The 144179-nt window shown below is 35.6% G+C and overlaps 2 protein-coding genes across 2 annotated transcripts in view; both read left to right on the top strand.

The window, feature by feature from the left end:
* The first annotated feature begins 54775 nt into the window (after positions 1 to 54775).
* LOC127847967 (CUB and sushi domain-containing protein 1-like) lies at positions 54776 to 120114 on the top strand. The gene is made up of 25 exons (XM_052380219.1): positions 54776 to 54835; positions 56659 to 56740; positions 58622 to 58710; positions 60187 to 60363; positions 60666 to 60767; positions 61307 to 61431; positions 64697 to 64904; positions 65117 to 65271; positions 65655 to 65808; positions 66282 to 66481; positions 71280 to 71412; positions 71780 to 71986; positions 72336 to 72509; positions 73498 to 73704; positions 74355 to 74534; positions 76752 to 76880; positions 77164 to 77355; positions 78805 to 78993; positions 79199 to 79387; positions 108444 to 108647; positions 109758 to 110006; positions 110407 to 110673; positions 115371 to 115577; positions 118131 to 118327; positions 120088 to 120114. The coding sequence occupies exons 2-25, from the start codon at positions 56688 to 56690 to the stop codon at positions 120112 to 120114; spliced, it is 4014 nt and encodes a 1337-aa protein (XP_052236179.1). The 5' UTR covers positions 54776 to 54835; positions 56659 to 56687.
* A 16913-nt stretch (positions 120115 to 137027) lies between these two features.
* LOC127847966 (sushi, von Willebrand factor type A, EGF and pentraxin domain-containing protein 1-like) overlaps positions 137028 to 144179 on the top strand; it is a 30120-nt gene continuing 22968 nt past the window's right edge. Inside the window, exons 1-4 of the mRNA XM_052380217.1 lie at positions 137028 to 137213; positions 137697 to 137845; positions 139741 to 139871; positions 143366 to 143581. Coding sequence (XP_052236177.1) covers positions 137028 to 137213; positions 137697 to 137845; positions 139741 to 139871; positions 143366 to 143581 — 682 coding nt within the window. The remainder of the gene's footprint in view (positions 137214 to 137696; positions 137846 to 139740; positions 139872 to 143365; positions 143582 to 144179) is intronic.

Below are 144179 nucleotides of genomic sequence, written 5' to 3'. Positions count from 1 at the left end.
ACCAGATCAACTTGACCAGTACCACTAGATCTCCTGGATCAGTACCACTAGATCCCTTGGACTAGTACCACTAGACCCATTTGACCTGTGCCACTAGATCCACTGGACTAGGAAAGCTTGATCCCTTGGACCAGTACATCTAGATCCCCTTGACCAGTACCATTAGATCTATTGGGCCAGTACAACTAGATCCCCTTTACCAGTACCACTAGATCCTTTGGGCCAGTATGAGTATATCTCTTTGACCAGTACCACTGGATCCCTTGGATCAGTAGCACTAGATCCCGTTGACAAGTACCACTAGATCCCCTGGACCAGTAACACTAGATCCTCTAGACCAATACCATCAGATCCACTTGATCAGTACCACTAGAGTCCCCTGACCAGTACAACTCTCCCATTGGAATATTACCTCCATGTTCCGTGGATCAGTACCTCTAGATCCACTTGACCAGTACCATTAGACCCCCTGGACCAATACCACTAGATCCCCATGACCAGTACTAATTGATCCCCTGCACCAGTTCCACTAGACTCCCTTTACCAGCACCTCTAGGTCCCTTGGACCAATACCACTTGACCCTTTGAATCAGTACCACTAGACCCCTTGTACCGGTAACACTATATCCCCTGGACCAGTAGCACTAGATCCCTTAGACAAGTACCACTAGATCCCCCGGACCAGTAACACTAGATCCTCTAGACCAATACCATCAGATCCACTTGATCAGTACCACTAGAGTCCCCTGACCAATACAACTCTCCCATTGGAATATTACCTCCATGTTCCCTGGATCAGTACCTCTAGATCCACTTGACCAGTACCATTAGACCCCCTGGACCAATACCACTAGATCCCCATGACCAGTACTAATTGATCCCCTGCACCAGTTCCACTAGACTCCCTTTACCAGAACCTCTAACTCCCTTGGACCAATATCACTTGACCCCTTGAATCAGTACCACTAGACCCCTTGTACCGGTACCACTAGACTCCCTGGGGCAGTTTGACTAGAGTCCCTGAACCAGGACCACTATACACCATGGACCAGTACCACTAGATTCCCTGATAATGTACCACTAAATGCTCTTGATCAGAACCACCAGATGCCCCAAAACCAATGCCACTAGATTCATGACGCAATTGTTTATTCCAGGAAATCCTCATATCTTAGCTTCCGTTATCACACTTTCTTCTTTTTCTATGGTGCCGATGAAGCTTGTCGGCCTCCTACCTGTTATTGCAAGACCGTTAATAGAGTGTGCTATTTACAGACGTTTCCTCACCAATTGTCTGAGTATGTGAAGATATTTGAATCAGAAATTGCTGGCAAGATGGTGTGATTACACGAGACAAACAATTTTAGGGACATCTTTCTTTCTATGGACCTTTTCAATTGAACCCGTGTTCTGTTAAGTAGTCAGGGAAAAATTGCTTTGAGGCTCTGGCCTTGATGACGCATTCATCAAATGTGGGTGGTTAAGGACCAGGTGTAATAAAGAAAGTGTTTAACCGATGCCATTATGTATGGGCCATTGTTGTGCTGATGGTGGAGGGATTAATTTATAAACTTCAGTGGAAAGTGTTTTGGGCCCATGCGGACAAAGCTAGATATCAAGTCTTCGAACAGATGGAAGAGCTGCAAAATATGCTCTTTGCAAATAAATGCTTACCAGAGCAGTTTGAGGGTATATACGAGCAGATTAAATAGTTACATCAAGACTTTCGTGTGTTTGAGAAAGAATGTGAGGCTTATCCTTAGCTTTGCCAATTCTTTGGTGTTTGGTTGCAGTTATTGTCTATTGTAAAACAATATGTAATATCTTCAGAGAAGGAAGCTGGAATCTGAATGTAGCTACCGTTGAAGGTACCATATAGATATTTGCTGAACATGACTGAATTACCTTAACATTATTGCAAAGAAACGAAGTATCTACCTCAAGCAGATATTATATCATTATTTTAACTTTTCATTTCCATTGTTTACGAGAAACCTTCCAGCCTAGATAAAGTCAAAACGTATGGGAAGATTAAATATAGACTGGACCTCAAAAATTATAGTCGATAATCATCCCACTAATGTCATTTCCAAAATGCGACATTTCCAAAATGTTTCCACTCTGTGCAATCAATGCTGTCATCAACTCAGCGTCAAGCATATGTGAGGGGCAGAGTATATTCATCGTGTAATAGGCCCATATGTTGATGTGTCTTTAAATGCATGTGAACGAATGCGGTGCGGCGACGAAGCAACACGTATTTCAACAAGTAATGTACTTGCAATAATTGACATGAGCAGATACATACTTATCCTTCAACAATTCATTAAAGTGTGGCTTCCGATGAAAATAAGCGTAATCTTCATTAATTTGTAAGAATTATAGTGTGTTACAAAGTCTGCGCCAAAATTATCATTACCATTCACGTTGTATTTGCAAATGGAGATCTTCCAGCAATAAATGTCTGGTAATGAAGAGATTCCTGAACTGCTAAACTGGACTGAGGAGGCAGATACAAGGGTAGTGGCTCATGTTGAGTGGGCTGCTCGTATCTAACAGTATCAAAGACTTGATGGGATGTAAAACGTTCCCGGCGACTTTGCATTAATACTTTACTCCATAGTTCCGCACAGTCGATATGGAAGAAAGCTGGCAGCAGTGTGGTACTTGTGAGAAGCGTCAAATGCTTTCGTTGCATTAGGCGAGTTCGCGACTTGGGGCACCACTGGCAATGACAAAGGCTCAACTATTGACCGATGACGACTTTATGAGTAAAGTGAAAATCGGCATGCAGTTGTGGCCTTTGACCCGGTAGTTTTGAATAAAATTTAGATAGACAAATACCTTGTAAGAGCATAATGGATCATTAGCAGAAAATATATCATGTACGCGTCTGGGCAGGGGCGACAACTGCGGTTACATTTGACCAGCTCCGACTAAAGAAATATAGCAGTACTCGTGCTTGAACGGTTTGCCTCCATCATACAAGCAGTTTTATCAAATGACATCATCGTAGAGGAGCCTTTCGTACTTGTAAGGCATGTGTCATGTAGTATAAAAAAATCGCACATGTACACATTTAGTCATAAGGAACATTGTGACATTGCCTGTTACTGTTAATGTTTAAAGCATCAGAGAACGCCTATGTGTAAGTTTGTGTCCACAGACAGACTAAAAGACCCACGTATTGACAGACAAACATATGTATATGGTGATTTAGTTATACCACTCTTCACTTCGTATAAGGCTATAATTAGTTCAATACATTGTGAACAATGAGAGAGCTCCAGTATGTGTACCAAAAAGGCATTTACTATTTTGTAAGGCTATCAAAGAAGAAAACAGCAGTTATGGTCATGCAATTATATATCACTTGTAATTTAGGTATACCAAGTTTCGTTATTATCCCCACGCTCCGAATTCGAGCGGGGGGGTTATGTGGTTATCTCCGCCGTCCGTCCTGGCCACTATCTCCTCCTACACTATTAGCACTAGAACCTTGAAACGTATTCACATGGAAGCTTTGAGCATATTGGCGACAGTGCACTATTTGGAATTTTGATCTGATCCCTGGGTCAAAAGCTGCGGCGTGGGGAAACACGCAATTTCTAGTCATATCTTATGTATTTTTGAGTTTTCAGTATATTGCACACACGAATGGAAACATGAGAGCCTAAACAATACGTTGACTTGTGAGAATGTTTATTTGTTGTATGTTCATGTGTAAACATTTCAGTGGCATAATGTGAATGTCAACAGGTGTATACACAGCCCATACCATATAATTCAGATTATCATGTCGTTTGCTTTGAAAATGTCAAAAATGTTCAATGTTGCATCGTATTTGAACGCGTTATACAAGGCACTCTAGAACACCGTTTGTGTTTAATTTGAACTCAACGAGTGTTAAGTGTTTACAAGCCGTTAATATTGGAAACGCTGACCACGCTGCTGTTGACATTTGGTATACCAGGCGTCAGTCGATTGAACACAACATTTAGAAATGCAATGACGTTGCATCATTGTTTTCGATACATGTTCTGAATATGAGCATTTAGTTTTGCCAGATAACATTATTGCACAAGTCGAAACCGGACTAGTGGATAAACTTATGTGTTCGTCTAGATTAAAGCTAATATAAGCTGTTTACTATTAAATTCAGTGAAATGTCGGGACAATAATAACACACTCCTATTTGCCGACGTTTACTGTACAAACACGGGGGGGGGGGGGGGGGGGGGGGATGTATGGATTATTATGTTTATTTTATTTGATAATACAGTAGGCAATAAGCCCATGAGTATACATGAAATGTCAAATACAATATTCATAAAACAAAGTCACAAGTCATTCCGATTATAAACATAAAAATATGTGCATTGTAAAAAAACATTGGGTATTTTAGAGAAGACAATATACAGAACAGAACAGAACAGAACCGATATCTATTACGACTTGTACATAGTAAATCGTCAGTCTTAGCCATACTATAATATACATAGCAAAAGGTCATGAGAAAAGTAAGTGATAATACAGAGTTTAGTAATGTACATACTATAAAACATAATACATGGCAGTAGTGGGAATACCAACAAAAACAAGAGCACCGCCTTGCGGGTGCAGACCGCTCATCTATTTTTATTTTTAAAGGTGAAGGGACCTATCTTAATTTCAATCACAAAGGAGGGAGGGGTGGAGTGGAGAGGGGTGTATAGTGTGGGGGCGTGGTCATTTATTACATTATCTTCCAAAACTGCAAAACAAAATTATTATTTTTATTTTTTTTTGGGGGGGGGGGGGGGGGGGAGGATTCTTTGGTGGGATGGTTGGACGGTATTTAAAAAAAAAATAATTTTTTTTTAAATATTTGTGTTTTATAACCATGTTAAAAAAAATTTGGGGGTGGGGGGTATAGTGTAAGGGTGTGGTGGTCATTTATTAGATGATCTTTAAACACAATATTTCTTTGGGGGGGGGGATTCGGGGGGGGGGGGGTAGGGGCGTGGGGGATGGTTTGAGTGGAGTCTATTGTGGTATGTCAGGTAAGAGTTGTTTTGTCAAAGTATCAATCAAATCTAATCACAAATAAAGAAGTTATGGCAATTTTAGCAAAATTTAATAATTTGACCTTGAGAGTCAAGGCAATTCAAAGGTCAAGGTAAAATTCAACTTGCCAGGTACAGTACCCTCATGATAGCATGAAAGTATTTGAAGTTTGAAAGCAATAGCCTTGATACTTAAGAAGTAAAGTGGATATAAACACAAAATTTAACCATATATTCAAAGTTACTAAGTCAAAAAGGGCCATAATTCCGTAAAAATGACAACCAGAGTTATGCAACTTGTCCTTTACTGTCCCCTTATGATAGTTTGCGAATGTTCCAAGTATGAAAGCAATATCTATGATACTTTAGGGGTAAAGTGAACCAAAACACAAAACTTAACCAAATTTTCAATTTTCTAAGTATAAATAGGGCACATAATTCCGTCAAAATGCCAGTCAGAGTTACATAACTTTGCCTGCATAGTCCCCTTATGATAGTTAGTAAGTGTTGCAAGTATGAAGTCAATAGCTTTGATATTTTAGGAATAAAATGGACCTAAACACAAAACTTAACCAAAATTTTCAATTTTTTAAGTATAAAAATGGCACATAATTCTGTCAAAATGCACATCAGAGTTATCTTACTTTGCCTGCCCAGTCCGCTCATGATAGTAAGTAAGTGTACCAAGTTTGAGTGCAATAGCATTGATACTTTATGAGAAAAGTGGACCTAAACGCAAAACTCAACCGGACGGCGATGCCGACGCCGACGCAGACGCCAAGGTGATGACTATAGCTCATTTTTTTCAAAAAATAGCTGAGCTAAAAACAAAAGAGCGGTTATAACATTAAAAAAAAGTGTATACGACAGGGTGGGACTCAGCTATTATGCTGTTAACATTTAATGAACCAAACACCAGATTGGTCATTTTGAGTATATAATTTGGTTATTATGCTATTCAATAGAAGGAAATAGCCAACATATATTGCGCGGGTTGTGTAGCGAACCAAATTGTATAATCAGACAAGTCTGTTACACACACATATATATAACGTACAATAAATGTTGATAATAAAGTATCTAAAAATAACATAAAGATATACATAGATATTGATCATGATGCTTATTATATTAGAAATAATTATACACATTTGATGTATTATATAATATACATACCATTAATCAAACAATTGCACTAACAAACATGAAATAGAACATGCGGATAAAGACAATCAGTTGGTTGTATTTGTGTTTTGAACAATATTCAATGTGGACTTTCTGATTAACAGGGCTTTTTTTAAAACAAAAACAGATAACTTAATAGTTTCTTCTTTTTGACATAGCCTCATTAGGCTTAGGAATTTATAAACTGATGGTCGATTGAAATAATGAGGTTTTATGTATTTTTTCCTGATATCGTTATTACAAGGGCATATTAACAAAACATGATATTCGTCCTCTATATCACGTGATCTACAACAAATACAATATCTTTCTTCCCTAGCAATGCGATTAGTACTGGACATACCCGTTTGGATTCTTAATGGATGACTGGACATTCTTAATATACAGAAGTAAAATCTGAGACTTTTAGGTAAAACATCTAGGTATTTTTCATATTCAAACGTTATTTTAAATTCTTTATACAACATTAAAACAGGACTTTCGAGCGAATGTTACCAATCTTGTTTAAAACAATCTATGACTCTGCATTTAAATTCAGCCACGAAAGCGTTTGTGTTAACATACTGACAATTTTCGAACACGTACGCGAACCCATAATCATTTAGGAGTTTTTTTTACATGTGTTACCCAATTTCTCTTCCCGTTAATATAATCTTTGAGAGCCTCATTATAAACAACTTTAAATATAATATTATCACTGTCTTTGGTTTTAAACCAATATTAAATTATTCGAATGTATCTATGGATATAAAGTGGATATCTGCACAGCTCACCATTGACTGCAGCAGAGCACAAATAGCTGTTTACTCTTAAGAGTTGTTTACAAAATTTAAGGTGAATTCTTTCTAGTTCCTTGGATTTGGTATATCCCCAAACTTCATTAGAATAGTTAAGTACGGGTGTTACAAATGCATTGAATAGTTGACAAAATGTTTTGGGCGAAAGGTCAAAGTCGTTGCATTTGCAAAAAAGAACATTTTAGAATATTAATGCCTTTCCATTGAGATGTTCAATGTTTTTACAAAAGTTTCCAGTGTAATTAAATACAGTACCTAGATAGTAAAAATCATCAACAACTTCAATGGGTTGGCTATTATAGGTCAATTTTTTGTTTGCGAATAGCGCAACACGTTTTAGAAAAAATATTATTTTCGTTTAGTTATATTTACAGTTAGGCCCCACGGACAACAATATGAATACAAAAGATCTTAATGTCTCTGAGTTTCATCAGGAGTTTTACCTATAATAGCCATATCATCAGCAAATAACAACAAAATAACAATTAAATCATCAATACTTAAGCCTGCATCAATATTGTACTGCAAGTAAAGCTATAAATCTTCAACAAATAATGAAAATAATAGAGGTGACATTACCTCTCCTTGTCGTAAACCTACAGCGTAATTGAAGTATTCAGAGTAAGAAGAGCATAATTTAACACAAGATTTAACTTTTTGGTACATATCTTTAACAATTATAAGTAGTTTTCCATCGATACCAGTTTTAAACATTTTTAACCAAAGTGCATTTCTATAAATGGAATCAAAGCATTTCATCATGTCCACATATATTACATAGAGCCTCATATTTTGATTGAGATATTGTTGGACAAGAGAATGTAAAATTAAAATTGGGTCCGCTGTTGAACGCCTTTTGCGAAATCCGAATTGCGCACCCGAATACTATTATTGTCCGTGCAGAAATTTCTATTCGTCTATTTAAGACTGTGGTAAATAGCTTGGGCTGACGAGCGTTATACCACGGTAATTATTAACATCATCTGTGTTACCTTTTTATGTAATGGAATAATCAAACCTTCCATCCAGCTTTCTGGGTAGTAACCTGAATTCAAAATACCGTTAAAAAGATCACATAAATGACTAGCAAGGATGTCAATACATTCCACGAAATACTCGTTTAATAACTGAGCATAGCCCGGAGCTTTGTTACGCTTGAGCGATTTAACTGCACTGTCAATTTCACTGACGGTAATAGGCTGGTCAAATTCAGTATAACTTGTAGATAAATTATTAAAATCATGATTTGTACAAAAATATTCTGCTTCTTCGTTGTAGCAGTTAGATAAATCATTACTTAGATTAGCAAAGTGTTCTTTAAATGCATCAATAGAAATACCAGCATATTCTGTTTTTTGTTTACTTTTAAAAATATTTCCAGAATTCTTTGGGTTTACATCTTTTAAGACTTTCAATTTCTTTCATTTTTTGTCTATAACTGGCATTTTTATATTTTCTTACGATTTTTTTATGAAAGGATTTACGTTCTATTAGCAGTGCTCTATTTGCGCTATTTTGACCCTATAATGCCTATACGAAAGCGCTCTGCGTTTGCATCGTTCCATTTGTATTTAATTTCGTATTGTGGATTATCTTTATGAACAGGTTTGGGCATAATAATGAAAAACGCAACGGTGCGTGGTCACTCCATTCATTAAATAGTTCAATGGTAAAATCATTGATAAGTAAAAATTGGCGTTTAGTCATTAAAATATAATCTATAACAGAACAACCGTTATTCGAACAAAACGTGTAATTACTTGTATTAAAAATTCGACCATTCACAATACGTAAAGACGAAGATTTGCAAGGATCTATCAATTTAACACCATGACTATTATGAACATTATCGAACGTCCCCGTTCAGGGGTACAATCAGGGACAAAGTCAGAGTCGTTAAATGAATTATTTACATAATCATAAGGAATAAAATCACATTTTTTTACCAACTCTACTGTTTAAATCACCACATATAATTACACAACCAAGTTAATTAAATACAGAAATATCATGTTGAATATTATCATATAAATCAATACTAGCAAAATTATTGGCCGGTGATTCCTCTCCCCAAATATATGCCCCGCGCAAATACACATCTTCAACAGTATTAAATCAAAGTACTGACAGTACTGATGTGACGATGCTTTTGAAGAGGATGGATATAAAAGCATCAATTTAAGTTTATCTACAACACAAAATTGTGTATGTGAGTACGAACATTTTGGTACGAAACAAAAATGGATACGAAAATTGTGGGTACAAAAATTATGCCAAACAAATTGGGCAAAAAAAATTCGGTACGAAAAAAACTTTGTGTACGAAAAAACATTTGGATACGAAAACAAAATGGGTACGAAAAAAATGGGGTACGAAAATTTTTGGACAAGAATTTTTTTTGGGGGGTACGGGGAAGTAGTACCCGTGGGGAACCCATTCAGCGGAACTGGGAGGCGGGTTACATTCACGATCAAATAGAACAAGAAATATCTTTAAAAAGATATTCGACGTGTATTTTCTGTACCACTTATCTTAAAAAACGTTCTGTTACAGTAAAACGTTTGTGGGTTATAACATTACGTTTCAGCAGATATATTCAAAACTTGACATGATCTTTAATTACACCATGCTCTTTAATTAAAAAAAAATTTTCGACGTGTATTTTCTGTACCACTTGTCTTAAAAAACGTTCTGTTACAGTAAAACGTTTGTGGGTTATAACATTACGTTTCAGCAGATATAATCAAAACTTGACATGATCTTTAATTACACCATGCTCTTTAATTTAAAAAGATATTACCATAGCAACAGAATTCCAAAGATTGCACAAATCATGTAAGTATAACCATGTTTCTTTTTGGTTGAAAAGTCAGTTTCATAACAGGAAAAAATTGATCACGTGGGGAATATGAAGTCATCGAGCGCGCGAACTGATAATAAGGTGCGACATGAGGGCAAACTTAACTTTAATTTGTCTTCTAGCAGTGGACCATTATTCAATACCGACGTAGACTACCTTATGATATACAATTTTAATTAAAGATATGAAGTCCTTTTTTTCGCAATACGTATTTTTGTTTGAACTCGTTTATCTGGTTTCATATAGTGTTGTTGTCGTTAAATATTATGCATTTGAAAAGCTAAACAAGATAAGTATTGATGCAAAGCATGAAAGGGCGTCGGGAATTTCAGTGTAAAAGGCACTCAATGAAGTTACATGGAACGATTTTTTTTCTACTGTAAATATTAATGTATTGGCCGATTATTTTAAACAAAATAGAAAAAGATACTGGTATAACCATTATCTATGATTTTGTGCTATAACCCCCAAATAACCATTATTTATGATGTTGTGTTATAACCCCCAAATAACCATAATCTATGATTTTGTGTTGTAACCCCCAAATATTTCATAGTTCATTTTATTTACATTGGTTTCCTTTTTTTACTGGCATCCGTGTGCAGTTTTCATTAATGGAACAGAACTGTGTAGGTTTTACAAAATCTGCTTCATCTTGTAAGCGCAATTTCATATTTTTCTCAACTTCAAGGGGAGATGATTCTGAACTTATTCTTACGTTGCTCATTTACGATAGGGGTTGAGTACTCATTGATATGAAAACACCGTAAAAGTTTGAAAAACAAAATGATTGAAAACTGTAAATTGCATAAAAAAGCTGCATTTCACAATACTTTGAAATTCAGTAAAAGATCATAATAGATTTATTGCTCCGATATTCACCATTTTCAATAGGGTTCGCGTAATACTGATATAAAAACACTTATCAAGTTTGGAAAGATTCAGAAGAAAGTTGTGAAATCTTTTAAACAAGTGGAAATTGTTTATTTTGTCAAATTTAATAGAAAAAAATTCTGCACCTATTGTCCCGATGTTTCTCATTTTAAATGAGTTAAAAATGCTCATTGTTATGAAGTTTGGAAAGAATCTGATGAAAAATGTTGACATAATAACCTAACCAAGTAGTTTTCACTTTTATTTTTAAATTCAAAGAGACATAATTCTGGACTTATAGTCCGATATTGCTCATATAGAGTTTGGGTTGGGTCCCCATTGATAAAAAAACTGTGCAAGTTTGGGAACAATCGGATGAAAATTTTGGACTTCGAACAAGGATTTCAAAATGTCTCAAATTCTAAGGAAGATAACTATGGACGTAATGGTCGGATAATGCTAAAGGGCCCACACCACCTGGATAGTAATACATGTTCGTGTCGCGCTTCGCGCTCTATATGTGGTTCTTAAAAAAAACTCCGAGGAGTGCTTGACTCTAGGGAAACGGGTTGCTGGGACACAGCTCCTCCTTGATAAGCGGCTGCTTCCTTTATCGCAACTCATTGTTACAATCAATAATACGTGTCGCGCTTCGCGCTCTATATGTAGTAGCGATAGTACTTAGGACCTATGATAGACAACCATAAAAATACATGGATAATAGATGTGTTGTTTTCATTTATTTGTTAATATAAAAACACGTGTATTTTTTATAAGATATTTAAGTGATGTAAGACATTTTAATTAACGTTATCACCACGTTGCATCCATTAATTTTAATAAAAATGTCCTATTGTAGCTTTATTATTTTTATTAACCTGACTGAAAAAATTATCAGCCGCCGATCTGTTCCGTTCGTGCCGGAACCCGGGATTGAACCGGGTGCCTTTAGATGACTGTTGCGTAAACATCTTCAGTCTAACGCTCTCCCAAATGAGCTATTCCGGCTGACATTCATGCTATTTGTTGAAGTTGTGTATAGCGATCGTTATTATACGTCTATTAATAAACTAATACATTGTACGTTTTCGTACCACTACGCCTTCCAATAAACTTGCTTGCGCGATAGGTCGTCAAATATCGTACTACATTGATTCTCCACTAAATAAGCAAATTAGAAAAAAACACAAAATAAATGTATTTTGATTATGTTTTGTTTTTATTACAAAACATCATTTGTTTTTATACAAAACCAGAAAGTTTCGCGTATTTGCCCAGTCCCTGAGATCTTTCCCCTGTGATCAGTTGTGGATCAGTTATTAAATAAAACAATTAGCTTTGCATTATTGGCAATAAATGTTGCAATAAATGTAATAGGCACAAATGCAGTTTTTATTTACACTAATTAACAAAAAAATGACCACTATGCAAGATATTCTTAAAACAAAAATTATAACAAAAATATATTCATTGATCCGTAAAATAACTTCTCCCATAAGCGAAAAAAAAGCATTACATACTAGTCGCCGCACTCCAATGCGACGGCAATGAGTCCTGGCGAAATTTTCTATTCAAGGGAGGCAACTCCAACATAAAACATCGATTAATCATATCACAATGCACTTCCTTATTAATGTGTATTATAATAGAGAATGGTTTATGCAAACCTGTTGAAGAGTCATGCGGTTTAATTAATTAATCGTGTTCTTTAAAGTTGCACCCATCGAAACATGTCTTACTATACAAGACATCGTATGCTTCGGAAAACATAAGTATGGCGATAAGTGCCGTGCGCAGGAAAAAAATGACTTTACGAAGTGCGGCCAAAGAATATGGGGTGCCGCAGTTGAATGGACCGGTTGAAGGCCCCAGCGATCGTTTCTGAAGGCCGTGCGCGTCACAGGGACCTCGGTGACCTTGCCGGACTCCTGAAATACATGGCTGGACAGGGGTAACCGGCGAGCCGTGAAGTGTTGAAGTCCAAAGTTAGAGACATAATAAATGCATCTGGTAAATAGAATACATACTTTGAGACTAGAGAAACCATGCAACTTCAGGAACGTTTTCGGGAAGGAGGCCCTTATTATCCACCACCAGTCCTTAATTTATCAATGCCGCGGAACGGTCAATGCAAACCATTTGAATAATTAAGGTATCATTTATATAATTTAACAATTTATCAATTCATATTACTAGACTATTGTGATAGTGCTTTATGTTTTTAACAATAATTGTTCTTCGTTGCAGTTCTTTGATTAATCATTAATTGAAATATCTTTTCATTTCATTCCTCCATGTTATTATCCTGCCTTTTTTGTATCTGTCAGATATGTTGTAATTTTAGACAAATCCTGTCGTATCAACCGCACGTCCGGCCCTTCTCCGAAATGGATTCCTGAATTTTTAACTCGCCACCAGCTGTCAGATCGGTTAACGGAGACCATAAGTGCCGCGAGGGCAGCGATGTCCACTCAGGCTGTCATAGACGAATCTTTTGACTTGTTTGAAGCAGTTTTGGACAAACATGAACTGAAAGACAAACCTGGACAGGTAAAACAAACTTAAACCTTTAAAAAAGTGTGTTCATGTAAAAGGAGAAATATTCAAATTTTTAGAAATTAGTATTACGTGTGCATACTTATTACATGGAAATCGGTTATTTTTATTTAAATAAAATTTAAAGTCGAACATGTTTTTGCAGATATTCAACGTCGACGAAACGGGCTGGACTGGTAAAGAAAAGTCTACACATCGTTTTATCGCTCTTACAGATTCAAGCCATGTGATTAAGAGGAAAACGTCTGAAAATGGTCACATCAATGCTCAAGTGTGCGTCAGCGGCATTGGTAGATTTCTTCCAACAATGGTAGTGTACAAAGTAAGTCAGAATAGTCATTCCCGCTAGTAATTAATCTATTAATTATACTAAACTTTTAAATATGAACACACACGTAAGTATACAAATCTCAAAGATAAACATTTATCAAGAGTTAAAATACTATTATGATTGATTCATCGTATGACTTTTTATAACCATTATAATGCTACCGCTCTGACAAGTAAATATAACGTGATTGTTATGAATATTTTTGACAGGGATGTCTCCCCAATACAGAGATCGAGGATTTGCCAGACTCGTGGTTGTTCGCCGCCAATGAGTCTGGTTACGTGAACGGCGACTTATTCCACAAGTGGTTTACCCACATATTCGTCCTGCACTGTGGCAATGCACGACCAGTCTTATTGGTCATGGACAACCACGAAAGCCACGTGACGTTATCTACGATTAAAGAGGCCATAAAAATGATGTTGTTTTGGTTGGATTGCCCGGCAACACCACACACATGCTCCAGCCGTTAGATGTTATGGTAAATTTACAAAGCTGTAAAATAAAAAGTAATACTATGATTTTTGTAACGTGGTGTGGTTTTCTTTCTGTACTGTAATTATACAAATAAGTCAAACAAGTGTTTGGTTGGTTTAGTTCATACCACTTTTTATCACATGTATTTATTTTAATATGGTTTATGTTTGACTGATTTTCAGATATTTGGACCTCTCATATCCAGAGTGGACACCATCTGTTCCAGCCTTCCATACGCCAGAAAGGGGTTACTGGTCACCAAGGCGAAGTGTCATGCGGTGTTGAGGAACGCAATTAACCAGGCATCCCCGGCCTCCGTACAGAATTCGTTTGCTGTGTCGGATCTGTGTCCAGTCAACCGCAGAGCTATCAACACTCACAACTGGTGGCTTCGTCATTCGCCCCGACATACGTAATTCGTAAGTCAAAGCGCACAGGGTTACGTATTAAGCATTGTACATACGTAAGACATTGCATGCGTTGCTGGTGCATTTTAGAACTTGAAGAACACTGTATTGTAGTATATTATTATGAATTGCTTTAACTGGTAAGACGGAGATGGAATCGCTTTGTTGTTTTTGAACCGGTATAAGGTGAATAAATGTTATTTTTTTAGAAGCGCCAACATTCGTTGCTGAGACGTGTCCAACGTGCGGGAAGTATACAAAAAACCCATTGGTTGAGATGGGCATTGTTACCGCACGTTTGGGCAAGATCCTGGCCCCAACTCCAGAGCCACCAATGGAGAAGAAAAAGGCATCAACAAAGCGTCTGCAGAAAGGCCGAGTTTTGACTTCAAGCCAGATTGTTGGCGAACTGACAGTACGTGACGTAAAAAATATCGATAAAGCATTTAGTTATTTGTGGAATATACCAATGAATACTTGTTTATTTGTTTAATATCCACGACTCTTGTAATGTTTGCATGAACATACCGTATATACGATGGCATTTTTATGTACAATGCTTGTATTGGCATTATTTTAGGAAAAAGAAAGACAGAAACAAGAGAAGAGAGACAGTATTGAGATGAGAAGTAAAGAAGCTGAGAAGAGAAAGCAAAAGTAAGAACAAGAGCGTGTTCAAAAGAGGCAAAGAAAAACGGAAAGACTCGAGAAGAAACGACAGAGAGAAAAGGAGGCTGCAGAACGCAAACGGGCACGAGAGGAGGCCATGGCAGAAGCGGCTGCTGCGGCATATTTATGCGCCAACTGTGGGGAGAGAGGATGTGTGGACGATGAAGAGAGGAGTGTTGAGTGGTATGAGTGTGACGGGTGTGAATGCTGGTATCATGGTGGGTGTCTGACGCAGTATGAGCTGATTATGGCGGTGACAAGTTTGTGTTATGGGGATGAATGGACGTGTAAGAGGTGTAATCCTTGGGAGTATGAAGAATGCGGTACTGTAAGTATGTACTTGAGATTGCGTGCGCGCGTGAAGGCGAGAGTGCGTGTGTTCGAACGTGTGCGTGAAGTTGTGTGTTTGTGCAGTGCGATGATGACGAAAAACAAACATGTTGAAATGTACAAGATTGCACTTTTATATCACATACATATAAAATTATGTTATATGTTTTAGGTTTTGTGGATGTGAAGTTAGTATTTGAATTTGGAAACATCGATACAACCAATATACTCGCACTAACAGGTGACTACATTGCCAGTCAAATTTAAACCAATAAATTCTAATATTTTCTAATGACTTTTAAGTAATAAGTAAATTCATTGGAATGATGCTTCGCAAATAAAAGTGTGAAGTTTAATGTCATTTTACAACCTCACCGATATATAGCGTGAATGGATACGATTAGTTAATTTGTCGATTTTGTTAAGGGTAAATAATCTACAGTTGCACGATGATGATTTTGTTACTGCTGCTACTGAAGCTGTTTGTGATGATAGCACTTTTTTGTTGCTATTGATATCATTAATAAAGGTAGTGAAAATCATGAGAACATGAAAACGAAATGATGACGACGACGAAAATGACGACTATGACGACAATGTCGAAGACGACGAAGACGACGATAACAACGATGATGACGATGATGGTGATGATGATGATGATGATGATGATGATGATGATGATGATGATGATGATGATGATGGCGATGATGATGATGGTGATGATAATGAGGAGGAGGAGGAGGAGGATTATGTATTGTACGTCAATACAATACATAGTCACCGTGGGTGTTATTAAATTACAAATTGAATAAGTCATTTAAGTGACTTGCATTCATTATTTAATCTATTCTCGGTCGACCGTAGGTCTGATAAAGGATGCTCGTTATACGCAAAATTGCGATGTGATGTAAACAGTATTCATGCCAAATACAAGTAAAGTTCATCCCAAGTTGCTTGTTATAATGATTCATTTCTCAAAGGTGGTCTTTTTTATATTGGAAGATATACAACCGAATGAATATATTTCAGCTAAGAGGCTACATAAACTCTACATAATTTAACTGGGGAGTCGAGTTTTATTAAAGGCTATCATTTTTTCCGTTAAAAGGATTTCCACATAACAGGTTGCAGAAACATTACATCTAAAAGATTGATGTAAAATTACAGGTATAAGGATGTAAACCAATATTTTTTTAGATTGTTATTTTTGAAAACTCGCAAAGGCGCATGTGGTTTCTTACATGTATATTCGTTTATTCATACGTCCAAACGAACACAAGTTCAGTTGGACAAATAAAAGCTAATTAAAAACAAAAACAAAAAAACCAACTCATCACAGTCGGCATTGGCTGCCCATTTAACGTCGTCTTCAATTTTTTCAAATTATATTCGTTTCTGAAATCAATTGCTATAATTGGCATGTTTCTTGCGCGGTCCTTTTAAATTCGTTGAATAGTTGCTGCGTGAAAAGGGAATGGTAATGCTCGTTTTTTTTATGACGCTGAGGAGAGTTTTTGTTCGAGGTTATTCTGAAGTTATGGTAATCTTGCTGATCTCTATGGTTGTGTTGAGGATTTTAGCGGTAGTATTGCTGATATCCGTTGTGCTGCTGTAAATTTCGGCGTTTGAGTGGTGCTGGAATTGGTGACATTAAATTTGGTGGGCGGATGCTGATGACAGTCGTGGTGGTTATAATGACGGTGTAATACTGGTGACGGTGGTGCTGGTGCGGAAGCCGCTGGTGTTTATGCTGTCATAAGTTGTGAGGCTCGTGATATCCGTGATTGTAATGTTGATGCCGGTGATGGGGAAGATGATTCTGTGTTGATGAAAATGATATTTCCGGTGAGCTTCTGTTGTGTAGCACACATGTTGAAACGACTGATACTTAATACTTAACAATGGTTTGAGTAAAAGCGTTTACGACATTATCATTAATTATAAGAGATCGGCTGTTCCGTATAACAATATTACGTTATGTATCCTTAACGTACGCAATATTACACTAGTGCAGATGAAACTGTCCATAATATCTACATGCGTCATTACTTCTGAATAGCACGTTTGTTAACCGAGATTGCAGTCAAAGTGTACGCCTTTCTATAGAAATCTTTAACAAAAGAAAAATACCCTTGTCCGTGAATTGAATTCAATAAGTAACTTAATATCCGCATCCATGCCGTTCCATGAAAAGAATTCTGAACAAAGATAACGGTGGGAAGGATTTATTACACTAACGCAAATATCAAAATTATATAAGCATGTTTAACTGATAAGATCTATTTGGGTTTTTGCAAAAAAGAAAGGCATTTCAATGGTGCCGAATTAGCATTATATTATTGATTAATGTGTCAATGTTAAAGGGGCCGCCCAAAAGATAAAGCGTCGTATCGACGCGATTCGATATTTTGGGAAACTACGAGGATTGCTTATATAGCCAAACAATACGTCCTCACTGAATGTGAGCGTGGATGGTCGAGTGGTGTAGGCGGGAGGCTTTTTACTTCCTGGAGTCAGTGGCTCGAGCCCTGTTGAGGGTTACTTTTTTTTCCTTTTTTTCGGCATAGCTGTTTAACGTCTCGTTTTACCTTACCTGACCTTTGTAAGTGTCAAATAAAATTCAAATAAAATTTCCCGCGGCTAGACACGAATTAATACACTTCATTTATTCCATTGGCTAATTTTAGCTTACAACCAGAACATGGGAAACATGACCGCGTCTTTGTAACACTGTTTTTCTGCGTGTTCAGCAAGAAACAACTTTATCTCTAATGTTAAGGCTTGATAGATAGAACAGTTTTACACTCAACTCTTGACATCAATACCGTTTGTGCGTGTACCTTTTATTTTCAGAGGATTGCCAGCGCCAGAGCGTTTGTACTTAAAGGCTGTGTTCTCATATTTAGTAATTACTTCCATATTCCTGTCTGTGTACTAGTATATTTAAGTTCATAAAAGTATCGTTTTTCCCTATCCTGATATTCGTTTTGTCTTAACCATTTTAAATTGTTTTCGAAATTAAACATTTAACATGTTAAAGTATAAAGTTTTAAACAAGCCGTCGTTGCAGCAGTGAAAGCGTGGCCTCACTTTAATGCATTGCATTCCAACGCGCAAGGTATCGGGGTTAGTTCGCGGCCAGTAAAATAATCGTTATTTAATATAGACGCTATCGCGTGAACCAGGTGAACTGGAATTTTCTTTAGACCAGAAATATGTTAAATGAAGATATTCAGCGATATAATTATGGTATGTCAATAATAGATTCTTAATGTGTTTTCAACAATACCATGATAAATATTATTTTTGATTAATTTAACAAGAATTATTCCGCCATATTGACTAATGTATTAAGCATGAGCGCGATGAGTCTCGATACTGTTAATAATCGAATCAAATAGCAATGCCCGACAAACCACTAAAACTGGTTTGCTCGAAGAACGCGCGTATAAATATTTAAAATATGTACGGATACTTCGCGTGTGGCCGGTTGACTCATATGTTCTAATTTCACTTCCAATCCTCTTATGGTTTTCTGGTTTGTATCTAAAGGTTTATGACCTGCAATATGTAATAATGTAAAATAAGCCGCGAAAACTCCGCGTAACATCCCGTACTGCGTGTGATGCAGCTAAGAACTGCACAGAAAAAGACATCTTTGATCTTATTTATTGAACTCTTTACCTCTCACCAACTCCAACCACAATCAACGCCGTATTTCTTTTTTAAAGATATTTCTTGTTTAAATTGTAGTCTTGTTTTCTTTTACTGGAGATTTTTAGTTCAAATGTTTAAATGTATCAATATAAAGCATTTAAAGCATTTAATGACAAGCTTCAATACATGCCAAAATCTGTTGGACGGCCCCTTTAATAGAAAATGATCAAGATGAGCAACAAAATAATATATGAATGTCTATTTCAGAGTATTTCAGTACAAGTTCAATGTCAGTCGTACCAAATGTCGCATAAAACATAATCTTGCGATGTTATAATTTATTATAACAAATAGTTTACCTTCAAGATGGTCAATTTGCGATGGTTGTCTATTATTATGACATTTGCAGAACATTGCATCACATGTATTTGTTGTGCTTGTGATAAACTTCTAGGACTTTACTAATCTAAACGTTCATGGTGTGTTCCTCGTGATCACATAACACAAATTAACTTACACATGAGTGAATGTGTTTCATGGTAAATGTGTAGTTGTCATGTTAAATGCAAAAATAACGCACTGTGCTCATTTTTTGATCTGATATGTTCGTTTTAGAAGTTATTAAATGCACGCTGGATTTTTCCACATTGTTCAGTTAAGATCAAGGTCATATTGTGAATCAAATGTCAGTATACATCATCGCTAAAACAAAATAGATATATGTACATTTGTGTCTGTTCATAAGACGTAAACACGACCGGCGATTTCACGTACAGTATTTCACGTTTATACTTTGTTTTTCGATTAGAGTGCATGGGGATTAAAGTCGCTACATAATGTAGAACACGGCCTCATCCATACTTCACAAAAATAAGTTAGCAATGTTCTTCGTGCAATTTAACGACTTAAATTAGAAAAAAAGATCGTTTCCAAGTTGGCACCTAAACCAGAAAATACAACCACAAAACAATTAACACACATAACAGTACGCATTCTACTTATCTTTTGATTAATGTACAGCAGTTTATTTTCACATAAAACTCCTGAATTAAAGTCCGCGCAAAGTCATCGGCGATAAAAATTGTTGCCCCGCTAATTCATGCGATTGAATAATACGTCTTGAAAATATGAATAAATTTAACACGCTTCTCCTTCAATTACCATACATGTTTTATGGTTTACCAAATGGTTACTGTCGTATACGTAAGGAAAATGTATTAAAGGGGCCTTTTCACAGATTTTGGCATTGTTTTAACTTATTCATTAAATGCTTTATATTGATAAATGTAAACATTGGATCGTAAAAGCTCTAGTAAAAAATCAAGAAAAAAAATTAAAAAAGGAAAAGAAGATTGCCCGGAGCAGGTTTCGAACCAGTGTCCCCTGGAGTCCTGCCAGAGTCCTGAAGTAAAAACGCTTTAGCCTACTGAACTATTCCGCCGAGTACACATTCTTGACGTATTTTATACCTTATATAAGCAATCTTCGTAGTTTCACAAAATTTAACGACAAAAACAAAACTCTCCAAATCATCAATCGTTTAGCGTTGCAACGCTTTATAATTTTTAGGTTTTAAAATCGTCAAAAGATGCATATAATGGCTATATTAGAGCATGGTTTAATGTTCAGTATTACTGTTTTCTCACAAATATCATAACTAAAACGAAAACTTACGAATCTGAAACAACTTTTTTCAATTTTGTCAATTTACCAAAGCGTGAAAAGATCCCTTTAACACCACCACACAATGTTTTTCATCTATGTATCTATGGTTTTAATACATAGTTTTTCATTCATTACCTATAACATCATTATAATAAAATATTTATTACCAAATATGCCAATTAATACTAGCTTAAAATACAACACATACTATGCTCGAAGTACCTGAAGGCTTTAACCGGACGAACAAGGCTATACAAGTAATCACATGGACCATGAACCATTATACTTAACATTATTAGAAATAATCGCAGCTGTTATTGATGAAATCAGTGCAAGCAAGTTTGCAGCAACCCATACATCATTTGAATACGATGGTCGTATTTGCAAATGTTTAGTAAGTTTCACACACAACGCTTCACATAGATACTGAAAATTAAAAATGGCTCAAACAGGATTTAAGATCTTTATTACAACGTAACGCGTAATTGTTAGCCTTTTCATGGATTATCCTTCTTCCTCTTTAATATGATACGACGTTTATTTAAAAAAAAAAACACAATATAATTAAATGTCAGCATCACGAAGACATTTTAAACCACAATGACATGAAACTATATATGTTTATTTATATGCGCATCCTGTCTTGCTTAGACCTAAATAGTGAATATGAAGCCGAGGTTTTATCCTGCTACATACCTAGGTTTTCTACAAGAAATATGTCAATATATTCAGCCTGTTTGCTTGCAAAACATATAGATGTTGAAGACACGTTGCAATGGTTATCATTGAATCAGACGGGGATTCCCTTTTTTTAATTATATTGCACAGCAACAATATGTATATGAGAGGACTGTCTCTTTTATAGTTCATTCACGCACGTTGGGTATGATACAGTACCTGAGCCTTTTAACGATAACAACGAGACCTTGAACTAATAATAGCGTTTTACGTAGGTTTATAACAATATAGTCATTGTTGAATAGCATGCGACTTCTGCGTGCTTAAAACACGGAGTGTGTAATTTGATCCACAAGATTTCACTTCTACAAGAGGTAAGATTACTTTTAAACGAAAATAAAAACAGGGTTTATTCCCAATGTATGTGTTGTCAATTTACTATTGTAATTTTGTGCTGAATTAGTCAAAAGGCAATAATACTAATAATATTTATGATGCTCAGAAGAATGAAAATGCAGGAAAAGGATCAAAGCGCTGAAGGCACCGACGTTGTTAGCTATTGCATAATCTTAGACTCAATTCAGTTTTCAAAATTATGTTATAGCTTTTTATATCGCAAGTTTGAAATGAACACTGTCCATTCAAATTTATAAAGAGTGTGTCTTAAAGCACAGGTCGAGATGTGTTATTTCAAATCATTAATAAAAAAATAATTTTAGCTTCATTGTGGGAAAACAGGGCTTAATGCATATGCATTAATTGTCTTCCCAGTAACAGAGACTTTCTTTACACGAAAATCACCATAAAATCAGAAAGTGTCGTCCTTGATTAGCTTGTGCGTATTGCACATGCTAATCAGTGTGCACAAGCTAATCTTATTTGACATGCATTAAGCCCCGTTTTCTCTGAAAGCAGCCAATATGTACATATTTAAATGATAAACTGGCCAATGTCGTCGCACAAGCTGTTAAACACTAGACTGGCCAATGTCGTCGCATAAGCTGTTAAACACTATTGGTTACATACACACACTCGCTATCTGCAGTTTACCAGTGGTGAAGTATAAACAGGCAGATACGGTGGTTATCGTTCCTAGCGTTGTAGAGAAGACGCTCCGAGCGAAGTTAAGAGTAGACCGACTTGAATTTTATGGCAGTAACATTAGCTGTCGGCTGCGCGAACAACTTAAACCACACAAAGAAATCAAACCAACTGCAGAGGAACGTTGAAAAGATTGATTTCCGCCATTTTACATATTTAAAGGGTAAGTTTCAAATGGAGATAAAACAATAACTTTATGATTTAGTTGTTGAAACATGCATCATTGTTGACCATATACGTTTGCCTTAACCCATGGAATGTAATAAACATGAATAGTTTAAGTATGAAGAATGAATTGGACAAGTGGCCGATTTTTGACGTACAAATGACACAGAAAGATGGACGATTTATATGGTGTTTAATTTGGAGAACTTGGGTCTATTCCAATCGCCCCATCCGAATAAAACGTACACATCAGATGAGTTGTGAACCCAGGATTATTGATGTGAAATTTTATTCCGATCCCAATTCTTCAGCGTGAGAATTTTAAATAAAACCACCAAAAGTGGCCGGAATTACGTACACGACCAGTAAGCTTGGGCATGTTTGTTCGTTATGTACGGCATTAATTTCACGATGATTCCCGAAAGTAGGTATGAGCACATATGAATACGTGAGTTCGCCCATGAACACATGGTAGGGCTGACTTAATATCCTATGAACCTATATGTGTTTAAAACAGCAAACAATTTCCAACAAACGAATGAATTATCAAACATAGTATGTGCACTGATGTGGCTCTGTAATTTCTGTTTGAAAAGTTTATTAAATATGCAAAATGAGAAAGCACGCATAAGAGCGAGTTTCATAGATATTATAAGGCTATTATGCTGTTTATATACAATACTCGCTACAACGTTTACAAATGGCAGGTTTGAAATAATTCGTTTTCTTTACACTCATGATCGCGTTAAACGTTAATTATACACGTTTTCATTCGCAATTTATTTACAGAATCACTACAAATGTCAAATACAAATCAGAAAATTCATAGTTGTTTCATTAATCTATAAACATTTGATTCCATCTTTTAAATTATCTTTATTTAGCAAAATAATACATCCACTATTTCTTCTTGCTTTACGATTTTGGAACTTTCTATAAAAATTGTGGGAAATGTAGCCATTTAAGGAAATATTACTTTTACAGTTAGTACAGGATTCATAAAGAAAGCAAATGTCGGTTTTAGCAATAATATTTACAAATCAGATTGATTTTTCTCCTTAGAAAGTCCATGAACGTTCCATGACAGAATCGAAAGCTCACCCTTAACGTCCCCCTATTCCCTGACCGGTTGGTCGTCCACGTATAGGGTATCATACACCAGCCAGGCACGTTTCCCATTGTCTCTAGCGTCCTTCATTAATTTCACAAGTTTCCGGCGCTTGTCTGCTACCGCCTTCGGGAATTGTTTGAACATTGAGTATCTCGTACCCTTCAGCTGTTTCCACTCCTTTCCACTACTTTCTCCACTACTTCCCGGAAAAAGTGAATTTCGCCACAATGTTTCTCGTTTTGCCGGAAATCGGGTGGCCAGGTGACAAGGTATACAGCGAGAGGCTGTGCACAAATATATACCAAACATCCAACCCTAATCGTAATATGTATTATAAGTATTTCTTATTTCCCATGCTTTATAAATAAACATAGCTAAATTTTTAACAATATTACTATTTTGAGAGGTCAATAAATCTATAAACTTTAACATATTTGGTCTTACGTAATAGCATGGATTTAAATCAGCTTTTCTTACATCAGTATATAATGTACAATCCATAACAAAGTGGTATTCATCTTACATTGCATAAAAAGATTTTTTTCTTCATAATGAATAGCTATTGGTTTTTGCAATCTACCCGTTTCAACTTTAAGCCTATGAGCAGAGACTCTTAATAATTTGTATAAAGAAAACATATTTCGCAACTCAAGTATTTTAAGCGCGGTGGAATTTTACTGTAACAATGCAAAACACGCATACGGTAACATACAGTAGAGTTTCATCATCGGTCTAGGATACTGTTACATGTAAAGACGGCACTGAATAGCAACCGCAGTGTTATGCCTCGGTCACACTGTCACGAATCAGAGCCACGAACGAGCTACGAATACTTTTCGGCACTTTTCGTAGCTATTCTTACTGGACCGTGGCTCTCCGTACTTGATCCGTGATCAGTCGTAGTAGTTTTTGGATGTCCGTAGCGACTCTTGACAAATTTTGAACATGTTCAAAAAATTGCTACGAATTTATCGACGCTAGCGTATCCGTAGCAGTCCGTACTAAACCGTACTGATCCGTACTAGTTCGTAACGACACCGTAGTCGTCCGTACCTTTTCGTAGTCCCATGGATTTTCTACGGATTGATACGAAGAACTACGAAGCGGTACGGTTACGCTACGTATTAGCTACGATTATTCCACGGATATACTCCGGAAAGCCACGGTTTTAGTACGTTGTACCACGGATAGGCAGGAATTTGCATGATCTTGTACGATGTACTACATTTCAGCACGAAACAGTACGGACATGTACGGTCCACTACAATAAATTGCTACTGAACAACATCATTGAAATTGAAGCACCTGTACTTGCATTTGTTAAGTTCACAATCATGAACCGCAAGCAAATTGCGTTGGCGATAAATTTGTTACACTTGGATATTGAAATGGCACAAAATGCAGAGGCCGTAGTCGAGCTGCTTCACGATATGCACAGATGTAATAATGATTCAATATCGTATAACTAGTATAGCTTTGTGCTAAAAATTACAACTTTTGAAATATTAGAATTTGAACTTACTAGTAATACATTTTGTTTTGTTTGCAGGTAAGTGTCTGTCCCATTTGCCTTCTGAATCTTTCTCTTACTTTTACGCGATTTAATAATTGTTAAATTAATAGCCGACATAATAAAATACAAAATTAATCATACTTTCCTAAGCATGATCTATATTTGAACATCAATAATTACATGTAATACTTTATCAGGTCAGAGAAGAAAAATGGAGGTGGTGGATAAGAGACTGGCTTTTAAGACGACCCGCTCTCGGCCAATACGAGACTTTGATGGCCGAACTGATGGCTGAAGATACGGCGGCTTTTAGAAACTTCACCAGAATCGGGCCTGATATGTTCCATGAGCTATTACAGGACGTTGGTCTCAGGATCACGAAGAACCACACTTGCTTCAAACAGTCCATCAATCCAGATTTGAAGTTGGCAATTACCTCAAAGTTCTTGGCTACCGGGGACAGTTACCGTACATTGATGTATGGGTTTCGTGATGCACACAATACGATATGTAGTATTGTACGGGATGTTTCAGTTCAGAGAAGAAAAAGGAGATGGTGGATAAGAGACTGGCTTTTAAGACGACCCGCTGTCGGCCAATACGAGACATTGGTGGCCGAATTGATGGCTGAAGATCCGGCGTTTCTTAGAAACTTCAACAGAATCGGGCCTGATATGTTCAAACAGTCCATCAATCCAGATTTGAAGTTAGCAATAACCTCAAGGTTCTTGGTCACCGGGGACAGTTACCGTACATTAATGTATGGGTTTCGTGATGCACACAATACGATATGTAGTATTGTACGGGACGTTTGTGATGCCATAGTTTCAGCATATGCTGGGGATGTTGTCCAGACTCCTACTGAGCCTGAGGAGTGGAAGGCCATAGCCGATCAGTTCGCGGCTAAATGGCAATTTCCACACGCCATTGGAGCTCTAGATGGAAAGCATGTAGCCATACGATGTCCCAAGAACGGTGGCTCATTATACTCTAATTATAAAGGTTACCATTCTGTTGTGTTGATGGCCCTGGTGGACGCCGATTACCAATTCTTATGGGTAAATATTGGATCGCAAGGAGGATGTTCCGACGAACAAATCTGGAATCAAAGCGACCTCAAGTTGGCAATCGAAAGTGGGTTGATTGGCATGCCGGAAGCAACACCTCTTCCAGGTGACGATAGTCCAATAGATACTATATCATCGCAGATGATGCATTTGCCATGAGGGTATGGCTCATGAAGCCATTCCCACGACGAGGCTTTGAGAAGGACGAGCGATTTTTTTAACTATCTCCTGTCTGCCGCTTGCATGTTCTCTTTTCTTGGTGGCATTTTGTGTATGACAATACAAGAGACTTTGGGCGCAATGTTCAATCCTAGTTAGTTCCTACCTGTCCGTACCAGTCCGTCGCAATTCCCACTGCTTCGTAGCGGACCGTACTAGACCGTAGCGGATCCGTAGTTAGATCGTACAGATTCGCGTAGGATCGTACTTTATCGTACCAGACCGTAGCGGATTCGTAGTTTAATCGTTTCGATTCGCGGCGTTCCGTACTAAATCGCATCGATCAGTAGCATTCCGTACCTTTCCTTGTTCGTTTTCCAATATTCGTCGAAATACGTACTCACATCGTTGTGCTCCGTACTGAAATCGTAGCGGCCTACGCATGTTGACAATTTCGTTGTCATTCGTAGCCGATTGAATCGTAGCTCATTCGTAGCTCTGATTCGTGACAGTGTGACCGAGGCATTATGGCCATATTCCACTACGAAAACAAGCCCACGATTCGCTACGATTTCTCACATTTATTGAATAGGGAAGACTCGTGACAGTCTGCGATTCAGTTACGACAGTGGTACGATTGAGTTACGACGAATCGTGGGGTTCGGTTGATGTCTTGCGAATAGGGTCGCGACTTCACTACGATGTGTAAGAACCTACTACGACTGTACTACGGACGATGCAGATCAGTCACGACTAAGCTAGGGCCTCACCGAACGCACCAATGAATTCGGTGCCAATATCTACTGATATCGATTCTAACACGGCACGCGACTTGTTTTCTATAGACAAAGAAGGAAATAAAGTGTGGGTTATTCTGCAATAAATTATGGGCGGAGCTTAATGTTTCGAAAATAGTTCCGAATAAAAAAAGAAAATATTGCAGTAAAATGCACGTGCTTAAATCCCGCTTTTAAAGAAATGTAAAAATGTAGCTAGTATATAAATGTAATGAAACAACAAATTGTATATTTGGTGATAAGTGGCATGACCACGCCTGCTTGCTAAAAATTTGTTTGTTAAGAAACGTAATTAAGAAAACATTTAGAGCATGTCAGCTTTTCAGAAGAATTAACACATGTGACGTCATTTAGTTTCTATGAGTGTTGTTCTCAATGAAAGTGACGTAATTTGCAAAATATTTATGAATGAAAACGACGTCAAATGTTTGTACAATTCAATGACGTCACTAAAAAGTGAACTTTGTACTAAAAAGGGCGGAGTATTGAAAAATATAGCAAATTAATCAGAATCGTGTAAGTATAGAAATAATATTTTTCCATGATGGCTTGTTGTCGAATAACCCACAGTAAGGAGTATATATTCGTGTTATCAAAGAACTCGTGCTCCGCATTCGTGATTTAATTCCTACGCATCTATACTCCTTACTGTTGGTTATTCGACAACAAAACATGATGGCAAATATTATTTCTCAGGGGACAAAAATTCCACTCGTCCGCTCGTATTGACGAGTGAAATCTTGAAAGGACGAGTGAATTTCCCTAAAGCTCTCGTCCTACAGGACGAGTGAAAAAAAGCTGATGTTAAAAAATGAATTTTCTGACCAGTAAGACTATTTTTCATTTAATAAAATCATTTTCTAAAAGCATATCTATTCCGAAAGTAGAATGCGAATGAACCGGAAATTGTAATTGTAAATTTCATACAGCAGGTGCGCGTTGTTATGCGAGACTTGTGTCCCGAGTAAATATTGGCTTTTTGGTGTAAGCTTTGCGCGTTCATGTTGACAGGGAACCATGCGACTGCAGTCACTGTTAGTATTGACTTTTAAAGAATTATTTAAGCGTGAAGTACGGTTTTAAACCAGATTTAAACCAGTCTGAATTTCGTTTGAAAAATGTCTGACATACGAGCGTTCTTAAAAGGGGGCGGGGGCGATTTTTTAAACGTCCGAAACGGAAAGCACGCGAGCATTAGAAAAAATTATTTATTTGTGTTCCTCATAAATAAAGTAACTTATTTCACTGCTTAGCAGTAATATACTTTAGGAAATTTTATAAGTCATATCAGCCCTTTGCAATCTTTATTTCACACATATTTGATGGACGAGTGCGTGTGTTTGCAGGACGAGTGAAAATTTTAATGCACTGGTCCTGCAGGACGAGTGCAGTTTATAAATATTTTTGTCCCCTGTTTCTGTATCATTCTTTACAAAATCGTAACTGTTTCGTAACTTAATCGCGAGGATCTTAGCGGGCTCGCAACTCAATCGGGGTGTTCTCTTGAGAGTCTTGACAAAGTCGTAAATGATTCGTAGACAGATCACGTGATCACCGATTCCCCGATTGAGTCACGAATTACCTAAGATTCCATTACGACGCTCAAGAACGCACTACGACACTGTTACGAGTCAACTGCGATTAAAATCAGTCTTGGAGGTCTTGGTCAAATTTTAAACACGTTTAAAAACTGGCCGCGATTTTTTGGGAGCCCAAGACCCGCCCGCGACTAGCTACGAATGAGTTAGGACCTTCGCCGATTGAGTTACGAATGTCCCCGACCTCAAAATATTGGAAATCGGGACAAATCGTGCGGAATCGGGTCATAGTGTAATACCCCTATTATGGCCCTATTCCACTACGAAAACAAGCCCACGATTCGCTACGATTCTCACATTTATTGAATCGTGAAGACTCGTGACAGTCTGCGATTCAGTTAAAACAGTGGTACGATTGAGTTACGACGAATCGTGGAGTTCGGTTGAAGTCTTGTGAATAGGGTCGCGACTTCACTACGATATGTAAGAATCTACTGCGACTGTACTACGAACGATGCAGATCGGTCACGACTAATCTAGGACCTCACCAAACGCACCCATGAATTCGGCGCCAATATCTACTGATATTGATTCTAACACGGCACGCGACTTGTTTTCTGTAGACAAAGAAGGAAATAAAGTGTGGGTTATTCTGCAATAAATTATGGGCGGAGCTTAATGTTTCGAAAATAGTTCCGAATAAATAAAGATAATATTGCAGTAAAATGCACGTGTTTAAATCCCGCTCTTAAAGAAATGTAAAAATGTAGCACGTATATAAATGTAATGAAACAACAAATTGTATATTTGGTGATAAGTGGCATGACCACGCCTGCTAAGAATTTGTTTGTTAAGAAACGTAATTAAGAAAACATTTAGAGCATGTCAGCTTTTCAGAAGAATTAACACATGTGACGTCATTTAGTTTCTATGAGTGTTGTTCTCAATGAAAGTGACGTAATTTGCAAAATATTTATGAATGAAAACGACGTCAAATGTTTGTACAATTCAATGACGTCACTAAAAAGTGAACTTTGTACTAAAAAGGGCGGAGTATTGAAAAATATAGCAAATTAATCAGAATCGTGTAAGTATAGAAATAATATTTTTCCATGATGGCTTGTTGTCGAATAACCCACAGTAAGGAGTATATATTCGTGTTATCAAAGAACTCGTGCTCCGCATTCGTGATTTAATTCCTACGCATCTATACTCCTTACTGTTGGTTATTCGACAACAAAACATGATGGCAAATATTATTTCAATTCTGTATCATTCTTTACAAAATCGTAACTGTTTCGTAACTTAATCGCGAGGATCTTAGCGGGCTCGCAACTCAATCGGGGTGTTCTCTTGAGAGTCTTGACAAAGTCGTAAATGATTCGTAGACAGATCACGTGATCACCGATTCCCCGATTGAGTCACGAATTACCTAAGATTCCATTACGACGCTCAAGAACGCACTACGACACTGTTACGAGTCAACTGCGATTAAAATCAGTCTTGGAGGTCTTGGTCAAATTTTAAACACGTTTAAAAACTGGCCGCGATTTTTTGGGAGCCCAAGACCCGCCCGCGACTAGCTACGAATGAGTTAGGACCTTCGCCGATTGAGTTACGAATGTCCCCGACCTCAAAATATTGGAAATCGGGACAAATCGTGCGGAATCGGGTCATAGTGTAATACCCCTATTATGGCCCTATTCCACTACGAAAACAAGCCCACGATTCGCTACGATTCTCACATTTATTGAATCGTGAAGACTCGTGACAGTCTGCGATTCAGTTAAAACAGTGGTACGATTGAGTTACGACGAATCGTGGAGTTCGGTTGAAGTCTTGTGAATAGGGTCGCGACTTCACTACGATATGTAAGAATCTACTGCGACTGTACTACGAACGATGCAGATCGGTCACGACTAATCTAGGACCTCACCAAACGCACCCATGAATTCGGCGCCAATATCTACTGATATTGATTCTAACACGGCACGCGACTTGTTTTCTATAGACAAAGAAGGAAATAAAGTGTGGGTTATTCTGCAATAAATTATGGGCGGAGCTTAATGTTTCGAAAATAGTTCCGAATAAATAAAGATAATATTGCAGTAAAATGCACGTGTTTAAATCCCGCTCTTAAAGAAATGTAAAAATGTAGCACGTATATAAATGTAATGAAACAACAAATTGTATATTTGGTGATAAGTGGCATGACCACGCCTGCTAAGAATTTGTTTGTTAAGAAACGTAATTAAGAAAACATTTAGAGCATGTCAGCTTTTCAGAAGAATTAACACATGTGACGTCATTTAGTTTCTATGAGTGTTGTTCTCAATGAAAGTGACGTTATTTGCAAAATATTTATGAATGAAAACGACGTCAAATGTTTGTACAATTCAATGACGTCACTAAATAGTGAACTTTGTACTAAGAAGGGCGGAGTATTGAAAAATATAGTTCACGTCCAAAAGCTTGAAGCAAATCAATCAGAATCGTGTAAGAATAGAAATAATTTTTTCTTTGATGGCTTGTTGTCGAATAACCCACAGTAAGGAGTATATATTCGTGTTATCAAAGCACTCGTGCTCCGCATTCGTGATTTAATTCCTACGCATCTATACTCCTTACTGTTGGTTATTCGACAACAAAACATGATGGAAAAAATATTATTTCTGTATCATTCTTTACAAAATCGTAACTGTTTCGTAACTAAATCGTGAGAATCTTAGCGGGCTCGCAACTCAATCGGGGTGAACGCTTGAGAGTCTTGACAAAGTCGTAAATGATTCGTAGACAGATCACGTGATCACCGATTCCCCGATTGAGTCACGAATTACCTAAGATTCCATTACGACGCCCAAGATCGCATTACGACACTGTTATGAGTCGACTGCGATTAAATTCAGTCTTGGAGGTCTTGGTCAAATTTTAAACACGTTTAAAAACTTGCCGCAATTTTTTGGGAGCTCACGACTCGCCCGCGACTAGCTACGAAAGATTTAGGACCTTGCCGATTGACTTACGAATGTCCCCGACATCAAAATATTGGAAATCGGGACAAATCGTGGGGAGTCGGGTCGTAGTGGAATACCCCTATTAGAAAGCACTTACAGTTTTAATTAAGAGCTTGAAATACGAAGCGCTCGACCGTTCTAAATATTCACAGTATTGCAGAAGAAGTATTTTGTTAAAATTCATCCCCGTTTATTTTATCTGTAAGCCTTACGCTTTGATAATTTAACAGATTTTATGCTTACAGCCGTGTTATTATTGCTGCCGACCCTCTCTCCAAAATCAAAGTACTGACAGTACTGGTGTGACGATGCTTTTAAAGAAGATGGATATAAAAGCATCAATTTAAGTTTATCTACATTACCACAGTTGTGTATGTGGGAACGAAAATTGTGGGTACGAAAAAAAAGGTAAGAAAATTTTGGTACAAAAATTATGCCAACAAAAAAATGGGTACGAAACAAAATTTTGTTACGAAAAAAAACTTGGGTACGAAAAAACATTGGGGCGAAAAAAAATGTGGGTACGAACAAAAATTGGGTACGAAAGAAATTGGGTACGAACAAAAATTGGGGGTAGGGGATCGAAGAAGTACACGTGGGGAACTTGACCCATTCAGCGAAAATTGGAGGCGGGTTACATTCTCGATCGAATATAACAAGAAATATCTTTAAAAAGATATTCGACGTGTATTTTCTGTACCACTTATCTTTAAAAAACGTTCTGTTACAGCAAAACGTTTGTGGGTTATAACATTACGTTTCAGCAGATATATTCAAAATTTGACATGCTCTTTAATTGCACAATGCTCTTTAATTTCACATGTATATCATACCAAATTTTATATTTCGTTGTTTCCTTTCCTAAGTTAATGATGTTATGAGTACGGACGTGATTTCACATGCACATGTGCATGAACAAATATTTTTTCTATTTTGATTATTTTTTTATTATATCTAATTCAATAAGCTTAGGCATGTTTGTTCGTTAAGTACGGCAATAATTTCATAATGTTTCCCGAAAGTAGGTATGGGCACATAGTCGTAAGAGCACTTGAATACGTGAGTTCGCCCATGAACACATGGTAAGGTTAACTAAATCTCCGCGATATGACCTAATATGTGTTTATAACAGCAAACAATATCCAACAAACGAATGAATTATCGAACATAGTTTGTGCACTGATGCGGCTCTGTAATTTCTGTTTGAAAAGTTTATTAAATATGCAAAATGAGAAAGCACGCATAAGAGCGAGTTTCATAGATGTCATACGGCTATTATGCTGTTTATATACCATACTCGCTATAACGTTTACAAATGGCAGGCACGAAATAATTCGTTTTCTTTACACTCATGATCGCGTTAAACGTTAATTATACACCTTTTCATTCGCAATTTATTTACAGAATCACGACAAATGTCAAATACAATACAGAAAATGCATAGTTGTTTTATTGATCTATAAACATATAATGGATTGAATATAACTGATTTAAAATTAACGTTTTCAAACCATCATTAAATCTTTTTCCCAGAATATGCTGTCCTATTTATAGCTGAGCTTCCTTTACCTTTATCAATGATAATCAGCGAGTTATGCCGATTAGAAAAATCGAGCTATCTCAATCGGACTGGCTCGGTCTTTTACATAGGTCGCCATTGTGAAGAATTTGTTCATGGTATGATAACTTAGACGAGCTGCTTCGCAGCATCTTCAAAAAGTATAATTCAAAATACGTATCGCTAATCTGTAAATTGTGATCAGCCATCCATTCAGCACAATTAAATGTTATGCGTTATGTAACACACTATCATTGAATATATTGGCTAATCAGTGAGCTTTTTATGTCTGTCCATTAACAAATTATTAGAACCAACTTGGCTATGCATTTTGACAGGTTCGGCGTCCGTCGTTGAGCGACGTGCGGTTAGTGTCGTCAACTTTTAGCTCATTACCACTCTAGAGGCCCCAATTTTCATGAAACTTGGTTCAAATGTTCATATGTACCATATGTAGGCTGAGTTAGAATCTGGGTCAAGTGTGTCAAAACACTAGGTCACCAGGTCAAATTTTGGACACAAATTGTAACAACACTAGAGGCAACATTTATGACTCGAATCAAATGAAACTCAGTCAGAATGTTAAGTGAGACAATATCTAGGCCGAATTTAAATCTGCGTCCCAAGACTTCATCACGAGGTCAAATCTCTGAAAAACATTGTTATCATGCAAAATGTATAACTTTTTGCATAAAACTTGGTTGTAAAGTTTATCTTGATAATATCTAAGCCTAGTGTGGGGATCTTGGTTATGTGCGTTCAAATATTAGATCACCAGGTTACATCTGAGAATAACGTTGTTACCACTCTAGTATTTATGACTTAAACACGATGAAGCTTGGTCAAAATGTTTATTTAGAAATTTTGAAGACTAAGTTTGAATCAATTTCCCGTGCGTTCAAACACTAGATCACCAGGTGAAGTCTTAGACAAACTTTGTTATAATTCTAGAGGCAAGATTGATAACTAAATATTGATGAAACTTGGTCAGGATGTATATTTTGTTATACCTAAGCTGTATTTGAATTTGGGACAGGTGCCATACGTGGGCTGAGTTCGAATCTGGTTCACATGTGTCAGAAAACTGGGTCACCAGGTTAAATCTTGAAAAAAAATGTTACCACTTTAGAAACAATTATGACTCGAATCAAATGAAACTCAGTAAGAATGTTAAGAAAAACAATATCTAGGCCGAGTTCAAATCTGGGTCAGCTGCGTACCAATACTTCATCACAAGGTCAAATCTTTGAAAAACCTTGTTATCACGCGAAATTTACAATTATTTGCATACAACTTAATTCTTAATGAATCTTGGTCATAATGTTTATTTAGAAACTTTCTAGGCTAAGATTTAATTTATGTTACGTTTGTTTAAAAACTAGATCTCCAGGTCAAGTCTTAGACAAAACCTTGTTATCACTCTAGAGGCAAGATTGATAATTCAATCTTGATTAAACTTGGTCAGGATGTTTATTTTGGCAATACCTTAGCTGTATTTGAAATTTGGTCAGGTGCATAAAAACTAGGTCACCAGGTGACATTTCAGAAAAACCACGTTAGAAATACAGAGGCCAAATTCGAACCCGGTTACTTGCGTCTACAAACTCGATGATCAGATTATGCATATAACACACAAAACGGTTTGCTTTCGTTCAGTCGGCCTTTACAATAAAGTCTTTTTATTTGTAGTTTATTCATTTAAATATTATAATATTTGATTTAACGTACCATCTCAACTCGGTATCGGGTGAGTTTATTTTATTTGAAAAAAAAAGATAGTATAACCCTGCTGTGAAGGATAAGAAAACGTTTTCGAAGGCTTAAAATACATGGTGTTTATCTCAATAATGTCTCTTGACTTTAACAGAATTGTGAGTTTTGAAATAAAAAAAGTATTTCGTTCCTATGGTCACATTGTAAATTTGATCTACCCGGACGTGAAACATCAAGCTGTACTGTACTTGTAAACACCGCGTTGGTTTCGGATTGCAAAAACCCCACCCTGTACAGCAGAAATTTGATTGGATTCATTCTACAGTTTCGTTTGTCGAAAGAAGGATGGAAGAATGAAAATGCTTTTGGAAATATTTCTTATCCCTGTGGTGTTTCTAGCTGTGTCGCAGGTATTTTTTCATTCATTATTATATAAGATGCATAATTAGAGCGTGCTAAACTCGACGTAAAAATAAGTCAATTTAATTGTTGTGTTTAACGCACATGTGCGGAGTATCGACATTAAGTTATGCCAATGTTAACATTTTGAAAAGGGTAAAACTATACAATACTAGTTACTTTTAGTGAAACTTAATGTATTGTGTAGTATAACAATATACACAAAAATCTTGATTTAATAAAGATGAGATTTTGTTGACTAGTGTACAAATAAGAGGACAGACGTGTAAATGATATAAAAAAATCATTAAACGGTCGTGTGCGCAGATAGTGGCTTTTTTTCTAGTTTGTCAGTAAATTCTTCAAAGTGATAAATGTATACACCGGAACTAAACTGTCTAAAGAGCATAAGTATACAATTGAATTCAACACAAATATAACACTATTTACCACATCTGGTTTGGAACTACTTATACCTCGTATTATGCTTTATATAAGCAATCTACATATTTTAAACTATTCAACAAACATTATTTAATTGTTTCGCGTTTTAAACGCTTGATAATTTTGTCAATTTGGATGATGATTTATTATAAACAAAATTGTGTTTTCTGTGTTCCGAGTATTTTGGTATTATTGTTATTTCGCCCCCTGATTTACAGTGTTCTTTTTTGGATCTGTGACAGAAATTTGGAAATTGTCCTTTCGACGATCTGCGCACAAATCCCTTTAATAGTGTGCTTGTTACTATAAAATGCGAGGTTTCAAAAGCGTGCATATGTCTGCTTCATTGCAGCTTAAAGGGATCTTTCCACGGTTTGGTAAACTGACAAAATTGAAAAAAGTTGTTTCAGATTCGCAAATTTTCGTTTTAGTTATGATATTTGTGAGGAAACAATATTACTGAACATTTACCATAGTCCAATATAGCCATTATATGTATCTTTTGACGATTTGAAAACCTAAAAATGATAAAGCGTTGCAACGCAAAACGATTGAATAATTTGGAGAGTTCTGTTGTGGTCGTTTAAATTTACGAAATTACGAAGATTGCTTATATAAGGTATAAAATAAACAAACTGTGTATACTCGGCGGAATAGCCGAGAGGGCTAATGTGTTTTTACTTCAGACTAACTCCAGGACTACGGGGGTCACTGGTTCGAGACCTTGTAATGGCTATTTTTTTTGCTTTTTTAAATTTTACTCTTGATTTTTTACTGGAGCTTTTAAGATCCAATGTTTACATTTATCAATATAAAGTATTTAATGACAAACTTCAAAATATGCCAAAATCTGTGAAAAGGCCCCTTTAAGACATGTACACTATGTACCTGCGTATATACTAACTTCCGATCTTGTTCATCAGTTTGACAAGAAAATCAAAAATAAATGTACTCGTACAGGAAATTGTTTCCTTTCCAACTGCGTTGAAATCAGTTAGCAATCTTAAATCATATCAAGCTGCATTGTGAAACACAACGACTGAGTTATTGACGAACAGACCATTGTCGTAAAGAATGTAGCAATACAATGAGTCGGCACAGATATAATAGATCCAGTTGACAATAATGAGCAATGACTAAAGAGTTATAGTATAACAAAGAGTATATTATTCATTCACGCGTCGTCTTTAAACTCTGAATAACTTTGTCTAAGAGTTTTCATAGTATGTTGAACTCATAAGTCTGTTTTAGTGAACTGTGTTTGCATGAACTGAAACGAATGATCCGCTTAACTGCTTTATTTTTTCTTCCTTGTTCATATTTACGCGACACGATTGATTATCGGCAAAACATTCCCAATGCTACATTGATTGAAGTTATATGAAATAATCATATGCACTCCACTTGGCGAAATGTGATCTGTTTTCTGGTATTTAAACAGATCGTACAGGACCAGACTGTGTTGCTCAATACTTCATCGAGGAGTTTCGGTAACAAAATGCTAATTTTGCACATAAACTACTGTCTGTCACTTTGAAACATGCTTAGCAAAGATGTTTAACGCATGCTTATTCATTATAAAAATCACAACCGTGTAGTGAAATGTTTTACCATTTAATCAAACTTAAATAACTTAACGGTCTTGGTCTTATCTTGCCTTTAAAAGTTAAGTAATTTGGCCCACAGCTTTACCATACATGTAATTGCTGACTTATACGTCTTGAATATAAGGGTAATTCAAATGTACAAACGAATGTACATTTCATGTAACATGTCACTGTAACGAATAAGCTTTGGTCAGGATTACTTCATCTTTATTAAATAGGTTCGTTTGTTTAATAGTTTTTTTTATTGGACTTGTTCTTGCGAAAAATGACATCTTAATCCGGAAAAAAGAGTTAGTGAAACTAGTTTCTCAAAAATGCTTCGTTTAAAAACAACCTTATTGCATGTGTTATCTAAATTACAAGCAACCGATGTGTCTGTTTTAACGACATACATCGAAAATATGTTAATATTATGGATACTTTTACACTTACAAATGGCATATTAAAACCGGCTGGCGTGAGGCCACAATTTAAACCGCGTATGTCCGAACGAATCCTTATACATAGATCGTGCTTAAATAAAAACTCCCCGAGTATTGTATTGCGAGCTTATGGGGTAAAAGTCACTAGCTGTTACTAAAATGAAAAATCGACCTGCATTTTACATGTATCGTTAGCTAGAGTGTATAACTGAGAAATTGGAACGATTAGATTGAAGAATTAATCGACAAAAAACAACAGCAACCAATAGTTTTAAGAAAAGTGAAAACTCGTGGTGTTTTGTCTATTTGCATGGAGGCACTTTGCTGGCATATGTCAGAACAAAGGTGACCCTATTTGGTTCGTAGTAAGCTTGTGTCTCCACGACCACTGGGCTACTTAAGGACATGGCTTGATCTCTTATTCAGGTGATTCAAAAAGTATGATTAAAACAGTCGCATTTTGAACAATCGGATACGTTGTGTCTGATATCGAGCCATGGCGCGATTTTATTTCACATTTCTTGTATCAGTTACATTCACTCCTTACCTGTAAAAACTAACCTCGAGGTTCCAAGTGTAATGATGCATTATATATGTGGAATGATAAGCATGAATCTAGAGTGTTGATCATACGATTGCTCAGGAGATGAAGCAGTTTCAAACTCGCTTTGTATTGTAAATGCACGTGTCAGTTTCAAGTTTGAGTTGTTATTTTATATCGCTATTGCTGTGACCATTGTTCTCGAGTTCTCGAGCAAAATTGCTATCATTATCAACGTCATTGTCATCAACGTGCGGTAATATAATAAACATAATATCGTGTTTTATTATTATGTTTAGCGTCCGCATATTAAAAGTGCAGGGTTATTATTATAATGATGTTGCTATAATGAAAACAAATGTATTACAAGTATGTATATACCTGTGAAACAGTTCATTTTATGTGTCAATTTGCGCATAAGAAAACACACATGGTTAAAAAGCCCTGGTATTTAGAAAAATGTTGCTGTGGAATAAGTGTTGTCAGTGGCCGTAGATCCATACTGTTTGTACAGTCCTGTGTCCGTCCACCAATCTCGTCTTCTCATTTAGTCCGATTGAATTTCTCTGATATGTACGGTGGCATAGAGGCGACATTCACTCCTCTTTTTTTAAATTGCACTCCTCTTTTTTTCTATCTCGTGGCCACGACTTAGGAAGGGTGCATTTAACAAAAGAGTAGAGAATTTCGAGATCTAGTAGTAGTAGTAGTAGTAGTAGTAGTAGTAGTAGTAGTAGTAGTAGTAGTAGTAGTAGTAGTAGTAGTAGTAGTAGTAGTAGTAGTAGTAGTAGTAGTAGTAGTAGTAGTAGTAATAGTAGTAGAAGTAGTAGTAGTAGTAGAAGCAGCAGCAGCAACAACAACAGAAGCAGTAGTAGAAGTAGTAATAGTTGTACTAATAGTAGTATGATATGTTATATCAGAGCCTTGCCTTTAGGACGTTTTCATTGGCTGATTGATTTGAGGGAACAATATAGTATTTGATTGACTGACTAACTCGTGGCCACGAGTAAGCTTAGTCGGGATTCCGACATCTCGAAATTCTCTCCTCTTTTGTTTAATGCACCCTTCTTTTATTTACTGCACCGCTCTTTTTTTAATTGCACTCCTCTTTTATTTAGTTTTGCACTCCTCTTTTTTCTATCTCGTGGCCACGACATAGCTTACTGGTGGCCACGAGTTACTAAGTCGTGGCCACGAGATAGAAAAAAGAGGAGTGCAATTTAAAAAAAAGGAGTGAATGTCACCTCTATGCCACCGTAGATAGGGGATGACATAATGATTTCTCTAATAGAGGATTACATTATGATTTCTCTAATAGAGGATGACATAATGATTTCTCTAATAGAGGATGACATAATGATTTCTTTTATAGAGGATGACATAATGATTTCTCGAATAGAGGACGACATTTTAATATCTCGAATAAAGGATGACAGAGTGATTTCTCTTATTGAAGATGACTTAATGATTTCTCTGATAAAAGATGGCATTATGATTTCTCTGATAGAATATGACATACTGATTTTAAAAGATGGCATAATGATGTCTTTGATATAATTAAAAGATTTAAGCACAGTAATTGTAGGGCCATACAAAGTTATATAAATCTTCAGTCTCAGTGGTGTGAATGTGATAGCTTAAATTTCTGATCTAAGGCAGCATACCACACGATCAACCATCCAGACATAACATGTACATTAAAATGTGAGCGATGTTTTAACGACTCGAAATACGACCTGTTTTCATTGTCCAGATCCGTGTAAAGCGATGCTCGCTTCGCTGTTTGACCCCCACTAAATGTTGAACTATGTATCAAAGTCAAGGCACGCGTCTAGATCGTCAATATTTTTGTAACTTCCATATTTTCTGAGGCTGATGCATGAATGTCAAAAGTGTGTAGGATCGTGGATATTTGTTGCGTGTATGTTTATTTTGTTTTGCATGTTTTTAGCTCACCTGAGCGATAGCTCGGGGTGAGCTATTGTGATCACTCAGCGTCCGGCGTCCGTCCGTCCGTCCGTCCGTCTGTCTGTCTGTAAACAATTTGTAAACATCTTCTTCTACTAAACCATTGAGCCAATTTCAACTAAATTTCATGTGGAGCATCCCTAGGTCATGGGACAAAAGAATTGTTAAAAAATTTTTGATCACATAACCAAGATGGCCGCCGTGACCATATATGGTAAAAACCTTAAAAAATCTTCTTGTCAGAAACCGCTCATCAGATTTTCAAAAAATTTCACAGGGATGACCTTTGAAGGCTCCCCTGAAAAAGTTGTTCAAAGAAATTTGATTCGTCAAAAAACATGGCCGCAGGAGCTCGTTGAACTTTGCATGTTTATTCGTTTTTGCCTATTTTGTGAAAACTTTCAAAAATCTTCCACATTTTTTGTCCGATCCTTTCCAAATTTGCACAGTGTCTTTATATCAATGAGGACACGAACCCTACAAAAAATAAGCATTATTGGTCCATGAAGTACAGAATTACCTCCCCTTGAATTGAGAAAATGGTGTTTATGCAATAAAGTCCAAATTTTTCATCCAATTCTTTCCAAACTTGTATGGATTTAGCATGGTTCAAACAAGGGAAACAACTACGGTTTATGCATGTTCTTTTTATTACAGATTTGCCTCCCTTTAATTCATTCAAAATCTCATTTTACAGCAGAGATTCCAAATCTGACCTGTAAATGAGCCCCATATTTACTGCAAGTGCTAGGTTTACCTTTTCCCATTTGATCATTCTTAAGTATTGGTTTTGTAATGCTGCTACGGCTTCTGCTACTGCTACTGCTACTACTACTACTACTACTACTACTACTACTACTACTACTACTACTACTTAGACTACGACTACTACACTACTACACTACTACTACGACTACTACGACGACTACGACGACTAACGACGACTACGACTACGACGACGACAATAGACGATACTATACTACTACGACGACGACTAACGACGACGACGACTAACGAGACTACGACGACTACGACGACGAAGATACGACGACTACTACGACTAACGACGACTACGACGACGACTACTACGACGACTACGACGACGACGACTAACTACTACTATACTACTACTACTACTACTACTACAAACTGCTATTACTACTACTACTACGACTACTACAATACTACTACGACTATACTACTACTACTACTTCTACTACTACTACTTCACCACACACCACCACCACCACCACCACCACCACCACCACCACCACCACCACCACCACCACCACCACCACCACCACCACCACCACCACCACCACCACCACCACCACCACCACCACCACCACCACCACCACCACCACCACCACCACCACCACCACCATTCACAGTGACAAAAAACGTATTCACACAATGGCTGCTACTACAACTTATAGCCCATATAGGGGGGCATGCATGTTTTACAAACAGCCCTTGTTTCTATGGGATTTTAACCACAACTGTTCATGTTTATCTCCGACACATATTTTTAGGTCACCTGTCATGAAGTGACACGGTGAGCTTATGTAATCGTGTGATGTCCGGCGTCCGTTGTGCGTGCCTGCGTGTGTCCGTGCGTCCGTCCGTCAACAATTTGTTTGTATAGACAGTAGAGGTCACAGTTTGCATCCAATCTTGATGAAATTTTGTCAAAATGTTTATCTTGATGAGATCCGGTTTGGGATTGTATTTGGGTCATCTGGGGTCAAAAACAAGGTCACTAGGTCAAATAATAGAACAACCGTCTGTAGACAATAGAGGTCACAGTTTTCATCCAATCTTTATGAAATTTGGTTAGAATGTTTATCTTGATGAAATCTGGGTTGGGATTTTATTTGGGTCATCTGGGGTCAAAAACTAGGTCACTAGGTCAAATAATAGAAAAACCTTGTGTAGACATTAGAGATCACAGTTTTCATCCAACCTTTATGAAATTTGGTCAGAATTCTTAATGAAATCTGGGTGGGATTGTATTTGGGTCATCTGGGGTAAAAATCTAGGTCAAATACATAGAAAAACCTTGTGTTGACAATAGAGGTCACAGTTTTCATCCAATATTTATGAACTGTGGTCAGAATGTTTATCTTGATGAAATCTGGATTGGGATTGTATTTGGGTCATCTAGAGTCAGGAACTAGGTCACTAGGTCAAATCATAGAAAATCATTGTGTAGACAATAGAGTTATAGTTTTCATCTGATCTTAATGAGTCAGGTGAGCGATTCAGGGCCATCATTACCCTCTTGTTTTAGATAAGAACAAACATGTTGCTTTTATTTAAAAGTAATTTAGGTATATGTAAATTTAACACGAAACATTCTGACTTGTCTGTAAGACAGTGTTTTAATTTTATACGAAGTTGACATTCTTACTAACTTGTTAAAAAGTTCCTTTACATATATATATATATATATATATATATATATATATATATATATATATATATATATATATATATATATATATATATATATATATATATATATATATAACTTTTTATACATTTGCCGTTATAGAAAGCAAAAAGTCGGATAGTGTGCGTCAAAAATTGTAAACACAGAGACGTTTAACGATAAATGTAAAAAAAAACATGTTGAAGCAAAATTCTACAAAACATGTGCAATAAACGTGATCTATATTTTTAATGCAAGTTGATTGAAAAAAAAGAAACTTTGAATAAAGAAAACATATTTATCTTTGTTATCATCTGCGTCGTTACAGGGATTTCCATACACAATTTTATGAAATGTTATCTTCAAATTAGAAAGTTATGAAGTGTAACCAATTTTTACATACATTATTTCCCACCTGGATTTTTAAAATGAATAAAAATCACTCAAGTGTGCACATATATTTACCATCTAGGTGTATGAACTCTGTGAAATCAAACAACCAGAAATTAATACGGTATTTATCAATACATGTATCTCAAGAAAATATGCCCATTACAACATCATGATTGATATAAATATTTATAGTTGAAATATTTCTCCAATGTCTTTGTTGACATCAGTGCTCCAAAAACTGAATTGTTGATTTTATTTACATTTTATGAAAATAAAACTATGCAGTTAAAAGATTAACCATTAATGTAGTATATTGGTATTTTATATGAATAAATACACATCATTTTAGTTTGCAATAATTATTATAACAATGATAATATTGCAGCTGAAACACCTTTTTCCAGGGAAAATTACGTGTTCTGTTTTTTAGAAAGCTCTTCGAAACGTACATTGTTTAAATAATACTCATGTAATTAAAAGAACACACAGATTATTTTCTTAATTAAATACTAATTTAAGTAACGTTATAACTATATTTTCTGAAGAACAATAGACATTGAACTTTCGCGTTTTACCAATACTTAGTTGTTCATGCAAATTACTAGTTGTATCTGAATTCTGATCACATAAACTTGAATTCCTCTAAAAGAACACAAAAACCAACATTGCGAGGATCGAATAAATTTATTACCCAAATTTCGGAGTTGAATAAAGTTTTCGTTTACTCTCCGAAGGATACCCTCCGTTCTTAACACTCCTTACACAATAACAATAACAATAACAACAGACACACAAATAACAGATTGACAATTATAATGCAAAAAGTTGAAGGCTAAATATACGGTTAAAATCAGTGTAATATCATAGTGCGTTTGCAAGGGGAAATACCTTCTATCGTGAGAATAATCTTATTGAGAGACATGTTTTTACTTTGAAACGTTTTGTAATAAAAAGATTATAATACAGTTAATTTTAGCGTTATATCATTTTTTTCATATTTCATGTACTGGAATAATATTGAGACTTTTTAAACGGCCAGCGACCAAAACAAACAAATACCAAAATTATACATGATTTAAACAAAATGAATATTTAAAAAAAACGACGATATTATTACAACCGGAGTAAATCGGTTCGTTTTAACATCCACAAAATACACGATAATTAATTACCATTTCAATATATTTAGTAAAAACCCCACCAATTTACAAAATTTGCTCTAATATGGAACTTGATTTTATAAATATGTGTGGCTAACCAACCGAATCAATGCTTCCTGGTTCAAACTTGTCATAAAACCTCTTTAGGTAGAATTGGTTTTGGTGTACGGGTGATTCTGACGTTAACTTTGGCGCAATTCAAATCGCTTTGTATGCACATTCAAGTTATTTGGTACACGCACGGAGCGTATATTGACTCATCTAGAGTCCATGGTACACGCTTACACTTATGCTTACCTTTGTTGTTTTAATCCCATATGCAATCAAACAGGTAAGTGCATCGGGAATTTCATAACATGGCAATTAATAAATATTTCCCCATATTGCTTATAAATGCTTATAAATCTGCCGTGGTTTAATATATACTTTTTAGAATAAATAAAATAAGGTGACTGAACTTTGGAGATTCGATTGCCTAAATCGAATTATTGTTTTCTGTACTTTGAGTTGTGATAACCTCTGCCCCGTTCTTGATGTTGGTCGAACATCAATGACGGCACACCGTACGGCGTAGTCAAATGATCGTTATGTTTTGTGCTTAAACCTGGGCACAGCTCATTGTGAACTGCGGATACAAACATTATTATGCTGCACATCTTTGAAACTATTTATCGGGACTCGGTTAATTGTCGGTTTTGAGTTGGTAATTGTAAGGTATATTTGCCACAACAACCGTAAAGTCGATTAGTTTGTCATTTAACATGACTGCGTGGAGCTTTCTAAAATGTTCTCATTTAAATGGCACACATTAGTCCGAACGTGGTCTTTTGGTCATTAATTTTTATAACATCGCCGTGAATGGGCCGATTCAGAACTCTGCGTCATTTCAAAGCGTGTCTATTTTATCACCCATACATAACGCATTTCAACAGCATATTGTTATTTCTTCGGCCGATGAGCAACTTTAATTCACACGATATTTCTTAAAGAAAAGTTTATGCGTGCGATCGAGTTCGATTAGTTTCGGTGTCGCGTTTGCATTGAGCGCAAAATGGTTGACTTAATAAATAAAATTTTACGAAGAAATAATATTTTCGATCTTTCATACGATTATTAAAAATAACTGCAATTGACGCAATACGTTATTAGACTCAACATTATTTTTATTTTTTAATGAAAATAATGATTTTTAATTGTCCATGGATTCGGTAATCCATGTTGGGTAGTTTTTCTCTTTTTTTTTGGAAGAAGTAAGCATAACAAACATAAGAAAAAATATTATTTCAGACAACATATTGTAACAAAGAAATTGACGATATTGTAATATATTGCAGAACTATAAGCATGCTCAATTTGAATTGTGATATTTTGCAGCAAGCCCAAAATAGCTTTATTCAAAAGCTTTTACATGTTCTCATCAATTTATATTTAGATATAATTGCAAGATATTTTTGCCATTGTTTTCTACTAAGAACATACCTTTAGGATCAAGTCATGATTTTCATTTATCCGGGGTTATAAATATTGTACTACTTTGATCAATTAAATATTTACTTTTTATCAGTTCACTGTAAATGTGATTATATCTAATGTTGAGCATGCACTTAATGTAACGACGTTTCTATATTTGTGTGGTTTTGGGGAAAACATGTAACCACGCCTAACCGCAAACACGAAACATTCCTTATATTTTATTTAATGAAATTTCAAACATTTCGACCTCATAAGCGTTATGGCTGAATGCTTTTGTCACGTTTCTCTTTTTTGTTTGTTTAAGGAAACGCCTTAAATTAATGTGTAAATGTTGTATGACACTTCGGTTTAAACTAGACACAACTACCAACTTTAATTAACGGGTGTGATACGTCTGGGTATGGGTAAAACAAGTCTGCATTGAGTTATGACTAAAGTTGCAATCGGTAAACTGGTGTCACGTTTTTTTCTTAAATACACACACAAAACTTTCAGCGGACATCGCGTTGGTCTAATTTGGAATAGTTCATTTATTAAAAGTACACTTAACTGCTTTATGGGTTGTGACATTATACAATAACTTTCGTAAACCTGGCTTGCCTCTGATCTTCAATATTATTTCGATCGTATTAAAAGGTTAAGAAAGCAGTGTAAAGCAACCTGGTTGAATACTTAAGTTTTTGTTTTACATAAAAATGCACAACTGTAATTTTAGGAACATGGCTTCTAAGTGTTTACCTACGGTGTGATATAGGGGAATCACAATTATATTGGGCGCGAGCGCAGTCCCAGGTTAATATAAATTTACTTCCCTGTATCCCACCGCGCCGGGTCGTTAAGAAGCTGTGTAACGAGTGCTTTTCATAATCCAACGTATACGAAATAACAGGAGGAAAGTTCTCTATTCTGTTTTACAAAATGTCGCCTTGTCTTACATTTTAGACCTATTTAACCTTAGTTTCCCAATATGAAAAGCTACCCACCAAATATCTAAAATACACTGTCAGCATTTGACCTGGCTTAGCCAATGAAAAACGAATATTCTGTACGATGCAAGATAATATGGTTTGATCCCAAAGAAATATAACCCACGAGAGGTATGTACGTTGTACACATATCTCTGTTTAAAATTCCATTGTTTTGTCAAGAACTAAACTTAGAAACCGTTCTGTCATTCATGCTTCGTTTCTTGGGACAAGAGCGACGAATTCTAAACACGTCCATGTGACACATGACAAACAATGTAACCATGTACTTGCGGGGTTACTGTTTTCTTCAAACTTGTTTGTCGGTTACTTGGGTATGGCTATGGCTATTGGACTCTATCTGGAAAGGCGTTTTATCTTCTTTAATATGAGTAACATGTATCGATTTCATGTGTGTGTCACAGTTAAACATATTGCTATTATAAGTTGATATGAATGCTCTTTCAAAGAGGCAATACAATAACTTTTTTATGATTATTATTCAATATAATAACTTAGTATAATGCGTGTATGTATGCTTTCATGGTATTACCCAGTATGTGTATTTAGTACGTTCAATCTTCCAGTATATGTTTTTGTCAGTACAATTTTCAAGTATATGCTTTTAGTCAGTTCAATGTTTAAGTGTGTGTATTAAGTCAGTACAAGCTCCAGTATGTGTAATTAGTCAGTACAATGTACAAGTATGTGTATTTAGTCAGTACAATATTCTAGCATGTGTATTTCAACACAATGGTAAAATATGTGTATTTTGTCGGTACAATGTTCTGGTATGTGTATTTAGTTAGTACAATGGTCAAGTATGTGTAATTAGTCAGTTCAATCTTAAAGTATGTATATTCAGACATACATGTATGTGTATTTTGTCAGTACAACGTTCCAGTATGTGTATTTGGTCTGTACAATGTCTCAGTATGTGCATTTAGTAAGAACAATGTTCCAGTATGTGTATTGAGTCAGTTCAATGTTCAAGTATGTCTATTGAGTCGGTACAATGTTCAAGTATGTGTATTGAGTCAGTACAATGTTCCAGTATGTGTATTGAGTCAGTTCAATGTTCAAGTATGTCTATTGAGTCGGTACAATGTTCCAGTATGTGTATTGAGTCAGTGCAATGTTCCAGTGTGTGTATTTAGTCAGTTTATCAAAGTATATGTATTAAGTAATTACAATGTTCCAGTATGTGTATTGAGTTAGTACAATGTTCCGGTATGTGTATTTAGTCAGTACAGTGTTCCGGTCTGTGCATTGAGTCAGTACACTGCTCCAGTATGTGTATTTAGTCAGTACCATATTCCAGTTTGTCTATTTAGTCAGTACAATGTTCCAGTATGTGTATTAAGTCAGTACAACGTTCCAGTATGTGTATTCAGTCAGTACAATTTCCCAGTATGTGTATTTAGTAAGGACAATGTTCCAGTATGTGTATTTAATCCGTACATTGTTCCAGTATGTGTATTTAATCAGTACAATGTTCTAATATGTGTATTTAGTCAGTACAATGTTCCAGTATGTGTATTTAGTAAGTACAATGTTCCAGTATGTGTATTGAGTCAGTACAATGTTCCAGTATGTGTATTGAGTCAGTACAATGTTCCAGTATGTGTATCGAGTCCTATAATGTTCCAGTATGTGCATTTAGTAAGAACAATGTTCCAGTATGTGTATTGAGTCAGTACAACGTTCCAGTATGTGTATTGAGTCTGTACAATGTTCTAGTATGTGTATTTAGTAAGAACAATGTTTCAGTAGTTGTATTTAGTAAGTTCAATGTTCCAGTATGTGTATCGAGTCAGTACAATGTTCCAGTATTTGCATTTAGTCAGTACAATGTTCCAGTATGTGTATCGAGTTAGTACAATGTTCCAGTATGTGTATTGAGTCAGTAAAATGTTCCAGTATGTGTATTAGTCAGTACAATGTTCCAGTATGTGTATTGAGTCATTACAATATTCCAGTATGTGTATCGAGTCAGTACAACGTTCTAGTATGTGTATTTAGTAAGAACAATGTTCCAGTATGTGTATTTAGTCAGTACAATGTTACAGTATGAGCATTTAGTAAGAACAATGTTCCAGTATGTGTATTTAGTCAGTACAATGTTCCAGTATGTGTATCGAGTCAGTACAATGATCCAGAGTGTGTATTGAGTCAGTACAATTTTCCAGTATGTGTATTTATTCAGTACAATCTTCCAGTATGTTTATTTAGTCAGTATAATGTTCCAGTATGTGTATTTCGTCAGTACAATGTTCCAGTATGTGTATTAAGTCAGTACTATGTTTCAGTATGTGTATTGAGTCAGTACAATGTTCCAGTATGTGTATTGAGTCAGTACAATAGTACAATGTTCCAGTATGTGTATTAAGTCAGTGCAATGTTCCAGTATGTGTATTGAGTCAGTACAATGTTCCAGTATGTGTATTTCGTCAGTACAATGTTCCAGTATGTGCATTTAGTAAGTTCCTCCCAGTATGTGCATTTAGTAAGTTCCTCCCAGTATGAGCATTTAGTAAGTATAATGTTCCAGTATGTGCATTTAGTAAGTTCTTCCCAGTACGTGCATTTAGCAAGTTCCTCCCAGTATGTGCATTTAGTAAGTATAATGTTCCAGTATGTGCAGTTAGTAAGTTTCTCCCAGTATGTGCATTTAGTAAGTATAATGTTCCAGTATGTGCAGTTAGTAAGTTTCTCCCAGTATATGTGTTAAGTAAGTACAATATTCCAGTATGTGCATTTAGTAAGTTCCTCCCAGTATGTGTATTTAGTAAGTATAATGTTCCAGTATGTGCATTTAGTAAGTTCTTCCCAGTACGTGCATTTAGTAAGTTCCTCCCGGTATGTGCATTTAGTAAGTATAATGTTCAAGTATATGCATTTAGTAAGTTCCTCCCAGTATGTGCATTTAGTAAGTTCCTCCCGGTATGTGCATTTAGCAAGTATAATGTTCAAGTATATGCATTTAGTAAGTTCCTCCCAGTATGTGCATTTAGTCAGTTCCTCCCTGTATGTGCATTTAGTAAGTTCCTCCCAGTATGTGTATTTAGTAAGTTCCTCTCAGTATGTGCATTTAGTAAGTTCCTACCAGTATGTGCATTTAGTAAGTTCCTCCCGGTATGTGCATTTAGTAAGTATAATGTTCAAGTATATGCATTTAGTAAGTTCCTCCCAGTATGTGCATTTAGTAAGTTCCTCCCAGTATGTGCATTTAGTAAGTTCCTCCCAGTATGTGTATTTAGTAAGTTCCTCTCAGTATGTGCATTTAGTAAGTTCCTACCAGTATGTGCATTTAGTAAGTTCCTCCCAGTATGTGCATTTAGTAAGTATAATGTTCAAGTATATGCATTAAGTAAGTTCCTCTCAGTATGTGCATTTAGTAAGTTCCTCCCAGTATGTGCATTTAGTAAGTTCCTCCCAGTATGTGTATTTAGTAAGTATAATGTTCCAGTATGTGCATTTAATTTCGTACAACGTTCTGGTATGTTTATTAAGTCAATACAACGTTTGTTATGCAATTACTTATGATAAATTTGTAGTAATCTTGTTTGTCAAACACTTGAACATGCTCTTCTTTTCAATGTCATAGAGCTAACAGTAACAGTAAGTCTAGGCTATAAATCAGGAAGTGATTGAGCGACAACGCTTAGCATATCAGAGGTTTGTTAATAACAGCGCTTGGCAAAAAGAATTAGGACTGACGTTTAAAATAACAATATTGACAGTTGAATTAATAGCCTTAACATGTCCAAAGCAACGTACTCTAGTATTAAGCAATGTAAACTGTTTAAACGAACGGGCAAAGTGGCGTTCTTTACTGTATTTCGCATCGTGTTTCTTAAAGCTTGCTAAAGTTAAACACTAATTTCTATTTAAATTTTGGTTATTAAACCTGCGAAGCGGTGATAAAAACGCAAATAATATCAATGTTTGCAAGGCACACCTAACGCATGTAACCTAAATGGGCGTAAACTGATGAAGGATGTGAGGCTTCATTACTCCTACATTGATCCACCCTAGATTCAATCTAAACTTCAGACAAATATGGCATACAATCGGTTCTGCGTGGATGACATTTGGCCAAGCATTTGCATTAATGCTTAATTATTTTTGTTTGCGTAACAAAAAAACAAATTTTGCCGGTTAATTGTTAAAAGTAATTTAATTAATCATATAACCCTTGATTGGTTTTTACATATTAATATTGCCATGGCATTCAATACACATACTTTTCTTAATATGAACGCCTAAACAACGGCAAATGAAAAAAACACAGGTGGCTTATGCGTTGACAAATTATCCACAAGGCATCAATTTCAAATGATAGACGTTTATCACATCTTCATACCCGCATTAACGAATTTATACATCTCTACGGAATCCGGATAGTGCCATCTTTAATCTCGCCCTTCTTTCATCAAGGGCGACACTGGACACACGAAGCGATACACGATATTTTTTGCGACAGTTGCGGCGACGCACGATATTTTTCGCGACAGTCGCGGCGACGCACGATATATTTAACACGATATATCGCCCTTGTGTAGGTAGCCCAAAAGGCGATATATCGTGTTAAATATACCCTGCGTCGCCGCGACTGTCGCGCAAACTATCGTGCGTCGGTGCGACTGTCGCGAACAATATCGTGCGTCGCCGCGACTGTCGCGAAAATATCGTGTATCGCTTCGTGTGTCGTGTCTCGCGTTCAAAGGGCGACACTAGACACTTGAAGCGATACACGATATTTTGCGCGACAGTCGCGGCGACGCACGATATTTTATTATTCAAATATCGCCCATATTATCCGAATCTCGTGTATCGCGGTCTAATTTCAGACCGCGACACTAGACACACGAAGCGATACTCGATATTTTGCGCGACAGTCGCGGCGACGCACGATATTTGTACTGTTCAAATATCGCTGTAATAATATCGCCTGTCGACCGTCGCGTTTTTTAAACGGTGTTACAGTAATTTTTAACCATTTAATATGAATATTGCTGCCCTCGACATACGCTCCGTGTGTCTAGTGTCGCCCTTTGAACGCGACTCACGACACACGAAGCGATACACGATATTTTTCCGCGGCGACTCATGATATTTTTCGCGACAGTCGCGGCGACGCATGATATTTTGCACGACAGTCGCGGCGACGCACGATATATTTAACACGATATATCGTCTTTTGGGCTACCTTCACAAGGGCGATATATCGTGTTAAATTTATCGTGCGTCGCCGCGACTGGCGCGAAAAATATCGTTCGACGCCGCGACTGTCGCGAAAAATATCGTGCGTCGCCGCGACTGTCGCGAAAAATATCGTGTATCTTTTCGTGTCGCCCTTGATGAAAAAAAGGGCGATATTATAGATGGCACTATTAGGATTCCGTACATCTCCCTTCGACTTCCTGATTATGAAATCCACACAAATAAATGGTTTATGTTTGTTTTCTATAAGCAGTGAACATTCTCAGAATGTCGAGATGTCTTCATAAAAGTGTACATTTACACCTCCTGCATTAGTATAATAGTGCTAGTCACTACTTTATACTGTTGATTTTCATAAAAAAATAAGCGTATTACAGAAGCAATATACAATCTCATGTGTAAGAAACAATGTAAGCTTTCAATCGAAGATGTTTTTAAAGTTTATTTTTATCTCGACGCAATTAGTCAGTGTATTATGTCAATATTTGAATACCATTGCAGTCGATGGTTGTTGTTTTTATAAAGCTAAAGAGTGATGCACATATCGACTTACGGCCTCGTTTTACATATATTTGGTGGAGCCAATATTTGGGACATCCCTTTAACCTCGCCCTTGCTATATACCCTACGCCGTGGCATATTTACATGATGCACTCGTTTTTTACACTGTCAAATCTTACATTATGAAAAACGTACAGGTTTAGTGGTTGCCTGATAGTGGGGCCAGTAGATTTTAGCACAGGAAACTCAATTTCAAAAGTTGGTTACAGTTTGGCTAAAAAGCCGGTCAAATAGCTTTTTAAAAGCTTGAACAACTCGATCCAATTAAACATAGAATACAAATTGGCGACTGTGGATCAATTAGGCATAGGAAATGATTCAATTCCGGCTCACAAAAAGACATGATGCATTAAAAGTATGTCATGTCGGCAAAATTGTTGCTCAATTTAAAGCAAATAAATAAGGTATCAGATGCACATAACACAACAAGTACATGATTCTAGGTATGTTATTCTTTAGCAAGGCAGCAAAAATTATAAAGATGGTTGCCAGTGCAGCAACCAATTGCGAAAAAAGAGACATATTGTTGTTATTTTGTCTAAGTTATCTCTATAACATAAATATAAGAATAAACGGTGCACACACATCACGACCTGTGCTTTAAGACACACTCTTTATAAATTTGAATGGGTTGGGTTCATTTCAAACTTGCGATATAAAAAGCTAAAACATAATTCGGAAAAGTGAGTTGCGTCTAAGATTATGCAATAGCTAACAACTTTAGTGCCTTCAGCGATTTGATTTGAGTCAGCGTAGAACATAGGAGCGTCAGACTGACAATGGTTTTAATGGTATTGGATACATGCATATAATTTCACAATCGGTCCCGAATCGTTGTGGTAAAATAAAGTATAGTATACATGGAACGCTATTCAAAAACAAATTTTTAATTCGTTCAGTTTTAATATCCAAATAATGTGTTTTACCCATCCACAAAATTTTATTGATTTAGCACCTGAAAGGGAATCAGATTTAAGAAAACGTTTAACTTATTCTTGTGAAATGCAAATAAGCATCGCTTTAGACATGTCACATAAATAAAGAATGCTGAAACTGATGTACTGAGTGTAAAAAAAAATCTGGAGTTTAATTGTTTCGCGAACCTGCCTTAAATAGGCTGGTGAAGATGTAATTTTAGAAGAGATACCAGTAATTAATATTCATTGTGTCACTATAAAAGCATGATACAGTACCAGTACACATGGTACTGAATGTTTGGTTCGGATTCAGTTTAGACATTGGGGTAATCTTTTAATATCAAACTCACATTCTTACATTTCTCTATGATTTTGTCATGAAGCCAAACAACTCATTTCTTTCTACTTTAATCTAAAAAGGATATGCAGTTTGCGAAACTGTGTTTTGAGAACTTTAATTACGATTCCCATCGTTATACGAATATGCAAAACCATGCTGAAACCTTTCAGAGACCTTGCAAATCTCCATTTGACATACTTTCTTTAGTCCATTATACATTTGTTCAATTAATTTAGCGAATAATATCGAATGCAGAAAAAAAATGATTGCATGCTTAAAAGTAATTTAATTGAGTGTGATCTCATTTGGCAAATATGATGGACAACTCAACAAAACCAAGAACAATATAGATCGCCACACAAAATTATGATTGTTCTTGTTTGTGGAAACCTTTTTGTAAGCGTTGCTCCATACAGCGGTCGTTCTTGTTTGTGGAAACCTTTTTGTAAGCGTTGCTCCATACAGCGGTCATCTCTCATTGGTTATTGGCGATAAAGATGCTATGCATGCTCGGAACCAGTCAAATATCTGCGCGGAGGTTTACATTAATTACGTATGTTTTCATATTAAAACTAACATTGAAAGGACTTAATCTTTATTTTCTTATACTGATGTAAATACAAAAAATGTGTCGTTTATGAAATGTATGCTATTTATTAAATTTCAGGTTAAAGCGCAGGTCATAGAAACTTTAGGAGAGCTGAATTTCACGTGTCCTGAAGGTAAGTGAGTTCAAGATCATTTATAATTCAATGCTTGGAAGCCACACAAGACAATGGACGGTAATTTAATGTACATCATATAATTGTGTAATGACAGTTGCATAGTTAGTTGTCCATCTTATCAATGGTATTATTATTTTATTTAGAATATTTATTAGATCTAACTACTTATTCTAGACAACCTATATCAAACGTACCGCAACCATTTGAATAAACAGATGTGCATTTAATATCTTGGTTTATTTTTAAACCCGATATATATAAAGTAACCCTGGTTAAGTTAACGTCAAATGGGTCAGAGTATGGACACGCCATACAGCAAACATACCGAACCAAACATAGTTTAATTTAACCGCCGTTTAAATTAACCAAAATATAATCCCATAATGCATTTTATATAACGTTCATTTAGCGCCTTATGTCAGACGACGAATTGGTCAACAAATAATTATGGCTGACAGCGATTGTAGCGAAAGCGCTATTTAAAAGAGGTAGAAAACCGTACTCTTTCAGTGAGAATGAGTGCGAATATCGCCCTGTCTCTAATGTCGAAACACTTCCGTCGCAACTATTGACACAGTGGCAACATAAAAGGGTTGCCTATCATTGAAGGAAGTTCTCCAAAACATAAAATCTACCATGATCTGTTGCCTTGGTGTTTGGGGTTGATAATGTCTGTTAAGTCATTGTACTTTGTAGTCTGTCAAAAAATCTGTACTGTCTTCTTTGTGCGTCGTCGTCGTCAATTGTCTGTTTACTCATCAAAATTGTGTATCAAAATTTTCTAGGTTATGGCTAGTTAACGAGCGTCTCTAACGTCTAATGCCGGCCATTTTGTTAAAGTTAACTCTCGGTTACTAGTAACAGACATTGGGATAAAAAGTTATTAAAGGAAAACTGTCATCAAATCTGTTGTCTACTTCAGTGACGTTCGAAAAAATGGATGTACACATATCATTTTCTCTTATAATACACAGTATTGACGCACGTAAATATAACTATAATCATGATTATTTCATTTTCCCGAAGCCGTATCATCTTTGATAACTACTTAATTGCCAAAATAATTTCCACTGTTGCAGGTTATGTTTTTAAACCATGTTTTAACAGATAAGTATAATTTAAAGGGGCCTTTTCACAGATTTTGTCATGTATTGAAGTCTGTCATTAAATACTTTATATTGATAAATGTAAGCATTGGATCTAAAAAGCTCCATTAAAAAAAATAAGAATACAATATGGGCTCGATCACTGACCCTTGGAGTCCTGGAGTAAAAGTATACCGCTAATACCAATTGGCCATCCGTGCTTATACAATTTAAGGATGTATTTTATACTTTATATAAGCAATCTTCGTAGTTTCACAAAATATAACGACGGCAACAGAACTTTCATAATATTCCATCGTTTCGCGTTACAACGCCTTATAATTTTCAGGTTTTTAAATCATCAAAAGATGCATATAATGGATATTTTAGAGCATGGTAAAAGTTCAGCATTACTGTTTCCTCACAAATATCATAACTCAAACGAAAATTTGCGAATCTGAAACAACTTTTTTTAATTGTGTCAATTTACCAAAATGTGAAAAGGCCCCTTTAAAGTAAGCACTTATTGACAAGTTATCAAAAAGTTACCTACTTTTAAGCGCCAGTTTGTGGTTAACTGCGGATTATACTTTTTATACCAATGGATGCCAGATTTATTTATTGAGTAAGTTGAGCTTTGAACATTTCAATTAGACTTTCTGATAAAAATCATACACTGTGAGCGTTAAGCAGTGCTCTTACTATGTGTTCGATTTTACATGTTTGTTTGTGCAGGATGGAGTATACACAAGGCAAACTGCTACATGAAAGTGGATGTGGATGAGACCCATAAAGAAGCAAAAGCTGTTTGTACCAGGTATGGAGTGTTTTAGATACAACAATACACTGCATATTCGTTATGCTGGGATGGCAGGATCCATAAAGCAAGATTACGATATATATCTGGATCACTATATAACTGGGCAGAGTCCAGGGCTGTACGCAGGATATTTTGACTGGGGAGGCCCAAGTAAGGAGGGTGCTGGAGGGGTCTGCCCATGCAATTTTTTTTTTATTTGGCACTTTTTAAGGTGAATTTTAATGCTTTAAAATACTTATTTTGTGATATAAATTTATGGAATATAACGAGTAAATCATCACCTTTATGATGTCTAAAGCTTTAAAGATTGGTGGGAAATTAACACCAATGTTTAACGCTTTAGATTTCAGAAATGTATGATGTTTGATGAAGAACGAAAGCAAACTTTGAAAATCAATTTTTTTTATTAAGAAATGTATAATAAAGTATGACTGACATATAACCAATCCATAATAGTATTTTCTCTTCTAATTCAAACCACCTCTAAAGTGTCAAAATAATTCCTAATAATTTTTTTATCATTTACTACACAAATTCACTTTCACCATCATCAACACAGATAAACCATCAAAATCATCTCAACTCCGACATTTTATTGGTCTTAGAAATTTTCTCTATAATAACTGTTTTCCGGAGGTTTTTTACGCAACGCTTTCAGATATTAAGCAGATTTATTGTGTGTGAGTCTACCTACATGACCTACATATGAAGTGTATGTATCGTTCTGGGCTAATGATTTGTGGCAAAGTTATGGTCCTTGGATATAAAATAGTTCTCTAAAATAACGCTCGATCGGTCCCGAGGTACATTTAAATAGTACCGGAGCTGACAATGACCAATCAAGTTATAATAACAGTTTTCAGGAGTTTTTTTACGCAACTCTTTCATTTATAGAGCTGATTTTGATGCTCCCGTAGGATGGCATATAGCAGTCTGTCCGTCTGGCATTTTTTTCTGTACTTTTTTTTTCAAATAGCTTTAAGATATTGACCTGCTATTTGGCGTGTGAGTCTACCTAAATGATTTACAGATGAAGTATCAGTTTTGTTCCGGTCCAATTATTTTTCATGAAGTTATGGGCCTTGAACTTAGACTAAGAGGATTATCCATATCACCTCTCTAATAAAGTTATTGCTTCTAAAAAATGGCATTGTACACCATCTGTTAATAACGGAGTTATGGCCCTTTGTATTTTGAAAAAATGCTTGTTTGAGGGTCAAATATAACACTATTGTGTCCAGAAGCATATTGGCAGGGGATATCAATTCAACGAATTTGCTTGTTATTAAAGGGATCTTTTCACAGTTTGGTAAATTGACAAAATTGAAAAAAGTTGTTTCAGATTCACAAATTTTCGGTTTAGTTATTATATTTGTGAGAAAACAGTAATACTGAACATTTATCGTGCTCTAAAATATCCATTTTACGCATCTTTTGACGATTTAAAAATTAAAAATTATAAACGTTGCAACGCGAAACGATTAAATAATTTGGAGAGTTCTGTTGTTATCGTTTAAATTTGTGAAACTACGAAGATTGCTTATATAACGTATAAAATACGCATCTTATGTATGCTTGGCAGGATAGCTCAGTTGGCTAATGTGTTTTTACTTCAGGATTCCAGGAGTCACTGGTTCGAGCCCTGCTGCGGTCTATTTTTATTTTCCTTTTTTAAATTATTTTTGATTTTTTACTGGAGCTTTTAAAATTTAATGTTTACATTCATAAATATAAAGCATTTAATGACAAACTTCAAAACATGCCAAAATCTGTGAAAAGGCCCCTTTAATATTTTTGAATCTATCTAGTGGTATAAATGTGTACACACTAAAATTCCGAATGGTAATAATGAAAATTCAATATTTATGTTGATTACAGGCAGGGTTCAGATTTGTTTATGCTAAACAACGATATCGAGTATGACGAGGCCGTACACAAACTATTCCCCACCAAGAATATCTGGATTGGTATGTTTTGTAATTACTCCTGTTTAAAAAAAAATAAATAAACAAACAAATGATACCAAACTGAATTTTACAAAGCAAAAAAAGATATATCACATAAAATTGCAAAACTCCAAACCTATAACTGAGACGTATGTGTCAATTGTTTTCTTCAAATATATGTTGAAACAGCAACAATTAAAGGAAAAAGTAATATTGACCAAATTCAGACAACAATAAAATACCCCGCTGACATGCCTGAGAACTGTTTGACCTGCTATATAAACCTTTTTTGTGTTTTCGTTTTTTTTGTCGTTTTGTTTTTCTGAAAACTCTTATTTGCAAAATACAAGATTGAGAAGAATTTCTTGCAGTTATCGCTATATTAAGTCAAATCCACTTTCTCCATAAACGAATTGTATGTTTGTTATTGTTTTTTGGTCCAGAAATTTTTTAATTGTAAAATAAAAAATCTTCATAAGAATTGTTTGCTATTATAAATGCTTTATTAAGTCATGACCCACTTTCGTGGCAATATGGATTTAATCTGACCAATCTCAAGCTGGATATGTTTCCACATAAAGCAGGAGTGTCATCCAATTAGTATTGCGATATGTCAACTGCATGTATTTTACTGGCAAAATGAAGTGTAGTGAAAATTCCATGTTAGAACAAAATAATTACCGTATGTTTTGAGCTCAAAAGGCTTTTGCATATGCTTGTTTAGTGAACGGTCATGTTTATGTTTATCACTGTTGCTTATTTGTTTCATTGTTAATTTTGTATACCCATGACTTTCTTTTGAGAGGGGGGGGGGGGGAGGTTGCAGTTAGTGTTGGCTTTCAGTCCGTCTTACTGTCTGTCCTTCCAACTTCCGTCAGCCTGTTTGTGGCCTATGTATTAGAAATTTTGGTATCTTCTAGCACCAACACTGATATCTACACGTCTTTGATACTTTCACAGTTGTTGCTTATGACCGTTTCCTATCCACCAATATCCTCTAAACTCACTTTAATCTTACCTTGCCCTTAATTGAACTTAATTGAGAATATATTTTGTGTGTGGTAAACTTGATTTTACTTTTTTGTTTGGCTGCGAAACATTTGGTTTCTGATACAGTTGTTGTTAAATCCACTCAACATCTCACAACCTTGACAATTACCTCATTTTGAGTCTATAATACTAGCACAGTTGTTACTTTTTACATTTCGCTTTCCACCCACATCCCCTTTATGTTGACATTGACGTTGGAATTGAATATACAGCACCAACCTGGAAAATGGGTAGATGTAAAACACTTTTTTTAGATGTTTCAATATTCCTAAACAATTTGCAAATACCAAGTTAACTTAATCAGTTATTACTGACCATTTGTAGACCTTGCCGGAAGTGAAACATATTTTACTTTATAGTTATATCTATGTATAAGCTTCATTTAGTTTGTTATGTTTAAATATCAAAGGTGCCAAACTTAAGTTGTGTTTTGCAATAATGTTTCAGCCTACAAAACAAATGATACGTCTCTGGACTTCATCAAGCGTTGGGCTAACTTTGAGCCTGTTGTTATACCTGATCAGCCAGGCTGCATCGTGCTAGATCCTATTGCTTCAAAAACACGTGTGGCTGACTGTGATGAGAGACACGCCTTTGTGTGCAAGAGACGCGCTTGCCTCCAAGGTAGGTTAACAACTATTATAGCGTTTTATTAGAACTTGAAAACTGGAAAATAATATCACTTAAAATTGCCAACAAAAAATGTACAAGATGAAACTTTGAATTCATGCAAATGGTTGACAGTTTATATTCTTAAAAGAAATTGCTATTTTGAAAATGTCACTAGCATTTAATGGTTTCAGTATGTTAAATTTTGTGAAAATAAAGGCAAATGATGTTATTGAAATGTTCTTATGAATAAATACTCCAAATAGTTTTGCAGTTCATAACTGTTTGACTTATACAAGTATTTGTATGACTTACAGGCTATGTGTCATGTGACAAAGCCGCTAAGTGTATACCCATGGAGCGCATGTGCGATGGAAATATGGACTGTGACGACACGTCAGATGAGTTCTTTAATTGTTGTATGTATATAGGATTCAATACCTTCTATTTTTTGCAACACAATTTCCATTTTCATGGAAAGACATATCTTATATAACCAATACTTAAAAGAATTATTTATAAAAAATCGGGCATATATCTGTTTTTGGTTTAAATAAGGTATCAAATGCACCAAAAGGACAGTTTTATTTAGTATTGCAGTGACTCATTTGATAGTTTGTGTTTTATTGATCGTATTTGCTTGGCAATTCAACAGTGTTTTATGATTCTGATGCATTTGCTAGTTGGGCATGATCTAATAGCAGATTATTGTTACTATTCACCACTCAAAATCAATGGGCAACAAGATTGTCCATTAAATTATATAAAAAAGCTTGTTCAACAATACTAGATGGCAGAGATGGTTGACAACATTTGACTGTCATATTTTAGTGTTTAGTTTTATTCAATTGATAATGTTGCCTCTAAGCTTTGAAATGGCGGGGGGGGGGGGGGGGGGGCATATTGATTTATTCCTCAAAAAGTCACGAAATTAAATAAGGGTTACTCTAAATTTTAGCTTCCAAAGGATATCATTCTATCCATGTGAATGGAACCAGCAGTTTAAACACCGGAACACTGACAGCTGGTAACCAGAAAACATGGAACCTGGTAGCACCCATTGGTAGAAGAATCAGGATTTTTGTAAGATGATTTCGCTTGAATACATCTACCTTTCATATAAAAATGGATGATAGTCTAGAATTACTTTTAGACCTATTTGTGTTGCATACACTATAATTTTCGAAATGCTTAACTTGCCATTATAAACATTATTCGCAACATTTGAGCTGTACAAAACTTGATGTTTTCTACATAATTAATGTATGTGTTCAATTAATATTAAACACGTACATTCTGAGTCGATTATCCACCAATATTCACTGACTATTTGCTGTGTGACGTAATTGTTTAACATGATTTTATATTTGCAAAAAGATATATTAATTGGTTTGCTCATAGAACCAGAATATCTAAGATTGATAAACATTGATTTGTTACTTTTCTTGGGAAAAGAAGAACATGCATTTTTGTGAAGTATATTATTAAGTTTTAAACATCTCCATGTCTTTTTATCCCTGCCGATTTTTTTTTTGGGGGGGGGGGGGGTATAGTTATTGGTCCGGTCCGTCTGTCCGTCTGTGCATGTGTCCGTCCTTCCGTCCGAAACTTTGTCCAGATCATAAACCAATTGATATACTTTAAACTTAGAATATAAACAGATGGCAACAAGAAGAAGTGCATTGACCAAGAACCATAGCTCTATCTACCTTAGTTTTTGAATTATCTCCCTTTATAATTTCAAAGTGAATTTTTGTCCGTAGCATAACTCTAAAACTACTAAAGGGATTTTCTTGAAACTTAAAATATAAACAGATGGCAAGTAGGTGAAGTGCAGTGACTAAGAACCATAACTCTATCTACCTTAGTTTTTGAATTATCTCCCTTTATTTAATTTCAAAGTATTTTTTTCCGAAGCATAACTCTAAATCTACTGATAAGGGATTTACTTGAAACTTGAAATATAAACAGATGGAGAAGTTCAGTGACTACAAACCATAACTCTATCTACCTTAGTTTTTTTTTATTATTTCCCTTTATTTAATTTCAAAGTAAATTTGTGTCAAGAGCATAACTCTAAATCTACTGAAGGGATTTACTTGAAACTAGAAATATAAACAGATGGCAACTAAGAGTGCAGTGAACATGAACCATAACTCATTTTGGCCGTAGTTTTTGAATTGCCTCCCTTTATTTTATTTTTTTTTAAATTTAATTTTATTTATATTTTATTTATTTATAATTTTAAATTATATTAAATTAAATTTCATAGTAAATAATTTAGCTTTTCAATTTTTAATATCTCCCTTTATCTAATTTTACAATAATATTTTAATTTGAACACTGAAGTATTCACTGTAAAATGAATAGATTAGTTTAAGGAAAAATACAGTGATCAAGAACAGTAACTGTTTATAGTCTTTGTTACCTCCCTTTCTTTCATTTCCATATTTTTAGCTCAACTATTATATATAATATATAAAGTGGAGCTATCCTACTCACCCCGGCGTCTGCGTTAGCGTTAGGGTCTGCGTCTGCGTTAGCGTGCAAAAAGTTTTCGTACTTCCCCAAATATTTTCTTTGTCCCTTGACATATTGCTTTCATATTTTGCATTCTTGTTTACCAACATGACCCCAACCTATAAACAAGAGCAGACAACTCTATCAAGTATTTTGTCATAATTATGGCCCCTTTTCCACTTAGAATATGCTGCAAATGTTAAAGTTTTCGTACTACCCCATTTATTTTCATTGTCCCTTGACATATTGCTTTCATATTTTGCATACTTGTTTACCAACATCACCCCAACCTATAAACAAGAGCAGACAACTCTATCAAGCATTTTGTCATTATTATTGCCCCTTTTATACTTAGAATATGCATATTATTGATAAATCTATGTTAAAGTTTGCGTACTACCCCAAATATTTCCTATATCCTTTGACATATTGCTTTTATATGTTGCATACTTGTTTACCAACATGACCCCAACCTATATACAAGAGCAGACCACTGTATCAAGCATTTTGACATAATTATGGCCCCTTTTACACTTAGATAATTTAACATTTTGCTTAAATTGCCATAACTTTCCCCCCCCCGAACCTCCCCCTCCCCCACTTTCTTTTTTTAAACATCATCTAATAAATTACCACACACCACATTATACCCCCCTCCCACCCCCCCACCCCCCCTACCCCCCCATTTTTTTATATTTTTGTTTAAACATCATCTAATAAATTACCCACAACCCACATTATACCCCCTCTCACCCCCCCCCCCCTACCCCCTCCCCCTCAATTTATTTTTTATTTTTTTATTTTTGAAAGATCGTCTAATAAATGACCACTCCCCACATAAACCCCCTCTCAACCCCCCCCCCCCCCAAAAAAAAAAAGATTTTTTTTTGTCCTTTTTTATTTTTGAAAGATCGTCTTAATAAATTATTGAATATAAACAATTTCCACATGATGGCTTACGTTATACTGTTAAGCACTCGAATAGTCGAGTGCGCTGTCCTCTGACAGCTCTTGTTATTCTCTACAGCAGAACTCCAACACTATATAACTAATTGATTCTTGAAATATAAATAGATGACACAGGTGCCATGTTTTACAAATATTATTCTACTCTCTAAAACAAATGTTGTCATACAAGAAAACACATTTCGGCGGGGATTTAGCACTACTGTGACAAGTCTTGTCATTTTTTAAATTGATTTTAAATTACTGATCTGTAATTTTGTTACGATTTTGAAGCTTACATTTGTGATGGAAACTTAATTTTAACTAAAATTTATTTTTATCTTCAGTTGTTAACAATCAAAGGATGTGAAATATTTTCCATTATAATCAATTGTCTGCTTGTGTGAATAATTTTTAACTTTCAAAGAACTTATGATGTATGTATAATAGTGTGTTTCAGAAATAATTATAACTGACTAATTTTTACCAAAACATTACATTCTGATTTTATTATACGCACTTATCATATGTTTAATACTCATTTCTTTTCTTTTCACTTAATAATTTATAGTTGTGTTATTACAGAATTCATAAACCATATCAAATACCAGACTACTAAAACGAAACTGAACTAAAGCTTACATTCAAGCAGCGTCTTATTAATTTTATTCCTTAGAAAGTAAAAAATACAGCTCTGAATTATCTTCTCTGAATTATACTTCAACATAAAAGATACACAATGAATAGCAATTTTCTCATTTGATTGGCTATGATGCAAAATATGTGTACAGTAGCTGTTCAATTACAATGCTGGAAATTGTACATAATTATTTAGCCTGATAAACCAACATAATACTTTATCAGAATATTTAATTTTCTATAGATCCAATCAACAACATTGGCAGCCAATCTTGCCTTCCTGGATATCTACTCGGGGACTCCCTACATGCAGGAAGCTTCACTGATCAAGCGATTCACAGGCACCGTCAGTTCACAATACATCTACTCCACAAACAACTTCCTCACCATTAACATGTATGCTCAGAATGTCCAGTCAGCAGTGCCAGCATTTAACATACTTTACACCTCAGGTATGATCTTACAATTCATATTAAATTGTGGCAAGTGTGTGATTTTGAAAGGAAACAAAGCAAGTGGTGAACGTGTAGTGTATTTGTTTTTGTGAATGCTAAACTATCTAGATGTTTGTGTATGTGTGTATTTGAATTTATTTATTTTTATCTTTTCAAGAAGTATAGTTTTCTCTGAAATCTCTAATGGAAACAATAATTGTGTGTTGTAGACCTCCCCGACATCTTTCATGGCTTCAAGGATCTCACTGCCTCCATCATTTGGGAACAGCTGGTGTTCCCTTACCAAAATGAGATGAACAAACCTGCTCAGCTGCAACTCAGATGGAGAATCACTGCACCTGTTGGACAATTAATATCTTATTATGTAAGATATACACAATTGCTTTTCAATATTGTATTTCTTTTAAAGCATAATGTGATGTAGCCCATTTTGAAAACCGAAACTGAAAGATTTTGCTTTAAGAAATGAAACAATTTGAATCCGTAAATGAAACATATTTATAATAAATGTCAGTTGATTGTTGAGTGAATACAATAATCTCTCCTTTTGCACAAGGTATAATTGATTATTGTACTCTAGCTGCTTGTTTTAATAACACATTGATGATTGTTTCCTTTCTGTTAGGCCATAGTGCACGTCATTTATAGAATCCAATCTGTATGTGACAATTAAAAGCAAATAATTGTAAGACGTAAATACGTACACTCCCCGGGACTTCATAACATTTTCTGTACATTAATTTCCAGTTGGAGAAGGTAGATTCCAGTAAACCTTTACAAGCAGAAATAATGAGCGGAGACTGGACACTGTTTATGGATCATATCTATGTGTCTGGTACAAACACACTTGAAATTGTCATGAAGGAAGTCCCCAGTAACACCAAGCTAGTGTACAAGACAGGTTGGAAACAGATTTTCTTCATACTAGCTCATAAAGAATGAAAAATGTGTGGCTTTTTATTCTTTACCCTGCAACTGCAATCACACTGAACATGTGATCTGTCCTAATATACTAATAAATAATGTGATTTTCATCATATATAAGCATGCATAGATGGCTTAACTTAATTACTTAAACATACTACACTTTTTATCAATATACAGCATTCACATGTCTGTTTGGTTCCTGATGAAATGAAGTTTTAACAATGCAAGTTTTATTAGCATGCGTATTTAAAAGCAAATTGTTTGACCTCTTATCAGCTTACCATTACATGATTACTACACACTTGAAAGATGAAGACATCTTAAAAGTTTATTGGGCAATATTTAAACGTTCATTTATTGTGCCTCATGATATGAAGATATGCATGGTTTTGATCTGAGTTGTCTTGTCAAATATGTTCAGTAGACCATGCATCTTCAATATTATAGGATGTGGGCAGAATGTAAGCCACCACAGTGGAATGATCATCTCTCCCAACATAATGGGCGTGATCCCAAACAATGTCATGTGCTCCTGGACCCTGGATGGGGGGCAGCGGGCTGGCAGAGGAATGTCACTCAAGTTCTACACAAACTTTACGTCGGACCCTAGAATTACACCAGGCAGCAGATCTGAAGACTACATAACTGTGAGTAACTTTACTTCGATCTATTGTCAAATTGGTTCTCTGTATTGATTTTTTTCAAAGCAACAATTTCCATGACTCCTTTAAAAATCATTATGCCATTTGTTATTTGCATTCATATTGATATTTTGAAGCAAATGATGTATTGTCTCTTCAAGTAATTGTCCTATTACCTTTTTAGCTCACCTGAGCGATAGCTCGGGGTGAGCTATTGTGATCACTCAGCGTCCGGCGTCCGTCCGTTCGTCCGTCTGTCTGTCTGTAAACAATTTGTAAACATCTTTTCTACTAAACCATTGAGCCAATATCAACTAAATTTCATGTGGAGCATCCCTAGGTCATGGGACAAAAGAATTGTTAAAAAAAAATTGATCACATAACCAAGATGGCAGCCATGACCATATATGGTAAAAACCTTAAAAAATCTTCTTGTCAGAAACCGCTCATCAGATTTTCAAAAAATTTCACAGGGATTACCTTTAGGGACTCCCCTGAAAAAGTTGTTCAAAGAAATTTGATTCGTCAAAAAACATGGCCGCAGGAGCTCGTTGAACTTTGCATGTTTATTCGTTTTTGCCTATTTTGTGAAAACTTTCAAAAATCTTCCACAGTTTTTGTCCGATCCTTTCCAAATTTGCACAGTGTCTTTATATCAATGAGGACACGAACCCTACAAAAAATGAGCATTATTGGTCCATGAAGTACAGAATTACCTCCCCTTGAATTGAGAAAATGGTGTTTATGCAATAAAGTCCAAATATTTCATCCAATTCTTTCCAAACTTGTAAGGATTTAGCATGGTTCAAACAAGGGAAACAACTACGGTGTATGCATGTTCTTTTTATTACAGATTTGCCTCCCTTTAATTCATTCAAAATCTCATTTTACAGCAGAGATTCCAAATCTGACCTGTAAATGAGCCCCATATTTACTGCCAGTGCTAGGTTACCTTTTTCCATTTGATCATTCTTAAGTATTGGTCTTGTAATGCTGCTACTGCTTCTGCTACTGCTACTGCTACTACAACTACTACTACTACAACAACTACTACTACTACTACTACTTCTACTACTTCTACTACTACTACTACTACTACCACTACTACTTCTACTACTACTACTACTACTACTACTACTACTACTACTACTACTACTACTACTACTACTTCTACTACTACTACTAGTACTACTACTACTACTACCAGCACCACCAGCACCAGCACCACCAGCACCACCACCACCACCACCACCACCACCACCACCACCACCACCACCACCACCACCACCACCACCACCACCACCACCACCACCACCACCACCACCACCACCACCACCACCACCACCACCACTACAGCAGAGATTCCAAATCTAACCTGTAAATGAGCCCCATATTTACTGCCAGTGCTAGGTTACCTTTTCCCATTTGATCATTCTTAAGTATTGGTCTTGTAATGCTGCTACTGCTTCTGCTACTGCTACTGCTACTACTACTTCTACTACTACTACTACTACTACTACTACTACTACTACTACTACTACTACTACTACTACTACTACTTCTACTACTACTACTACTACTACTACTACTACTACTACTACTACTACTACAACTACTATTACTACTATTACTACTACTACTACTACTACTACTACTACTACTACTACTACTACTACTACTACTACTACTACTACTACTACTACTACTACTACTACACCACCACCACTACCACCACCACCACCACCACCACCACCACCACCACCACCACCACCACCACCACCACCATTCACAGTGACAAAAAACGTATTCACACAATGGCTGCTACTACAACTTATAGCCCATATAGGGGGGCATGCATGTTTTACAAACAGCCCTTGTTTCTATGGGATTTTAACCACAACTGTTCATGTTTATCTCCGACACATATTGTTAGGTCACCTGTCATGAAGTGACACGGTGAGCTTATGTGATCGTGTGATGTCCCGCGTCCGTTGTGCGTGCCTGCGTGTGTCCGTCAACAATTTGTTTGTGTAGACAGTAGAGGTCACAGTTTGCATCCAATCTTGATGAAAATTGGTCAAAAATTTTATCTTGATGAAATCCGGTTTGGGATTGTATTTGGGTCATCTGGGGTCAAAAACAAGGTCACTAGGTCAAATAATAGAACAACCTTCTGTAGACAATAGAGGTCACAGTTTTCATCCAATCTTTATGAAATTTGGTCAGAATGTTTATCTTGATGAAATCTGGGTTGGGATTTTATTTGGGTCATCTGGGGTCAAAAACTAGGTCACTAGGTCAAATAATAGAAAAACCTTGTGTAGACATTAGAGATCACAGTTTTCATCCAACCTTTATGAAATTTGGTCAGAATTCTTGATGAAATCTGGGTGGGATTGTATTTGGGTCATCTGGGGTAATAATCTAGGTCAAATAAATAGAAAAACCTTGTGTTTACAATAGAGGTCACAGTTTTTATCTAATATTTATGAACTGTGGTCAGAATGTTTATCTTAATGAAATCTGGATTGGGATTGTATTTGGGTCATCTAGAGTCAGGAACTAGGTCACTAGGTTAAATCATAGAAAAACATTGTGTAGACAATAGAGGTCATAGTTTTCATCTGATCTTAATGAGTCAGGTGAGCGATTCAGGGCCATCATGGCCCTCTTGTTATGGGTATATTTTCCTTTTGTAAAATTTATTACTTGGAATAAATTGTGTATTGCAAAAACAACCGGAACAACAAAAAGTTTGAAAAACACAGTTAGCAGCCTTAAAAGTCAGTGGGATATTAATATAAATGACTGATGATCATATGTATAAAATGCATTTTCCCTATATTTGCTTTTTAACCAGGTTTTCCGAAGGAAAAACTGGTTATTAGATTGGCAAATGTCTTCAGGCTGGCGGGAGGGCGGAACAAGCTTGCCTGGGCCATAACTTTGTTGTTCATTGTGAGATTTTAAAATCATTTGGCACATTTGTTCATTATCATTGGACGGTGTGGCGCTCAAAAGAATTACATCGATATCTCCAAGGTCAAGGTCACACTTTAAGTTCAAAGGTCAAAAATGGCCATAAATGAGCTTGTCTGGGCCATAACTATGTCGTTCATTGTGACATTTTAAAATCATTTGGCACATTTGTTTACCATCATTGGAAGGTGTGTCGCTCAAAAGAATTACGTCGATATCTCCAATGTCAAGGTCGCCACGACTAAAAATAGACTGATTTTGAAACAAGGGGGGAAACTATGAACAATCGGTAACAATTCATATTTTGAGTTGTCTCCCTTTTATCAGACTTTTTTTTTCAAATTGAAATCAAGGTCGAAATGAGTAAAAATATATTGAATTTGAAACAAGGGGGGTAACAATGCACTGTTTGAATTGTCTCCCTTTATCAGACTTTAAAAAAAATAATTTGAAAATCTGGTTTTGTTACAATTTTGTCCCTTGTTTTATTATGGATTATTTTACTGTCTATATTTTGGTTTCTTTCATCTGTTTAAATGTTTTATTTCATTTCCAAAACTTACTGTCTATTTGTTACAACAACATTATATACTGTGGGATAATTAGCTGTCAGAATGGTGTTCTCATTTATAATTCTGAAACATCCATTGGCCAATGAAAGTACACAACACATTTAAATACAAGTTGAAAGAAGTTAAGAAATCCGTTTTATCTACAAGTTAAGGATCAATACAACAAATAAAGATGGATTATTTCTGCCATATAGATCAGGCATGTTGGTGGGTTGACAAACTAAAACGACAAATATACTGGTTATTATGACCATTTTATTAGCTCGACTATTATATATGAAATATGTATAGTGGCGTTTCTGTTTCCGATTCTGTTAGCGTGCAAATGTTAAAGTTTTCGTACTCCCCCAATTATTTTCATTGTCCCTTGACATATTGCTTTCATATTTTGCATACTTGTTTACCAACATGACCCCAACCTATGAACAAGAGCAGACAACTCTATTAAGCATTTTTTCATAATGATGGCCCCTTTTCCACTTTGAATATGCAGCAAATGTTCAAGTTTGCGTACTACCCCGAATATTTTCAATGTCCCTTGACATATTGCTTTTATATTTTGCATACTTGTTTACCATCATGACCCCAACCTATAAACAAGAGCAGACAACTGTATCAAGCATTTTGAAAGAATTATTGCCCCTTTTATACTTAGAATATGCATATTATTGATAAATCTATGTAATAGTTTGCGTACTACCCCAACTATTTCCTATATCCTTTGACATGATAATTTTAATACATCAGCTCGTATATTTTTGTTGCATATAATTTGGTTGTGGCGTGTTGTTGTTATTTCACCCTTTGTCCTCTGGTGTCTATGTGTTGGAGACTGTCAAACCACCATTCACAGTGTCAAACAACAGAACAACAAATTAGGGGCTAGAACGTTCCGAATATGGGCAAATAACCCCCCAAACATTATGTCCTACTGGCCAGTATGAACTGGCATATTGGTGTTTTCGAGTTTGAAGTTGCAAACATGTGGGCACAAATAACAACACAATGTAATAACTGTGATGTTTGCATGTATATTTGTTGTTTTGGCTAACACCCTTTACATTAAACTCTTCAATACTACATGTACACTGTTTCACTTGTTGAATTTCTTTGCTGCTCTTAAACAAGGCATCAATGAAATACCTTATACATTATTATTATTATTCATGAAATGCCCAACAATCAACCATTAAGCATAGCGTTTTTTTTAGCAAAAGCCAATTATGAACCTATTGAAAATGTATGTTTGGTAGATCAATGCAGATGGGAAAACTGTCAAGAATTATACAGACAGGATATACAGCAGCAGAAATGGACTGGTTGTGATTAATTTAACATCAGATGCAGCATTAAATTCCAATTCATTTAGGATTGAATTTGCCACGGGTAAGAAGATCTACATAGTTATTTAACAAAGTGTATGTTACCAATGTCAATATTCAGTACAGCCTTATGAATTTTATAAATCTTATTAGTTTCTTTCACAATGAGGTGTTTGTTGAGAGTGTTCATCTTACACATCTTCTTTTCACACAAATAATCATTACAAGTGACATATGATCTAGTTACATTTGCTTTTAAAATGTTGTGTTCTTTTGCCTTGTAAAATACATGAAAGTCTGTTATTTTGCAGTTTGATTAAAAAATTGAAAGATTACCATGTCTTTAATATTTCTCCTAGATTGTTTTCCAATGTTGAAAAACGGTCTGTTATTTTGCCTTCTCATTTATCTTCAATGGTTCCTTTCCTCAGACTGTCCCGCGTTGAATGTTTCGAGCGAGACAAATAAGAGCAACCAAGGCGCAGTGTTTGAAGAAGATGTGGAACTGAGCTGCCCGACTGGTCACAAGTTTCACCTTGAGAAATACTCTGAAAACAGGTCATTGACTTTGACCTGTGGAAAGGATCAGCAGTGGTACATTAAAGAGGAAAAACTGGTTGCAATCCCAGAGTGTAGAGGTATGAGTTCTTTTGCAGAAAAGCAAAACATTCATTGGGAATATTAAATCAATGATTATCATGATGCGGTTGTAGGTAGTTATTATAAAGTAAAATGGTACGTAACTTTGCTGACAAATTGTAAGTGGGTGAAGAGTAATTTTGATATAAGCCTTATATGAAACATAGCAACACGAAATTTCTGCATGCCTTAATATGTTGGCATAACAATTGCACTTTATTTAGCCTTTGTCTTTATGTTGTTTTTAAAAAAAATGTCAGCTGATAGTATTGTGAATATATAAACTTACAATGGTATTATACTAAACATATTAACAAAGCCAGGGACTGAAGTGACTTGAATTTTCAGTGGTTTACTGCGGCCCTCCACCCAAGATTGAGAACGGCTATATTGTCAAGGCGACTGGGGCCACATACAACTCTACGACTATGTATAGCTGTGCACAGGGATTCACAATGTTTGAAAACAAGAATGCAACCTGTGATGAGAATGGGAAGTGGATGAATGCACCCACATGTGATTGTAAGTGTTTCTTTATTTCTAATTATGTTTTTTATTGGTTGACTTATTAAAGAAAAGTGTAAAAAATAACCAATAGTAACATTCAGGTTATTTTGATTTTTTTTACCTGAGTAAATTCTTAATTGGTGGTGAGTATTTGTTTCAAAAATGCAACGACATTTTTAAAAGCACTTCCTGGCGCTGACTTGTATTTGTGTGTTTTATGCCGTATTTAATGTTCACATCTTTCTTTATTTCATTTTAATTTTGTATGCTTTCGTTTGTTTGTTTATTTGAAATCATAATGATAATGAAACAGGCATATGTTTTGTTGTCAGTCTAGTTTATTATAGCATATATTGGCTGGGGATTGCGCATATACAGTGTTTCAGGGGACAAGGTCAATATCAATGTTACTAAAAAAGACAAACACTTTTTCCTCTTCTTTACGACGTTTGATGTGGTAATGAGTCATCACATGTAAAACATATTTTAAAATGTGCAAATAAAAAAATATAATATATACAAAATAGCAATTTGAACATTAATTTGCACCAACAGAATAGAAACCTTATTATACCACACAATCCTTTATTAATGGCAAGAAATTAATTGCAAATCACATAGGCACAACACAAATGTAGTAACTAAGGTAAACACATACTAAGCATCCAGACTTAAGAATTCTTATGTTGTTGTTGGGTTCAAAGTAAATATTACTTTATCTAAATGGAATGCTTTGGCAAGGTGCAATCTGTTGAACTGTTTCTTAATTTGTATTGAGATTTTGATTGTGGTTTGAACTCACAAGGACGGTGCTGCTGTTAATACAATTTCAAATAAGCAGATTTGTTCAATATAAACTAGAGGTTAAACATGTAACCACAGCGTCTTTGTTGCACAAATACAAACCATCCTTTCAAATTTAATACAATCTCACTTTTAAATGGGATCATGTTTATGTTGATAAATATAATACTGTCATTAAATATGTGCGTGTCTATTTTAGCTGCAACCTGTGAGGCGCTGTACGATGACATGTTACTAGACGGATCATGGAGCATAATAGCTGGCAATAACTTTACAAATGGCAATGCAGACTTCAACACTGTTGTTAAGTTTTCTTGCAATTCTGGGTTTGAGCTCATCGGGCCAATTCGAACTCGTTGTACAGATGTAGGCTGGACGCATCAGAATACTCCTCCCAGTTGTGCAAGTATGTAAACCTAGTACCAGCTCTTGCAACTGAAGAGACTTTTAATAAATGTGTGTGCTTTAGTGTCTTCAAATGTGTTTACTTTTGTATCTAAGTATCAGTTGTTTGTTGAGAAAATTAACATTCTATTAAATGGAAGTTGTGTTTTAATCAAGTAAAAGTTGTGTGTTTTATTATATGGAAGTTGTGTTTTTATACACCTGGTAGAGTGGAGCATAGTAGTTGGACTTTTTGTCAGTCCCTCAGCCTGTCAGTCAGTCAAGCATTCCATTTTCTGGAGGTTTTTTATGCAATTCTTTCAGATATTCAGCTGATTTTTGGTTTGTGAGTCTACCTTATTGACATACAGGTGAATTGTGAGTTTTTTTGGAGGGTCTATTGATTTTTGGCAAAGTTACAGGCCTTGGACTTCAAAAGCTGCAGTGCGTCTTCAGAGCGCAGAAGGTGGCATTGTTTTTACATACACAGGTCTTGTTTATTTAATGGAAGTGTGTATGTACTCTAAAGCAACAAATGAATGGTTAGAGAAATGTTTTTCTGTTTCAATTTTTTTATCCATTTAGAATGCCTCTTAGCTGAGTGTCCACACAATTTTCTGATATATGTGAAAGTTTTAAATGCTTTAGTGCAATAAATATGTCTTTTTTCAGGATTACCGTGTACAAAGCCTGTCGTGGCAAATGGTAACCTCATCGGAACCTTGAACCCAGTATATGGAGATACTTTGAATGCAACATGTAATCCCGGGTTTCGACTGTCCAATAGTGCACCATATCTGATAGTGATGTGTGGAGTCAATCAAACTTTCGATATCATGGCAACTTGTGTAGGTTAGTATAAGACTGTGAAATGCTCTAGTCCTCTGGACATATTTACATGCATTTTCATGGCCATCAGGTCAAATGAAAGTGCATTTATTACACTGAAAACAATTCTGGTTGTTGGGGAAATACTTTTTATGCTCCCCAAAAATGTTTTTAGGGGGGAGCATATAGTCGCCGCTTCGTCTGTCCGCTTTGTCTGTCCTGGCGTGTGTCCGTCCGTCCGTGCACAATTTTTGTCCGGGCTATTTCTCAGCAATACATGACCGGAATTCAATTAAACTTTATGGGAAGCTTCACTACCAAGAGGAGATGTGCATATTATCAGCTGGTTCTGGTCGGATGATTTTTTTACAGAGTTATGGCCCTTTGAAATTTTCCATTAACTGTACATATAGTGCAATTCTTGTTCGGGCTATTTCTCAGCAACTTATGACTGGAATTCAATGAAACTTTATGGGAAGCTTCACTACCAAGAGGAGATGTGCATATTATCAGCCGGTTCCCGTCGGATGATATTTCACAGAGTTATGGCCCTTTGAAATTTTCCATTGTACATATAGTGCAATTTTTGTCCAAGCTATTTTCTCAGCAACTTATAACGGGAATTCAATGAAACTTAATGGGAAGCTTCACTACCAACAGGAGATGTGCATATTATAAGCCGGTCATGGTCAGATGATTTTACACAGAGTTATGGCCCTTTGAAATTTTCTTTAAACTGTACATATAGTGCAATTCTTGTCCGGGCTATTTCTCGCCAACTACTGACTGGAATTCAATGAAGCTTTATGAGAAGCTTTACTACCTTGAGGAGATGCGCATGTTATTTGTGGGTTCTGGTTAGATGATTTATTTAGAGAGTTATGGCCCTTTGAAATTTTTAAGTTGCTAAACCATCCATTGTATTATTTTGTCCAAAGTTATGCCCCTCAAGACGTTTCCTTTTATCTGAATATAGAGTGCAATATTGTGACAAAAAAACTTTGGGGAGCATCACCCGTCTCCGACGGTTTCTTGTTATAATTGGAAAGTCGAAGGAACTAATTGAATATAGAATACGTACATGTTACTTACTGTACTCATGTTCAGAATAAATATAGTTTTTCTCATTACTTCAGAATCCTCACCTGTTATTGCAATTAAAGAAAATCAATGATTTAAAAAACGCAATTAGATCTTTTATGATAAATTTAAATGCTGAAATTTGTGTATAACAGTATTTGTCAATAAGGTATAAACTATTTAAGCATTAGCATCACTTATTGTGATAAATCATAGTATGTCTAGAACCTATTGTTTTGTTGTAATATGTTTCCAAGCCATATTTGTAATTTTAGATCGCTATGTTTCATTAATGCAGATTGATATTGTAATTATAATGTTTCAGGTGTTCATGGTACCTATTGACAGATTTTTTCTTTTTATTAAATGTAATGAAGTGTATACACCAACACAATTATAATACTTATAGTAATGCAAAACGATGGTAAGATGAAGAAAAAACTAAATAAAAAAATGTAGCTTTTATCCTGCATAAAAAACTGGGACCTTTGGCAGCAAACTCCTATTTTAAAATAATGTTCTTTAATACACTTATTGTCAGAATTATTGATTAAAGAATTGCTTAACACTTTATTGTTTGGTTAATATTGTTTGATGGTTATTTATTTATTGAATGATATATTTTATTGTTTTGTTAGTTATAAGTATTCTTTGGCTAATTTTATTGAAATAATCATACATTTGTTTGTCTGTCTTTCCCTCTGTACATGTGTCTGACTTTCTGTCTCAAAATTCCAGTAGCAGCCATTAAGACTTTTAAATCATTTGGAACCAATTTAAACCATTGAAAGATGACGTGTCACTTGTAAAACTCGTCTCCATACCTCAAAGGTTAAGAACACACTAAGATGTCAAAGATTGAATAGGCCTTAAAAATGCTTGTCAAGACTGTAAATTTGTTACGCATCCTGCAATTTTGAAAAAGTTTACCACAAATGACCACCATAAGGAGTCTAGTCTATCACCCGCAAAATGTCAATGTGGCTTGTAGAGGCAGAAAAGGCAAATGTGGCCGCTAAACAGCTAGCTTTTGATATATGTGGAGTTTTGGGACACAGGTAAAATGTGGGGGCATATGTTCCCTATCGACACATGTTATGATTAAATTATGTTCCATTGTGTTAACATTTCATGTAAACACATTTCAATTACGTGTTTCAGATATTAATGAATGCAATAGCGGACTTTCAACATGTCATGTTGATACAACAACCTGTGAGAACACTGAAGGGAACTTTACATGTAGGTGTAGGGCTGGATTCAATGCCAATAATGGGACAGCTTGCACTGGTGAGTGGACAATGTTTGCATTGGTCTAATCATGCTAGTGTCCTTGTGATTCGGTCCTCACAAATATAAATAATAAATATAAAGTGTAAGTTAACAATAAATGTTCCAAGCACTTTTTATGCGCCAACTTGGATTGAATAATGTTATACTTGCTTTGTTCTTTAAAATACAAATGTGTATATTAATAAACTATGTGAGAGTGTGTGCTCTGTTAAAGTATGTACAAATAATATATTTATCATTTCGCTTTAAGTGCACATATTCTGTGCTTTAATAATTTTAGACATCCTTGAGTGCGACAACAACAACGGTGGATGTAGTCACACCTGCAATGAACAGCAACCCAATTACAAATGCAGCTGTCCAGAAGGGTTTGTTCTGTTCATGCAAGGTGGAAACGAGGGGTTCACCGCTCGACCGTCAGAGACTGGGAACATGCCTGGAGATGTGTACCTAATAGGACACACATGCGTCCGTATGTTGTTAATCAAATTTATCACTGAATGAAAATTTTTTTTATTTGTTTGCTGTACCATTATTCAGCAATGTGCCTTCATGTAATTATGAAGCCTTTCATCATGTAGTTCCATCAAACTATTTTTGCCATATGTGAACATGGTAATTTGGCATTTGATTATATCAATGATGTACAAAGTGATGTTCTATCTTGTAAACTTAACCCTTAGTTATGGACTACCGCTTCTTGTGTTGCAAGACACTAGTATTAACAAACAGAGTGGTTTTTGTTGAAGTCATTGTTAATTATTTACATACATTATTTGTACAGATTGCATTTAAGTAAAGGGGTTTAATGTAAATGGTGTTACATGTCCTCTCTAAACATTTATTATGCCCCCAATTGTATAGGTATGGGGACTTAAACATTTGCCCTATATTGTCTGCCCATCCTTCAAACTTGTATTTATGTCTGTCAGTCTGTCTGTCTGAATTCATATCAACCAGCATGTGAACAAACGCACCTCTATATTTTTGTTAACTGGATACATTAAAAAAAGAATGTAGTTATAGCCCCTATAGTATAAATGGATGATCCCTGAAACTTATAGAACATGTTGATCAGCAAGTGAACTTGCACAACTCCATCTTTTAGTGAGGATGTGACCAATGTTTGACTTAGAGTTTTGTAAGCACCCCTCTCAGCCACCCATTGATTTACCCACTGATCCGACCACACATTAACTTACGTTGTTCCAATAACATGTCTCGTCCATAAACAGGCTTATAAAAATTACTTTTTTACTTTTGTCATTCATAACACAAATAGTATTGCTACTACAGATCTGAAACTTTACAAACATATTAATCAGCATGTGAAATTGTTTAACTCCAAATGTTGGTTTATTTTTGAAAGGTCTATTTGATATATTTGATATGGCATAATTTATAAAAAAACAAACCTGTAATTTTTAAAACCTGTATTATGCTTATTTAAAAAAAATGTTGAAGGGTTGAAGCGCTGCAAGATTGTTGAAACTTTATACACAAAGAAATTAACTAGTATGTGAAATTTGACGCCTCTTAAGATGGCATTTAGCCCATTTATGTCCATTTTAAACCAAAGATTACTTTTGTTAACTTGTGTTGCCTGTTACTCAAAAAGTGGTGCTGCTAGAAGGCTAAAATTGTGTTAACAAAGTCATCAACATGTAAATTTGCGCACATCCAAAGGTTGGGTCTTTTTTTTTGCATAAGTTAAGTTTTCAGATTAAAGTGAAATGTGGGGTACCTGTGTCCCACAAACACGTTTCTAGTTATTATATCTAAACATTTATTTGTGTTTTTTTTGTAAAGCTTGTTGTGCTTTTTCATTAATAAACTTAAAAAATGGCAACACTTGACATATTTTTGTTATTGTATTTGCAATAATAACATGCAATCTATTAAGAATAAATGTCTGTTTCAGCTAAACAGTGTCCATCATTACCTCCTCTGGCCAATGGTCAGTATCTGACCAAGGATACAGTATTCCACTATAATGACTCTGTGGAGGTTCACTGTAATGACGGATATTTTCTGACGGGTAGAAGTAGCACTGATGCCACTATTGAGTGTCAGGATAATGGGAGGTGGAATGAAACTCTCACGTGTCAAGGTATGGAGTCTTCAACAGTTACCACATCATAAAGAATCATCATACCATACAAGAAATCATGTTTGCGCTTCAGATGTATTGCATGACTGTAAGCTATGCTTTATATATCTGTTTATATGTAATCTAAACATTCAAATTTTTTTTATCATGCTCTCATTAAGCAAAAAGAATGTCAATAAATGCACTGTATCACTTCTGGTTTCAGCACGCTCTTGTAATATGCCCGTGCCTCCTAGCAATGGCGTCTTTAATGTAAATAGCGTGAGCTTCATGCAGACTGTGACCTTGACCTGTAACCTCACAGAGACCAAACAAGTCTCCAAGTCAGCGGTGTGTGTGTACATCAGCAAGGCAGAGGGCATGAGACTGGCCGGGGACAATCTGACATGTCCAGGTAATCTGCAACCCTGCAATGGTTGAAGCACAACTTTCCTTTTTTTATATAGTATGTGCATCGTGTGTGTTCCTGTTTCTATCAATACCAATTGTGGCTTGAGAAAACAATTAATTGCTTACACATTTATGAAACTTCATTCAAGTAGCTTTAAGGCCAAATGGTATTCAAGATTGAAAGCTACTAACATTTGGCTCTAATTTGACATGCTTTACGTGCCACAGAGATTGATTGTGGATCCCCCAATGCAGTCCTCCCCAATGGAGCAGATATCACTGAACCGAATACAACCACCTATCTGTCCCCCATCTCAACATTTGTGTTCGCATGTAAGGCAGGAGCAGCTGTAAAAGGAGTGTCAGAGAGCAATGACACAAATGTTAAGTGCAAGACAAATGGGAGATGGAGTCTGGGTACCCTTAGCTGTTTAGGTGAGTAGCCCAATGGATTAGTAACTTGGGACATGCTGAATGCCTTCAGCATTTAATTTGACACAAACTAATTTTAAAATTGGACTGAATTAGTGTGTTACATAATGTGTATTAAATAGACATTAATTCAAAACAGCAACTGTTCAAGTATATATACTATATTATAATACCTCACTTTTATTCACAATGCTAAACTCCCATAGGCCATCGTGACGTAGAAATAATGTCAGACCCAGCGGAAATAAATTTACTGTCCAAAATATACTGTATCCCGCTGCCTTAGCCACGTGCGGAATGTTCGTAACTTATACTGTCCCATTCGCGCATGCGCAGTACGCAGTTTTGCCTTTCCGTTGTATTTGGATAATTCAAAGACCTATAGATAACATCTATAGGTCTTTGGATAATTAAAATATCGATTGCAGCTGAAACTGTGCTGTAAAATAGATTAATGCCATTATTTAAGCTTTGACAGGAGTCATAAAAAATTCAATTTAGTATAAACGACACGCTTACCTCAATGGCAACTTTAATTCAATGCAAATAACAATAAAATTACAACGATATACACTTCCAATGTCTGTTCTTAAGGTGTTATGCATGACAAACACTCAATCCGAAATACGTTTTGGATTCGTTCGATGCTTTAAACAAATATTTTTCTGTTAAAAAACTACCACGTCTATATTGTTGTCCCCAAATGTTACGTCACCGAAATGACGTCACACGAGAACGTCATTAATTGCGTAATCAAGTGATGAAAATAAAATACGGAAAGCTGGTTTGGTAATATATTTTTTTAAAGAAATAATTGAGGACTAAGAAAATTGATTGGATAAATCAATTACTAGGTCTGTGCCAAATAAAGCGAAGTTCATTTTGCTCGGCTCGAAAATCTGAACCATTCAACATATTAATGGCTGTTTATGGCTGAAATTAAATACATTTATTGAATATTTAAATTGTTCATGGTTCATATAAATTGTTCATGTTTGAATAGTTTGTTCGGTATAATAAAATAAATATTACGTGTCCGACAGGGTGACAGTAAATTTGTCAACTTTCGGAAAAATACTGTCAACCCTGGCTTCGCCTCGGTTGACAGTATTTCCTCAAGTTGACAAGTTTACTGTAAAATTGCCGTCCAGTAGGTCCTATAATCATTCAGTCTCTGCCGGCCCAGACTGATCATTTCAGATTTTCCGGACCAAAAACGAAAAATGTTGAAGAAAGACAAAAATTAGATTTAAAGAAAAATAAAATTATATTTTGATAATATACTAGATAATATCGATATGAATAAATTTTGCTTACATATAATGAAACTTAATGAGCTCCACTAAATTCATTCCATTAATAGCAATTCAATAATTTAATTATATATTTGTTTATGTGTTTGTTTATTTGATAAATGTTACTTAAAATGACATTTGTTTAATTCCTGCTTGCTAACAAAGTAATCAAATATAACAGGAACCAAAACACGCACATAGAAATGATGTAGTGTGTTATTCGCTTAATCGGAAAAATGCAGAGGACTGTCGGTATTTCGGAACGACTGCTTAAGTATCTAAACAGTCAATATAGTTTAATGTGATCCAGCGAAAGCTTCTGCTGTAAAAGTAATTTTTTGAATGTTACTGACATTGTTATACACATGTTTAAATATTATTATTTCATTTTCCTCTTGCTTTCCAGCTGGTATGTGCTTTAAAGAGCAGCTGTTTTCTGACGACAACTCAGTGCGAAGCTGCCTCTCTAATGCAACAGGTTCACTTGTATGTACCTCCACCTGTAATAGTAACTATGTGTACGGAGATGGTGCCACGGTAAAAACATTCACATGTTCAGGGGGAAACGAATGGGACTATAATTTTGTGGATCCTGCAAATAGGTTTTGCTTGCGTAAGTGAATTCGCGTCACCTTGTTTTCCTTTTTTTAAAGTAGGATTTGAGTTACTTCAAAAATGAATGTTTTTTTAGATACATACATTTTTAAACAATATAATAATTTTTATGTAGGACTTATTAATATTGTCTTGAAAATTAATTGGCTTTCACTGTTTAAAAGGTGTGATTTTATTTTCCATTTACAGTACTGACATTTTTAGCTCGACTATTATATATGAAATATATATAGTGGAGCTATCCTACTCACGTCGGCGTCGGCGTAAGCGTGTCTGTGAGCGTGCAAATGTTAAAGTTTGCGTACCACCCCAAATATTTCCTATGTCCCTTGACATATTGCTTTGATATTGTGCATACTTCTTTACCAACATAACCCCAACCTATAAACAAGAGCAAAAAACTGTATCAAGCATTTTGTAAGAACTATGGCCCTTTTTCCACTTAGAATATGCATATTATTGATTGCTCTATGTTAAAGTTTACGTACCACCTCAAATATTTTCAATGTCCCTTGACATATTGCTTTTATATTTTGCATACTTCTTAACCAACATGACCCCAATCTATAAACAAGAGCAGACAACTGTATCAAGCATTTTGTAAGAATTATGGCCCTTTTTTTACTTAGATTTTCTATGTTAAAGTTTGCGTACCACCTCAAGTATTTTCCATGTCCCTCGACATATTTCTTTTATATTTTTTATACTTGTTTACCAACATGACCCCAACCTATAAACAAGAGCAGACAACTGTCTCAAGCATTTTTTAGGAATTATGGCCCTTTTTTGACTTTGTAACTTTGAATATTTTGGTAAATTTTATGTTTAGATCCACTTTATTACTTAAGTATTAAGGCTATTGCTTTCAAACTTCAAATATTTTCTTACTATCATGATGTTACTGTACCTGGCAAGTTGAATTTGACCTTGACCTTTGAATGACCTTGACTCTCAAGGTCAAATAAATAAATTTTGCTTAAATTGCCATTACTTCTTTATTTAAGATCAGATTTGATTCATACTTTGACAAAACAACAATTACCTGACATACCACAATGGACTCCTACGAAACTATCCCCCACGCCCCACCCCAGAATCCCCCCCCCGAAAAAAAAAATTAAATAAATAAAATCTTTTTTGAAAGATCATTATCAAATGACCACACACCCACAGTATACCCCCCTCTCCATAATGGCTTACGTTATACTGTTAAGCACTCGAATAGTCAAGCGCGCTGTCCTCTGACAGCTCTTGTTATCCCCTACCGGTTTCACAGGAGGGGACTTATGGTTTGCGCTCTGTCTGTCTGTCTGTCTGTCTGTCTGTCTGTCTGTCTGTCTGTCTGTGGATGGATGGATAGATGGTAATATGGGCATTATGCACGTCATTTCATTTTGTTCCTACATCAAAAATTGTGGTTGCTATGGCAACCAAAAAAAAATAATTCTGAAAATGGTGGAATTTCTGACAAATTTTGGACCCGGTAGGGGACCATATTGCTTGACAATAGCCTTGTTATATATGATTCAACTTATGTGGGCTGTATGAATAGTTTTTTCGGCCAAATCTCATTGAACATAAATAAATATAGATGAAATCTATGAGATCTCCTAGATTTTTTATGCCCCCGGATCGAATGATCAGGGGTATATTGTTTTTGGTCTGTCTGTCTTTCTGTCTGTCATTCCGTCATTCTGTTCCAAAACTTTAACCTTATATTAAAGTTTTGCAATAACTTTTGAAATATTGAATATAGCAACTTGATATTTGGCATGCATTTGTATCTCATGGAGCTGCACATTTTGAGTGGCGAAAGGTCCAGGTCATCCTTCAAGGTCAAAGGTCAACAAAAAAAGCGGCGCGTAAGGGGGCATTATGTTTCTGACAAACACATCTCTTGTTTGATTTTTTTTTAAAGAACTTCAAATTTCAATATTCAAGAAAATACCTTAATTATCACAATTTTATTAATTGCCCTCCTGTAAACTGATTCAGAATGATACTTTGTATTAGAGTATCATGTTGTTGATTTATTTCCCATATGGTATTGACAAGAATGAGATTATTTTTTACATACATAGAAACACTTTACTAGTATATTCATGAACAAATTCATCATATGGATAATGTCTTTTTCTAAAACTTGTTTTAAATAAAGTTTATATGCAATTATACATGAGTAGTTCTTTTTAAGTTAGGGAGGTTTTACTCCAGTTTACAAATGTTTATGATCATACCTTGATTGGTTATGCTCAACACATTGTTAGGAGATGTTTTGTTCTGCTGTTTCTAATTGATGAATGAATGTTGCTCTTTAAAGCAAGTGAATACACATACATCAGAATATGTTACAAAATGCTAATAGATGTATCTAGAAATGCTTGCTGGGCTCATATCATTAAGATGCAATGTAGAGTAATTGTATAGTTATAGATCATGTATAGACCATATATAGTCCATGTTTAGACCATATATAGTCCATGTATAGACCATGTATTATTTACTTTTTACCAGCCATTCAAAGCTCGGATGACACCATCACCACATCCGTTGTTTATGACTATTCCACTAACAACTATAACTGCACAGCACAGTTTGCAAGTAAAGTGGCTCCTACGTTGTCAACATTTGGTACACGCTTGTCAACGTCATGTGATGGTCTGTCTTGGACCGTGGAACATACAAACACTACACTTGTAACTTCTAGTCAGGTAATGCAAATGAATTATTAATTGTTGTAAAATAACTTTAAAAGGAAAAAAATACATTTACATTAGTTAATTAAACTACCTTTATATATCCTTGATATTGGGTTATAATAGCCACAATAGAAAATAAAGGGTTATAGACAGGAATTGCTATGGACATCTGTCAGTTTGTCCGTCTGTTTGCCTGTCTTTGGCTCGACTTAAATTGTCCTGGGTAGTTCTCTGAAAATTTTATACTAAAAACATTAAACTTTGCCTAGATCATTCCATATATGAAGATGTCCATGTGCAATGTGTATTATTCAATGTTTGAACCTACAAAAGTTATGCCCCCTTTTCAACTTAGAATTTCTATAACATTATTATATTATTGATACTACAGACTTTACGAGCAAAAATGTACATATCTGAAACTACAAAATTCAGATGAGGTTTGGTTGCTGTGTAACATTGTACATTGTCCTTCTAATTAGTTTCATCAAATCATGTCCTTGGGGTCATCGTAGTCCCAGTATTATGGCCACCAGGGTGTCAGATATTTCACCAGTATAAAGAATCGTATTGAAAACTATCATTTACTCAAAAACCACAAGGCCCATAGTTTAAATATTTGGCTTGTTACACTTTTTGTGGGGCTTTACAAACTGAGTTCAAATGATGCTGCTTGGTCAGAATTGACAACGCCTGAGGGTCCAATTTTTCTTTGTAACAACTTGCTAATTATTACTACATACAGAATACCATTAGGGCCATCGTGGTTACACATTAAAATCTAGAGGACGACAATGCGATAGTGCGATAGTACGATGGAGACAATGCAATAGTACGATGGCGACAAGTCGATAATGCGATAGTACGATGGCGACAATGCGATAGTAATTGCACTGTCGTTATCGTAATATCGCATTGTCGCCTTCGTACTATCGCACTGTTGCCATTGTATTGTCAAATTGTCGTCATCGTACTGTCCCATTGTCGAATTGTCGTCATCGAACTATTGCACTGTCACCATCGTATTGTCGCACTGTCGTCATTGTATTATCGCACTAACGCATTATCGCCTTATCGCCATCGCACATTGTTGACTATCGCCTTCTGGTACACAAACTATTATTATTGCAAAAACAAAATAGATGACTTTATAAAGATGTACTTTGAAAGAGGTTACAGTTAAAATGAAATCAAATTCTTATTAAGTTATTGAAAGGGTATTGATTTAAGGTATGCCGAACTGTAAAGTATTTTTAAAAGTGGCTCCATCTAGGAAAAAATACGATGTGCGCTGGTGTACTGGAAGGCGATAGAAAACAACGCGACAGTACAATGACGACAATGCGTCAGTGCGACAATACGATGGCAACAGTGCCATAGTACGGTGGCGACAATGCGATAATACGATGATGACAGTACAATTACACGAAAGGCCACAATTCGATGATACCATGGCGACAGTACGATATGACTATTGAATTGTCACCATCCTACTATCGCATTTTTGCCATTGTAATATCACATTGTCGTCCTTGTACTATCGCACTGTCGCCTTCGTATTGTCGCATTGTGGTCATAGTACTGTCGCGTTGTCCCATTGTCTCCATCGTACTATCGCATTGTCGCCATCGTACTATCGATTTGTCGCCATCGTAATATCGCATTGTCGCCATTGTACTATCACATTGTCGCTCTTTGGATTTTAATGTGTAATTTTAATGATGGCCCTAACGGTATTCAGTAACTACGTGAGACGTTGTGTACATTTATCAGTACCGTGACAAGTTTTGGTTTAAATAAGAAATTGCATTTGCAGATGCATTTAATCTTACATACTTTACGTGAAGCAATTTCATTTATACCTGTATAAGCCATAGTGACAAGATGAAATAACAGCTGCACATACTTTATGTTCAGCTGTTATACAATTTATTTCACAAGGGCTATTACAAGTTTAAATGGCATTGCTCAAATTAGCAAGCACATTTATTACCAATGCATTGCATTTACCATACTGAAACATTCAAAATACAATTAAATTCTAATAAAGAGTAATCCTGGTGTATAAAGTATCAATGTATTTTCCTCCACCAAAGGCGGAGAGATATTTTTTGGCGTTATACATCCGTCTGTACGTCAGTCTCACCGTCTCTCCGTGTGTCAGTGCAACGGTCTGTCAGACACTTTTGTGGACTATATCTCAGAAACTACCATTGTTTTAAATGTCAACATAAAACTTTATAAGTGTATAGATATCAATGAGGAGAAGTGTGATGCACACAAACTTGACGCAACCCTTTCTAAATAAGAGTTATTGCCTTTTTTTGTATGATGTAACTTTTCAAATACTATACACAATTTCAACATGAAATTTAATGTGTGTAAAGATATCAGTGAGAAGACGTACCATGCACAAGAACCATTACCCTACACTTTCTTTAATAAGGGTTGTTGCCCTTTGTTGTTTTTGTATGATGTTACTACAAATACATGTATTTAAGAAAAGGCACAACCCTTTAAATAACCTTTTATTTTTATTTCCCTCTTGATTATAGTGGGGGACATATTGTTTTTGCTCTGTCTGTTGGTTGGTTGGTTGGTTTGTGTGTTTGTTTGCTCCAACTTTAACATTTTGCCATAACTTTTGCAATATTGAAGATAGCAACTTTATATTTGGCATGGGGCTGCACATTTTGAGTGGTGAAAGGTCAAGGTCATCCTTCAAGGTCAAAGGTCAAATATATAGCTTCAAAGCGGCGCAGAAGGGGACGTAGTGTTTCTGATAAACACATATCTTGTTTAATCTGCAACCATCAAAAAACAACATGTGTTTGGCCAAGGATATCAATTCAACAAATTGGCTGGTTATTTATAGTTCGGTGCCACCTACCTTCTAAAACTGCAAGTGCCTAGCTCGGATACCACCAAGAAGAATAAATGCCTCCAGTCTATCAGAACTACGCCAGGGCTGTTTAATTTGACTAATTCTGAAGTGATCTGTGACGCATCAAGAATCGGAACTGTCTCTGTTAACACGGTCACAGCTGGAGCAATTGTTGTGAACTGTAGAAACAGCAGTCATTACAAGGTCTTTACTGCAGATGTGTGTGGTAAGTGGTTATACTTTAAAGGGACCGTCAACCACAAATGATTAAAAAAGAAAAGTTCTTAAATACTTTTTTTTTTACAATTATTAGTTTATATTGATTAAATATCACGACTGGTATATTACATTACTTGAAAACAGTTCATATATTCAGAATACTCGGTAATAAAATGTCGTGATGTGAAATCAATGTACATCGCGAAAATAGGTGTCATAATGATATACACACTTTAAATAATGGAAGTAGATTTATTATTTTATATATAAAATATATACAATTCACTAGGCATGCATAATTTGCATTCCTGGGTTTACCACATGACAATGATGATCAATCTACTTGCGTTATTTATAGTAAACTGGTAGTTACCAGTAAAATTTATTACCGAATATACTGAAAATATGAAAACTTTTTTCAAGTAATATACCAGTCGTGATATTTTAATCAATATAAACTAATAATTGTAAAAAATACGGTTTATTAGAACTTTTCTTTTTTCGTCATTCGTGGTTGACGGTCCCTTAAACACTTTCTATTCTATTTTATGCTAAAATAAACAAAAATGCTACCAAGGTCATGCAGTGTTAATTTGTACTCTTTTGGTTCTGATATAAACATATGTACCTGTAATATTGTTATGAGGTGTTATAAAGATAATTAGGTGGGTAGAGAATCTGTTGATTGAAGTATGATTTTGATAATAATATTGCTGCTTTGCCCTAATTGGTTGATTGGTTTGTGTGTGGGTCCGCCAGTCCAGATTTTATGTCCTCTCTATATAACTTGAATATTCCTAAAAATGATTTAAATATATCTTTAAGTAAGAAAGCCACATTATCAGATGAATTGTACACTTGTATTCCTCTTCATTGAAAGGTCATAGTCACCATTTAAAGTCAAATATTTTCAACTTTAACTTTGGTTGTGTAAATTTTAATAACTAGGATCAATTCAACATTATTAACATTATTATATAAGGGCAATATCACAATTCAAGTTCAAAAGTTATGAATTTTCTCTTATTATTAAGAAAGCATGTAATGATAAAAGTTTGTGTTGTTCATTGTTTATTGAACATTGTTTTTCCACTGCCCTATGGCCACCAAATATATACTTCATTGACATATGTCACATATTCTTTGTAATAAACATACATTTTTCATTTAATGAATAGTGGAATTTCAAACGATAAATCGCTCAGTATTTGAAGTGTTACTATAAAAAGTAACACATAGCTGGCACAATGCCTGATCTACTGATCTGATGTGAGTCAGTTGGAAAGTGCCATATATCTAAGTTCTGGGCTGAAAATCCATGCCTTGAATATTTGCTCACAGAATGGTCAATGTAATGGCCACAGTATGGTCACTGTAATGCTCACAGTATGGTCAATGTAATGGTCAATGTAATGCTCACAAAATGGTCAATGTAATGCTTACAGTATGGCTAATGTAATGCTTACAGTATGGTCAATGTAATGCTCACAGTATGGCCAATGTAATGCTTACAGTATGGTCAATGTAATGCTTACAGTATGGCCAATTTTATGCTCACAGTATGGTCAATAAAATGCTTACAGTATGGTCAATGTAAGGCTTACAGTATGGTCAATGAAGCAACTAAGCACTATATTTGGTTTCTATTTTAGGAATGAATTGTTGTGAACTGACCTGTAATGAATTTCATGTAATTTCACCTCATGTTGTAAATGAATGTAACTTCTTCAAGATTGGGGTTCAATTCCTGTGGCATTTTTTAAAAATAATTCAACGTTTATTTTCTGCTATTATAAACTTATAATGTTATGATAAAGTTATGATGTAAAGAATTGTTCTTGTTGTACGTAGGCATCATGGATAATTTATTTTTAATTTAATTCCAAAGTTTTGGTGAGTTATTTCTTCCTGATCTGTGAAGCTACCGTGTAAGCATATTGTTCATCTCAACATGAGTTGATAATGAACTGTCCGTCATTTAAATATACTTTTACAATATGTCTTCACAATTCTATCAAATCTGGTTACCAGTTATTCTGAATATCATTGCTAAGGTCAGCAATATGAGCACTATTATAAATGATAAATGTCAACTATTTCGGGCCCATTTTTTTTCAATACTACATGTAAGTGGTACATGTAAGCAGTTTATGATTGTTGTATAATTTTTTTTATAAGATAAGATATAATTTTATACAAGAACTAACATCCTGCTGACTTGTGATGGCATTTTCATGTGTGGCAAAAGCGGTTTGCTGTGCAAATGAAGCTGGAACTGAAAATTTGCGCTGTGAAAATAAAATATTTTCTTTTTTTTAATCAAGATACATTGTATGAAATTTTCTTCTGTTTTTACATGCCCGTTCAAACGGGACATATTATAAGATCACCCGAGGGGGTGTCAGCAGTATCCGCTCTCAAATTCAAATAGTTTTCATCCGATCTTCACCAAACTTGGTCAGAAATTGCATCTAGAAAATATCTAGGTCAACTTCAAATATGGGTCATGCTGGGTCAAAAACTAGGTCACAGGGTCACTCAGTGCATTTCAAGGATTTACCATGGTGTCCGCTCTCTAATTGAAGTAGTTTTCATCCAATCTTCTCCAAACATAATCAGAAGTTGTATCTTGACAATATCTAGGTCAAGATAAAATATGGGTATTGCTGGGTAAAAAGCAAGGTCACGTGGTCACTTAGTGCATTTCAAGGATTTTGCATGGTGTCTGCTTTCTAATTGAAGTAGTTTTCATCCAATCCTCACCAAACTTGGTCAGAAGTTGTATCTAGACAATATCTAGGTCAAGTTTTAACCCTCCTTTCATTGAAAAATATCTAATACATTAAAAAATACAGGACTTGTGTCAATTTTTTTTTTAGTGAAGACCAAAAGCATGAGCCTGGGCTTGTGTTTTTTTATTTTTATGCAAAGATAATAAATTTGTCTGTATACAATATTAATTATTCTTTTATTGTATTCATTGTATAATTTGCTAGAAAATTTATTTTATTTTGAAATAAAAAAGAAAAGAAAATGGCAGATTTCTGCAAGAAAAACATGATAAACATCAAAAGACATAATGATAAAAAACAAAATTGCATCATAGGCCTGTGAGTTAAGTTAATTTGATGATTTCTCTTGATTTTGATGATAGGATGTGTCTCAGCTGAAAGTGATCATTCATTAGTTTTTGTTTTTTATTTCACAGTGACTTGTGGTCAGGGATACTACTTTAGTTTAGCAATGGGAGAATGTGCAAAATGCCCAGTTGGTCAGTACCAGGACTCCACTGGACAGAACCAGTGTAAACAGTGTCAAGCTGGAACCTCTCCTAATTCTGACCAGACGCAGTGTCAGAGTGAGTAGCTTAATCTCATAGATCACAATCAATTCAGAATGTGTTAATTAAGCATGGTAAGGACATTGTTTGTTGATGTCACACCTGCAATTAAAATAAAATTGAACCTTAAGTGGATTATTTCTTAAAACAAACTTTTAAAAAAGTATTAAAACTTTGTGTAAGCTCACCTGAGAATAACGTGTTCATAGGGTGCTCTTGTAATTGCTTTGTATTGTTGCTTGTTATGCGAAGTGTGTCGTCAACAATGACCTTGTTAATACTCTAGAGGCCACATTTATTTCTAATCTTTGTGAAACATGGTTAGAATATTTATCCCAATGATATATTGGCTGAGATCAAAAGTGGCTCATGTGAGGTCAAAAACTAGGTCACTTTGAAAAGTTAAAGAAAAAGCTTGTTATACCCCTAAAAACGAAGTTAAGGAGGGTATATAGGAGTGAGCTTGTCTGTCTGTCTGTCGGTCGGTCAGTCTGTATTAATAGTAGAGGCTGTGGAAGGGTATACCCGGACAAAATTGGAACAGATTTGAAACTTATATTTTCTGAAAGGTTATTGCATGTAGATTCTGAAATCACAAAGTTCCCCAAAATTCCCATCCGGGAAATCTCATAATCCAAGATGGCGTCTATTTTGATAATATGAGCACTTGTACGATTATTTCTTTAAAATTATCACTCTTTTTGTGCCTAAATCTTTTGAAATAAGGATATAATAGCAAACTGATACAAATCGCTTGTTTTCATAGTAAAATAACCAATATGGCGTCCAAAAGGTGTCCAAAATGACGTCTATTTACCTAAACAAGGCTTTTTTCTAAGTTATTTAAACAATTTACTATATTTTTGTGGAAATTGTTGCCTACATTCACGTAATGTCACAACAATGACATGTTTGCACTTATCGTTTGTTTTATCAACTTGAACACCCAATATGGCGTCCAAAATGGCGTCCAACATGTCTACAATGTGCCTTCAAATGACCTTTTCTTAAATTATATAATAATTTTCACTCCATTTTGAAGTGGAAATATTCATTACAATATACATAATGTCAAAATTCAAGTTTCAACTTTAATATTTCTGACTGATTTCAGGTATGTACAACGTTTCAGGTATTATAGAAGTGGGTGGGGTACCGTTATGTTATATGACATACAATTAAACAATCGTTTATTGCTTGACATTTATCGTTTTATATAAATTTCAATTTCATTTTAATTGAAAATACACATACTTATACTTCTATCATAAAGAGTCAAGATATAAACAACATCAGTCTATCATAAATCATTACCCTTTAAAACATATCATACAATAAAGTATACTTTCTAAGCACATACTCCTTTAGAGTTTCAAAAATAATAATGTTCAATTTCACCATTTGAATTAGTCTATATATATTTGAAAAAAGAAAATACTTATTACATTAATTCGTTATAAATGAAGATGATTACAAAATGTCAAAACCATAGAACCCTTATTTTAAGGGTACGTCTCTTTTCCATTGTCTGCAACGTTTTATTTCCAACGTCTGCAAAAAGGAGGTGAAACACCAAATTACGCATCAATTTTGTTTTATTCAGCAAAACGGTTCAACGCTAAATAGTTTGTGCATGATGTTCAAAGGATTTAATTTAAAGTATCAAGCAACTACGTTTGTTCGTGATATATACGACAACGACGGACTAATACATTTAAAACAATTTGTCATTTTTTTTAGTTGTTTCCTACTAGGAGTCTAGCCACGGCGTGAGAAATTATTCGAATTGCATTCGTTAGTACACCGTTGGTACACCTCATCTTTCACCACTGACGATTATAATAAAATCGCATTATTGTTCTTGACTATAAATAGTCTATAGTCTTTATTAGAAGTCGAATATGGCAACAGTAAATACCACTAAAGATCGCAACAAGGTTCGTTACTGAAAGTCGCATATGGCCACAGTAAATGACTCTTAAAATGACACCATCGTTTATTACTGCAGGTCGACTATGGTCACAGTAAATTACTCTTAAGATGACATCATCGTTACTGACTGCAAGTCGACTACGGCATCAGTAAATTGCTATTAAAATGACTTCATTGTTCATAACTGCAAGTCCACTATGGCCACAGTAAATGAGTCTAAAATTGACACAATCGGTCATTACTGCCAGTCGACTATGGCCACAGCAAATGACTCTTAAAATGACACCATCGTTCATTACTGCAAGTCGACTATGGTCAAAGTAAATGGCTCTTAAAATGACACCATTGTTCAATAATGCAATCCAAATATGGCCACAGTAAATGACTTTTAAAATGACACCATCGATTATTACGGCAAGTCGACTATGGTCACAGTAAATGACTATTATAATGGCACAATTGATCAGTACTGCAGATCGACTATGGCCGCAGTAAATGGCTCTTAAAATGACACTATCGTTAATAAAAGGAAAGTCGACTATGGCCACAGAAAATGACACTTATAATGACACAATTGTTCATTACTGCAAATCGACTATGGCCAAAGTACATGACTCTTAAAATGACACCATAGTTAATAACTGCAAGTCGACTATGGCCACATTTTATTGCTCTTTAAATGACACCATTGTCTATTTCTGCAAGTTGACTATGGCCACAGTAAATGATTCTTAAAATGACACCATCGTCCATAACTGCTAGTCGACTATGGCAACAGTAAATGAATCTAAAAATGACACCATCGTTCATTAATGCAAATCGACTATTGCCGCAGTTAATGGCTCTTAAATGACACCATTGCTCATTACTGCAATTTGACTATGGCACGATCGGTCATTACTGCCAGTCGACTATGGCCACAGCAAATGACACTTAAAATGACATCATCGTTCATTACTGCAAGTTGACTATGGCGATAGTAAATGGCTCTTAAAATGACACAATTGTTCAAAAATGCAAGTCGACTATGACAACAGTAAATTACTTTTAAACTGACAACATCGTTTATTACGGCAAGTCGACTATGGCCACAGTAAATGACTCTTATAATGGCACAATTGATCAGTACTGCAGGTCGACTATGGCCACAGTAAATGACTCTTAAAATGACACCATCGTTAATAAAAAAAAGTCGACTATTGCCACAGTAAATGACGCTTATAATGGCACAATTGTTCATTGCGGCAAGTCGACTATGGCAACAGTAAATGACTCATAAAATGACTTCATTGTTCATTACTGCAAGTCGACTATGGCCACAGTAAATGACTCTTAAAATGACACAGTTGTTCATTACTGCAAGTCGACTATGGCCACAATAAATGACTCTTAAAATGACTCCATTGTTAATTACTGCAAGTCGACTATGGCCGCAGAAAATGGCTCTTAAAATGACACCATTGTCAATTTCTGCAATTCGACTATGGCCACAGTAAATGACTCTGAAAATGACACCATTGTTCATTACGGCAAGTCGACTATGGCAACAGTAAATGACTTAAAATGACACCATTGTTCATTATTGCAAGTGGACTATGGCCACAGTAAATGACTCTTAAAATGACACCATCGTTCATTACTGCAAGTCGACTATGGTCACAGTAAATGGCTCTTAAAATGACACCATTGCTCATTACTGCAATTTGATTATGGCCAAGGTCAATGACTCTTAAAATGACACCATCGTTCATTACGGCAAGTCAACTATGGCAACAGTAAATGACTCTTATAATGACTCAATTGTTCATTAGTGCAGGTCGACTATAGCCACAGTAAATGACTCTTAAAATGACACCATCGTTCATTACGGCAAGTCAACTATGGCAACAGTAAATGACTCTTATAATGGCACAATTGTTCATTACTGCAGGTCGACTATGGCCACAGTAAATGGCTCTTAAAATGACACCATCGTTAATAACAGGAAAGTCGAATATGACGACAGCAAATGATACTTAAAATGGCATCATTGTTCATTACTGCAAGTTGACCATGGCCACAGTAAATGACTCTTAAATGACAACATCGTTATTATGGCAAGTCGACTATGGCCACAGTAAATGACTCTAATAATGGCATCGTTGGTCATTACTGCAGGTCGACTATGGCTACACTAAATGACTCTCAAAATGACACAATCGTTAATTACTGCGAGTCCACTATAGTCACAGTAAATGGCTTTTAAAATAACACCATTGTTCATTACTGCAGGTCGACTATGGCCACAGTAAATGACTTTTAAAATGACAATATCGTTAATTACTGTGAGTCGACTATGACCACAGTGAATGGCTCTTAAAATAACACCATTGCTCATTACTGCAATTTGACTATGGCCACAGTAAATGACTCTTAAAATGACACCATCGTTCATTACGGCAAGTCGACTATAGCAACAGTAAATGACTCTTATAATGGCACCATTGTTTATTAATGTAAGTCGACTATGGCCACAGTAAATGACTCTTAAAATGACACCATTGTCCATTACTGCAAGTCGACTATGGCCGATAGTAAATGACTCTTAAAATAACACCACTGTTCATAACTGCAGTCGACTATGGTCACAGTAAATAACTCTTAAAATTACACCATCGTCCATTACTGCAAGTCGACTATGACCACAGTAAATGACTCTTAAAATTACACCATCGTTCATTACTGCAAGTCGACTATGGCCACAGTAAATGACTCTTAAAATGACACCATCGTCCATTACTGCAAGTCGACTATGTCCACAGTAAATGACTCTTAAAATGACACCATCGTTCATTACTGCAAGTCAACCATGGGCACAGTGAATGGCTCTTAAAATGACACCATTTTTAGTTGCTGCAAGTCGACTATGGCCACAGTAAATGACTCTTAAAATGACACCATCGTTCATTACTGCAAGTCGTCTATGGCCACAGAAAATAACTTAAAATGACAACATCGTTCATTTCAGCAAGTCGACTATGGCCACAGTAAATGACTCTTATAATGGCACCATTGTTCATTACTGCAGGTCGACTAAGGCCACAGTAAATTACTTTTAAAATGACACAATTGTTTATTTCTGCGAGTCGACTATGGCCACAGTAAATGACTCTTAAAATAACACCATTGTTCATTACTGCAAGTCGACTATGGTCACAGTAATTGTCTCTTAAAATGACACCATTGTTCATAACTGCAAGTCGATTATGGCAACAGTAAATAACTCTTAAAATAACACCATCGTTCATTACTGCAAGTCGCCTATGCCTACAGTAAATGACTCTTAAAAAACACCATCGTTCATTACGGCAAGTCGACTATGGTCACAGTAAATTACTCTTATAATGGCACCATTGTTCACTACTGCAGGTCGACTATGGCCACAGTAAATGACTCTTAAAATGACACCATCGTTCATTACTGTGAGTCGACTATGACCACAGTAAATGGCTCTTAAAATAACACCATTGTTCATTACTGCAAGTCGACTATGGCCACAGTAAATGACTTTTAAAATGACACCATTTTTCATTACTGCAAGTCGACTATGGCCACAGTAAATGACTCTTAAAATGACACCATCGTTCATTATTGCAAGTCGTCTATGGCCACAGAAAATGACTTAAAATGACAACATCGTTCATTTCGGCAAGTCGACTATGGCCACAGTAAATGACTCTTATAATGGCACCATTGTTCATTACTGCAGGTCGACTAAAGCCACAGTAAATTACTTTTAAAATGACACAATTGTTTATTCCTGCGAGTCGACTATGGCCACAGTAAATGACTCTTAAAATAACACCATTGTTCATTACTGCAAGTCGACTATGGCCACAGTAATTGTCTCTTAAAATGACACCATTGTTCATAACTGCAAGTCGATTATGGCAACAGTAAATAACTTTTAAAATAACACCATCGTTCATTACTGCAAGTCGCCTATGGCTACAATAAATGACTCTTAAAAAACACCATCGTTCATTACGGCAAGTCGACTATGGTCACAGTAAATTACTCTTATAATGGCACCATTGTTCACTTCTGCAGGTCGACTATGGCCACAGTAAATGACTCTTAAAATGACACCATCGTTCATTACTGTGAGTCGACTATGACCACAGTAAATGGCTCTTAAAATAACACCATTGTTCATTACTGCAAGTCGACTATGGCCACAGTAAATGACCTTTCAAATGACACCATTTTTCATTACTGCAAGTCGACTATGGCCACAGTAAATGACTCCTAAAATGACACCATTGTTTCTTACTGCATGTTGACTATGGCCACAATAAATGACTGTTAAAATGACACCACTGTTCATTTTTTTCCTGTCGACTATGGCCACAGTGAATGACTCTTAAAATAACACCGTCATTCAATACTGCAAGTCGACAATGGCCACAGTAAATGACTCTATAAATGACACCACTGTTCATTACTTCCAGTCGACTATGGCAACAGTGTATGGCTCTTAATATGACACCATTGTTCGTTACTGAAAGTCGACTATGGCCACAGTAAATGACTCTTAAAATGACACCATTGTTCATTACTGCCAGTGGACTATGGCCACAGTAAATGACTTTTAAAACGACACCATCGTTCATTACGGCAAGTCGACTATGGCCACAATACATGATTCTTAAAATGACACCATTGTTCATTTCTGCAAGTCGACTATGGCCACAATAGATGACTCTTAAAATGACACGATCGTTCATTACTGCAAGTCGACTATGACCACAATAATTGGCTCTTAAAATGACACTATTGTTCATAACTGCAAATCGACCATGGCCACAGTAAATGACTCTTAAAATGATACCATCGTTCATTACGGCAAATCGACTATGGCCACAGTAAATGACTCCAATTATCCAATTATAAGCATTGATAATAATTTGGTAAATAGACATATGCGCTCTTTTCCCTTTATAAGCATTGATACTGAAAAATGAACGAGATTTAGTCAAAACAAATAGGCTCTTTTATCACCCATATAGCCAATTATACGGAAATGAGAACGAGATTTCGTCAAAAGACAAATGCACTCTTATCCCATTATAAGCATTATTACGAAAATGTGAACGAGATTCATTCAAAAGACATAGTCGCTCTTATCCGCCATATAGCCATGATCACGGAAATATGAACGAGATTAAATCAATAGACATAGGTGCACGTATCACATTTTAAGCATTAATACGAAAATGTGAACGAGATTTAGTCAAAAGACACAGGCGCTCATATGCACCCAAATAGCCATAAATATAATACAATGAAAGAGTAATATATTTTACACTTGTATGTATAATTAATATTCCTGATTCACGTGTGAGGTTGAGAGCTAATAAACTGGTTTAAACCCCAGTGGTTAACATTGACCGTTCCAAGGCGGTGACCCCGGCTTTATTGTACTATGTTTGTATGTTGTTTCGTTTTGTGCCGTTCTGTTTTGGCAATTCGTCACTTGCCATTAATAAAGGACCACGTAGGTATGTATACTATAAGGTAAGATCTAGGATCCCAAAATGTACATGGTGCTGCTAGAAAAAAGCAGGGTGGAGATTCGGAACAGACACTGACATTTTCATGTAATATTTTATTAATAAAATGCAAACTCGATTTTGTCATTTAGCAACAAAATAGGCTATGGATAAATCGTATGATTACGTCACAATACACCCGCACATACGTTTGCAAATGTTTTGCCAAGATTTGCAATAGATTTACACTTTTTGCAAGAAAGATATTTATTTATGCATACATTTACTATTGCATGTAGAATACGCATTTACTCCGAATGCATCAACTCTTTTAAGTAGACAAAAAGACAGCAATGCCATTATGATGGCTTTTACCCCTCTCCGACAGTGGATGGATATTGTTTTGGCGATGTCCGGAGCTGTTTATCAATAATTATTTATTGAATTTCAATTAACTTTACATGAATGTGTTCAATCATACTGCGATGCACCTGTAATTAAGTTATTGCCGCTTAATTGATTGCAATTCAGGAAGGTCGTCTGTCCGGAGCTGTTTCACAGTACCTATTTCAAAATATGCTTCATATTTCGCCGAAGTCGCAGAGATATTGCTTTTGTGTGGTTCTCCTTTCACTTTTAATTTCTGGAGCTGTTTCTCAGTAACTATTGCATGAAAGTCTATTCAACTTAAATGTCAACATACTTCAGTGGTGCACACTTAAGTTCTGTCCGGGTCGATAACTTCAGAGTAATAGCCACCTTATTGAAATAAATTCAGATATGCCGTCCGTCCGTAGCTGTTTTTCAGTAACTTTATCGTGAAATGTTATGAAACTTAAATATATGTGTATCATTATTTGACAAAGGCGAATGGATATTGGTTCGGTAAGGAATCCGGATAGAGCCATCTATAATCTCGACCTTCTTTCATCGAGGGCGACACACGACACATGAAGCGTTACAACATATTTTGCGCGATAGTCGCAGCGACGCACGATATTTTGCGTATTACACGAAGCGATGCGCGAAAATGTATCACGAAATATCTTCCTTGTGTAGGTAGCCCAAAAGGCGATATATAGTGTTAAATATATCGTGCGTCGCCGCGACTGTCGCGCACAATATCGTGCGTCGCCGCGACTGTCGCGCAGAATATCGTGTAGCGCTTCGTGTGTCATATCTCGCAGACAAAGGGCGACAAACGAAACACGGAGCAAGGCACGATATTTTGCGCGACGGTCGCGGCGACGCACGATATTTTATTATTCAAATATCACCCATATTAACCGAATCTCGTGTACCGCGGTCTAATTTCAGACTGCGACACACGACGCACGAAGCGATACTCGATATTTTGCGCGACAGTCGCGGCGACGTGCGATATTTGTACTGTTTAAATATCGCTTTTATAAAATCGCCTGTCGACGTTTTAAAAAATTAGAATGCGAAAGTCGCCCTTTTGTATGCGATATTTCGCCCTTTGAACACGACCGTCGCACTTTACGAACGCGACCGTCGCCCTGTATGAACGCGACCATCGCCTTTTTAAAGGCGGTATTTCATGGTTTATTCTCGCGCGTCGCTTCGTGTATCGCGCAAAATATCATGCGTCGCCGCGACTGTCGCGCAAAATATCGTGCGTCGCCGCGACTGTCGCGCAAAATATCGTGCGTTGCCGCGACTGTCGCGCAAAATATCGTGCGTTGCCGCGACTGTCGCGCAACATATCGTGTATCGTTTCGTGTGTCGTGTGTCGCCCTTGATAAAAGAAGGGCGAACTTATAGATGGTACTATCCGGATTCCGTTGTTCGGCGTTTTCCGTCCTTCTTCTTAACTATTAATTTAAAACTAAATGTACATCATCATACTGTGGTGGTGCACGCGTTTATTTGGTTTGGGTCGAATTGGTAACTGCTGACTTATGGCCCCTTGACTTGATTGAAATTGAGGAATTTGAATGTTCGGACATGTTTTTTCTGTAACCATAGTTGTAAGAAATTTCATGATATTTCAAGTTAATGTGTATTATCATACAGTGGCAGTGCATTAACAAGATTTTTTATAATCAAATACAAAATTATTGCTCCTGCGTTGTTTGGCTTGGTAAGTTCAGAGTTATATTCCTTTAACCTACTAAATACATGTATAAAGATTTTATGCATTAGGCGGGTGATATCAATGCACGCCTTTGCTTGTTAATACGAGTTTAATTGAATATAGTTTTAAGGCGTGAAACGTTTTTTTCCACTTTCGACCGAACGACACTGTTTTGTTTAGATGCTGTTGTTGTTTCGATGCTGTTATTGTTTTATTTCTAGTCGAAAAACCAGCGCAAACCATTGTTTTCAATAATGCTTACTGGACTACTGTGTTTTTAATAGCTTATAAGTATGCAGAATTTCCAGACATATATATTTTGAAAAGAGTTGTCATTGGAATACTTTTTTTAAAGTAGGAAACGCATCCTTATCGGACAGCTCATGTATCATAAAATAGGTAAATGAAAACACAGTGCCGAATATCTCCTTGATTGTTTGGAGATGTAAGCAGAAATATATCACGCTCCTCGCTGCATCATTTTTCTGAATAACGGAGCGTATATTACCCAACGTCCCAAGAACCACGGCGAGTAGCTTGTTGGCGGATGAATTATATTTGAATTAAAATGCATAACAATAACAGAATTTCTGGTGAATATTTGAACAATCAAAGTATATAAAGCATTTATTATGAATTTTCACGTTTGCGTGTTTATCTGAGCATGATCAGATATTTCTTCATAACAAACACATATATACAATACATGTGCAGTTCAATGTGGACTACAAAACATCATAGCGAAGTATCAAATTCAAGGTATATCGACAAATATTCTTTTGTTGAGAGTTATTGCGGAAACGTATACTTTCTAATGAACATCAGTATATTGGTTTTAAAAGACAGTATAACATGTTAATTAACAAGAAATAGCGAATTTTCTGTCACAAATAACGTTTAAATTTTCTTTTTTCAATAAAGATGCATAGGTGATTTTCACCATCAACAATACTGTTATATACATTATTGACATGCAATTTAAACAATAAAAGACATTTTTTTATTTTTAATGTGTTCAATTTGTAAATATTGCCGAAAAATTGATACTGTCCAAACAATGACCTAATTTCAATAGTTGGACTCTGACCCAGTCTTGTGTATGAAATTGAGAAAACACTTTAGAGATGGTTATTTTCGCCTTTTATATCAACAAATCACCAATTTCATTTCACTTATATTTGCTTATAAATCACGTGACACGACAGCATTAAAATAAAAGCTTGTTCCTTATTATTCAGTAAGATATATGCATATCAATACACAAAAAATCCACCCTGCAACTTCAAATGCATGGCAATATAAAGACCTTAATATGAATTTTACAGAAAAAGCAAAACTAACACAACATACAATTCACAAGTGGCCACGCTTTAATAAGATCTTATCCCATTAAGCAACATGTTCATTAACAACATAGAAGAATGGTTTGTTATCACGTCCGCTAGTACACAATATAACACCAAATGTCACAAAGGCATATCCCTCGTCAGAAGGTAACTTCCATCTGCATTCTCTACCGCGGAGTCCTTTTTTAAAGTCCAATGAAGGACATATGGTGCCTGGAAGTCATGCTGACAGTTTGCATACCCCATTCCAAGACCACCACCCCCCGCCAAAGTGACAGGCCACGGGCGACGTTTACAGAAAGTAATGAAAATACATGTACTAGCCCAATACCAGCACAAGTATAAGTCACACATTGTAAACCGTTGTCTGTAAGGCAACGATCCCATTTTTGTCGTAACACATCTTCCCACCGCACGATGTTGTCAGCCATTTTTAACTTTTCTGCAGGATGTTAGCATCTTGTTGTTCACTAGGCTTTACATTTGAAAAAAATATTACAACAAAATCCAATTTGGTACGAAATATTGACTATGATACCCACACAGTTTCTGAGTAAAATGAAAGTTTTGACATTAGCAACGAGAAAACTTGCTTTATAACATAAGTATACATCTACTATCTAGAAAAATGTACACATTTTTCTTACATGAGCACATAGAATTTCATCTGTAACTATGTTCCGTGTTTCACTTACGTCTATGGTCTATCCACTAGGGCGCTTGACCACTGTTCTTTGATGCCCCAGCCATCATTAAATATATATATATATATATATATATATATATATATATATATATATATATATATATATTTCTGTAAATGAACACGTCGATTTACATAACACGTCAAACTTTTGAAGTGTCAAAAGCTACGAAGACACTTATAAGTCATTGTTTTATTTCGATGATACGATCAACTTTTATTAATCACTGTGACTAGTAATTGTATCAATGGCTTGATTTTTCTAAAACACGTTACAGATATCTCTTTAAACTATCTTGTAAAACGTAAATCAGAATGAATTAATTTGTACGACATTGATACTAAAACAGATACGAAAAATCTAACATGACTGCTAAATTTTTACAAAACTTATCATTGTACATAGTGTCAATGATATGGCCAGGCTATATGGCGTGTAAATACTATTGGCCACCGTTGGTTGTAGAGCCTCTGTGGCCTCGTGATAACTACATCCAGTAGCCTGCAGTTGTATGATTAGAAACAAACGATTACGAGAATATTTAAAAAATACATACTGTGAAATATTTTCGGTACAAATATGTAGTTTAATACTTTGACACCAAAGAACATAATAATTGTATGACTTTCAAAGCCGATATACTATTTTCAATTAATTATATATCTTTATATGTTTGCATTTTCTATATATATTGTTTAAAATTTACACAAACACAGCGCAAGTTTCTACTTTCGTGAATGAAATGTGGTTATGCTAAATGAACAAAAAGTTATGCTCTCTTATAAATCTAATCATGTTTTGAAAACGTATATATTATTGTAAGATAATACTTGTTACAAAAAATCAAAGACCATATTCTATACCTCTTGCATTGAAAACGCTTCCTTGACGAGGACTGATTCTATGTACGACGCAACGAGTCTGGAACTCAATATAGAAATGGTATTGGTTTTAATTATTTTAAGTTTAAGTTAAGTTTGTAACAATTGTTGATGTCAGTCTCGATCGAGCACGACCGTAGATGTATATCTTTCTACATACTATTTTTTTACAATTACAAAATCGGTCATATGCAAGATTATGTTTATTTTTCACTTTCGAAATCGATTGTAAACGCCCAATGATAATGTGATGAATTTCAAAGGTAAATTACTGAAGCCATAGTCGACTACCAATGAATAACATTGATGATATTTCAAAGTTCAATTACTGTTGCCATAGACGACTTGCAGTGATAAACATTGGTTGTATTTCAAAGGTCAATTACTGTGGCCACATTCGACTACCAATCAATAATATTGATGATATTTCAAAGGTCAATTACGGTTGTCATAGAGGACTTGCAGTGATGAACATTGGTTTTATATCAAAAGTCAATAACTGTCGTCATATTCGACTTGCAATAAAGAACATTGGTTGTTTTTCAAAGGGCAATTACTGTGGCCATAATCGACAAGCAATGAATAACATCGATGATATTTATGATATTTCAAAGGTCAATTACTGTGGCCAGAGACGACTTGTACTGATGAATATTGGTGTTATTTCATAGGTCAATTACTTTGGCCAAAGCCGACTTGCAATGATGAACATTGTGGATATTTCAAGGGCCAATTATTGTGGCTATAATCAATTGGTTGTATTTCAAAGGGCAATTACCGAGGCCATAGTCGACTTGCAATAGCAAAGATTAGTTGTATTTCAAAGGACAATTACTGTTGCCATAGTCGACCAGCAACAAATAATATTGATGATATTTCAATGGTAAATTACTGTGGCCATAGTCGAACAGTTAAGAAAAATATCCATGATATTTCAAATGTCAATTACTGTGGCCATAGTCTACTTGCAATGGCGAACATTGGTCGTATTTCAAAGGGCAATTACTGTGACCATAGTCGACTTGAGTAACGAAAAAGTTGTGTCATTTTTATAGTTATTTACTGTGGCCATAATTGACTGTAATTAATAAACAGTGGCGACCTTTTAAGAGTCAATTACTGTGGCCATAGTCGACTCGCAGTAATGGACGATGGTGTCATTTTAAGAGTCATTTACTGTGGCCGTAGTCGACTTGCAGTAATGAGCGATGGTGTCATTTTAAGAGTCATTTACTGTGGTAACAGTCGACTTGCAGTAATGGACGATGGTGTAATTTTTAGAGTCATTTACTGTGACCATAGTCGACTTGCAGTTATGAACAGTGGTGTTATTTTAAGAGCCATTTACTGTGGCCATAGTCGACTTGCAGTACTGAGCGATGGTGTCATTTCAAGAGACATTTACTGTGGCCATAGTCGACTTGCAGTAAAGAAAAATGGTGTCATTTTAAGAGCCATTCACTGTGCCCATGGTTGAAGTGCAGTAAAGAACGATGGTGTCATTTTAAGAGTCATTTACTGTGGCCATAGTCGACTTGCAGTAATGGACGATGGTGTCATTTTAAGAGTCATTTACTGTGGCCATAGTCGACTTGCAGTAATGGACGATGGTGTAATTTTAAGAGTTATTTACTGTGACCATAGTCGACTGCAGTTATGAACAGTGGTGTTATTTTAAGAGTCATTTACTATCGGCCATAGTCGACTTGCAGTAATGGACGATGGTGTCATTTTAAGAGTCATTTACTGTGGCCATAGTGGACTTGCATTAATGAGCAATGGTGACATTTTAAGAGTAATTAACTGTTGCCATAGTCGACTTGCAGTAATGGACGATGTTGTCATTTTAAGAGTCATTTACTGTGACCATAGTCGACTTGCGGTAATGAAAGATGGTGTCATTTTAAGAGTCGTTTACTGTGGCCATAGTCGACTTGCAGTAATGAACAATGGTGTCATTTTAAGAGTCATTTACTGTGGTCATAGGCGACTTGCAGTAATGGACGATGGTGTCATTTTAAGAGTCATATACTGTTTCCATATTCGACTTGCAGTAATGAACAATGGTGTCATTTTAAGAGTCATTTACTGTGGCCGTAGTCGACTTGTAGTAATGGACGATGGTGTCATTTTAAGAGTCATTTACTGTGGCCATAGTCGACTTGCAGTAATGGACGTTGGTGTCATTATTTGAGTCATTTACTGTGGACATAGTCGACTTGCAGTAATGGATGATGGTGTCATTTTAATAGAGTCATTTACTGTGGCCATAGTCGACTTGCAGAAATGAACAATGGTGTCATTTTAAGAGTCATTTACTGTGGTCATAGTCGACTTGCAGTAATTGACGATGGTGTCATTTTATGGGTCATTTACTGTGACCATAGTCGACATGCAGATGAACAGTGGTGTTATTTTAAGAGTTATTTACTCTCGGCCATAGTCGACTTGCAGTAATGGACAATGGTGTCATTTTAAAAGTCATTTACTGTGGCCATAGTCGACTTGCAGTCATGAACAATGATGACTTTTGATGAGTCATTTACTGTGGTCATAGTCGACTTGCAGTTATGGACGATGGTGTAATGTTAAGAGCCATTTACTGTGGCCATAGTCGACTTGTAGTAATGAACGATGGTGTCATTTTAAGAGTCAATTACTGTGGCTATAGTCGACTTGCAGTAATGGACAATGGTGTCATTTTAAGAGTCCTATACTGTGGCCTTATTCGAATTGCAGTAATGGGCGAAAGTGTCCTTTTAAGAGTCATTTACTGTGGCCATAGTCGACTTGCAGTAATGAACAATGGTGTCATTTTAAGAGTCATTTACTGTGGCCGTAGTTGATTTGCGGTAATTGACGATGGTGTCATTTTAAGAGTCCTATGCTGTGGCCATATTCGAATTGCAGTAATGGACGATAGTGTCCTTTTAAGTGTCATTTACTGTGGCCATAGTCGACTTGCAGTAATGAACAATGGTGTCATTTTAAGAGTCATTTACTGTGGCCATTGTCGACTTGCAGTAATTGACGATGGTGTTATTTAAAGAGTCATTTTCTGTGGCCATAGTCGACTTGCAGTAATGGACGATTGTGGCATTTTAAGAGTCATTTACTGTGGCCATACGTGACTTGCAGTTATGAACAATGGTGTCATTTTAAGAGTAGTTTACTGTAACCATAGTCGGCTTGCAGTAATAAAAAATGGTGTCATTTTAAGAGTCATTTACTGCGGCCGTAGTCGACTTGCAATAATTGACGATGGTGTCATTTTAAGAGTCATTTACTGTGGCCATAATCGACTTGCAGTAATTTACGATAGTGTCATTTAAAGAGTCATTTACTGTGGCCATAGTCGACTTTCAGTAATGGACGATGGTCGCATTTTAAGAGTCATTTACTGTCACTATAGTCGACTTGCAGTTATGAACAATGGCGGCATTTTAAGAGTCATTTTCTCTGGCCATAGTCGACTTGCAGTTATGAACAATGGTGTCATTTTAAGAGTGATTTACTGTGGCCATAGTCGACTTGCAGTAATGAAGATGGTGTCATTTAAAGAGCCATTTACTGTGGCCATAGTCGACTTGCAGTAATAAACAATGGTGTCATTTTAAGAGTCATTCACTGTGACCATGGTCGAATTGCAGTAATGAGCAATGGTGGAAATAAAAGTCATTTTCTGTGGACATAGTTGACTTGCAGTTATGAACAATGGTGTCATTTTAAGAGTCATTTACTGTGGGCCATTTTCGACTTGCTGTAATGGACGATGGTGTCATTTTAAGAGTCATTTACTGTGGACATAGACGACTTGCAGTAAACGAAAAATGGTGTCATTTTAAGAGTCATTCACTGTGGCCATGGTTGACTTGCAGTAGCGCTCATCACATGCACGCGCACTATCAAGTTACTTGATTATATATTTATTATGGATGCACATTAAACTTATAAACCATACGTGTAGTTTATTAAGTACACCATACACATCCATATTCGACCATTGCAGATAAAAGACTAGTAACAGTGAATATCATTTCATTCGTATTTTAGAATGAATTTATCTTTTTACTATTTACTTTTTATCTTTTAGTCCTCCGACGTCTTTCTCGGCTTATAAAACTAATCCTTCCATAATCGTTCTTTCACGGCTATGGCAGTAATTTTCCATAGCCGAAACAGCCAATCGAAACAGCCAATGGAAATCCATGAAAATGGAAAATAGTGTTTCCCTTAAAATATCGATTGCAGCTGAAAATAGATTAATTTAAGCTTTGACAGGAGTCATAAAAAAATTCAATTTAGTATAAACGACACGCTTACCTCAATGGCAACTTTAATTCAATGCAATTAACAATAAAATTACAACGATATACACTTCCAGTGTCTGTTCTTAAGGTGTTATGCATGACAAACACTCAATCCGAAATACGTTTTGGATTCGTTCGATGCTTTAAACAAATATTTTACTGTTAAAAAAAAACACCACGTCCATATTGTTGTCCCCAAATGTTTCGTCACCGAAATGACGTCAAACGAGTACGTCATAAATTTCGTAATCAAGTGATGAAAATAAAATACGGAAAGCTGGTTCGGTAATATATTTTTTAGGAAATAATTGAGGACTAAGAAAATTGATGGGATAAATCGATTACTAGGTCTGTGCCAAATAAAGCGAAGTTCATTTTGCTCGGCCCGAAAATCTGAACCATTCAACATATTAATGGTTTTTTATTGCTGAAATTAAATACAATTATTGAATATTAAAATTGTTCATGGTTCATATAAATTGTTCATGTTTGAATAGTTTGTTCGGTATAATAAAATAAATATTACATGTCTGACAGGGTGACAGTAAATTTGTCAACTTTTGGAAAAATACTGTCAACCTTGGCTTTGCCTCGGTTGACAGTATTTCCTCAAGTTGACAAATTTACTGTCACCCTGTCAGATATATATAGTTACATTGAATGGACATACCAAACCCCTAAACTGATTACCCTTTTGAACATAGTTTGTAGACATTATGTCGAACAAACCATTTTGTGAATGATATTACTAAGTTAACAAGTTATATATTTCAGGTATGATGTGTTCCGACCCCGGCACTCCTGGAGGCATGACTCAGTTGGCAACTAGTTATGAGATCGGAGCCAAGTTAAGCTACAGGTGTACTAGGAGTGGGTTTGAACCAACAGGGCCACAGAACTATACCTGTCAGTATGATGCTGGTTCTGGTTCTGCAGTGTGGAGTTACAACTTGACCAGCAATCCCCCATCCTGTCAAGGTATTCATGCTTGAATTGTATGATTATTAACCTCATTGTAATAAACATATCGCCAACTCTGCTTTCGTAATTTCTTGCATTCAAGTGAAACTTCAGCTGCATCAGCAGGAGAGAAACCTTATCATAGCACATGGGCCTTCAAGCATATCAACAAGAACACCTCAACAGTTCCAAAACTCTTTCTTTTCTTTTTATGCCCCCGGATCAATAGATCGGGGGTATATTGGTTTTTGCCTGTCTGTCTTTCTGTCTGTCATTCTGTCCCAAAACTTAACTGTACAGTAAAGTTTTGCAATAACTTTTGCAATATTGAACATAGCAACTTGATATTTGGCATGCATGTGTATCTCATGGAGCTGCACATTTTGAGTGGTGAAAGGTCAAGGTCATCCTTCAAGGTCAAAGGTCCAAAAAAAAGCGGCGCTTTAGGGGGCATTGTGTTTCTGACTAACACATCTCTTGTTTATTCAAAGAAACAAATAAATGGAGTTGCGTATCTTGATGATGATTCAACAATTACTTTTTGCCCCTAAATCAGTATTAATATTTGTTTTAAACCTTTTGTGCAATGCATTTAAATAATTAAGTGCAAAAAAATCCGTTACATATACAGGTAGGTTTGTATGTACATGTAGGTTCAAATACTACAAGAAAATGGAAGTGCAAATTTAATCTTGGCATTACTGGGTGTTTGTAAAGGGTAGCAAATGTATCTGGAGTATTCAGTATCATGTTTTCGTGTTGTTAGTGTACCCCAATTTACAAATTGAGTGGGCAGGTCAGGGAAATATTTGAAACTGCATGGATGTCTTTCTGTCCATCTGTCTGTTTGCATGTTCGAAGACACAAACATCCGCAAATGAGTTCCCCTTCACCTGTTAATATACAATATTCAATCATGCATGCTTACTTCGTCCTTGTGATATAAAGTTTTTAATGCATGATTTTTGACATATTAAGTGTGTTAAAAATTAAGAAAGTAATGCTCCTTTTTTCAACTTAGAATTGTATTGCTATTCCTTATTAAGAAATGTGATATCATAGGTATTTGTCCGAACTAAGAATACTGTATGTTGCAAATGGTGGACAATGTGTATGTTTTTTCCTTAGATACCGAGAAACCCAAAGTCACCATGTGCCCAAATTACAGCTCTGACTATTTTTATGCTATGGGCACTGTGAACTTTATGACCCCTAACTTCACTGATAACTATGGCATCAAAATTTTCAACCGCGCTGGGAGTTCTCTCCGCTCAGGGGATGTATTGAGTCCATCAAGCAGCCAGATCAACATGAGCTTCATAGCGACAGACTATGATGGGAATACAGAGACATGCTCCTACACGTTTAATGTATACGGTAAATATTGAAATGCCATTGAAATGATACATATTATTTACAGAAATACTTAAAAAAAAAATTACTTGAATAACTTTATTAATTTATGTAATACATTACCTGGAACATACATATTATTTATAGAAAGACTTTAAAAACATAATTACTTGAATAACTTTATTCATTTATGTAATACATTACCTGGAACTTTGTCAATTTCAATGTGAACTCATAGAACATGTATGTTTCTATTGGTCATAAACAAATGTGCCAGTTTCCAGTGCTGTGTAAAAACTGATGAATATTTGTTCATGTGTTTATTACAGCTTTGTTATAAGTGCTAAGAGTTTGTTTGTACCAAATGTGTGTCTGGTGTGCTCAGATAGTTCTGTACATTTAAGTGATATTCATTATCTTGTAGATAAAAGCGTAAAGCCAAACATCACATGCCCTCAAGTGAAAACAGTTACTGTGACCGATCAAAATGGAGTGAGTGTCAATGTATCAGACTGGATAACAGTGACTGACATGCCCCATCACAATACACGTCTGAGTTTCAGCCCCTCAGTTGTCACGGGCACAGTGGCAAATATTGGAACATCCCAGGAAGTCACTGCTACAGCACGATTTACTAGCGGTCCTAACGTAAATGTTGACTCACACTGCAAATTCCTCGTGAATTTTGTTGGTAAGAGTAAAAACTTAAACCAAATCCATGGCTATTTCAATCTAATCTGTGTACTTCTATGTATTTTATTTTTATGCCCCCCTTCGAAGAAGAGGGGGTATATTGCTTTGCTCATGTCGGTCGGTCGGTCGGTAGGTCGGTCGGTCGGTCGGTCCACCAGGTGGTTGTCAGACGATAACTCAAGAACGCTTGGGCCTAGGATCATGAAACTTCATAGGTACATTGATCATGACTCGCAGATGACCCCTATTGATTTTGAGGTCACTAGGTCAAAGGTCAAGGTCACGGTGACCCGAAATAGTAAAATGGTTTCCGGATGATTACTCAAGAACGCATACGCTTAGGATCATGAAACTTCATAGGTACATTGATCATGACTCGCAGATGACCCCTATTGATTTTGAGGTCACTAGGTCAAAGGTCAAGGTCACGGTGACCCGAAATAGTAAAATGGTTTCCGGATGATTACTCAAGAACGCATACGCTTAGGATCATGAAACTTCATGGGTAGATTGATCATGACTCGCAGATAGGGCTGTCACGATACGCCGCGAGCGTACCGCGGCATATCGTGGTACGGCAACACTGTATCGCGGTACGTACCGCGATATTTTACAATATATGTATCTGTGAAGAAAACAGCAGAATTACAATTTTACAAACTTAATTAAACTCAATAATCAGAAAACACTGATATCATAGTATGACTAGAAACTGTAAAAGAAACTGTAATAAACTTGAAAGAAGTAGTCATTGTCATTGTTCGCGTCTTTTTCTAAAATGTCCGCCGTGTTGTTTACAATAGCTGTGACTACGATCTGTGTAGATCGAACGCTTCAAGGGCATGTTCGAAATGCGGAGTCAGCGGGCCCAGTATTGAAAATCCGTAGCGTTCTGACTCTTCCTCGACTTTCAGAATCTTAAGATAACATGATTCGAAAGTGCCATGCTTTGAACGATCGATATACTAAAGAAAGAAAAGAAGAAATAAAATAAACATCTTTTGGAAAATTATGAACTTATTTGCAAAGGAAATCTGTCCCTAATCCCAAAAAAGGTACGGACCCATACATCGCCGTATTTTAAACGTGAAAGTTAAACATCTACAAGTGGAAGCGCTTGCTTGACCTGGATATTAACGGATTATTTATTTAGCCCTTTTGAACCGCTTCTACATTTTCCAAAACGATATCTATATCAAAATAATTATGTAATGTATTTATATATGTGCTAATATAATAATATTAAAAAAACCGGTGCGGCAACGCCGTACCGCGGTGCGATTTTTTTCACGACATGCACCCTGATATACCGGTATACCGGTGAATCGTGACAGCCCTACTCGCAGATGACCCCTATTGATTTTGAGGTCACTAGGTCAAAGGTCAAGGTCACGGTGACCCGAAATAGTAAAATGGTTTTCGGATGATAACTCAAGAACGCAAACGCCTAGGATCATGAAACTTCATGGGTAGATTGATCATGACTGGCAGATGACCCCTATTGATTTTGAGGTCACTAGTTCAAAGGTCAAGGTCACGGTGACCCGAAATAATAAAATGATTTTCGGATGATGATTCAAGAACGCATATGCCTAGGATCATGAAACTTTATAGGTAGATTGATCATGACTCGCAGATGACCCCTATTGATTTTGAGGTCACTAGGTCAAAGGTCAAGGTCACGGTGACCCGAAATAGTAAAATGATTTTCGGATGATAACTCAAGAACGCATATGCCTAGGACCATGAAACTTCATAGGTAGATTGATCATGACTCGCAGATGACCCCTATTGATTTTGAGGTCACAAGGTCAAAGGTCAAGGTCACGGTGACCCGAAATAGTAAAATGATTTTCGGATGATAACTCAAGAACGCTTTTGCCTAGGATCATGACACTTCATAGGTACATTGATCGTGACTTGCACATGACCCCTATTGATTTTCAGGTCACTTGGTCAAAGGTCAAGGTCACAGTGACAAAAGTCGTAGTCACACAATGGCTGCCAGTACAACGGACAGCCCATATGGGGGGCATGCATGTTTTACAGCCCTTGTTACTTATATATTTAACCCTTTTTGGGTGTTTTCGTAACTTTTGAGGTTGACTGTGGTTTCAATGCATTCTTTGAGATGGACTGTAGTTTGAATGCAGCCTTTCATGTGGGCTGAAGTTTGAATGTATCCTTTGAGGTGGGCTGTAGTTTGAATGTATCCTTTGAGGTGGGCTGTAATTTGAATGCAGCCTTTCCCTTAAACGTGGGCTGTAGTCTGAATATATTCTTTGAGATGGACTGTAGTTTGAATTCAGCCTTTCAGGTGGATGTTAGTTTGAATGTACCCTTTGAGATTGGCTGTAGTTTGAATGCAGCCTTTCAGATGGGCTGTAGTTTGAATGCAGCCTTTCAGGTGGGCCATAGTTTGAATGCAGCCTTTAATAAGGTGGGCTGTACTCTGAATATACCCTTTGAAATGGACTGTAGTTTGAGTGTATCCTTTAAGATGGGCTGTAGTTTGAATGTATCCTTCGAGATAGGCTGTAGTTTGAATGTGTCCTGTGAGATGGCTGTAGTTTAAATGTATCCTGTAAGAAGGGTTGTAGTTTGAATGTATCCTTTCATGTGGGCTGAAGTTTGAATGTAGCCTTTGAGGTGGGCTTTAGTTTTAATGTATCCTTTGAGGTGGGCTGTAGTTTGAATGCAGCTTTTCAGATGGACTGTAGTCTGAAGGTTTCTTTGAGATGGACTGTACTTTGAATGTATCCTTTGAGCTGGGCTGTAGTTTGAATGCATAATTTGATATGGGCTGTAGTTTGAATGTATCAATTGATTTGGGCTGTACGTAATGTATTCTTTGTGTTGGACTGTAGTTTTAAAATATCCTTTAAAGTGGGCTATAGCTTGTATGTATTGTTTGAGGTGAGTTAAAATTTGACTGTTTCCTTTGAAATCGGATTTAATTTGAATATATCTTTTGAGATGGGCAGTAGTTTGAATGCATTCTTTGAGATAGGCTGTGTTTGAATGTATCTTTTGAAGTGAGCTATAGTTTGAATGTATTCTTTGAAGTCAGCTGTAGTTTGAATGTATCCTTTGACATGGGCTGTAGTTTGAATGTATCCTTTGAGATGGATAATTGTTTGCAAATATCCTTTGAGATGGACTGTAGTTTAAATGTATCATTAAAGATGGGTTGTATGTTGAAGGTTTTCTTTGAGATGGGCTGTAGTTTTAGTGTATCCTTCAAAGTGGGTGGTAGTATGAATGTATTATTTGAGATGGACTGTTGATTGAATGTATCCTTTAAAGTGGGTTGAAGTTTGAATGTATCCTTTAAGATAAGCTGTTATTTTAATTTATCATTTGAGATGTGACTGTAGTTTGCAAGTATCATTAGAGATGGGCTGAAGGTTTAATGTATCCATTGAAGTGGGCTGTAGTTTGAATGTATCCTTTGAGATGGGCTGTAGTTTGAATGTTTCCTTTGAAGTGGGCTAAAGTTTGAATGTATCCTTTTAGGTGGGCTGTAGTTTGAATGTATCCTTTCAGATGGGCTGTAGTTTGAATATCTTCTTTGAAGTTGGCTGTCGTTTGAATGTTTTCTATGAAAAGTGCTGTAGTTTGAATGTATCATTTGAGCTGGGCTGTAATTTAAATGTATCCTTTGAGATGGGCTTAAGTTAAAATGTATTACGTTAGGTGGACTGCTGTTTGAATGTATCCTTTGAAATATGCTGTTGTTTGAATGTATCCTTTGAAGTCAACTGTAGTTTGTATGTATCCATTTACCGGTAGATGGGGTGAAGTTTTAATGTATCCTTTGATATGGGCTGTAGTTCGAATGTTCTTTGAGGTGGGTTGTGGTATGAAGGTATCCTTTTAAGTTGGTTGTAGTTTGAATATAACCTTTAAGATGTGCTGTGATTAGAAGATATCCTTTAATCTGGGCTGTAGTTTTTTATGTATTCTTTGAGATGGGCTATGGGCTGTACTTAGAATGTATCCATTGACGTGGGCTGTAGTTTGAATATATTCTTAGTGTAGGTATGTAGTTTTCTTTTTCCTTTGAAGTGGGCTTTAGTTTGAAAAGATTAAAATCTCATTTTTTCAAACATTCATATTCAAGCAGTCCTTCCTAAAGTTATTTAATTGCCGTCCAGTAGGGCCTATAATCATGCAGTCTCTGCCGGCCCAAACTGATCATTTCAGATTTTCTGGACCAAAAACGAAAAATGATGAAGAAAGACAAAAATTAGATTGAAAGAAAAGTAAAATTATATTTTGTTAATATACTAGATAATATCGATATTAATAAATTTTGCTTACATATAATGCAACTTAATGAGCTTCACTAAATTTATTCCATTAATAGCAATTTAATAATTTAATTATATATTTGTTTATGTGTTTGTTTATTTGATAAATGACCTTTGTTTAATTCCTGCTTGCTAACAAAGTAATCAAATATAACAGGAACCAAAACACGGATATAGAAATGATGTAGTGTGTTATTCGCTTAATCGGAAAAATGCAGAGGACTGTCGGTATTTTGGAAGGACTGCTTAAGTATCTTAACATTCAATATAGTTGAATGTGATCCAGCGAAAACTTCTGCTGTAAAACTTATATTTTGAATGTAACAGACATTGTTATACACATGTTTAAATATTATCATCTCATTTTTCTCCTGCTTTCCAGCTGGTATGTGCTTTAAAGAGCAGCTGTTTTCTGACCACAACTCAGTGCGAAACTGCCTCTCAAATGCAACAGGTTCACTTGTATGTACCTCCACCTGTAATAGTAGCTATGTTTACGGAGATGGTGCCACGGTGAAAAAATTCACATGTTCAGGGGGAAACGAATGGGACTATAATTTTGTGGATCCTGCAAATAGGTTTTGCTTGCGTGAGTGAATTCACGTCAACTTGTTTTTCTTTTTTTTTTAAGTAGGATTTGAGTTACTTCAAAAATGAATGTTTTTTAGATACATACATTTTTAAACAACATAATAATTTTTATGTAGGAGTGATTAATATTGTCTTGAAAATTAAGTGGCTTTCAATGTTTAAAAGGTTTGATTTTATTTTCCATTTACAGTACTGACATATTTAGCTCGACTATTATTTATGAAATATATATAGTGGAGCTATTCTACTCACTCAGCGTCGGCGTTGGCGTGACCGTGAGCGAGCAAATGTTAAAGTTTGCGTACCACCCTAAATATTTCCTATGTCCCTTGACATATTGCTTTTATATTTTGCATACTTCTTTACCAACATGACCCCAACCTATAAACAAGAGCAAAAAACCCTATCAAGCATTTGATAAGAATTAAGGCCATGTGTCCACTTAGAATATGCATATTATTGATAGCTCTATGTTAAAGTATGCGTACCACCTCAAATATTTTCAATGCCCTTTGACATATTGCTTTTATATTTTGCATAATTCTTTAACAACATGACCCCAACCTATAAACAAGAGCAGACAACTGTATCAAGCATTTTGTAGGAATTATGGCCCTTTTTTGTCTTTGTAACTTTGAATATTTTGTTAAATTTTGTGTTAAGATCCACTTTACTTATTAAGTACTAAGGCTATTGCTTTCAAACTTCTAATATTTTCTTACTATCATGATGTTACTGTACCTGGCAAGATGAATTTGACCTTGACCTTTGAATGACCTTGACTCTCAAGGTCAAATAAATAAATTTTGCTTAAATTGCCATCACTTCTTTATTTAAGATCAAATTTGATTTATATTTTGACAAAACAACACTTACCTGACATACCACAATGGACTCCACCCAAACTATCCCCCACGCCTCACCCCAGAATCCCCCCCCCCCTCCCCCCAAAAAAATCTTTTTTTTTGAAAGATCATCTATTAAATGACCACACACCCACATTATACCCCCCTCTCCATAATGGCTTACGTTATACTGTTAAGCACTCGAATAGTCGAGCGCGCTGTCCTCTGACATCTCTTGTTGTCCCCTACCGGTTTCACAGGAGGGGACTTATGGTTTGCGCTCTGTGCGTCTGTCTGACTGTCTTTCTGTGAGTCGGTCTGTCACACTGTTCTGGATCCTGCGATAACTTAAAAGTTCTGAATATTTTTTCATGAAACTTGAAACATGGATAGATGGCAATAAGGACATTATGCACGTCATTTCATTTTGTTCCTGCATCAAAAATTCTGGTTGCTATGGCAACAAATAGAATCGAAATACTGCGGAAAATGGTGGTTTTCTGGATCCTGTGATAACTTTAAAAATTCTTAATATGTTTCATGAAACTATCAATATGGATAGATGGCAATATGGACATTATGCACGTCATTTCATTTTGTTCTTACGTCAAAAATTGTGGCTGCTATGGCAACCAAATAAAAAACTATTCTGAAAATGGTGGAATTTCTGTTTGGAACCGGTCGGGGACCATAAGGCTTGACAATAGCCTTGTTATATATGATTCCACTTATGTGGGCTGTATGAATAGGTTTTTCGGCCAGATCTCATTGAACATAAATAAATATAGATAAAAAATATGAGATCTCCTATATTTTTTTAAGCCCCCGGATCGAATGATCGGGGGTATATTGTTTTTGGCCTGTCTGTATTTTTCTGTCTGTCATTCCGTCATTCTGTCCCAAAACTTTAACCTTACATTAAAGTTTTGCAATAACTTTTGAAATATTGTATATAGCAACTTGATATTTGGCATGCATGTGTATCTCATGAAGCTGCACATCTTGAGTGGTGAAAGGTCAAGGTCATCCTTCAAGGTCAAAGGTCAACAAAAAAGCGGCGCTTTAGGGGGCATTGTGTTTCTGACAAACACATCTCTTGTTTGATTTTTTATGTAGAACTTCAGATTTCAATATTTAAGAAAATACCTTAATTATCACAATTTTATTAATTGCCCTCCTGTAAACTGATTCAGAATGATACTTTGTATTAGAGTATCATGTTGTTGATTTATTTCCCATATGGTATTGACAAAAATTAGATTATTATATACATACATTACAACACTTTACTGGTATATTCGTGAAAAAAATCATCATATGGATAATGTCTCTCTAAAACTTGTCTTAAAGTTCATATGCAAGTATTCATGAGTAGTTCTTTTTAAGTTAGGGAGGTTTTACTCCAGTTTACAAATATTTATGATCATACCTTGATTGGTTATGCTCAAACACATTGTTACGAGATGTTTTGTTCTGCTGTTTCTAATTGATAAAGGAATGTGCTCTTAAAAGCAAATGAATACACATACATCAGAATATGTTACAAAATGTTAATAGATGTATCTAGAAATGCTTGCTGGGCTCATATCATTAAGATGCAATGTAGAGTAGTTATTTAGTTATAGATCATGTATAGACCATGTATAGACCATGTATAGTCCATGTATAGACCATGTATAGACCATGTTTTATTTACTTTTTACCAGCCATTCAAAGCTCGGATGACACCATCACCACATCCGTTGTTTATGACTTTTCCACTAACAACTATAACTGCAATTCACAGTTTGCAAGTAAAGTGGCTCCTATGTTGTCAACATTTGCTACACGCTTGTCAACGTCATGTGATGGTCTGTCTTGGACCGTGGAACATACAAACACTACACTTGTAACTTCTAGTCAGGTAATGCAAATGAATTATTAATTGTTGTAATATAACCTTTAAAGGACAAAAATGCATTTACATAAGTTTATTAAACTACCTTTATATATCCTTGATATTGGGTTATAAAAGCTACACTAGAAAATAAAGGGTTATAGACAGGAATTGCTATGGAAACCTGTCTGTTTGTCCGTCTGTTTGCCTGTCTTTGGCTCGACTAAAATTGTCCTGGGAAGTTCTCTGAAAATTTTATACTAAAAACATTCAAATTTGCCTAGATCATTCCATATATGAAGATGTCCATGTGCAATGTTTATTATTCAATGTTTGAACCTACAAAAGTTATGCCCCCTTTTCAGCTTAGAATTTCTGTAATATTATTATAATATTGATACTACAGACTTTACAAGCAAAAATGTACATATCTGAAACTACAAAATTCAGATGAGGTTTGGTTGCTTTGTAACATTGTACATTGTCCCTCTAATTAGTTTCATCAAATCATGTCCTTGGGGTCAACGTAGTCCCACCAGCATTATGGCAACCAGGGTGTCAGATATTTCACCAGTATAAAGAATCATATTGAAAACTATCATTTACTCAAAAACCACAAGGCCCAAAGTTTAATATTTGGCATGTAACACTTTTTGTGGTGCTTTACAAACTGAGTTCAAATGATGATACTTGGTCAGGATTCACAACGCCCGAGGGTCCAATTTTTCTTTGTAACAACTTGCCAATTATTACTACATACAGAATACCATTAGGGCCATCGTGGTTACACATTAAAATCTAGAAGACGACAATGCGATAGTGCGATAGTACGATGGCGACAATGCGATAGTACGATGGCGACAATTCGATAACGCGATTGTACGATGGCGACAATGCGATAATAATCGCACTATCGTTATCGTATTATCGTATTGTCGCCATCGTACTATCGCACTGTTGCCATTGTATTGTCAAATTGTCGAACTGTCGCCATCGTACATTTGCACTGTCACCATCGTATTGTCGCACTGTCGTCATCGTATTATCGCACTATCGCATTATCGCCTTATCGCCATCGTACTATCACATTGTTGACTATCGCCTTCTGGTACACAAACTATTCTTATTGCAGAAAAAAAATAGATGACTTTATGTAATTTGAAAGAGGTTACAGTTATAATGAAATCAAATTCTTATAAAGTTAGAGAATGGGTATTGATTTAAGGTATGCCGAACTGTAAAGTATTTTAAAAAATGGCTCCATCTAGGGAAAAATACGATGTGCGCTTTTGTACTGGATGGCGATAGAAAACAACGCGACAGTACAATGATGACAATGCGTCAGTGCGACAATACGTTGGCAACAGTGCCATAGTACGATGGCGACAATGCGATTATACGATAATGACAGTACAATAACACGATAGTACGATGGCGACAATTAGATAATACGATGGCGACAGTACGATATGACTATCGCATTGTTACCATCCTACTTTTGCGTTGTCGCATTTTTGCCATTGTAATATCACATTGTTGCCTTGTACTATCGCACTGTGGCCATCGTTTTGTCGCATTGTGGTCATCGTACTGTCGCGTTGTCCCATTGTCTCCATCGTACTATCGCGTTGTCGCCATCGTACTATCGTATTGTCGCCATCGTAATATCGCATTGTCCCCATTGTTCTATCGCACTATGGCATTGTCGCTCTCTGGATTTTAATGTGTAACCATGATGGCCCTAACGGTATTCAGTAACTACGTGAGACGTTGTGTACATTTTTCAGTACCGTGACAAGTTTTGGTTTAAATAGGAGAATGCATTTGCAGATGCATTTAATCTTACATACTTTACTTGAAGTAATTTCATTTATACCTGTATTAGCCATGGTGACAAGATAAAATAACAGCTGCACATACTTTATGTTCAGCTGTTATACAATATATTTCACCAGGGCTATAACAAGTTTAAATGGCATTGCTCAAAATAGCACGCACATTTATTACCAATGCATTGCATTTACCATAATGAAACATTCAAATTACAATAAAATTGTAATAAAGAGTAATCCTGGTGTATAAAGTATCATTGTATTTTCCTCCACCAAAGGCGGAGGGATATATTTTTGGCGTAATACATCCGTCTGTACGTCAGTCTGTCCGTCTCTCCGTCTGTCAGTGCAAGGGTCTGTTAGACACTTTTGTGGACTATATCTCAGAAACTACCATTGTTTTAAATGTCAACATAAAACTTCATAAGTGTATAGATATTAATGAGGAGAAGTGCAATGCACACAAACGTGACCCAACCCTTTCTTAATAAGAGTTATTGCCTTTGTTTGTATGATGTAACTTTTCAAATACTATACACAATTTCAACGTGAAAATTAATGTGTGTAAAGATATCAATGAGGAGACGTACCATGCACAAGAACCATAACCCTACACTTTCTTTAATAAGGGTTGTTGCCCTTTGTTGTTTTTGCATGATGTTACTACAAATATTTAATAAAAGGCACGACCCTTTTAATAATGTTTTATTTTTATTTTCCTCTCCACTATAGTGGAGGACATATTGTTTTTGCCCTGTCTGTTGGTTGGTTGGTTGGGTTGTGTGTTTGTTTGCTCCAACTTTAACATTTTGCCATACTTTTACAATATTGAAGATAGCAACTTAATATTTGGCATGCATGTGTATCTCATGGAGCTGCACATTTTGAGTGGTAAAAGGTCAAGGTCATCCTTCAAGGTCAAAGGTCAAATATATATAGCTTCAAAGCGGCGCAGAAGGGGACATAGTGTTTCTGACAAACACATATCTTGTTTAATCTGCAACCATCAAAAACAAACATGTGTTTGGCCAAGGATATCAATTCAACAAATTGGCTGGTTATTTATAGTTCGGTGCCATCTACCTTCTAAAACTGCAAGTGCCTAGCTTGGATACCGCCAAGAAGAATAAATGCCTCCAGTCTATCACAACTACGCCAGGGCTGTTTAATTTGACTAATTCTGAAGTGATCTGTGACGCATCAAGAATCGGAACTGTCTCTGCTGAAACGGTCACAGCTGGAGCAATTGTTGTGAACTGTAGAAACAGCAGTCATTACAAGGTCTTTAGCCAAAGTCTAACTGCAGATGTGTGTGGTAAGTGGTTATACTTTAAAGGGACCGTCAACCACAAAGGATTAAAGAAGAAAAGTTCTAAAATACCATTTTTTTTGCAATTATAAGTTTATTTTGATTAAATATCACGACTGGTATATTACATTACTTGAAACAAAGTTCATATTTTCAGTAAATTCGGTAATAAAATTTCGCGATGTGAAATCGAAAGTTCATCGCGAAAATATGTGACATCACGATAAACACACTATAAATGATGCAAATAGATTTATTATTTTATATAAAAAATATATACAATTCACTAGGCATGCACAATTTGCATTCCTGGGTTTACCACGTGACAATGATGATCAATCTACTTGCGTTATTTATAGTTAACTGGTAGTTACCAGTAAAATTTATTACCGAATATACTGAAAATATGAAAACATTTTTCAAGTAATATAATATACTAGTCGTTGATTTTAATCAATATAAACTAATAATTGTAAAAAAATACGGTATATTGCAACTTTTCTTTTTTCGTCATACGTGGTTGACGGTCCCTTAAACTTTTTCTATTCTATGTTATGCTAAAATAAACAAAAATGCTACCAAGGTCATGAAGTGTTTTTTTGTACTCGTTTGGTTCTGATATAAACATGTGTACCTGTAATATTGTAATGAGGTGTTATAAAGATAATTATTTGGGTAGAGAATCTGTTGATTGAAGTATGATTTTGATAATAATAGTGTTGCTTTGCCCTAATTGGTTGATTGGTTTTTGTGTGGGTCTGCCAGTCCAGATTTCATGTCCTCTCTATATAACTTGAATATTCCTTAAAATGATTTAAATATATCTTTGGGTAAGAAAGCCACATTATCAGATGAATTGTTCACTTGTATTCCTCTTCATTGAAAGGTCATAGTCACCATTTAAAGTCAAATATATTGAACTTTAACTTTGGTGGTTTAAATTTTAATAACTATGATCAATTCACCATTAGTTATCATTATTATATAAGGTTAATATCACAATTCAAGTTCAAAAGTTATGAATTTTTTCTTATTATTAAAAAAGCATGTAATGATAAAAGTTTGTGTTGTTCATTGTTTATTGAACATTGTTTTTCCACTGCCCCATGGCCACCAAATATATACTTCATGGTCATATGTCACATATTCTTTGTAATATACATACATTTTTTATTTAATGAATAGGGGAATTTCAGAAAGTATTTCAAACGATTAATCGCTTAGTATTTGAAGTGTTTCTATAAAAGTAACAAATATCTGGCACAATGCCTGATCTACTGATCTAATGTGAGGCAGTTGGAAAGTGCCATATATTTAAGTTCTGGGCTGAAAATCCATGCCTTGAATATTTGCTCACAGAATGGTCAATGTAATGTTTACAGTATGGCCAATGTAATGCTAACAGTATGGTCAATGTAATGCTCACAGTATCGCCAATGTAATGCTTACAGTATGGTCAATGTAATGCTTACAGTATGGTCAATGTAATGCTCACAGTATGGTCAATTTAATGCTCACAGTATGGTAAATGTAATGCTTACAGTATGGCCAATTTAATGCTCACAGTATGGTGAATGTAATGCTTACAGTATGGCCAATTTAATGCTTACAGTATGGTAAATGTAATGCTCACAGTATGGTCACTGTAATGCTCACAGAATGGCCAATGTAATGCTTACAGTATGGCCAATTTAATGCTTACAGTATGGTCAATGTAATGCTCACAGTATGGTAAATGTAATGCTCACAGTATGGTCAATTTAATGCTCACAGTATGGTCAATGTAATGCTTACAGTATGGCCAATTTAATGCTCACAGTATGGTAAATGTAATGCTCACAGTATGGTCACTGTAATGCTCACAGTATGGTCAATGTAATGCTTACAGTATGGCCAATTTAATGCCTACAGTATGGTCAATGTAATGCTTACAGTATGGTCAATGTAATGCTCACAGTATGGTCAATGTAATGCTCACAGTATGGTCAATGTAATGCTTACAGTATGGTCAATTTAATGCTCACAGTATGGTAAATGTAATGCTCACAGTATGGTCAATGTTATGCTTACAGAATGGCCAATGTAATGCTTACAGTATGGCCAATTTAATGCCTACAGTATGGCCAATTTAATGCTCACAGTATGGTCAATGTAATGCTTACAGTATGGCCAATTTAATGCTCACAGTAGGGTCAATGTAATGCTTACAGTATGGCCAATTTAATGCTCACAGTATGGCCAATTTAATGCTCACAGTATGGTCAATGTTATGCTTACAGTATGGTCAATGAAGCCACTTGAGCACTATGCTTGGTTTCTCTTTAAGGAATGAATTGTTGTGAACTGACCTGTAATGAATTTCATGTAATTTCACCTCATGTTGTAAATGAATGTAACTTCTTCAAGATTGGGGTTCAATTCCTGTGGCATTTTTTAAAAATAATTCAACGTTTATTTTCTGCTATTATAAACTTACAATGTTATGATAAAGTTATGATGTAAAAAAACAACAGCACAAAATTGTCGAAAAGACCTTTTATTTCCACAGTCAGAATTGTTCTTGTTGTACGTAGGCATTATTGATAATTCATTTTTAATTTAATTCCAAAGTTTTGGTGAGTTATTTCTTCCTGATCTGTGTAGCTACCGTGTAAGCATATTGTTCATCGCAACATGAGTTGACAATGAACTATCCGTCATTTAAATATACTTTTACAGTATGTCTTCACAATTCTATCGAATCTGGTTACCAGTTATTCTGAATATCATTGCTAAGGTTAGCAATATGAGCACTATTATAAATGATAAATGTCAACTATTTCGGGCCCATTTTTTCTATACTACATGTTAGTGGTACATGTAAGCATTTTATGATTGTTGTATATAAGATAAGATATAAGTTTATGCAAGAACTAACATCCTGCTGACTTGTGATGGCATTTTCATGTGTGGCAAAAGTGGTTTGCTGTGCAAATGAAGCTGGAACTTAAAATTTGTGCTGTGAAAATAATATATTTTTCTTTTGTTTTAATCAAGGATACATTGTATGATATTTTCTTCTGTTTTTACATGCCCGTTTAATCGGGACATATTATAAGATCACCCTGGGGGTGGTCAGCAGTGTCCGCTCTCTAATTCAAATAGTTTTCATCTGATCTTCACCAAACTTGGTCTGAAGTTGTATCTAGAAAATATCTAGGTCAACATAAAATATGGGTCATGCTGGGTCAAAAACTAGGTCACAGGGTCACTCAGTGCATTTCAAGGATTTAGCATGGTGTCCGCTCTCTAATTGAAGTAGTTTTCGCCCAATCTTCTCCAAACATGGTCAGAAGTTGTATTTAGACAATATCTAGGTCAACATAAAATATGGGTCATGCTGGGTAAACAACAAGGTCACGTGGTCACTTAGTGCATTTCAATGATTTTGCATGGTGTCTGCTCTCTAATTGAAGTTGTTTTCATCCGATCTTCACCAAAATTGGTCAGAAGTTGTATCTAGACAATATCTAGGTCAAGATAAAATATGGGTCATGCTGGGTTAAAAAACAAGGTCACGTGCATTTCAAGGATTTTGCATGGTGTCTGCTCTCTAATTGAAGTAGTTACCATCCGATCTGATCACCAAACTTTGTCAAAAGTTGTATCTAGACAATTTCAAGGTCACGTTTAAGCCCTCCTTTCATTGAAAAATATCTAATACATTAAAAAATACTGGACTTGTGTCAAAGACTTTTTAGTGAAAACCAAAAGCATAAGCCTGGGCTTGTGGTTTTTTTATTCTTATGCAAAGATTATAAATTTGTCTGTATACAGTATTTATTATTCTATAATTGTATTCATTGTATAATTTGCTAGAAAATTTATTTTATTTTGAAAAAAAAATGGCAGAATTCTGGAAGTAAAACATGATAAACATCAAGAGACATAATGATAAAACACAAAATTGCATCATAGTCCTGTGAGTTAAGTTAATTTGATGATTTCTCTGGATTTTGATGATAGTATGTGTCTCAGCTGAAAGTTATAATTCTTTTTTTTTTTTTTTATTTCACAGTGACTTGTGGTCAGGGATACTTCTTAAGTTCAGCAATGGGAAATTGTGCAAAATGCCCAGTTGGTCAGTACCAGGACACCACTGGACAGAGCAAGTGTAAACAGTGTCAAGCAGGAACCTCTCCTAATTCTGACCAGACCAAGTGTCAGAGTGAGTAGCTTAATCTCATAGATCACAATCAATGCAGATTGTGTTAATAAAGCATGGTAAGGACATTGTTGATGTCACACCTGCAATTTCAAAACAAAGTTGGGCCTTACGTGGATTATTTCTTCAAACAAACATGAACGAAAAAGTATTGCAACTTTGTGTAAGCTCACCTGAGAATAATATGTTCATATTGTGCTCTTGAAGTTGCTTTTTTCTGTTGCTTGTTATGCGAAGTGTGTCGTCAACAATGACCTTTTTAACACTCTAGAGGCCACATTTATTTTCAATCTTTGTGAAACATGGTTGGAATATTTATCCCAATAATATATTGGCTGAGATCAAAAGTGGCTCATGTGGGTCAAAAAATAGGTCACTATGAAATGTTAAAGAAAAAGCTTGTTATACCCCAACAAACGAAGTTTAGGAGGGTATATAGGAGTGAGCTTGTCTGTCTGTCTGGCGGTCGGTCAGTCCGTATTAAAAGTCCGCTCTCTAATTCAAGTTGTTTTCATCAGATCTTCACCAAACTTTGTCAGATGTTGTATCTAGTTGATGTCTAGGTCAAGTTCAAATATGGGTGATGCCAGTTCAAAAACTAGGTGACGGGGTTACTTAGTGCGTTTTAAACATTAAGCATGGTTTTTCGCTCTCTAATTCAAGTAGTTTTCATCCCATCTTCACTAAACTTGGGCAGAAGTTGGATCAAGATGATGTCTAGGTGAACTTTGAAAATGAGTCATGCCGCGTCAAAAACTAGGTCACGGGGTCACTTAGAGCGTTTTAAACATGCAGCATGTTGTCCGCTCTCTAATTAAAGTAATTTTCATCCAATCCCTTCACCAAACTTGGTCAGAAGTTATATCTTGATGATCTCTAAGCCAAGTTTGAACATGGGCCAAGCCGGGCCAAAAACTAGGTCACGGGGTCACTTAGTGCGTTTTTTACATTCAGCATGGTGTCCGCTCTCTTATTCGAGTAGTTTTCATCCGATCTTCACCAAACTTGTTCAGAAGTTTTATCTAGATGATCTTAAGGCTAAGTGCGAACATGGGCCATGCCTGATAAAAAACTAGGTCACGTGGTCACTTAGTACATTTTACACATTCACCATGGTGTCCGCCCTCGAATTCAAGTAGTTTTCATCCGATCTTCACCACAATTGGTCAGAAGTTGTATCTAGATGATGTGTAGGTCAAGTTCGAATATAGGCCATGCCGGGTCAAAAGCTAGGTCACGGGGTCACTTAGTGCGTTTTTTACATTCAGCATGGTGTCCGCTCTCTTATTCGAGTAGTTTTCATCCGATCTTCACCAAACTTGGTCAGAAGTTTTATCTAGATGATCTTAAGGCTAAGTGCGAACATGGGCCATGCCTGATAAAAAACTAGGTCACGTGGTCACTTAGTACATTTTACACATTCACCATGGTGTCCGCCCTCGAATTCAAGTAGTTTTCATCCGATCTTCACCACAATTGGTCAGAAGTTGTATCTAGATGATGTGTAGGTCAAGTTCGAATATAGGCCATGCCGGGTCAAAAGCTAGGTCAAGGGGTCACTTTGTGCGTTTTAAACATTGAGAGCATGGTGTCCGCTGTTTTTTGTGAAGACAGCATGCAAAATATTCTTTGTCAATGCGGCATGTGGGAGTATTCGTCACGTCTGTGACAAAGCTCTAGTTAAAACTATATAAATCACATGTATAGTCCAATTGTAATGAAACTTGTTGAGAATTTTTAATCTAATTATATCTTGATTGAGTTTGAAAATGGTGACAATTGGTTAAAAATCATGGCCACCATGGACAGTTACCTTATATGGATTTTGTGAATCTTTGTTAACCCACTAAAAGTCACACGTTTAGTTGTATCTTCAGACAACTTGGTCAGAACATTAGTCTCTGTCTGTCTGTCTGACTGTCTGTCTGTCTGTCTGTCTGTCTGTCTGTCTGTCTGTCTGTCTGTCTGTCTGCCCGCCCGCCTGCCTGCCTGCGTGCCTGCCTGCCTGCCTGCCTGATAAATGGCTAACCTTGTAAAATCTTAGACTTGATAGTAAATTAGGTTCTCATGTGATCAACCTAGGACCAAAGGCCCTCTTGTTATCCCCTGCCATAGGCGGAGGGATATTGTTGTCCGGCTGTCTTTCTGTCCGTCCGGAGACATATCTTGGAAGTGCTTTGGCGAATTTCATTGAAACTTGGTATGTATATATAAATGGATAAAAAGATGATGCACGCCAAATGGTATTGTACACAATCTGTTAATAACGGAGTTATGGCCCTTTGTATATTGAAAAAAAGCTTTTTGTGTGTGTCCGGAGCCATATCTTGGAAGTGCTTTGGCAGATATCATTGAAACTTGGTATGAGTATATATATGGATAAGAGGATGATGCACGCCAAATGGCATTGTACACCATCTGTTTATAAAGGAGTTATTGCCATTTGTATCTTGAAAAAATGCTTTTTTGAGTGTCAAATATAACACTTTTGTGTCCAGAAGCATATTTGTAGGGGATATCAATTCAACGAATTTGCTTGTTTAATTTTATATTGCATTAGAAAGTTATTGTTGTGTTGTTTGTTTGGAATGCAAAAATTATGTACATTTACATTAAAAAAATATCTCTAAAATGCCTGTTTGATATTAGCTATGATGAGATCTCATTCACTGTTATAACTGACATGAGTGTAGGATACAATGTCAGCATAATTCAAGAAACGTTTTTATTGTGAATAAAATTCAAAGTATCCGATCAATGTTGACAAGTTATATCAGCATATGGCAAGACAGCAAAGTCAGGCCTAACATATACGTATTAAGATTATTTTTACATGACATTCCTGAACTCATTTTCAGGCACCTGCCAGGCTGGTTATAAATCAACTACAGGGTTCTATCCGTGCAGTGTGTGTCCTGTGGATACTTACTGGCTGAATACGACTCACTGTCAAACTTGTCCGAATGAAGGATCAACAGTTGGGGTGGTTGGAGCAACAAGCAAATCTCAGTGCAAAGGTAAACTTTTTATTGAGGGAATCCTGATTTATAATACTTTGCCTAAGTAATACATTATTATATATCGGGGTACAAATTTCCCTCTGGAGGATGTACATTGAGTCTTTAAACGTGTATCTGTTATGTTTACATATTGATACAAGCAGACATTCATTGATACAAAAAAATATTCATCTTTGGTATATTATCCTTTGCACAGAGAATAAAATAAAGTATTTATTATTTTTCAATTTTTGAAATAATGTTTGATACATTGATTTTAATATATGAATCTTACGTCATTCTCGTTCAAAATTTATTGATGAAATTCATGCGATATTGATTGATGTGGTAGATATAACTGACGTCCATGTGTCATGACGGCTAGCTCAGTTGGTAGAGCTGTGAACTACAAATCTTAAGATGGGGGTGGGGGGGGGAGGAGGTTGAGCCACTTGACTTGTTTCTTGATTGGTCATGAACTCCTCTCTACAGGAATTATCCCCCTATCACTGATTCAAGAAGGGCAGTTCTTAGTTACTGGCACAAATATGTGCTTATCCCCTACCACTGATTCAAGTAGAGCAGTTCTTAGTTACTGGCACAAATATGTGCTTATCCCCCTACCACTGATTCAAGTAGGGCACTTCTTTGTTATTACAAATATGTGCTTATCCCCTACCACTGATTCAAGTAGGGCAGTTCTTAGTTACTGGCACAAATATGTGCTGATCCCCTACCACTGATTCAAGTAGGGTAGTTGTTAGTTATTGGCACAACTATTTGCTTATCCCCCTACCACTGATTCAAGTAGGGCAGTTCTTAGTTACTGGCACAACTATGTGCTTATCCCCCTTCCACTGGTTCAAGTAGGGCAGTTCTTAGTTACTGGCACAAATATGTGCTTATCCCCCTACCACTGATTCAAGTAGGGCAGTTCTTAGTTACCGGCACAAATATGTGCACTTAATATTGGTTAGCTAGGTAGCTTGGGAAAAGTGACAGTTGGTGAAAGATCTGCAGTGATAGGGATAAAATACTGTTGAAATCGATAAAAAAACTAAACAACAAACATTGATACTTGCAGGTCTATGTGCACTATAAAGAAAGATGGTAATAGATAGATATAGTTGTTATTACCTTTGGTAACGGGGGATTAATAGAAGTCACTTTGTCTGTCGGTCGGTCGGTCTGTCTCGAAAATTTTCTCCGATCTTCACAAAACTTGGTCAGAAGTTGTATCTAGATGATTTCTAGGTAAAGTTTAAATATGGGTCAAAAACTAGGTCACGGGGTCACTTAGTGCGTTTTAAAGCGAAAGTTTGTCCGGACCATAACTATGTAATTTATCGATGGATTTTAAAATGACTCGGTACATTTGGTTACCATCATGGGAGGATGTGTCATGCGAAAGAAGTACGTCGATATCTCCAAGGCCATGGTCACAATTGGAGTTGCCCATAAATGAGCTTGTCCTGGTCATAACTTTGTCATTTATTGTGAGACTTTAAAATCATTTGGCACAATTGTTCACCATCATTGTACGGTATGTCATGCGAAAGAATTACGTCAATATCTCCAAGGTAAAGGTCACACTTTGAGTTCAAAGGTAAAAAATGGCCATATATGATCTTGACCGGGCCATAACTATGTCGTTCATTGTGAGATTTTAAAAGTCATTTGGCACATTTGTTCATCATAATTGGACGGTGTGTCATGCGAAAAAATTACGTAGATATCTCCAAGATCAAGGTCACACTTTGAATTCAAAGGTCAAAAATGGCCATAAATGATCTTGTCCAGGCCATAACTATGTCGTTCATTGTGAGATTTTAAAATCATTTGACACATTTTTTCCCCATTATTGAGCGGTGTGTCATTCGAAAGAATTACGTCGATATCTGCAACGTCAAGGTCACGCTTTCAGTTCAAAGGTCAAAAATGGCCATAAATAATCTTGTCCAGGCCATAACTATGTTATTCATTGTAAGATTTTAAAATTACTTGGTACATTTGTTCACAATCATTGGACGGTATGTCATGCGAAAGAATTACGTCGTTATCTCTAAGGTCAAGGTCACACTTTGACTTCAAAGGTAAAAAAAGCCATAAAAGATCTTGTCCGGGCCATAACCATGTCTCTCATTGTGAGATTTTAAAATTACTCAGTACATTAGTTCACAATCATTGGACGGTGTGTCATGCAAAAGAATTACGTCGACGTCTCCAAGGTCAAGGTCACACTTTGAGTTCAACAGTCAAAAATGACCCTAAATGAGCTTGTCCGGGCTATTGTAAGATTTTAAAATGACTCTGTAAATTTATTTCATTCACAGTCATTGGACGGCGTGTCAAGCGAAAGAATTTAAGATTTCAAATGTCAAAATGGCCATGAATGATAATGGCATAATAATTCTTATAAATCGCCATAAGCTCGTTTCTCTTGTTTTGTGAAGACAGGATGCAAAATATTATGTGTCAATGCAGCATGTGGGGGTATACGTCACGTCTGTGACAAAGCTCTAGTTGAATGTAGGAGATACATATTAAGAAAATTAAATCATGTTAAATTTAAATATTTTCAAGCATAAGTTAATGACTGTAAAATAACCCACAGTCAGAATTAAATATGCGAGTCATCTAATCTTGTGTGCTTCCATTTCGTGACAATTCCTTCGCATAAATACTCCTGAGGGTTATTCAAATTCAAGCTATGAAAGTTTCATATGATTTATCAAACAATACGAGGGTTAGTGCATTTTGATGTGACAAAGTGTAAATACAAGTTTGAAGCATATTGATACGCAAATAACTGCTTTTGTAAGTATAATTTTATATTAAATTATTTTCATTGTATATATATATTGTATATAACAAAGAAGTGAGTGTCCATGTTACACTATGAAGTGAAAACTGGTTACAGAATGGTGCTTTTAATAAAGTGTTATGCTTAGAGATTTTTTATAATAATATAAGCAATAATTTTATTTATGTTTCATATCATAAAAACCCACAAATACAATATTGATACCTTTGATAAAAAAATCAAAATTATGTATTTTAAACATTAACTTAAAACTGTGTAGACAATGTTTTAAACCAGAATGTATTTTGAGTCGCAGGAAAACATTTATTATTTATCCAAACATGCATGAAGGTTCATCTTGTTTACTTCCAGCATCATGTCCTGTGGGTACCTACTCCTCCTCTGGTTACATGAACCCGGCATGCATACCATGTCCTCGAAGCTTTTACCAGGACAAAACAGGACAGAAGACATGTACCCCATGCAGTGACCAGCAGTCAACAGCAGGAAATGGCTCCAGTACAGTTGAAAACTGCAATGCTATTGAAGGTCAGTGTTTTGTTATTGAGGAATTAATTTGCAAATAACTAAAACATAAATAGTTGGTTTGTTTAAATGAGATACAAGCTGCATACCTAGAAAACATGCTTTTGCATCTAGTTACCATTAATGTTTTTTTTTTCGACTTCAAATTAAAGGAACTTTTATGTATGGCTTTTAATCATACAACTTTATATGTTTAAATTATTTTGCTACACTTAACTATGGAACAGAAAAATAAGGGTATATTATTAATTAACGCCATCAGTTGATATCACATTGAAAAGCATAGTGTTGTAAACAAAACACAATACAAAACACAATAGAATAAACATGTGCCCCTTTTAGTAAGAGGATAAACTCTAAATTGATGGGTGTAGTAGTTAGATGATTATTATAATTACTTATACATGTTTAATTTAAGCTGAACATGTTATGTTGCAGCTATATATCTTACCGTATCATCACAAACAAACTAGATCTAAGATCCCCTTTGTGACGTGAACAATTTAGTTTGAGTGCAATGTACTTCTTACACCAACATTGACATATATAATCTTTATTACTTGGAAGCAAAGTCACTTATAGTTACAATATATTTTATTTTGCATTTTATTCTGCTGCAGTTTACGATGTATGTGACATGGGAGCTGGTATCAACGGCGAAATTGGAGATCCCAACTTGCCTGTTTTGCAGCTAATTCAAGTTGACAGTGTGGACAAGTGCAAGCAACTATGTCTAAATGACAAGCTGTGCAAGGAAGCTTCCTATGCACCGACATCGGGTGGACAGAGGTTCTGCTATCTGTATGGCAGCAGTGTGGCGTTGGTTAGTGATCCAACAACTGGGAGTGCTCACTTCAAGAAGTCTTGCAAAACAGGTTATTGTGAAAAAAAATGTCTGCATTGCATTTGTATTTGATGCTGTAAACAAAAACCTTGCCCTATTGGAATGATTTATTTATTCACTTATGGTAGCTATATTGATTGTTGAATATCATTTTTTTGACAAATCATGCCACTTTGGTCAAATAATACCATGATATTTTGGTCACATTTTTATGTACACTTTATTATGATAATTAAAATATGATACCCAGAAGTTATGTAGTAATGAAGTTTTTTCCGACTTCAAGTTATAGGAACTTTTATGTGTGGCTTTTTATCATACAACTTTATATGTTTAAATTATTTTGCTACACTTAACTTTTAAACAGAAAAAGCAGGGTATATTAATTTACTATGGACAGCATTTTCCTTTGGTATAAAATCGCAAAATCCTGAATAGAAATAATTTATATATAAATATGTTGACAACTCGAAGGCATTTATGAGGCTTTTATTAAATAAGTGTTTGTTTGTATTCCAGCTTGCACTGTACACTGTTCTGGTCATGGAACCTGCAGCATTGAGAATCACAGACATGTCTGTTCTTGTGGTAGGTAAAGTTAACTTGTGTGGTTGTGGATTTCTTACATAGAGCTTGAAGTTTAAATCCTAGAATGATATGAAAAATGGTTTTGTTTGGTTGCCTCTAGACACAGGCTACTATGGAGACACATGTTCCAGCATGTTCCGTATCTGCAATGCCAACCCGTGTACCAATAACGGATCTTGTGTGCAGGGTGCAGGTCCTGAGGACTACACCTGCTCATGTCCTGACGGCAAGTATTTGGTTTATGATATACTGAGAATAAGAGATGAGTGTTGGGTAAGAATGGCATTGATGATGCGAGGCTGAGAGTGCAAGGCACGCTCAAATTATTATTTCTGAGCATGATAAACGTAATCTTTATCAGTTACCTATTATTCTATTTTAAGTCCATACCCCAGTCTTTCTGCCAGTTCGTCCTTCTGCCTGTCCGTATCTTATGTGTCCTGCGATAACTAAAAGGTATTATATGGGGAATATGCCTGTCATTAAAGTTTTATGGTTGCTCCAAAACAAATACAGACATAATTTAAAACTAAAGTCTTTATCCTGCTATAACTTAAAAGGACTTGAATTAGCTAGGTTTAGTAAACGTGTTGTGAGGATAGAGGGCAAAATGAAGAATATGCATTTCAATATTTTTGCCATACCAAAATGGTGGTTGCCATGCTTACAGAAATAAGTGAAAATTATCATACCTGGTTCCTGCAATAGCAAAAAAGACTTAAATTAGGTTGATTAAACTCATTGTGAGGATAGAGGGTCATATGAGGAACGTAATGTTTTTGTCTGACTTGTCTGCTCCAGCAGCTGGAGTTATACTTCTTTAAATTGTTATAGAGATAATTAGAAAACTAAAACTAAATCACGTGATGACCCAATATGTACAAAAAGGGCCCTTTTCACGTTTTGGTATATTGACAAAATTAAAAAAATTGTTTCAGATTCGCAAATTTTCGTTTTAGTTATGATATTTATGAGGAAACAGTGATACTGAACATTTACCATGCTCTAAAATATCCATTATATGCATCTTTTGGCGATTTAACAACCTGAAAATTATAAAGTGCTGCAACGCGTAACATTTGAATTATTTGAAGAGTTCTGTTTTTGTCGTTATATTTTGTGAAACTACGAGGATTTCTTAAATAAATTATAAAATACACCTTTTAATGTGTGAGCACGGATGGCCGAGTGGTCTATGTGGTAGACTTTTACTCCAGGACTCCATGAGTGAGTGGTTTGAGCCCTGTTGAGGGTTACTTTTTGTCCCCCACCGGTGAAACCGGAGGGGACTTATGGTTTGTGCTCCGTCTGTCAGTCTGTCTGTCTGTCAGTCTGTCTGTCACACTTTTCTGGATCCTGCGATAACTTTAAAAGTTCTTCATATTTTTGCATGAAACTTATAACATGGATAGATTGCAATATGGAGATTATGCACGTCATTTCATTTTGTTCCTACATCAAGAATTCTGGTTGCTATGGCGACAAATATAAATAAAAAATATATAAAATACTGACAATGGTGGAGTTTCACCGATAGGGAACCATATTGCTTGGTAATCTTTTGTTTTTATCTTGTTTAATTGTATTCTTGATTTTTTTAATGGAGCTTTTTAGATCCAATGTTTACATCTATCAATATAAAGCATTTAAGGTAGCGCACCTCTAATGATTTCCCGCGATTTCTTCGAAGGTTGAAGAGCCTACTATTAGGTGCCGTAGCCTAGTGGTTAAGGCGATAGACTAGAAATCTTTTGGGATATTCCGGCGCAGGTTCGAATCCTGCTGACGACGTATACTTTTTTGCGACGCGTTTTATTTATTTTCTAACGTAATTTGATTTAATATGGCATATAAGCTATATTTATTGTTAAATATGTTGCAATTTTTATGCACATTCTTCAATTATTAAAATTAAAACAACGTAATGGCGAAATTGGGTGATTTTCTGTTGAAAATACGAACCATGCATGTTGCATTTTTATTTTTATTTCAAAAAGTAAGCGGTAAATCTGTCTAGTTCTTGGTATTTTTGCTGTATAAAGTGTTTCTATAAAAACTAAGTTTAAAATATGACTTGAATGATACTATTTTGAATTGTATGACACTTTGTTTTTAACCGACCCAATTTTTACTTGGCTGAAATCACTTACATTTCATGGCGCTCTTCCATAGATAAAAATTTGTAAAAAATAAATGTCTGTAAAAGAATACTTATTTCATCTTGTTTAAACTTTAAACACCTTTACAGCATCTGTACACACCAACTGCATGCCCATATTTGGAAATTTGAATGAATTATGGAACTTTTATATACCCCAGGGGTGAAAATAAACTGGACAAAAGCCGAGCGTGGGGATGGTTTTGAAAAAATCGGTATATTTTTTTAAAAAGCATGGAAAGCCTACCTACAAATTTGCATGTAGTTCAGTGAAATGATGCTGATTAAGAAAATAATTAATTAGATTATATTTGGATATGTGCCCATTAGAGGTGCGCTACCTTAACGACAAACTTCAATACATGCCAAAATCTGTGAAAAGGCCCCTTTGAGCTTCTTTGATGAAACTAGATTTGTGCATACAGGGTCTTATTAAAAGTAGGATCATATGGGGGACGATTCATATTTTTTCAGTCTTCCCCCCCCCCATTTATTGTTGTAAAGCAAGTTCCTCCATTGTGTTCCTGTTGGATTGACATAGAGCACTTGTTCTTACTTGTACAACATGACCCTGGTATGACACTGCTCTTCCGCCTGTGAAAAAACTCTTGTTTTCATGATTTCGTGTTTGTTAATCTTGTAAATGGTCTTGTATGTGTTTTGAATGATCTCTGCACTATCATTTCTATTTATGTACATTTTATTATGCTCCCCCAAAATTTTTTTGGGGTGGAGCATATAGTCGCCGCTTTGTTTGTCCGTCCGTGTGTCCGTCCGTCCGTGCACATTTTTGTCCGGGCTATTTCTCAGCAACTAATGACCGGAATTCAATTAAACTTTATGGGAAACTTCAGTACTAAGAGGAGATGTGCATATTATCAGCCGGTTCTGGTCGGATGATTTTTCACAGAGTCTTGGCCCTTTGAAATTTTCTATAAAAAAAATTCTTGTCCCCCCAACTACTGTGCCCTCAAGACGTTTCCTTTTATCTGCATATATAGTGCGATATTGTGACATAAAAAACTTTGGGGAGCATCACCTGTCTCCGACGCTTTCTTGTTAAAGTTAAACGCCATCAGTTGATATTACATTGAAAAACATAAGTGTTGTAAACAAAAACACAACAGAATAAACATGCGCTCCTTTTAGTAAGAGGATAAACTCTAAATTGATGGGTTTAGTAATTGGATGATTTGCATAATTACTTATTAATGTTTAATTAAAGCTGAACATGTTCTGTTGCAGCTATATATCTTACCGTATCATCACAAACAAACTAGATCTAAGATACCCTTTGTGACGTGAACAATTTAGTTTGAGTGCAATGTACTTCTTACACCAACATTGACATGTATAATATTTATAACTTGGAAGCAAAGTCACTTATAGTTACAATATATTTTATTGTTCATTTTATTCTGCTGCAGTTTACGATGTATGTGACATGGGAGCTGGTATCAACGGCAAAATTGGAGATCCCAACTTGCCCGTTTTGCAGCTAATTCAAGTTGACAGTGTGGACAAGTGCAAGCAACTATGTCTAAATGACAAGCTGTGCAAGGAAGCTTCCTATGCACCGACATCGGGTGGACAGAGGTTCTGCTTTCTGTATGGCAGCAGTGTGGCGTTGGTTAGTGATCCAACAACTGGGAGTGCTCACTTCAAGAAGTCTTGCAAAACAGGTTATTGTGAAAAAAAATCTCTGCATTGCATTTGTATTTGATGCTGTAAACAAAAGCCTTACCCTGTTGGAATGTATTATTTATTCACTTATGGTAGCTTTATTGTCTTTTTTGAATAGCACTTTTTGACAAATCATGGTCAAATAATACCATGACCTTTGGGTCACATTTTTTTATGTACACTTTATTATGATAATTGAAATGCGATACCAAGAAGTTATGTATTTGGCACAAAACTTTTTTTTGTTAGATTATTATTTTTGGTCAAAATAAAAAATGAATATTGCAAAGGTGATGAACAATCTCGGGCCATCATAACTACTAGTATATCAGATTAAGAAGAGTGATGCATATTTCCTTTGACATTTTAGTAGAACATGATGGCAGCTTTATTGTGATGTTTGAATATCAATTATGTTTGTTATTTAAAGTGCTATATTTTAGGCTTCAATGGCACAAACTGCGAGATTGACAATGTGAACAACTGTGCCACTGCGGGATGTCAGAACAACGCTTCATGTATGGATATGGTGGGCTCCTTCAAGTGCTTCTTTCCCTCACCAAGCATCACAGGCACACTGTGAGTGGTTTGTATGTTAACTTGAGCAGCTGCTAGGTATGCTTGGTATGCATTACTTCCAGGAGGTTGGCCAGTTTTTTATGTCCCCCACCACTATAGTGGGGAACATATTGTTTTTGCCCTGTCTGTTGGTTGGTTGGTTGGTTTGTGTGTTTGTTTGCTCCAACTTAAACATTTTGCCATAACATTTGCAGTATTGAAAATAGCAACTTCATATTTGGCATGCATGTGTATCTCATGGAGCTGCACATTTTGAGTGGTGAAAGGTCAAGGTCATCCTTCAAGGTCAAAGGTCAAATATATAGCTTCAAAGCGGCGCAGAAGGTGACATAGTGTTTCTGACAAATGCATATCTTGTTGTATAAGGCTACCGGTATATAGTGAAATCTTGCTTAAACTCCACAAGTCAACTGTTAAGTCCAACATTCATGAAACTTGGTCAGAATATTGTACACATGATATTTCAGCTGATTTCAAAACTGGGAAGTGAGTTAAAAAGTAGGTCACTAGGTGAAATTAAAGGAAAAGCTTGTTAACACTATAGAGTCATATTTAAAGTCAAACCTTCATAAAACTTGATGAGACATTTGACAAGTGTCTAGTTTTTATCCTGAGAAGAACCAGTTCTTGGTGAGAGATCTTAACGGGGCTCCCACAGTGGAAATCGAACCCTTGACCTTGCAGGTGGAAACCAAATCCGTCAGGCTACAGTGACCTCTTATTAAAAAAGGTCAAAAGTATACATTGAAACTAAACATTTATTTATAAAGCACTTTTATTCTTCTAAACTTCAACTTCTCAGATTTGTTTTGTTTTTGGGTCAGTGGACCTTTTGTTTAAGAATAGGTAAATTCAATCATTCAACATGTTAAACAATAATATGATATATAAAAATATAATGCTTATACTAATGAACCATTTTCATAATGCACCTGCTAGCGTTATGCGACAGCATGATGTCTGTTAGGTAATGATAATGATAATGTCATAATTGATAAAACGAAATTATTCTCAATCAAATTCACGCTTTGTATTTATTCATTGTAGAAAAGCATAAAATAAAAAGAAAATATGTTTACTTTAGTGAAAGATTGTTCAAGCACTTGATTTGTAGACATATACATAAGTATTTTAACTCATGGCTCCATCAGTTGTGAAATTATGTTCACGACCACGCATGATATGGTAATTCGATATTCCACTGAAATCATGAATTAACTCCATATCTATGTTTAATTTAGAATTAATATATAAATATATATATATATATATATATATATATATATATATATATATATATATATATATATATATATATATATATATATATATTCATTTGTGATCAAAGTATGCTATAGAATGCTTTTACAACTTAGAAGTAATTGCTGTCCCCTACCGGTTTCACCGGAGGGGACTTATGGTTTGTGCTACATCTGTCTGTCTGTCTGTCCATCACCATTTTCTAGATCCTGCAATAACTTTAAAAGTTCTTAATTTTTTTTCATGAAACTTGCAACATGGATAGATGGCAATATGGACATATTGCACGTAATTTCATTTTGTTCCTACGTCAAAAATTGTGTTTGCTATGGCAACCAAAAAACAAAATAAAAAAAATCTGAAAATGGAATTTCAGACAATGGTGGAGCCGGTAGGGGACCATATTGCTTGACAATAGCCTTGTTATATGCAACATACTAACGTTTTAAATATATGAAATTACCATGGAAATAAGTTTTTAATAAATCTGTTTGTTTAAGAGCCTTAAATATGTGCCTTACCTGTTTTTAAGTTTATGATATTCAGTTGTGAACAACAAGGTACTTTTTCTGTATAATAATAGATGTCATTTTATACTCATATAAATACATCGTATTTTGTTTCAATACTTGTAGATGTAACATCACTTCTGCCCCATGTGATAGTTCCCCATGCAGGCGTGGTACCTGCACATCACACGGCATTGCCAGATATCAGTGCACGTGTCCAGATGGATACACAGGGCTACAGTGTGAAACTAACATCAGTAAGTATACTCAGAGGTTATTTTTATGGTAAAGAGTTTTAAAACTGATTTTGTTTAAGTTTTAATGTCCATAAATTCTGTCAGCTTAATTTATGCTTAATTCTCGTATCAATGTACACTGTGTTCATTATATAAATGCTTAGTGAAATATTGCTCAAATGATCTTTATACAACATTAGGAATTGCTTGTTGCCAAAAATGTTAATCTTCAAATATTTTCATCTAGAATTTACCTTTTTACTCCAATCTTCACAAAACAAGGTGAGAACATGTGTCCTAAAGTTATCTTAGCCAATTTTAAAACTGGGTGTTGTTAGTTAAAGCAGAGAAATGGGTCAAATTTAAAAAAAAGCTTGTTTACACTCTTAAAGTCACATTTTTAGTCCAATCTTCTGAAACTTGGTCAGAATATTTGTTCTCATGATAGGGGGCTGAGGTTGAAAAATGGATCTGGTCCATTGAAAAACATCGCCACCCAGAGGTGGTGAGGGGTGGGGCAGGCAGTTTCCCTAATATGCCTATATTAAAACCTAGTAAATTCTAAGTCCCTTTTTTTCTTCAGCTTAATTAAATTTGCTCAATATATATGCTCTAATCGAGTTCCAACATAGTGATTATGATTATAGATGGATTCAGAAACATTAACAACAACCTAGATTTCTTATGATATGGAGTTACTCAAATTAAATATTTCCATTACTTCTGGTTATTATTGTATTTGAGCTGAAAATAACATATTTTCGTGTGAATCTTATTTGACCTTTCATCCCATATTCATGGTGTGTCAGGAGCTGATATTGGAATGTCTCTATTTGATCTATAAATGATAGACAAGTGACCTATTGAACTTTGTATAGACACCCTCTTTGGCTGGAGAGACAACAATTAATTAAACTAAGGTTTAAATGTTTCTATGTATGTTCTGAGTTGGTGAAAACGTTCGTCTTATCCAAGAATGCATAAACTATTTCAACAATTCAAATAATCCTGGTCTAATATTCTTTGCAGACTTCGAAAAGGCATTCGATTCGCTTGATCATTCATTTATGTTCTCTTGCTTAGAAAATATGAATTTTGGTGAAAGTCTCATTCAATGGGTCAAACTATTCTATACCGATATTAACAGTTTAATTATTAACAATGGCTTCTTTTCAAACAGTTTTAACATCGAACGAGGGGTTCGACAAGGATGTCCACTCTCATCATCGCTATTTATTATTTGCATCGAGTATCTATCACATCACATCCAATCAAATAAACACATAAAAGGCATATCACTAGAACCTGACGAAGAAATCAAACAGTCCCTATTTGCTGACGATGCAACTTATTTTTTAAACGACAATAAGGATTCTTTCCATAACCTAATAGAATCGCTAACCCTTTACGGAATGACATCGGGTCTTAAACTAAACAAAAGTAAATGTACTGTGCTACGAGTAGGTAAATTAAAACAAAGTAATGTCCAATATAAAAAAGAAATGAAATTTCATTGGACATCCGATGAAGCAACAACGTTAGGAATTACTTTCACAAATAATGAAAAAGATACAGTTCTTAAAAACATACTACCTAAATTACAGAATTTTAAAAACTGCTTAAAATCATGGCACCACCGTAAACTTACACTAATCGGAAAAAACACAGTATTGAAAACGTTTGCACTCCCTAAATTAATTTATGTATTAACAGTCCTCCCAAATCCACCAAATGATGTTATTAACGATATAAAATCAGAAATATTTAATTTCATATGGGACGGTAAACCTGATAAAATAAAACGAACTCAGTTAATTCAATCTGTAGAAAATGGAGGTATCCAATTAACGAACATTGACTCATTCTTTAATGCAATCAAATGCAGCTGGGTTAAAAGATACCTAGATAATACCAATACGAGTAAATGGAAATTATTCTACCAGAAAATCTTAAAAAAATATGGTGACTCTTTACTCTTTGAATGTAACATCAACAATACTATCCTACATGAAATTGCAAACGAAAACATATTTCTGTCTGATGTTCTATCAGCATGGAGTGATGTCACTCATAACCTAGAAACCCAAACCAGCAGCAAAACTATATTATGGAACAATAAAAACATAACTTCAAACAATAAGACGTTTTTCTATAAAGATTGGTTTGAACGAAGCATTAAATATGTCGACCAATTATATGACTACAGAATTAAGGATTTCTACTCTTTTGATAATATATGCTACATATACGGAATACCTTCAAATAATTTTCTGAAGTACTACACACTAATCAAAAGCATACCCATACATATTAAATCTGAAATCAATACAAATAATACACCATGTACTCAAACAACATTCGTAGAAAACATACTTGGAAGAAAAAACAAAACGAACAAAATATTTTACACATTACAAATTACAAACCCTACAGAAAACTCCAAAACCCAAAATAAATGGCAAGTTCTTTTCGAAGAACATGAACTTAATTGGAAACACATATTTACCATGCCATATAAAGCAACTATTGAAAGCACACTGAGAAATTTTCAATATAAATACATACATAGAATTATAGCTACAAATAAATATCTCTTTAAATGCAAATTATCTAACTCAAATCTGTGTGACTTCTGCAGTGAAAACATCGAAACTATAGAACATCTTTTTTGGGAGTGCAAACACATCCAGCCTATTTGGAATCAACTAGTATCTTTTCTTGAACAACAGCAACTAAATGTTAAACTATCTTTCTTAAATGTAAGCTTCGGAATTTACTCATTGAAATCAATAGACTGTAATAATATTGTGAATTTTATTCTTATTATGATGAAATATTTTATCTATAACATGAAGTACAAAAAACAAGTACCAAATTTTAATTGTTTTATCCATAGTCTTAAACTAAAAATCCAGATTGAGAAAGAAATAGCCCTCAGTAATGACACATTACAAATCTTTGAACAAAAATGGAATCAGATTAAATTCTCATAATGGTTGTCCACTTATATATATTTCACTCTTATGTTAGTTTATCTTTCTAAATTATTTTTGTATATTTTTTTCAATCTTATAAGATCATTGTGAATCAACAACAAAACACACAAATCCAGTATGCTTTCTTCCGACTTTATACAACTCATCATTTTTCATAACTATTATTCTGTTTTTCTTTTCATTTCTCTTTAAAAAAAAGATATATTAGCATATCTTGTATAACATGTCTGAACTGTATTGCTTTGTACAATCACTATGTTGTATGATCATATACATGTATACATTGTATGTATTATATTGAATTAAAAAAAATGTAAAAAAAAAAAAAAAAAAAAAATGTTCTGAGTTGGAAATACGTTCATTTATCAATTAAGTGCCAAGACATTAAATATTTATGTTTCATAAAGTAGTTTTTATTCTTCTGAATTCTAATATCTCAGAACAAGTTATTGCTTCGCAATTATGAGTTTGTACATGTTATTGAGTGTGATCTTTTTTACATATGTGTTTATATTTTAGACGATTGTCTCACTGCTGAATGCTTACATGGAGGGACATGCAGTGACCTGGTGAACGGTTATGTATGCAACTGTACGACTGGGTTTACTGGAAGGAACTGTGAAATCGTTGGGAATTTCTGTCAGCCCGGAGACTGCGATGTTAACAATGTGTGTTATAGTAGTCTTGATAAGAAGGACGGACTGTGTGCTTGTGGCCCAGAATTCTTTGATCCAGGTAATATAAGACACTAGCTTAACATAGTTATGGTTGTAGATCTAGAGAATACTAGGTTAGTTTTGAAGATTTATTCACAAGCAAATAAACTTAAGTCAGCACTGACTTGGTATTTTATCAATCCTATCATTAGCCATTTTTTTCTGAACTAGAAAAAAACATTAAAGAAAATGGAAAGAGAACACCAAAAGTGTCAAATGGAGTCATACAATTAAACACAATGAGGTTATGGTACTATATGTGTTTGCTGTTGTGTAGATATACAGTTACTTTTATTCAACAGGGTGTTATTTCTTCAATTCATGGTGGATTATGGGATGAAGTATATAAATTGAGATTATCCAGGATTAAGAATAAACAAAATTCTGTGGGTTAATATACACATATTTTCATGTTGTTCCGCTTCTGTTGGTTTTCATGGAATTGTTGGCCCTTGATAAATTATTCATTTTCATTAGCCTATATATTGACAAAGTGCATCATCTGTGAGCATTCATCAGTTCTATTGATAGTCTCGTTGAAATAATAAATCACAAATGGTCACTTTGTGGAGAAGCTGTGTGACGTTCAAGTTATATGTCATGTGGGCCAAGTGTCA

Source organism: Dreissena polymorpha, chromosome 10 (assembly GCF_020536995.1).
Source record: "Dreissena polymorpha isolate Duluth1 chromosome 10, UMN_Dpol_1.0, whole genome shotgun sequence".
NCBI lineage: Eukaryota > Metazoa > Mollusca > Bivalvia > Myida > Dreissenidae > Dreissena > Dreissena polymorpha.
Note: the sequence above shows the minus strand (reverse complement) of the source record. Positions and strands in the feature narration are given on the sequence as shown.

Excerpts from the sequence above, each read along its gene's own strand:
- LOC127847967 (XM_052380219.1), top strand. The coding sequence starts at position 56,688 with ATGAAAGTGGATGTGGATGAGACCCATAAAGAAGCAAAAGCTGTTTGT. Across the intron at positions 66,482-71,279 it reads GATCTGAAGACTACATAACT|ATCAATGCAGATGGGAAAAC; the intron begins GTGAGTAACTTT and ends TATGTTTGGTAG. Across the intron at positions 72,510-73,497 it reads GAATGCACCCACATGTGATT|CTGCAACCTGTGAGGCGCTG; the intron begins GTAAGTGTTTCT and ends TGTCTATTTTAG.